The 144,179-nt window shown below is 42.8% G+C and overlaps 2 protein-coding genes across 6 annotated transcripts in view; one reads left to right on the top strand and one right to left on the bottom strand.

Moving 5' to 3' along the window:
- The window catches only part of SLC66A2 (solute carrier family 66 member 2), a 68,768-nt gene extending 121 nt beyond the window's left edge, over window positions 1-68,647 (top strand). The window contains exons 1-7 of one of the 5 annotated variants that reach the window (XR_012994686.1): window positions 192-258; window positions 740-1,094; window positions 10,859-10,992; window positions 15,308-15,361; window positions 44,835-45,051; window positions 49,157-49,287; window positions 65,438-65,500. Coding sequence is in view for 4 of the 5 variants with exons in the window: in XM_076330665.1 (XP_076186780.1) it covers window positions 892-1,094; window positions 10,859-10,992; window positions 15,308-15,361; window positions 44,835-45,051; window positions 65,438-65,645 (816 nt within the window). In the remaining variant the exon portion in view is untranslated. Of the gene's footprint in view, window positions 1-190; window positions 259-739; window positions 1,095-10,858; window positions 10,993-15,307; window positions 15,362-44,834; window positions 45,052-49,156; window positions 49,288-65,437 lie in introns of those variants that run through there. The other 4 variants (XM_076330663.1, XM_076330662.1, XM_076330665.1 and 1 more) reach the window with 4 other exon arrangements.
- A 4,815-nt stretch (window positions 68,648-73,462) lies between these two features.
- On the bottom strand, window positions 73,463-130,260 carry KCNG2 (potassium voltage-gated channel modifier subfamily G member 2). Its single transcript, XM_076330661.1, has 3 exons — window positions 130,229-130,260; window positions 97,857-98,680; window positions 73,463-74,959 (listed from the first exon to the last, which is right to left on the bottom strand). The coding sequence occupies exons 2-3, from the start codon at window positions 98,610-98,612 to the stop codon at window positions 74,147-74,149; spliced, it is 1,569 nt and encodes a 522-aa protein (XP_076186776.1). The 5' UTR covers window positions 98,613-98,680; window positions 130,229-130,260; the 3' UTR covers window positions 73,463-74,146.
- Between the last annotated feature and the right edge of the window lie 13,919 nt (window positions 130,261-144,179).

Genomic DNA, 144,179 nt, shown 5'->3' with positions numbered 1-144,179 from the left:
GCTCGCCTCCCCCGCCGGAGGGGCCGCCGCCTCCCCCTCCCGCCCCGCCGGCTGCCGCCGCCGCGGGGCCGCGCGCGCGCTGGGACCCGGCGGCGCCGCGCGCGCGGAATCGGCGGGGCGGCCCCGTCGCTCATTGGCGGAGGCGCGGCCGGTCATCGTGGCGTCACGGGCCGCCCGGGGCCCGTCGCTGCCTCCGGCCCGTGCCCCCAGTCGCGGAGCGGCGGCGGGGGATGGCAGCGGCCGGAGGTCGGGGAGCAGGTGGGGAGGCGGGCGGGCGGACAGACAGACAGACAGACAGACAGACAGACGCGCGCGCGCGTTCGCGTGGCTCCGGATGAGCGGGGCGCGGCGGGGAACCGCCGGGGAGCGGGCGGGTGAGGGAGGCCACCTCAGAGAAATGACCCGGCAGCCGGGGGGGGGGGCGGGGGTGCCCGCCGGCGGAGGGGGCGTGTGTCCGTGCCCTCCCTGCCCCCCGCACCTCAGCCTGGCGCCCCCGCCCGTTGGAGGGAGGTCTCCTCAGCGGCGGAGCCGGAGCGGCTGCCGCCCCCGGACCGTGCCAGAGCCGGGGTTCCCCCTGAGGGCGGGAGCGTCGCGCCGGGTTGGGGCGGCGGAGCGGGGGCGCCCCCCGGCCCGCCTGCGGCAGGGCGGCGGTCTAGGTTGGCTCGTGCCCGGCGGCCGGCCGGGAGCGGCTGGAGCAGCCCGCGGCAGAGCCAGGCTCGCGTCCCGTCCCTTTCACCAGGTCCTGGCCCTGCGAGAGAGGGCGCAGCCATGGTGCCGCATCCCATCCCGGAGCCCGTGCGTGGCTGAAGCCGACCTCCGCCGGAGAACTGCAGCGGAAGGCGATCCCTCAGCGTGACTGCCCCCGGGGCAGCCACCCCGCTTCCCCCCGTCATGGAGGCGGGTGGCTTGGAGTGGCTGCTGGTCCCGATGCGCCAGCTGGTGTCGTGGGGTGCTGCGGGGGCCATGGTGTTCGGCGGCGTGGTGCCCTACATTCCCCAGTACAGAGACATCCGGCGGACGCAGAATGCAGAGGGCTTTTCCACCTACGTCTGCCTGGTGTTACTGGTCGCAAACATTTTGCGGATACTTTTTTGGTGAGTTGGTTTTGTGTGTGTGTGTGTGTGTCTGCCCAGTTCTGAAGGTTCTTGCTTGCTTGCTAGTTGTAAAGCTTTGATTTGGAATATTTGAGGAAATAACGTGTTTTACATACTTTCCTCCCTCTCTCGAAGATCAAAATACTGTCTTTCCATAAGTGGGTGACTCTGCATTCAGTAAAATGAACCGGGCTCAGGAGCGCTGTCTGTTACCCTTGCCAGATCAGTGCTCTGATGTTCCAAGATGCAACTTTTTAACTTGTTGGTAAAGAAAGGAGGTTTATTCTAAGTCAGATTTTTTTGTTGCTTACTGTATTTTACATTTCCCTTGCCCCTCTAGCTCCATTCGCAGAGTGAAGGCCCTGGTCCCGCGCACTTATTTTAGCATCTAGTGGGTATTAACATCATTAGTACACTTGCCATATGTTCTTGCATTTTCCCGGGATGCCGACTCGCTTCAGAGGGGGTTCACTTCTAGAGCTCCATGCACAGCTACAGATGAAAATATTCATTCTTTGATAAGCAGGCAAAAGGTGGGCTATCTTTTGAAGCAATTATTTTTGTTTTCAACACCACTTTCAATATTTAAAAGCAAGTTTGTTTCCATATTTAGGTCTTGTGCTGCTGGACAAAGAAAATGTTATTAGGGCGTGATTTCCGTGAATGAATTTTATTAACTTGTATTCCTCATTACTTCTTATAATATAGATGCTATAACACTGGGAATGTACTTGAGAAACCAAAGATGAAACAGTCAGGGAAATTACTGCAACTAAGAACAGTTATTCTAAGAATATTTTGACTACAAAATACTGCTTTGTAGTCCACAAAGAACTGATAGGTAACAGGCTACATCCTTTTGTTGGTTTCCAGTTTCTTTTTAAAGCTCCTCTGACTTTTTAAGTATAAGGAGCTTCCTGGATTCTTCTACAGCAAAATGCAACATGTAAGTGCTGTGCTGGAGTGCAGAAAACAGGGGACCCTGTCTTGGGACCACAGCTGGCAATCAAACTGAGGAGTCATCGCTACTTGTTGCATTGGACCTATGGTTTCCTGGGGAGAAGTGTATGGAGCAGCTGTTGGAGAAAGCAGAGAGCAGAAGGGAAGTAGAGGAACTTGCAGGGGGAAGAAAAGTGAAAAGCCCGAGTTGACAGTTTGAGAAATAGAAATTGTCTAATTTCTTGTTTCACTGGAGGTAGTTGAAATATACAAATGATTTGCACCTGAATGGAGATGCTGGCAGTTTCGAGGTAACCCAGGCGAGTGCATCTGTTAAATGAGACTTGGACTGTGGAAGAACTGAAAGATCTTTAATTTGAGTTGATTTTAAGTATATCTAGTTAAGAGATGTGCAAAAGAATAAATACTACAAGTAATGAAAAGTTATAATTTATGTCAATGTTAACAGATTTGTCAACACTTCAAAAGAGAGAGAATGCAGTTATATGGATAAGATTACGTAATTTTTTACTGTGAGTATTCAAGCCACGTAATAGTATCACTCCCTGACACATACTAGCTCTGTGTAGGCTCTGGTCATCTTGGAGCTCAGCGATGGCATGGAATGGCTTCATGCAGCATGTGCATAGGTGTGTCTGGCTACAGGGGGAGAGTAAGGTGTGCTGCTGGCTTGTGCTACAGCCACTTCTATAAGGAGATGTTGCAGGCATGAGCCTGCAGAAACCTTTGTCTCTACTTACAATGAATCGTCTGTCTCTAGTTCTATTGAACTAAAAGACAGAAAAGAAGACTTGCATAGTGATAATTCAGTCTTCCCTGAGAGAGAATATTTTGCTTCTCTACTTATAAAGGTTAGGCATCCCTGGTAGTTCATTATAAACACCAGTAAGTCATGAAAGCAGCATTGAGGGTGGATATTATCCTTGGGCATATGGATGATTAAAGGAAGATATCGGAGCAAGAGCCTCTGACTTCTGTGAACATGTTTAAAATGTTTGCACCCATAAAGCAGCTTGGCAATTCAATTTTCATGTTAGTTGTTTAATATCACCTATGGCTGATGTATTATCTGGGACACAGCGCTCTAGATAGTTTGACATAAACAGCAGAATTATTTTAATTGTGTACGTAATATTCATTGGAGGGAATTAGAAGGTTTTTGTTTGTTTTGTTTTAAATTTATTAAATAATTTGATCCATTCTTGTGCCGGAACAGAACTGTTCCTACAAGTAATTTTGTTTTGTGTTTAATTTTCCCCTAATCTGACTTTCGAAGTACCAGTTGATAAGGTTACTCCTCCTTCCCTTTAGCAAACTAGTCCAGACCTTAATCCAAGTCTCTCTTCTGAAAACTTTACTGACATATAGCTGCTGTTTTCAATTGTTTTTAGTTTCTCTTCATTACCCCTGGTTATTAAGTGTATGATTTGTGCCAGATTCATCCCTCCTGACTTCCCCTCCACCCTGATCCAAAAATAAGTATGTAAAGTTTTTAAGGTCTACCACTTTCAAGTTCTAATAGTGTTGCTTTTCAGGCCTTAATTATTTTTTAGGATGGCTCATGGTTGGTGTTTTTGAAGTTCTTTTTTTTTTTTAAAAAAAAAGACATTTCTGTAATTCGTTTCTGTTGTTACTTCCAGATTTTCCCTGAATTTCATATATTCTTGAATCTGAGGCTCACAGAGTGCAATGTTATGTATTTCAGATGCATAGGCAACAGGAACAGACAGTTCCTGCCTTTTATGCCATATTTCCTCTGTACTTTCACTCTTGAGTAGTGCTGATCTTTTTGTATCTCTGTCACTCATAACAGACCTTTCCCCTGTGGCTCTACTATACTTTGTTCGCCTCAGCTGTGGGGGCAATTCCTTCACTTGCTATTTGTGAATTGGCAGATTCCACATGTTCCTAGAACTGGACTTTGTTATCTTAGAGGTTTGGGGTTTTTTTGGTAATGTCTGGTTTTGCAGTGGGTGAAGTTTTACCGTTCGTCTCCCCTCCAAATAGAGTATTTACTTCCTAATCTTCTTGGCATGTTTTATGTGTCAATAGAGTTGCAGCTGGTGTATTGCACTGTGACAGTAGCCAATGAACAAAGTACTGCTGAGATCAAGGATAACAATCCTGTTTCCAGTTACCTGTTTTCACAATTTCTCTTCATCCAATTAAGACTGTCTCCAATGGTAAGCCATCTTTTAAAGTCAAGAGGACTCAGTGCAATGCTTCTCCTCCTTGTCTTCCTCCCACCTAATCCCTTAGTTTCAGGGTGTGCTCAAAGAACTTCTGTTTGCTAGTGATGACAGTAACACATTATCCATTAAGTAATTTTTCATGCTTCTCTGTTTCACAATGTCTCAAAATGTCACCTTTAAAGAGACATTTCTGCTTTTACTTATGTGTGTTCGGCCTTGCTGTATTCCAACAGAGTTATATGCCAGAACTTTGTGGAAAAGCAGTGGGAGAGCACTTGTCTGCAAGAATGAAAACTGCATATGGATAGCAGTGGGCATGATTCCACTTTGCTTTGTTTGTGCACACATGGCTTTTGTTTAGGAGAAAGAAAGTTTGACTGTGCAAACTTGTGCTTCAGTGTGTTGACCGTATGTGAAGTCTTTAGCCCTTTTAAAGAGGATTCTGAAAAAAAAATAAATTTGAGAAGTAGATGGTCTCTGCTCACAGCATCACACAATGGGGTCTCTGTTTACCAGCGTGAAAAGTAGATTTTGTGCTATGACTAGCCTTGATATCAAGTTAGCTTTATTTTTAGTAACAATCTATTGCTATAATTTTATATAACACTTCAAAGCAGCGCTTATTTTGGGGTGCCAGTGTAGCTGCTGGTCATGATTTATGATTGGTATCAGCTGCTCCTTTGTTCTAGTTGCCATTGTCAGTGCTGCTTCTCCTGTCTGTCTTCTCCAGACCCCATAGGTCATTGTTTCTCGCTCTCCAATCAGCTCAACTTCTGGACTGGTCAGCCTGGAGAAGGTCTGTGCTGTGGGTAAAGAGGAAGAGGCAGTGCAAAACTCAATGCCTTTGTAATTCTGGTACATATGAACATGTATAGAATGCTCAAAAAAAACTGATACAAATTTTTTCCCCTCTGCATTTTTAATAAAACACTTCATTACCAGTTTTGTTAGCTAAAGTCTTATTGTACTTGCTAGAGTTAGCTCCGATTTCTTGTTCAAGACTGGTTGTTAAAATATTCAAGGGACACCCTGAGTCTTACTGATGCTTGAGCTATGAGGTGGTTAATCATCTGGTTAAGCTGTCCTAGGCTGTTTTGAAGTTGTGGGCCAGCTTCAGAATGCACTGTGGCACTTGAACTCAGTTGTGACCAAGATGGACATATCTTCTTGGTTCATGTAGCCTGCAGTCTGCCAGCTGACTAGCTTTGCATTGTCATCATCAAGAACAGGAACAAGAAGGCAGGCGAGAGTTGTGTAATCAGTTGGGGGTGGAGGATGCAGGAAAACTTACTTGTGAGTTCTCCCTCTCTTCCCCCTTTCTTTTTTTAAAACAGAGCTTATGAGATAAATTATGGTTTCTTTTAATATTAAAATCAGAATAAATAGCTAGAGGAAAGGGAACTGCAGATTTCTTAGAAGTCAGCAGTAGGCATTTTTATTTGTATCTTGAGTAAGTTTAGCCAAAAGTAGTTACGCTCCCTGCTAGTCCCAGAAGTTTTTGGACTTTCTTTCAGTTTTGCGGTCCATAAAATGTTTTATGTAGTAGTATAATATGGTTTGTATATTTTCCAAGAAGACAATATTCTTTCCAAAAGTTTTGAGATGCAATTCTGTGGGCCGCTGGCCTAAACGTCATACAGCAACACCATAGAAATCCAAACAACAGAAAATGAAACAGTCCAATTTTGGAGTTGTTCTTGCAAAATAGTTGCCTTAAGACAAACTGTGGAAACAAGTTCTGGCAGTCAGGGAAAAGATGAAAACTATGGATTATGTTATTTTTGAGCAAAGGTAACCCTCTACCCATTCCACATCAGTTCACCTGAAACAGAGCGGGTTCTGAAAACTGTAACGTCAGTAGATCTGGGAGCTCTCTGTGCCGGAGTCCGTGGAATAAGCTCCCTGTTATGAGTAGAGGTTTACTGAGACAAGTATGCAGCTGGAGGTAATTTATAGGAAAATGTTGGACTTGTTGTTGTCTGGGGTAGATTCCTACATAGTTATTTATTTTGCTGTAACACCTATCATGCTACTTGTGGATCAGGTCCCTGCTGTCAGGTGTTGCTTTGGCTTCAGGTGGTGGGCCAGTGGCGTCTGTTTGTAGGACTTCCTGTGGGAAGGAGAAACTTGCTTTTAAGACTTCTGTTACTAAAATGATTCTTGCCAGCTTTTACCATGTGGGGAAGGTGGGTTGATGCTATAAACCAAGCTGACAGAGTGACTACAACTTTGAAAGATTGCATTACATATGGCCTGCTGGTGGAATCTTGCTCAGATACTGAAAGCAGAAGTGTTACGCAATTCCTCCTCCTTTTTATAAATGCCAGAGAGCAAGGATAAAATGCACTGCTCTTTTGTACAAAAAGTAAAGGTAAAGTAGGATTTTGTACGACCAAGTGAGAAGCTTGTTTTGGGTGCTCCATAAAGTCCTGGAAATTTACGTGTTAAAGAGAAACTTTCATATCAAGAGATCCTGTTGTAAAACTAGTTTGTTTCTTGTTCTTCCTGCTGATTAAATTCTGTAACTGTATGGACTGCCTCTCAAGACAGCTGCCGTGCTGCTACACCAGGCTATCTGTCATGGCCCTGGTGGTGCGTGCAGTATCCTGCATGCTTTCCATCTTGCCTAGAATCTGTAACTTCCCAAAGAGCTGGAAAAGCCGACCCAGAGCGGTGAGGCCTGGAGTAACTTTGGTGGTTTCCACTCTTGCGGTGAGTGGAACTGCCTCTGTGACCTGAGGCGGTGCGGTGTTAGGCCTGCCCGTGTATGGGCAGAGGACAGGTGAGGCCCTGCCCCGGACAGGGCACCGCCTGGGACAGCAGCCAGCGGGTGGAAGCTGGGACAGCAGCCAGTGGGTGGAAGCTGAAACGGCTTCCAGCAGCGTAGGAGGAAACGGTGCGGTCAGGGTGATGGTGATCTGGTTGCACCAACAGCAGTCAGTTTCTTTTCAGAGGTGTCTTAGGAAAGGAGATAAGCAGACCTTTTGTGTTTGGTATGGTTTGGGCTTCTTTTGCACAATCGGCATTTGCTGTTTTGAGTAGGCCCAGGACTGGAATAGCAGGATTATTGCAACAGGATTGAGTTGTACCGATGGAATTACCTAGTTTTCTACATGACTAGTTAGTCTCTGCTCTGGCTTGAATGTTCACTTCTCTTGTCTTCATCACCCTGAACGTGCATTAATTGTTTTAAGGCTGTTGAGATACTAATAAAATGTAAGCCCTTCCCCCCCTTTTTTTGCACATTTGACTAGTATAGGGAAGAAGAGTTCTTTTGTTTTTACAGTATTAAGTAACAGTGAAAAACTCTTTGTCTCTCTGTAGTCTGACATATAAAGTCTGAGTTCCCTGAATACTGCAAGTGTCACGGTTGTTCACTTTATGTGACAAAACATTGTAGTTGTGGGGTGAAAATGCAGAATAATGATGGCAACTCCCTCATCTCCAGGACTTCAAAGTTGTTCTTTTCCGTGAGCCCGTTCTAGTATCCTAAGGCTCTTCATCTTTCTCTCATAGTCAACTTTAATGTTCCTCCCCTCCCGGCTCCTGCTTTGGCAAAGATAGGAATCACCTCTGCGAGGCAGAAAGTAAACAGAACATGGAATAGCACGCTCTCCTTGCAGGGCTTGCATCTTGCAGTGCACCTGGCTCAAGCTGGCATGAGGAGTCTTAAACTGGATTAGTGTTGCTTTGGCAGGCCCTAATATCAATGCGAGGTAGAGTAAGCAGCTTGGAGTGGTGTTTGTTTCCATGATCCTGAGCAAAATGAGTGTTCTGGCTTTACTTTTAAAGCTTCAAGACCCTGACAGTGGTCCTTGACACTGGTATTCTCTTCAGTCTTGTTGTCATGGTAGTGTGGCGTAGGCCATGTCCTGCTTGCTCTGGCTGTTGGTCTCCATGGCAGCTGTTTGATTTCCTGTAGGTGTGACCTAGCTTAGTGTTGTGTTGTCTGTGAGACTCAGTTTGGGGATAGTTGTTTGGGGACATGTATTTCACATGAGTATGTTTTGTTGTGTAACCTTTGCCTTTGGCTGGAGGGTTGTAAAAAAACAAACAAACAAACAAACAAACAAAGACCTGCAGGTGTTGTGCATTGTTTCAAGTCCCTATAAGAATTTTTAAATTTCCAGTTTACCTCTCTTGTGTGTTGTGACTTTTGTTTTACTTTTTTTTTTTTTCCAATTTTTAAGGGGTAGAGGATCTGCAGCAATATTTCCAGTCTTGTTTCCATTAAGGCTGTGGTGATGGCAAATTGTTATGATGAGACAGCAGGTGGCCATGCTAATGTGTGTTTGTAGTGGGTGGATGTTTATACTGCAAGCAATACTTTTGTGAGGCACCCGTTACTGAAAGGCCAATAATCTCATCAGCAGGGAGAAACTAATCTTGCAGCAACCTCCGATGGATTTACCATCATAACAGCTTCTAGCTTACTGTGCTGCTAGCTCAGCCCCTCTTAAATGCATTACTATATTTTTACGTGCAAATGCATTTGTAATTGGAGATGGTTTTTTGAAGCCTGATGTAAACAGTTCTAACTGCTCTGTAATTCTAAGTCTCTCCCTTTTTTTTTTTTTTTTTTCTCCTTCCCTGAATAAGAGACAAAGGTAACAGTAGTGAATTCCAGTGGTTCAGGGGAACTTCGCCACAGTCAGCAACACAGGCTGAATGAGCTTTGGGATCATGGGCATGGGGCGTAGGTGGGGCCAAACTTCTGTTCTTCTCCCCTGCATTTTTTCCTAGTGCAGTGAAAGCCTTATCCAGAGCACTATGCCTGTGATTACATGCATCAGTTGTGTTCTTTATTTCCTTCCTCATAGCATCTTCCAAATTTGTTATGATAATGGCCCTCGTGTGGCCCACCACAAATCCATTGATGGTAGAAAGAAGGGGGGGACTAAGGTACGTGCAACTGCTATTCTTCCAGTAACTACTGGTGGTGTCTTTGGCAGTGGTGTGGAGGCTCAAGGTGTTGTCATATTTTTCCTTAGCTGTATGACATTAGGCAGGAAATACTTGGCCATTTTCATTGGTGTGGGCTGCTTGGCTGTTCTGCACAGGAGGATTTCCAAGGAAGCTAGTCAAGGACTTACCAGTCTCTCTCCTCTTCCTTATTAGTTGACTCATAACAAAAAAAAAAAATCTCTCTGGTGAAATGGCTATAGTGGAAATGCAGTATTGTGTGTGAGAGTGTGATGGTGAACCTAGTTGGTTTTTACTAACATGGAGCTCTGCTATGAAAGTAGCCCAAGCATAAGAAATTATATTTTTCCAGGGTGCTATAAAACAGGAACAGAAGAGGACAGTGGTTGCCGTGCCTGTGAGGCTGAGGTCTCCAGCAGCACGATGCGTTCAGAGGATGGCCTTAGTAACTGTGCTGTGAGGGAATGTAGAAAGCCTGCCTCACGGTGCAGGCTGAAGGAGTTGGGGAGCATAGCAACATGTTTTCGCTAAATCCCTTCCTCAGCATTTCTGTCTTCAAGGCATAAAACCTGGCAGAACTGAGCACAGAGAAACAGCTCACCGTGATGTGCATGCAGCCTTCCTGTTGCAAATCTAATGTACTTCGTGGGCTGCACATGAAAAAATTCCACCCTTTTCCCCTAATGCACTTATTGAGAGTGTCTGGTGGGGATTGCTGAGCTTTCATCAAGCAATGCAGGAAGAGGAGCTTGGAGCATCACCAGTCTTCACTGAAGGGTCTCATTTTCCTGTGGCAGAACCTTGTGCAATCGCATGAGAGTAAGCTCTTCAGTCAAGATTGGCCACAATCCCAAGTTCACCTCTCTGCGTTATGTGCAGGAAGGGCTCAGTAATCCCCACCAAGCATCATCTGTGAGCAAGCAGAAATTAAATTGGGGGAAGGGCAGGAGAGGACAAATTAGGTACGTTCGGTTCCCACATCTTTTGGACTTCCTTACTTCCCCCAACCTAGGTCCAAATTAGACACAAATTGATGAATTGATTGGTGTGTTCTGTAGACCTGGTCTTTCCACTCAGGTGTCTAGAGGCAGACAAGGCAGACAAAGCATAATACCTTCCCCCCCTGCCCCCGTAGGAAGATGTTATATTAAACCTAGCAAGCTAATAGCTGTGGGTATTTATTTCTTTATAGGGCAAGTGCTATTGTTTTTATGACTTCACCTTAAAAATGAAAAATTGAGAGAGGTAAGTTTTGCACAGAAGTCCTTGTGAAATCTACTGAGTGTCTATGCGGAGAGGACATATAACCGGTATTGATACGGCATAATTCTGATCTCTCTGTATTGCCTTGACCACTGAATGAATCTGCTGCTTCTTTCAAAAAATAGGTTTGCTGCTAGCTTTGGAAACAAAGACTTAAGTTTCTGGTTTCAGAATTTCTAGGATCATTCCACAGGGATGTTGTAGTAAGGTTCTAGGATGCTCCTGCAAGGGGATTGTGACTCTGAGCTACTATATGTGCATCTAGATTTGGCTGGTGACTTTCTCTTCCTCAGCCTTTCATACCTGTTACTGTTAGGATTTCCTTTTTCAGGTGCTTAGATAACATTAAAGAATGAAAGTAAACGAGTACAACACTTGTCATCTTTGAGATGTTTTATATATTTCCTTTTCTTTTTTTTTTTTTAGGTTTGGAAGGCGTTTTGAATCCCCTCTTTTGTGGCAAAGCATTATCATGATCATTACTATGTTACTGATGCTGAAACTGTGCACTGAAGTACGTGTGTCCAACGAGCTAAACATAAAACGCCGCTCTTTCGCAGGTTAGTGACAGGAACTGGCTTTTGCAGGATAAATCTTTTTGAAAGCGTGGTGCGCTGTATTTTGGACAAAAGTTCTGTCTGGATTGCAATCCAGTGGCCTTTCTTGATAACTCACTGTACCACTTCCTGAACTTCTTTTCTGAAACTGCTTTTTCCAGATAAATATGTAAAGCTGTAATTTTATTTCAGATGGGTCTTGAGTCAGTCTAGAAGTCAGAGTTTTCCTTAATACTTCACACCATGCCCTGAATGTAGAGCTGGCTGTTATGCCATTGTGCTAGCCTGGATTTTTTTTTTTTTTTTTTGAGATCTTGGCTAGAATAAGAAGTTACTTTCTTCAGCTGTACTTTCTACCAAGTTCTTAGGTATGATCATACACTATTATCTGAAATTTTATTTTGCAATTGCAAACACTTGCTTTTGTACATAATTTATTTTCTACTTATGAAGTTATTGGCTGCTGAAATAGGAGGTGCTGTCATATCATAGTTGCAAAACTATGTCTTTTTGTATACCGTTTCCTTGGGCTTTAGTGTGGGATTAGTTGGGATTCATGGGAATTTTAACATATTTTTTTGGTTTGGTTATTTGTTAATTTTCAGGCATTGATACTCTGGCCCCGACTGAGATTATTGTTATTTATTTAATGAAATGTTCAAGCTTTGTGGAAAGTCCCTGCTCTTTTTCCCAGATAAGAAATGTGAGAGGGTTAGTTTTTTGTGTTTCTCTGTATTGACTTTGGCTTAAAACATTTTATGTTACAGCTTATTACCAACAAGAACAGAATTTATGCTGTCAGCTTTTTGTCAGTTGTTTTGCCAATATGGATGTATAATTTATTCTCTCCATCTGTTCTCTTCCCTCACTCCCTAATAATTGAGGGTCTGATCCAGCTCCAGATACCCACAGCCATCATTAGAAGGCAGCAGCTACTGGCTGTGCAGTAGGGTAATTTATCTAATAGCTAAGGAAGCTACTTCCATTCCCGCTCGTTGTGGAGTGTAGTGTGAAACTATTCAGGTAAGTGAATTCATGTGGAAGAGAAGCTGCACTCCAGCTCTGAAACCCAAGCTGCTGTGTTCACGAGGGTTGTTAGTCTGGCAGGATGAATGACTTAAAAACTACTTTCAGCCGGATTTAGCAGCAGTTAAACTCCAGGAAGCATTTGGGAGGGGCATGTATGCTTTCTCCCTCCTTTCCTCTCTGTGCTAGCGTTTTGTGAAGTGTCAGAAAGGTTTGTCTGTTTGCCCTTTCTGAGGGGAAATTATCCTCGTGCACATTTACACATATGCTCTTGCAGGCTCCTTCAGTAACCTTTGGACAAAAAGGGACGCTGTTCAGTTTAGTGTATAGCCCTCTTTAAACAACTCTCCCTGTGAAAGACATACAGTCTCCTAAAGGATAATCAGTCTTTCCCTTGCCAGGTAATGGAAACTCCTCAAGGTTACATTGTGTCATTTGATCCTTTTTCCTGAAACTCAGCTTGTCATGTGTTTAATTAGCTAGAGAGACTGATTTTACCTACTTGTGGACCTTAATTATTTGTTTTCATTGAAAGGCTTGCATCCTCCCACAAACTTTGAGAACAGCTAAAATCTTTTTCTTCCCTGTGATTGATTTTTAGTAAGGCCAGCTGTAATGCGATGGCTCAGAATAAACATAAATGCATACAAAGCTCCTTTCAAGTGAGGCAGAAAAATAGGATTGTATTTCAAGCACAGTATGAGTATGAGTGAGATCCGTGTTTCTAATCCTACTCCTAATCTTATCTCTTAAGTTTTATGGTGATCTAGGCAAGCTGAAACATCTGTGTACTTACTTTCATTCCTCATAGCTTACTGGGGCAGTGAGAAGCTAGGTTTGAAGTCAATGTTTTTGATTAACCTTGCAGAATCCTGAGGGGAAGGTGCACAATTTCTGTATGATATTTCTCATGTGGCTGGTCTTCAATGTAAACATTTTTCTTCTTTAATTTCTATTCTCTCTCTGATTGTTTCTGCAAAATAATCAAAAATATTTAGAAAGTGAATAGAATAGAATATTTCAGTGGAAGGGAGTTTGTTGTTTTCTTGTATTACTATTAAATGCAGTATTTCCCTCCCAGTCACATTAGTATATGTTTACCAGTGTGTTTTGAATTATGTGGGAGTTGCCTTTTTTTTCTTTTGCTTTTATTATTCTCACAGATAAGGTCCTTTTAAGTAATAACTAGTTCAGAAGGAATCTACTTAAAATTTCTTGAAGTGTTGAGGAGCAGTCTCTCCTAACCCTGACAAGGTTGTTCTGTATTCTTTAGCCTGTTTTGTGGTGTTACTGGATTAAAATACATATCAATAGCAATTCAGAACATAGACATAAAGCCATTCAGTTGAAATGCTTGTACTTTAATTTATAGGGTAACTATCGTAGCATGAAAAATACAGTCTCTCTGGACTCTTTCCAGTAATGTTTGGTTATTTCTTGTAGGCTTTCTATAGAGAACTTATTAGGAAAACTCGCATAATCTTTTATTTTTTTTCTCAGTTACTTCTCAATTATGGGATTTCCCCCCCTCCCTTTTAGTCTTGCAAAGTGAAAAGTAAGTTGAATGTGGCAGAGCCCATCTTGTGCTGCTGCTGCCTTCTCTGACTTTTTGTTCTGGATACATAAACTTTATCCTTCAATTACATGTACTGATTGAAGACAGAGTAAGTCCTCTATATATCCAGCTGTTTTATTATTTTTTAAACTTAGACTGTATAGCCTGTTTTTAGCTGTTCTGAACTGGGAAAAAAACCAACCTCAAAACAAGCAAAACAAGAACACAACAAAAAACCCCGACTTTATTTTAAAACCTCCAATGATAGGACAGTTCTCTCTCCTGCATATGAATACTTGGAAAGCTATGTGAAGGAGTCTTCAGATGAAATCAGCAGGCGTGAACAATACCTCTTCATCTTTTATCCTTTATTTAACACCACTTTAATTGCATCTTGACCTCTTCAATGCACATCTCCTGGTACCATTGTTGTGGTAACAATAGCTCTCCTTATTCATTGCCCACTTTTAAATTGGTGTCTGTGCAGCCATATGTTTGCTGTGTTGTTGGCTCAGTACAGGAAGGCTCAAGGTTCAGTGGTAGTTTCTTTTGTTATAGGTTTTTTTTGTTGTTGTTCGAAGCGCTGTAGTATTTCTGGGGCATGATGGTGCTACCATGCTAGAGAGCTAAATACTGGAAAGCAAAATGTGCACGCGCCATGTTTTGATTCAGTCAAGGGGAGGCTGAAGCGAGGTGCTCACAGATACAGACAGCTAAAAACATCTGGTCACTCTTGAAAATGTTGGCAGGCCAGAGCAGTCTCTTCGTATTCTTGGAGAGACAGACACTCTATGAAGAACCCTCTTTTTCTTTACCCAAACAAGCCTTCCACCTCTCTCCAACAAAGATTCAATTTCAGTTATCCCCAAGACATTGTGGCAGATTTCGAGCACCCTGAATGTATGAACTATACTGAAAACCAGTGCACAGCATTTGTTAAAAACAGGCTCTTAGATGTCTCTCCTTCCTAGAGTACAGCCCAGACCCCTTAAGTAGAACATGGGCTCTTGCGTTTTTACATGAAGATGATTTCCTCTGGTCATGCATCCAGTTTTGTCTTCCTTCCAACTGCTGGTTGTTCTAACCTGCTTTATAACTTGTATCTTACTGTAGCACTCTGATCCCTTGAAAAGCTATGTTTTTGGCACTGGAAAGCACTCTTGCGTAATACATGGTTTTCAACTGGCAGAGGAAGTCTTGAGTGAAAGAGTTTAGCATGCAGAATAGTTGCGGATGGGGTCTGCTCTGTCCTCTTGATATGATTGGCTTAAGCTCAGGCTTTTTGAAACTATTTCAGAACAGCATTTTCCACAGGAGGCAAGGCAACTATATTGTCTTAGCTGCTTATACATACCTATCTACACACTCAATGTTACTGGGGTAACAACTTGTTTTCTCTGATCATGAAAAGTATTTAAAGTAAGAGTTAAGCCGTCTGTTTCACTGTTTTTAAGTCTTCATTTTCTCCCCCTAGGTACATTGCTGTTGGGTTGTGCATTGAGACTGTTCTGGGACTTCTTACTGTTCGACCCTATCTTAACATCATGGGGTGGGAGCCTTCTAGAAAGCATGGAGACTAAAATTTCTGGCATGTTTTGTTTTGGCTATTATTTTTTTTATATGCAAAATGTACTAACTGACTAAACTGTAACTAAAAGACCCACTGTTGCATTTAATCATACAAGTCTGTTTGTCTTTCCTTCCTTTTTTTTTTTCCCTCAACTGTTTTTTATGTAGCTGCAGATAGTAAGGATGAAGAAATCAAAGCACCTCCCAAGAGATCCTATCTGGGTATGTACTGTACAAACCCATTCTGCATGAAGTTGTCCTCTGAACTACACATTTCATGCTTTGCTACTTTTTGTAACCATTTTTAGAAATGATTTCACGATCATTTCTATAGAGAATGTTTACATTACCTTTTCTTGACATACTAAAACCTGGTGCATGATTTTTTTTTTAATATTTTCCCCTCCTCACTTTTAACTTTCATAGAGGAAAAGATGCTTTCAGCTCTATTTCAGAAACCAGTTTTTTGAAGACAGCTGAATTCACCGCATTATGTGTCTCGATGATATCTTCCTTTTTCCTTCCCCAAGCTAGACAAGCAAAATATTACATGATACAGGGATCCATCTCTTCAGACTCATATTCCTCCTCTTCCAGTTCTGGCTCCGGAGGAAACTATGAAAAATACAGGAGTATCTTTCAGCGTTGTTCAGAATGCTAGATAAGAAATTTCCCACAACACTTGATGTTCAAGCAAAATGCCTGCATCCTTGTGAAATTTTCTGGCTTGTTCCTCTCTTTCATTAGAGGAGCCTCAAAATTGTTATTTGGGAATTAGTAACACATAAGGTGAGAGCTTCCAATCTTCAGTTTCAGAGTTGGAGTCTATGTTCTTTTATTTGCCTAAGGAAGAGGAAATATTAGGGGCAAACCAGCTTTGCAGTATTTTCAACTCTTAGTAGTTTGGAAAGACAGTTTTAGTCAAGTCATGGTAATTTTGTTTTAAATTAGTTGGGGTATCGCATTAAGGAAGTTATACCGACTAGAGACACAGAAGTTCCCCACAGTCAACTTTTAGACTGATTTTAATTGAACTGATTCAGAATCTCACATTGATACTGGCTATGTTCTGTTGCAATTCTTGAGTTAGTAAGGGGTAAACTGAAAAAATACAGGGTAAAGAACAACATTACTGGTGCAAAAGGAGAGTCACTACTTCTGTATTTGTCAACACACACAGTTAATTAAACTGGACTTAGCTCTGAGAAACACTACCAAAGAGTAGTATTAACCTGAGTGCTTTCTTGAAGCAATAAGACCATTCCTGCTAAGGTTAAATAGACTCTCTTTTAATGATTCATCTTCTGGATCTCCCCTTTCAGATTTAGGGGCAAAATGCATGCTTTGGGAAATTTACCTTTTTTGGTCTGATACCAATATTTTGCAAAGCACCTTTTCCTTTTGTGTTTTCAAAACATTTTTTTTCTGGACTTGGTATCAAACTATTTTGTTTTTCTGTTTGTCTTTAATTCTAGTTTGTAGTCATTCTCACTGGCTTGCAACACTAACCAATGGAATGTAAATTTTAAGCAGCCCTGTATTCCTTGTGCCTATATTCCTGTTATCTTTTACTAGTATTCAACGATGCTTTATTTACAGTGTCAGAGCTAGAAACAGCTGTCTGTGCTCCTAGTTATGACTGAGTGGATTATTTAAAAATGCTTCAAGTGGTTAAAATTAAACAGAAATAAGTAACTTAATGTGACCTTTTACTCATTTCAGGTTTTTTTTCCTTGTCTTTTTTGGTTAAAAAGTCATTTGCTTGGTAGTTTGATAGCTTAAAAAGTTGAGGTTTGTAGAAAAAAGCACCATACCTCTTAATTCAACTGATTTAAGTCTGAAACATTTGGTTAATAAATGTTACTTGAAGTTTATTTTGGAATTGCTTAGCAAAATGGGATGAATCAAATTATCACTAAGGAACAGGACAGTCTTACGCTACTGCTCAGAAGTTCAAAGACTGGGTTGGGCAAGTCTGTTGAAATGTGATAATTCTTACTGGTGCAAACAAATTAGAAATGTTTTGAGGTGTTTGTGTATAGTGTAAATGCAGAAGTACGTCCTGGTGGTTTAAAGAGTGGGATGCATGGTGCTTTATGTCACAGCGTAAGTCATACTTCAATTTACAGAAGGCTTAACTGAGCTATGTCCTGCAGTGCTGTGTTTTGCTACAGCTCTGGCGAAGCTTACTTAGAGGTTAGGTAAGGGGAGTATTTGCCATACTTTCATGTGGCAGTGCATTGTCACAATGTCTTTTAATGAGTTTTGATTAAACTTTTGTTCAAGAAGAACAAATTGGCTTTTTCATTTCCCCTGTTTATTTCAGTGGTGTAAAAAATGTTCTTCAGTATGTTTTTAGGCTTCAGAAACCATGATATTACTTTCTTTTTCTGGTTACATAGTAAACGCTCTGTATATTGCGTTTGTAATTGAAGATTGACTATCCATGAACACTATTTTTTTGTAGAACTGTTGAACCGTTAATCTGAAAATGTACTGGTCTACTAATGGGTTTCAGGTGAACTTGTTAGATAAATACCGAGGCATTTGTTTGATGCCTCTCTTTGAATAGGAACTGAGCTCCTGCTGTGCTCCCTGAGATTGCTTTTAGGTATGTTTTATTATCAGTAATCCAACAAACCACTTAATGCCACTGTTTTTCCACACGTTATCTAAAAGAGTCTTTATCTGGCACATGACCCTGAAAACTGACTTTCTGGCAGTCAGTGCTGAGGGGAGTTGAGGATGTGGGGGAAGGTTGCTGCAGTTTCACTGACCTAAGTAAAATAAATGTAATTTACAGTATGGTGGGCCCCAGAATGTAGGGTTTCCTGATTTCATACATAAATAAAATTATTCCCCTCTTTTTCTAGCCAAAGGAAGGATTAAAAAGGATTAAGTAGCTCCAGTTCTGAAGGAATAATGCTTTATTCTCTTTGTTTTCTAATCCAAGTATCTAGTTCTACCTAGCGCCTGCCAGCATTTGATGGCTACCGCTGAGGCTGAGCAAAGCTGCAGTTGAATGATGTTTGGCGTTCTGTTTTTTTTTTTTTCTTGATGAGATGTTTAGAACAAATGTGGATAAATGTCTTAATCTGTTACACTAAAATACAGTTTCCTATACATAAATATTTTGAGCCCTGTGAGTGTTGGAGATTATTGGGGCAGAAGTAACAAAACACTAAACAAGGCATTGCTCCAAAGAGGCTGTATCTTTTGAAGTTGTTTAGAGTGGTCTCATTGGTGTGGCAGGCAAGTCTCAAAATGAATGTGACTTGTTTGTTTTTTTCCAAGTAGATGTTTAGACATTTTGAAAGACACTTCTGGTAGATCACAAGGGTTTTCCTTCCTTCTCTGAAGCTGGTTTTAAAACTTGCCATGTAACTGAACCCTGAACCTTGCTTTTAGCCCAAAGAAAAAGTTATCCAAGTAACATTAAGTTTTAAACCAGTAGTAATAAAATTACAAAAACTTAGATTCACCAAATACCTGTTGCAAAAATATTTAAAACTTTTTTTTTAAGGGGAAAAAATGTAAAATGTCTGTGTAGTTAACTTCACAGAGTTAGTATCTGCATAATAATGAAGAGGAAATAGTAATGTGAATTAAGCAGGTGCAGTCATCTGCTATATGGTTTCCACTGGCAGCGTGACAGCCTGGTAAATAATTCACACTTTCACTTCTTCTTTTGTCCCCACTCTTTACTTAACTCAGGGCATCAGTTGGCTTGTGGTAATTTAAGTGTTGGCATACTCTAGAACAGCACTAATACATTACATGTGCCATGAAGGATGTAAACTCTATTTAATAATCGGCTTTCTGTCTCCCTCTGTTCAGTGTCTTTGGTCTGTTTGGGTTCAGCAGGGGTGTCCAGCTTGCAAATGTGCAGGCGTGCACTGTGATTTTTCCGCAGGTGCTCTGTAAACGTGCACAATGTGCTTCTCTGTCCAGGCCTTGACATCCTGAGCAGAGCTGAAGTCAGAGCAGAGACACAGTTCCCCTTGGCTGGCTGTGGGCAGCACTTTGGTTTCTTTGAAAGTATGTGACTTTTACACCATGCTCTCTAGTAGGTGAATTCCCTGTACAGCCACTATGCGGTTAAGTACATAACAAAAGCACAGTTGTTGCTGGGATACAGCTGCCACCACCTCTGTCTGTGCATAACTGCACATGGACATGAAGGGGGTTAGATCCCTTCTCCCCAGGATTATATGTATCCTTGTAAGACTAATTTCAAAGTGCTTTTGCTGATTTTTTTGGGGAGGGTGTCCAGGAGAGGCGGTTATAATGGTGTCTCTGTGTGAAACTAGGATGTCAAAAGGATGATTTTTTTTGTTTGTTTGTTTATTAATGGAGTTCTAGTTGTTGAGAAATTCAGGTCTATTTTGCCTGAGGAAATGGCACCCGGCTGCAGCAGCATTTAGTTAGCGGTTGTAGTTCAGTGTATGGTGGGAACAGTTATTTCCCCTTGTCTTTCTCTGCATCAATATTTAGACCTTTTCAGGAGACAGAAGAAAATAAGAAACGGAGGTTCTAAGGATGAAGTGGTGATTTTCAATTTGTTATAAGAAAATACTTAAGTTGAAAACTGTAAAATCTTTGGGGTTTTTTTAAATACATAATTTTGGTTTCTTCATAGTTGATGTTGCAGATGAAACAAACAGAAGTCTGGAAAATAATTTGTCTATCCAGGTATGGGTCTGTGCTGGAGGTCTAAGTTACTATTCAGGCATTTCAGAATAATTCAGTCCAAATAGAACACTATTAATTTTTTTTAAAGGAACTTACAAATCTTTTGCATACTGAATGGATAACTTTTTTTTTAACTACAGATGCAGACAGTGAGATGGAATAGTTTCATTAAAAAGGTTGTTCTTTTATTTTCATGGGGAATTTATGTTTCCTGAACCCTTGCAAACCCAATACTAAAATACTCTTCTTTCAGAAAACTTGGGAAAAATGGATTTGGGTCAGTCTGTTTTCTAGGGCCAATGTTACGTTTCTCAGTAGATACTCTCTTTCAAGCTTCAGGGTTCCATTTAGTGTAAATCTTTCTTCAGCTCCTCAGGCTAATGGGCCTGAAGTGGAAAGTCATACTGTGACCTTTTCTGTCCTGTTAAAAAGTGTTGGAAGTTATTCAGTAGGAGGGCATACCTTTTTTGCAGGCATGTCTAGTATTATGTCTAGAAGCTATAAAAGGAAAGAATAAGTTTATCTACTTAAATTCTGTATTCCAGAGAGACATTTTCCTTTTAGAAGAGACAGCTGGGAAGGGAGGGACCCAAATAATAGTTTATGATTGTTGAGGCCTCTGTGCAACTATGATCCCCCCTCTGGTAGTTTGCCGTTTCCTTAACATGGGAGACCCAGAAACACACACATGCACACCCCACAGTGAGGTGGTGGGATGAGGCCAGTATGTTTGCTGCAAGCCTGTGTGCTTCTTACAGGGTGGAACATAGAGCTCTATGTGAAAGCACGTTCCTGGCCACAGTGCAATATTGGCTTTTCTTTTATTCCCCGATTTCCCCATGCTGGAGGCAACTGCGCCATGTGGCTGTGTGGGGGATCAAGGAGGGGAGAGGGAGACTTGCGATAAATCTGTCCACAGACTTACAGATGCTGTGGTGACAGATGCAGGCGGGCAGGTCTCTGTGGGAATGCATGGCATGTAGCAGGTTTATATGTGAGAGACAAGTGGTGGTGAGATGCATGAGAGTAAAGGTGATCACCAGCTGTTTCTTTTCATGGGAGACATGGATGAACTCGGCAATAGAAGGGGGAGAGGCTGACATTATCTGCATGAGTGATACATAAAGTATGAGGCAATAGCTTCCAAGTCTTAAGCTGATTTCAGATTTATTGCTTCATTCATGAACTACAGACATAACATCAGTAGTTGTAGTAAAGCCACAGGGAACAACACACCTGTCCCTGTGTTGTGGGCTTACCCTGGTAGGCAGCTAAGCCCCACACAGCTGCTCACTCACTTCCCTGCAGTGGGATGGAGGGGAGAATCAGAAGGGTAAAAGTGAGAAAACTCATGGGTTGAGATAAAGACAGTTTAATAGGTAAAGCAAAAGCTGCGCGTGCAGTCAAAGAAAAACAAGGAATTCATTCACTACTTCCCATTGACAGGCAAATGTTCAGCCATTTCCAGGAAAGCAGGGCTCCATCACGCGCAACAGTTACTTGGGAAGACAAACTCCATAACTCCAAACATCTCCCCTTCCTCCTCCTGAGCATGCTGCTTACACTTTTTGTGATCACTTGATGAACATCTGCATAAAGGCCATCTGACTAGACTGATTAAATACCAATATTAACTGAGTAGTCAGTTTTTAGACATCCAGAAATTCTTGCCTCAAATGGTTTGTCTTGAGTTTCCTCTTGGAGAAAGGTAAGGTGATGGAATGTGGTTTATATCCAAAAAAAGGCTGCTTCTTTCCAGACACCAAGAAATGCCAAGGACTTGTGTTAATCCTGCTTTCTGGTTTGTTAGTATGTGTGACCTATGGAGAGCCTCTTACTTCATGGTAGCACATGGATCTTTCTTTTCAAGTTGCAGTCTTACACTGTTAGTCAGCACAGTTCATGCTGACTTCTTGCTGGGTCTGACTGTCATCTGAAAGTGGAATGACATGTATCTGCCACTTAAACAGCTCTTTTGACTGCTGACCTGCTGTTCTCTTTGTGTAGGTAGCATAATTCAGGGAGGAGAGGGGTCTTGTTTGGGTGGTGGCACTTAATCCTATTTCCAGAACTTCGGTTAGCACAATGATGGTTGAACAGGTTCCTGCTGAATTCAGGCTTTGATTGGAACTTACGTGTTTTATCTTCTTTTAAGTTGAGACTAAGATTGGTAGGCAGAGAGGTAATGTCCTTTAACAGACTACTCGGGGGGAAAAAACTATTTTCATCTGTGCAAACTCTTGTGCAGGTCTGAAGCAGAAGCAGTGAGCTTCAAGCTCCATTCAGTTTGGAAGCTAGTTTTCTCCAAGTTTAACTTGTTTATTTTATCAGTTAGACCAGTTAAGTGAGAAGAATAGTTGCCACCTGTCAGGTCACTGTCCCCTGTGGAACGGAGAGTGGGATAAACACCCACCATGGAATGTGGATGGGTGAGTTGCATTTCAGGAAGTATTTTTAGCATGCAACAAAGCCAACAGTTCTAGAGTGTCTATAATTTTTGATAACCATTGATGAATTTTAGTTTCTAGGCTTGTCATTTGGCAACTTGACAGAAAAAATTTCTTCCTTGAGGCTTCCGCTCAGAGGTCAGAGGTGGCATCTTTGACAATGAAAACCTTATCCGGCTGGTAATGTTTCTCTCCTTTGAGTTTGTATGTGGGAGTTTGTGTATAGTGGTTGTTTCATATTAGCCACACATTTTCCACCAGGCCATTCGATACACTGAATGAAATATTTTACATTCAGTGATAAGTGCAAGTAGCATTCCTGGACTTTGAGGGCTTTATCGGAAGGGTCATTGTAAAAAGTTGTTTGGTGTGTTTTTGTTTTTTTTTCCCAAAAGGCTTGAGAAACTGGAGCTACCACCCACAACTTCTTTTGGTTCTTAAACTGAAACCTCCAAAGCCATAAGGGCTGAAGGGATTATTCTTATCTCATGCATAATGTTGCAATAACATTTTGCTTATATATTATTGTAGTGCACACAGTAGCTTGTAGTCAAACTGGTTCATCATCATAGTTTAAAAATCCACCCATTGTTGATCTGGAAGGTCCAAAGTACCACTTGGTAAAGTGAAATGTCCTCTGTTTTAAAATTTTAACAGGTTAGATTTGAACAGGAGACTGGACTAGGTGTCCTGCAGAGGGCTCTTCCAATCCAAGCTACTGTGGGATTGTAAATAAAATACTCTGCCAATGGTTTACTGTGAGACCACCACATGCAATTTGAAAATACAGTCCTTTTGTTCCTTTTACTCACTTCTCTGTTTCAGAGTAGGATATGTATTTTGTTAGCTAATGAATAATACTTCTACAATAATCAGAAATACACTATGTCCTTAATTTTGTCAGCTGTTTTTGCTTTGTAATATGTTGCATCACACGTGTTAATTCATCTGGCTCCTGTCATTGGTGGTAATCAAACAATATACATCTTCTCTATCCCTAGAACAGGGAGTTGAGAAGGTGTTACATGTGTTTACTAGTGATCAGGACAGGGAACTTGGAGGACAGTGTTATGTTTTTGGGGCTACCACACTTTAAAATTATTATTTAGCTCCCTTTAAGTTTTCAGCTTACAGCCCGTAGGGAAAACAGCCAGCCAGAGACTTGTAAAATCTCTACTGAGTCAGAATGGTTTCAAGTAAGATGTTATTTGGTGGTAGAGCAGTATGTTCAGACCTGAGGTATGGGCCTTCTAACCCCTCCTTTTGCACCAGCCTTGCTACTCCTTTTGAATGGCTTCAACATAAAAATGGAAGCAGGCCATTCTTTTTATTTGCTTCTAATGGGGTTTACAGTGCTTGTGTTTATAGTTTAAAATGATCTGCCAGGTTGAGTGTAGCAATTGAAGGGCTCATGCCTATTCTGAAAGCCTACCCGCTACAAGGAGAAAGAGCTGGGGGAAAGGTGGTTGGATAGGGATGGACAGGCAGGGTGTGGATGCACGTTAGGTGGAGTGAGCGAGGCTTGTACAGTGGGGAGGCCTTTCCTTTGCCATGTATCATGAAGTGCACACTGCAGTGGTTGGGGGAGCTGGGAAGGAGGACTGCAGCGATTGTTCTCTCAGCCTCTCTTTATTTAAAAAAAAAAAAAGTGGACAGGGAAAAGAAAAAATCCTTATCTGCTACTAGGAAATTCTAGTTTTATCTTAAATTGAGGGAAAACTGTCCTTTAACACTGGGAGAAAAGAGAGACGTGGTAAAGGTGGCTCTCCAGCTTGGCATGAGCAGTAATACCAAGAGGTATCACAGGAGGCAAGGCTCAGTGCTGTGTTTCTGGAGTGTGCTGCTTGGGGTTCTCGCTGGCTCTGGCTGCTGGTGCCCCTGCTCAGCCCTTCGGCAGTCCCTGTGAGGTCTGTCACCCAGCTGTAGTCTTGTGGAAAGAAGATGACTTAAACAGGTTCTGTTGGAAGAACTTTGCAGCGGCAGAAACATTACATCTGGCACAAGTACCGCTTCTAGTCGGTGGTGCGGTGGGGAAATAAACCTCTGAATAAAATATGAATTTTGCTTGTGCTGCATGTGTTTTAACTGGTGGAAGAAGAGCTCATAGCAACATATAGCCACATGAGGGTGCTCTTGGGTTTCCAAATCTTGCCTGCTGAGCCACTCAACTGGAACCTGGGAGAGGAGTCTGATCTTGCTTTTAGGGCTGCGGTGGTTAACTGTAGAAATAGCAAATAAACAGAGATTTTTTGGGGAAAAAAAAAAATTTCCTTCGTGGAAATTAGTTGCTTTAATAACATCAGTGATGAAACATCTAATGTTCAAATACAATCGATTTGTCTGCCCATCCTGCAGCAAAGCTGCTGCTTCAGTTTGGTAGATGTGAGAAGCTTTTGCAGTTGCCTACTTCTTGAGCATGCCACATGCCATTGTATACTTGGTCACGTCTAGATCCAGATGGTGAGATTTGTTCTTTAAACAAGGTCACAGAATAATTTGGCTTGGAAGGGACCTCTGAGGTTATTTGGTCCATTTCCCTGCTTGAAGCAGGTCCAATTAGGTGAGGTTGCTCGGGACCATGTCCAGGTGAGTTGTGAGTATCTCCAAAGATGGAGACTCCACAACCTCTCTGGCACCTGTGCCATGTCTGACCATCCTCATGGTGATAAAGTTTTTCTTCCATCTAATTGGAATTTCCCTTGTAACTCATGTGTGTTTCCTCCTGTCCTTTCACCATGTGTGTTCAAGATGACCCTGCCTCCATCTTCTCTACACTCTCCCCTTAGATAGCTGTAGACAGCAAGAAGCCTTTGCTTCTTAAAGCTGAACAAACTTGGTTCTCTTAGCCTCTTCATGTACACCGTGTACCTCAGCCCTTTAATCAATTTGGTGTCCCACCACTGGGCTCATTCCAGTAGGTCAATGTCTTTCTTGTAGTTGGGAGCCCAAAACTGAACACATTACTCCAGGTAGAGTCTTGCGGGTATTGAATAGAGAGGAATAAACGCTTCCCTCCATCTGCTGGCCACACACTTGGTCAACTCTCCAGCCCTCAGTGATCACAGCAGTGACTGGCTGCCTTTGTCATGAGGGTACACTGCTGACTCATGCTCAAATTGTCTTCCAGGCTACCCTCCACTAGTCTACAAAGCTGCTCTCTAGGGAGTCAGCCCCCTGCACCTGTACTGTGGGGTGGGGTCACTCCTTCCCAGCTGTGTGATAACCCTGAACTTCATAGTATTCCTGTCAGCCCCTATCTCCAGACTAAGATCGCTTTGTATAGCAGTCCTGTCCCTCAGTTTATCACACACTAACCCTAATTTGGTATCATTCATGAACTTACCATCATCCAGGTTGTTAATAAAAGATGTTAAAGAGTGTCGGCCCTAGTATTGATCACTGTGGGCTGCCTTGTAACTGGTCATAAATTGTACGTTTTTTCTTTGAGAGGAAAAATTCTTTGAGCCTGATGGTCCAGCCAATTTTCTACCCTTTTATTATCCACTTACCAGTTGATATTTTGCTGATAAAGATACTGTAGGAGACTCTCAACAGCCTTGCTAAATGCACTGTAAACAACATCCACTGCTCTCCTCTTGTCCTTAAAGCCAGTCATCTCATAATAGAAGGCAATTGGGTTGGTCAGGTGTGGTTTGCCATTGGTAAATCCATGCTGGCTGTTTCTAGTCACCTTCTTGTCCTTCACGTGCTTTGAAATTACTTCCATGAGGACTTCTTCCATAACCATCCCAGGGATGAGGTTCGGCTAACTGGCCTGTAGTTCCCTGGATCCTCCTCCTTGAAGATAGGTGTGATTTATTTTTCTTTTCTTCCCCTGCGCCCAGTCATAGAGAACGCCTCCCAATCACCATGACCTTTCAGAGATGATAGAGCAGCCTTGCAAAGACATCAGCCTGCACCCTCAACACCCTCAGATGCTTCCCATCTGTGTCGCATGACTTGCATAAATCCATCAATTTAGGTGCTCCCAAACTCATACCTTCCTGTTCTGTGGGTATTGCTTTGCTCCCTCAACTTTGCTAGTAGGGCTCAGGAACTGTAGGGGGCAGACCTTACCAGTGAAAGCACATTAAAGCATTATTGATGCAAGAAGGCGATAGGTAAGTTTAAAGCCACGGTGAGCATTAGTTGTCTAGTGTTCATTGTGATATCCTGCTTTGCTGCTTGTCTGATGTCTTTCAGTTTCTGTAAGCAAAACAGGTGAGAAGAGAAAAATTTTTCTAGATGATGGCCAAGTTGCCAGTTCAGTGCAAAAGGTGTAAGTAATGAAACATTTAAAGGGTAATTCAACTCCCCACAGGCCTCAGAATAAACTTTCAAGCTGAGGTGGTTTTAGTTGTTAGTACAGATGTATTGATAGCTCACTTTTTTTTTTCCTAAGTGGTTTGTAACACTGGATGACATGGTGTGTGCTTAAAGAAGTGCTGTTGCCCAGCGCTGCCTGCTCAGACATAATGGATTGTCTAGACAGCTTGCTAGGGAAAAAAGTTCTGTCTGCAGCACATTTTTAGGATCTTGTTATAGATCCTGGCACATCCACATTTTGTAGATTTCATGTATTTTTAAAGAATGTTATCTTTGCATTTATGTAAGTGGTGTAGAATCAACAGTTGAACACATGAAGACCTCATCAGAGTCAACATATCAAGAGTTATGTCCTGTACAGGAGATGGGGGCATAGCTTGCACTCGGTTTCTGCTGCTGACTCTTGTAAATGGACTCCATATGGAAGAGAGGCATGCTGTCACTCTGGAAAGCTGCTCATTTCATATGTTGAGGCCCTGCGGGCATCATTTGCTCAGGACTTTTGCTTCTGTTTACAGTTTGTCTTAGTCTGTTGGAAATGAGTCCACTGAGATAACCATACCCACTGCAGTATATGGAGTGGGAGGAATGAACAATGAGGTGGCCCAAAGTCTAATACTTAGAAGTGCTGAGCTGGGTGGCAGCTCTCACTTGGTCCCAGTTAAAATGGTGTTACAAGGGGCCGGTGTGACAGTAGGATGTCTGAGCTGACGTAATATGCTCTGTGAGCTATATGTGGAGGTGATGCTTATGGTACAACCTGATTATTGCACACAGCCTGATTTATTTTTTCACACTATGTTTTACTAGCCTTCTTTTATTTAAAGTGCACTGGAAATATGAAGTTACTAGTTTCTACTAAGCTAGAAATAGAGAATATGTTTAATAAGTCTATGTTTCTGAAGCTCTTATTTATAAATAATGACATGTTAACAAGACATTTCCTTATGCTAGATACTGAAAGGCACTGAAGCATCAGTGCTTTGCCATTTTCATTGCTGTATCAAGGGAAAACAAAATAAAACCTTTTCTATTTAGATGCAAATGTCATGCTTTTAATCTATAATGCACTACACTGACCATCCTTGACTGAAAACAATTAGGGATAGCTTTATTTTACTGAAAGATTCCCACCTTCCCCCCACTCCACCCTCCCACTTTGCAAGCGGTGATGCACCAAAGATACATTTATTGCAAAAGGGTTTGCAAGCCCTAGATGGATGTTTCAAGTGAGAAAGAAGAAAGATCTTCGCTAGACTCCAGTTAGCCAATCTCCCTGGGCTGTTTGCTTTTGGGAGATGACACAGGAAATTCCATTTTATGTCCCAGCTCTGAAGCAGGAAAACTAAGCAGCGGAACCTAGGTGCTCCGTATCTGTATCCCATGGGAGTGCTAAGCAAGGATGAATCAGGGCAGGAGGCTTAGGTGCTTCTGCTTTCCTGCGTGTTCTTGATCCCCTGTTGCTGTCACAAAAAGGATGCATGCAATCGGCTCTGTTTTGCTTTCACCCCCCATTTATTTTGTGTCTGCCTCTGTCCCTGAATGCTTTTAGCCTTGTAAAGACTGGAGCTCAAACAGTCCAGTTATACAGGCTATAAGCCAGTATCGTGGCACTCGCATGGGATATGAGAGACTGAGGTGGAGGTTCCTGCTTGCACAGATAACTCATAGTGTATCAGTCTGAGCAAAGGCTGTGATGGTCCCCCGGGAAGCCAGGCTGCAGGCAGGGGAGAGGGGCCCCAGTGGGAGCCTGAAGCAAGCACGCTAGTCCTTAGGCAATTTAGGTACTCAGGTTCCCTGTCTTTGAATGTGCATATCTGAAAGAGTGTCATTTCCTCCTGACTTGGAATGGAGAAACACCTGAAATCTCAGTGTTTCCCATAAAAGAAAAAGGCCTCCTGTCTGGTTCTACCCTTGACTCCCTGAGTCATCCACAGAAGCTGAAGGCAGGCCAGCCTCTCTCCATTGATTGCAAAGGGCCTGAATCCCTAGCTCAGGCTGGTGGATTGGACTCGAGATCTATCAAGTCTGGTGAGATGAATACTGCCCTCTGTGGTGTTGAGATCAGCACTGCATCATGGAAAACTGCCTTACGAAGTTTTGCTTACTAATTTTCTTTTGCGACAGTAAGTTCACAGTTGCCTTTATTTATGTTTATTTTTTTGAGTCATTTTTATGAATCTGCAGGCCCAAGGCATGCTGAAGAACAAAAGCGAAACCAAACACCCCTCTGGTGTGAATGCCAAATTGTCACCTCTGATGTTTGGCAGTTAACAGGTGCCCAAAGAACAACTTACAGATGCTGAAGAGGAGAAATTTGTTTATGACTTATTCATCGGTTCTGTTCCTGTGTGTTGGGGACATGGGCATTGTTATGGAAAATGGCATAGACCTTGGCATTTAGTGTGGAGACTGATGGGAATGCTGCAGTAGCACAGACTTGGCCTATGTATAGAAGTTAATAACTAAACACCCCAGCTCTGTTGTACTTTTGACAATATAAGAAATTTGTTTCTTCTGAACTTTGTGTTTTAAGTGACTTTTTCTTGTGCCCATACTCTATCTCATCTTCATTGAGACATGATAGCCAACTTTGGAAGATAGGCAGTACATCATCTTCTCCCCCGCCTCCCTGGCTTGATACTTTTTACTATTGCATGCACCCTAAATAGATTATTTCAGAAGAGGTGATTACGTTAGATATTGGGACAAATTATTTAGACATTTAGTGGTGTGACAGTGCAGAGTGTTCAGCAGCGCTGGCTTACAGCCACGTTCCAGATCGCAGCCTGGACTGCTGGAGGGTTGTGCAGTACATTGTGTCAAGGGAGAGACAGGATTAAGGTGGAAGGATTTTTTTGCAAGCCCTATCTGTTCCTGAATTCACTTCTGAGTCTCGTCCCACAAACAGTTATTCCTGCTTTAAGGCCCAAGCCGTCTCCCTTTGACTTCCAGAGACTCTAGTTCATTGAAGCTGTGATGAGGAAGTCTTATATTGTGAAAGATTTTTCCTCTTTCTTTGTGAGGGTGGTTGGGTTTGGAGCTGCCTTTGCAAATCATGATTTAAATTATCAAGCAAGAAATATGGGAATAAAATAAATTATTTTGTATCTTTCATTTACTTTACTAAAGAAAGCTTGGTTCACATGGTGATGTGTGTAGCAGTATAGTCATTATGCTGAAGTAGGTTTTGTTGCTGATGAAGGAAATGTAATACCTATACATTTTAGTAATGATACAGCATAATATGTGATCCATTCAAATTACATTTTTTATCATGTTAAAAATACATTAAATGGTCATGTATTAGATTACTTTTACTTGTAACATATCAAGCCATTTTGGTTGAAAATTGATTTCAAATAGAAATGTGGAATAACTTACTTAAATTAAAAAATGTAACTAAACTGCAGTGTTTGTACTGAATATCCATTTTGTGGAAACAATCTTTTTAAAAAAAAACAAAGCAGGTATTATTTTTAGATAGATTTTTAGTAAAATTCATTTACTCATTTTTTTTCTGGTCATCTCACCCTTTTATACTCTCAGTCATTATTCAAAGACACAGAACAAAGCAGGTGTTACTCAGCTCCCAATCAGTTTCTTATTGTTTGAATAAATGAGATTTTTATTAAGCTAAACCGAAAAAGTAAAAAATTGTTCTTGCAGAAGCAGACAAAGCTTTCTAAGCTCTGGTTCCAGTGCATCTGCCAGTAATTCTTTAGATTTAGTATTTGACTCGTTAAAGCTATGCAGTAGATGCTCAGTGATTTAAATGATATTAATAGATTGGCAAGCATAGGTCTCATTAGAAGTGTGCGTAATCACATTTTAAAATTTTAATTCGTTTTATTTTTCAGAGTTGAAAGTTTTTAATTTCAAAATTTTATTTTATCTTGTTACTGAAATAATTATATGCAGTCTCTATCTACATGAGGAGATGACATAATAGTGAGCGAGGTTGGGGAAGAAAGGATGTAACTTAGCTGTTCATGAGAAGGTGCTTCCTGTATCCTCTTGAATCAACAGCAGAAAATGTGTAATTTTTCGGTGAATCGTGGATTTATGGTGAGGGTCAAGGTGTATGCAGTCTCCCTCCAGACACTCAGATTGCTAGTAATCAGCATGTTTCTCTCCTTGCGGAGGGAACTATACCACCACTATTCTTGAAATTATGAACGTCTCCTTTCATATGCATTTATTACGTGCCCTACTTTCTCTTTGCTCTGCTCTGTGATCAGTATGCATTACATCTACTGCATCAGGATCCTATGTTCCCTCCCATGGGTAGGGGAAAAAATCCAAACCCCAGAATTCAGCTCTGGCAGATTTATTTTTACTTGCATTGTACATTTTAAAAAAATGGGTCTTGTTCATCCTCGATGATTCCATGGAGACATAGAAACTAGTGAAAGGAAGACAGATCCTGAGTATTTCAGGGAAACATTTTTTATTTTTAATAGCTGCTTAAAGCTGTCTTCTTTACTATTACTCATTGCAACTCAAAAGCCTGATGAAAACTTGGGAGATGCAACTTTTTAAATATTCAGAACATTGCTGTTTCTTTGCTTAAGGTATATGAGTTTCGGGATTTTTTTTCCCCTCAAAGTCAGGACCAATACTGCTGTTTCTGAAATACATAGACTGCTTTGGTTTTTATATACACTTCAGTAGCCTTTGCAAGCTTGCTGCATTTTTTGTGTGCGCATGTGTGCATAGTTAATCTTTAAAATTTGAAGTCTGTCTTTATATTCATGATAATAAAAATTTTGCCATCCCCTCCTTACTTAAAGTGACTTTTTAGTAGGTTGCTTTGTAAATGTCACAAACTGTGCAGTTGTTGCTAGGTAATTTTTTTTTTCCTCCTCCTTATTTCCAGTTTGTACAGCCTTAGAAAAGAATGGTTGCTGGTCTTGAAATTCTCTGCTTCCTGTCGCCCCCATTTTTTTGTCCATTTATACAAACCACCAAAAACTTGGAATGACTCCTTGCTTACGTTAAGGTTTTACACTGCTGCCCTTTCTTGTCTTTGCACCCCTTGACATGTAAAAACCAGGAGCAGTTATTTCAGAAAATTTCTTTTGCCTTAAATTTTTTACTGTGTCTTCAGAGACACTATTTACTCCCTCGTGCCTCTCTTCACCCCCTGTTGGGAGTAGGTTGTAGTAGAAGAACAAGTAACTGTGCACTCAGGGAATAGAGCAAACTTAATATCGAAACGGCTTAAAAGAGTCTTATCCACAAGTTCCTCATTAAATTTCTGTGTACAGTAGATGTCAAAGAACTGCTCAGTCTTTGAAGAAGTTTACTATTTCTTCACAGAAGAACACAGAAATTTAATGAGGAATTTGTGGATAGGACTGTTGTTCAGCAGCTCATTGTTTATGGTTCACCTGTCATCATTCTCCCCGTCCCCTGCACTCCTGAGTACGGGATGTGTAAGGGACGCAGCAATGGAGGGCACATCCATGCATCACTTAGCCAGGAAAAAAAGGACCGTACCCTGTGGTGGCAAAGTCATCTCACTGGTGAACACTGCCAGTGCACTGTCTTCTGCCTGTTTCGGTGTGGAGTTTTTTTGTTGTCCTTATTAAAACTAAATATACTTATAAAGGGGCGTAACAGCTGAAGTCTTTTGCCTCCAGCAGCAACTGGGTGCCAGGATGTTTGGCAGCAATGCCAGCCTAAGATATTCCTGATCCTCTTTTTTTCTTTTTTCCCCCCACTCATTCTTGTCCCCTCAGTTCTACTGACAGAATGGTTTGTGGGATTATGTTTTGAACCAAATAAGGGAACAGATCTGGCTTAAAATGCAGGCTTGTTCTTTTTTCCATGTAAAATCTTAAAAAAAAAGAAAAAAAAAAGAAAAACCCACGATTTGTGGCTTCAGTGAGAAATGCTTCAGTTGTCTTGCTGTAGCTTGAGGGGGATGAGAAGGGCCTAAACTTCTGCTGAGAAATGTGAACAATTTGTGAATGCACACCTGTGTTACCACCAAACTCTTCATGACAGAGCAACTTACTTAAATCTACTACCATTACCTTTCATTCCAGATCTTGAAGATACGTTGGCTATGGAGCATTAAGCTGCAGACACAAGGTGTTCAGAAACTCCGGTATTCAGAAGTGCATCTTGCATAACAACCACTGCTCATGTCAAAGCAGGGATTTATCTGTGGTCAAACTAAACAGCTGGGAAGTTGAAGGGGAAATTCTGTTTCAGGGTAGCTCTGTCTAGCTTGGCTCCTCCAGTTACAAGTGCTGTAATCAGTAAGGCAGTCTGCAAGCACTCAAGTGAAACTCTGTACTGGTCTCCCTCCCTATAAATTCTTCCTGCTAATGCAACAAAGTCATTTGTGTGGAAATTCCTCCTGTTCAGTTACCGTATACAGTAATTTAGATCTGTGCAGACTTCTTGTTGTAAATAGAGTGAGGTTTGGTTTAAAGGTTGTGAGAGAACACTGCAGGTATGTAGGTTCTGGAAAACCTTCTGCTACCAGAAGTCCTTTTTTATCCTTTCCCTAGAAAGTCATATGGAGGTTGAAATTGTTTCCAGCTTCATCTACCTACATTTTTTTAAAAAACGTGCATGAATTTCCATAGTCAACTTTACAAATGTCAGTATGCTTAAATGATGTTTATGGTTGCAAATGCGAAATTTTAAGTTGAGATTTTTCTGCTACTACTGGCCAGAAATTTGTGAATTGATTGTTGGGGATAAGGGTTGTCATTGGTGAATGGTCACATCTTCACAAACACACACATAAATTATTTCAGTGAATTTGATGAAAATTGTTCGTCTGGAAAGGGCAGAATTTATGCTGAGAGGAGACACTTCCTGACCTGACTGGGCAATAGCCTCATGACTGGGTGCTCCCTTAGGACATGGAAAAACCCAGGCAGAAGGTCTTTAATTCAAATGAGAGACAAAAAAAATTGAACCTATTTCCCAGATCCCATCTGTACGTTTGCCTCTCTCTTCATCCTCCCCCAGATTTTCCAAAGTCTTTCTTTTGTTCCAGTATAGAACAAAAATCCAGAAATACCAATTTATTTTTTTCAAAATAGGATTCTTGTTCACCAGCCCACCCTATTATTCTTAGCAACAATAGATATTTGAAAGGAAGCCCTGTGAAATGGAGTAGATTGTGCAGTCATTTTGAGATATTAGCATCTTTGTAATGCAGTTCAGATAATTAAAACATGTCTTGACATTTTTGTGTGTGTAGCAGGGACTGGGCAGAGGAGAAAGGCAAGTGAAAAAAAGAGCAGAAAGCTTCCTACAATTTCCTACATGCTTGTGATGATGCTAAAATGGGTCATTCTGAGGTTAACTGAGGCAATCGCCAAGAGATGTTTAGCAGGCCACATGACATTATTTTAGCAAAGGAGGTAGCTGCACAAGGCATTATTCTGTTTGGATGCTAAATTAGTAGGGCCAATTTGGGGGCTAGAATTTGTCTTGGCTGGTGGTGGGTTACCTAGGAAACAAGGATTAAACTTTCCCCCAGAAAATCCTAAATGAGGAGAAGAGTTTATATTTTTAGGAAGAGTGTTTAGCTTTGTGTTGTATACATACTTACACATGCATGTATGCGTGCCTGACTTAAGTATCACAAAAAAAAAGAATCACATAAATGCTTTCTTTTTGTGGTGTCTTCACAATAGAGGAGATAGGGTCTCAGGTACATCAAGCTCAGAGAAGGCTGAAGAAGAGAGAGATCATTTATCTTTAGGCAAGTTACTGGCTATTTAGCATTTTCCCCAGAGATCTGCAGTTCAAAAGGGGGGGGGTGAAGATTACCTGACAGTTACTTCCAGAGTTTCTGGGAGTAACTTGCTGTGTTATACATGCAACGTGGCATTGTAATCCCTGGCATGGTGGTATCTGAGGCAGCCTGCATCTGGGCTAATGCGCAGCTTGGTTTTGTAATATTTAGAAGAACTTTAATTGCAGTCTTTGAATGAGAAGGAGTAGATAAGTGCATATTGTTTCTAATATTATAGTAGTCTTGATATCTTCTGAGACTTAAAGTTCAAAGAATAAGTTTCGGTATTATTCAAAATAAACTGTTTTCACAGAAAGTTTATAACTCCAACTACAAGAATTTGGAGCTCAGGCTGCCAGCTCTGCAGTGTGTAACTTAGTCCATTTTAGTCTTTTGTCTGGAGGCCTCTGTGTACTGCCTGGTAGGGCTGTGGGTGATAGCTTAGATAAACCATGCTAAGGATAGTGTAAAATATTGTTAAAACGATTGTAAAAATAGTAACTTGGTACTACACGTTCTTGCTGTGACATTCTCATCATCCCAGCTTAGCTTGCTGTCAGAAAAGGAAGTCTCTTTCTATACTTAGCATAGGAGGGCGTATCTAGCCAAAAGAAGAGTGAGCTTGGCTCTTATCTGCCACCTCCATCATTAGTGCAGTTGGGAGCAAAGGCTTTACTTCAGAGCTGTGCTTGAAGGTGAAGGGTTGGGGGATTTATTTCTTTATTTTGACTTGCTTTGGGATTTTTGATGCTCTTTGCACAGGAGGTGAGCAGAATCAGGAGTGTTTGTAGTCAAACCACTGGCCGCCCAGAGCCATCAAAACTCTGCTGTGGCGTTCCCTGGGCTTCCCATTTCACTCCCGTGCTGTGCCTTGAGAGGAGGACATGCTGCTCCTTGAGAGGAGGACTTCCTCCTGAAGTCCATGCTCCCTCTGTCTCACGTGGTTTCTAAAGCTGTTTATGCTGCTTTCACTCCACCTTTCAAATACATAGCTTATTTTCCATAGCACAATTCCTTTGGGCCACAGCTACCTCATTCCAGTGGCTTTCCTAGCCCCATGTTCTGCCTAGTTATTAGGCTGTTCTCCTTCATCAGTCATCTTGTAAGTCAGCTAATAGCTGCTTTTGCCAGCTGTTGAGACAATCTCATGGAGTCAGTGACTAATAAGAACGGTTAATACATTGGAATAGAAAGAGGAGAGACTTCTGTATTTGAACAGGCAAAAGTGGCAGTAACACAGTAGATAATTTCAGTAGTGATGTTACTGAGGAGGCCAGTCTTCACAGAGGAGATACAGACCTGTAACTAAATTGATTAAGATAGGCTTAAGTTAAGTGCCTTGCCCTCATAGCCATATTGGTATGTATCTGTGGTGGTGGTTGTCTGTCTTTTTTCTTCTCCTAATCTTGCTGGCCTGCTCTAAGAGTACAGACCTGGTGTTTTCTCTCAGCTGGACTTGGGAAGAAAACAGAGTTTGGGTGGCATATGTTGCACAAGGTAAACTGGTAGGGGCTTGCAAGTGTACCCCCCTCAAGATTGCCTTGAAAGCATCTGCTCTCTGGAGAACTCCAAGAAATGTCCTTGCTTTGGAAGAGACTAGTCCAGAGTACACTTCTGCAGACTTTTTTTGGGGGGAGAGGGGAAGGAGTTTGCTTCTGGCACACCCAAAATTGGTTACACTCGTTCTGCAGTAATGTGCAGAGATGGCTGGGCTGAGCTGTACTGCTCCATGTGGATTTCCCAGCTCAGCTGGCATTCACCAGCAGTCTCTGAGCCCAACAGTTGGAGCCTTGTTCACAGATGCCATACTTGCTGAAACTTCCTCTGTATTAGAACACAAAAAAATTGTTCTCCCCTGCTTGCTTTTATAATTTTGCTTTCTTTTTAATGCTTATAACAGTAGCAGTTGTGCTGTGAGGAAGAGGTATGTATATGTGTACAAGCATATTTAGGTGTATATATATAAACACACACAAAATTTTGACAGGGGCTGGTAACAGTGCAGCACAAGTGATGTAAACAATTCTGCATCCTTTTGTAAGACAATGGAAAATGTCAAAGATGAGTTAAAGGTCAACCTAATTTTGTGGGTTTATATAACTGCATTTTTCTCTAAAATGTTTTTTTCTCTTTACTGTGAGACTCCCATGAACTGAAGCTGTGTACAAAGCAAATTACACTGCGGATAGCACAGCAAAGGCTGTCAGCTGCAATGGAGGTGCCCAGGTTATGAATATTTTGTTTTAGGTTTTCATTCTTACTTGTCCTGTGTGCTGTTAGCAGGGGTAAAACTTTCAGACCGAGTGTAACTTTTTAATTGCTGTTCTTTAAGGTTCACAAAATGGTCAATATAGCTGTTATTGCTAATTATCTCTGGTCAAGACCACTGTGCTACGTGGTATTCAAACGTTTCCCTTAAACAAAAGGGCATAAAATCAGGAAAGTAGCAAATTAATGGAAAAGACATGATGTTATGAAATAGAGTGTGGATTGTTTGACTTTTTTATATATACCAGAGCATTTGTGTGTGTTTTTTTTTAAGTAGTTGTAACTAACATGTGTCTCTTAACCTTGCAATTACTAATTCCCTCTGGTGAGGATGTAGAGTGGACCTCATAGGACCTGAGGGGAAGAGCAGAGCAGTTGCTGATGCTTGGACGTATGTTGTGCTGGGGGACAGTTCGGAAGATGAGTGAGAAGCCCTGAGGGGGGGTACAGTGCTGGAAACATTTCAGCCCACTTATGTATAATTTTTTTGAGAAGGAGGAAGAAAGGTAGGTAGTAACCCTGATGGTGGGGAAAAAACGTGAACTTGATGTGACAAAACAGAGACCCAGCATAAGAGATTGTAGAAGCTGGTGACACCGCATAAAATGAGGCAAAGAAAACCAAGGCAAGTACTTGCCTTCAAACTACAGGAGAGATGACTGAGGGGACAGCGATAATGTTGATGTAGAGGAGGTTTCATCAGACTTGAGCTTCTCATCTCAGGTGTTAACAGTCCTCCACCAAGTACCAAAACCTCCAGTGAACTTTTAAAAACAAAGGTTCTTTGTATGAATCTTCAAAGTTTATTTGGATCAGGCTTTCAGCCTTTTTCTTTGCAATTAAGATTTGACATTTTTCCCCTCTCACATGAAAATCTACTGGTTACTTTTCATTAACTAAAGGACTTTGTGCTGGGGCTTTAAGGAGAGTCAAATACTAAGAGGATTGGCTCTATTGAAACTCTGACATCAGTCTAGATGTGGCCAAGGAAAGGCACTGTATGAGCCAAAGGATGTCAAAAATGGATTTCATTAAATGATAGTAATTTGTTTAGTATAGGCTGGGGAGATATTTTCAGAAGGTTCAAGACCCTCTGGAATATTTTGCTCCCATCTTAGACGTGCTAGAGAGGAGGAAGTGACAGTGTTTGGGTACTATCCAGTGTGAAGGCCAGATGACAATAGCCTGTAGACAGTAACGTTGTAAGGTAAAGGCACATGGAGAGATGCTCTGGTACTGTGGTGACAGGGCTGTACTTAAAAGTACACAGAGATGCAGAAATTCCTAGGTCACAGGCCTGAAGGAATGGAGACGGAGAATGGTGATATTAGCATCTTTATAGAGACTATGCAAGATGATGGATTCCTTAATTTTTTTCTAAAAGGAGAGCGGTTTGGATCAGAGCCAGACGTTTTTGGTGCTAAGCTCTCATTTCTTCTCTTTGGTACCATGAGTGAAACATAACAAGTCTCTTTTCAGTCCCAGTGAGTGTAAAAGAAATGCTGGCTTCAGACAGCATTTTGCAGGTTTCTATCACTTCTTAAAAAAGGAATAAAGAAAATCTAAATGTATCAGTTCTCACTGTCTGTCTCTAATGCTGCTTCCTTCCTTGTTTCTGGAAGGAAAGAAGAAAGTGCCTAGCTGGAAATGTAGTTGATGAGAGTGAGAGAAGAAGTTATGGATTGCCCAGTAACAGTCATGCAGAGCCTTCCTGCTCTTGTCACCCCCGTTATTTCCTGGGTGCCTTGTGGGGTACGCAGGAATTTCAGAACAGAGGATTGGAGAAACCCACCTGCTGGCTGGGAGCTGCTCAGAATGAGCAAGGTGGGGAGTGCTAGCCAGCGTGCTTCTCTGTAATCCTTCTGCTGTCTTGAGATGAGGCATCTGAAATCAGGATTGTCAGGGAGACAGATAAGGCCTGAGGCAAATGCCTGAAGATTTGCTGCAGCTGGAGGACTGCAAGTGTAAAAGTCTCCTTTTCAGAATCCACTGCCCGGGCCCCACCTCCTGCAGCAGGTGCCTCCCAAGTCCTCTTCAGAGGATGTGGCAAAATTTATTTATTTTAAGATGCTGCTGCTGAGTGCAGTGCCTGTGCGTAGCTTAGAGCACTCAAGATGTGAGAGGTCAGTTCGTTTCTCTTGTCAGCCTGGGGATACAAGTCTGCGTCTTCCAGCTGTCCAAAGAGTTGCCCTTGTTGCCAGGCTGGGATGAGGAGGGGCATCATATTTGCCTACTGCTGAGAGCTGAACCCCTTTTACAGCAGAGACCACAGTCTTCTTGAGACAAGCAAAAGAACAAGTGAGGGGGAGCCTGCCGCACCGTAGCCCAGTGGTTAAGACCCACAGGCAGGGCAGAGAGTTGTAGGTTCCAGCTCCTGCATCCTCGAACTGCGTGCACATTTTACAGTAAACAGATCATGGATAATAACCTGAAATAATTTCCAGCCACAACTGCATTTTGTAACTGTTCCAGGTTGGCTGAATTACCATTATCAGGCTCTTTCACAGCATCTAAACCCTCAGGTTTTGGATTCCAGTGTTGTTAAGGGAGGTGTTGGACATCTGACTGCTCGGGCTGGACTCCTTTTATCGTGTGCAGAAGTAGGCTGTGACAGGAACAGTCAGGCCAGGTGGGCAGGCACTGTGGTCCAGAGTTAGATGATGGAAATCGGAGATTCTTTGAACAGCAGTCTCCCAAAGCACAAGATTTAGCTGTAACCCAGGGGGAGGAGGATTAACTACCCAGGCATCTGTTTAGAAAGGCACTCAGGAGTAGAGACTGTCCAGCATGCTCTTAGAATTGAGTTAGTGAGCAGTGTTTTTCATATAGGAGGTCAAGGGTTTGATTATGGGAGGCAGTTTGGGTGAATGGCTATGAATTGATGGTGTTTACAAGGAGTGGGAGGGAGCGCAGTAAAATAAAACCAGTAGCCTTCATAAGAAGGAAAGAGTTCATTTCCTTGGTGAAGGTATACAAAGGGCTCAAATGCAAACTCTCCCACCTCGCAAAGACAGGGAATGTAAATTGCAAGCTCTTCATTGACCTCAGTTGCAAGAAGGAACCAAACAAAAAGTGGGAACTGGGTCAAATGACTAAAGACAAGTGTAAGTGAATATAGTGCAAGGATGTAGGTACAGAATTAGAAAGTTCAAGGCACAAAATGAGATGCAACTAGCAAGAGGAATCGGGAGCTACAGTAAATAATTTTTAGGATGTCAAAGTCTTTGCTTCACTTTCCCAAAAGGAACTAACATGGTAGCTGACTTGGTATAAATGCTTCTTGACTAAAAATAATGTAACTGTTCGGACCTCTGTGTCGTCCTTAAGTGAAAGTTGATACTGTGGACTCTTCTTGTGTCACTTGGCATCTATCCCACACCAGAATCTTGAATTTTCTACTTGCATTTTGGCCTGACTAGTGCTAACCATGGTTATTTGCAATGCTGTCCGTGCCTGCTTTACATTTTTTGTATCTGACATGCAATGTGCCTCCCAGAGGAGGATTTTTAATCTCATCTTTCTTCACCCTCAAGCTGTGTAGACTTTTCTGCAGTCAATGCACAAAGAACCCACTGAGCTGCTCCTTCCCCCAGCATCAATAGGATTTTCCAACATAAACCTCTCATCTATCAATGGATTAACATGTTTAAAATGCAACTCACTGAGTGGATTAAAGAGCTCAGGCATGGGTAATAAGATATGGTACCTTTCGCTGCAGTAATGCCAGTTCAGATCAATCCAGGATGTTAGTGACTGGGAGTTACCATTTGAACTGCATCAACTGAGTATGGTTACAAACTCGTGTCATGAATTTCTCTCTGGGCAGGATGGGGAGCTAGTGAATGGAGTGAACTGTGCAAGCAGTGCCTTTCCATTTCAGGGAGTAGAAAGATATGCATCCAGATAACTGGGACAGATTTTAAGACATTTGATAGAAATAAATTGTGGTGCAGTGGGATTTCTTGGTTTGTCCTTTTAAAGAAAAGGGGTGGTGTTTGCTGGGGGAGGGGGCAAAATTCCCAATCTTGTCTTTATTAGTCATAATTTTCTTCAAATGTGAATAATGTTTGCAATAATATTTATAACTTTGTTCAGTTCTGCACCTCAGATGAAATGGCCCAGGGCACTGATTGGTGTCCTCTGGCTATCTTCTTGGGACAGTTGTGGCTATATCTGCCTCCCCCCTCTGCTGCAGATCGCTCTGTATGGATGGGGACAGGACTGGTCTGCACGCACATGTGGATTTTGTTCTGTTTTTAAAACTCCTCTTTTTTTTTTTTTTAAGGGACAGCTCCCTTTTGTTTTTAAGTATTTAAAAGGCTTTTTTGCATATACCTGTCACAGTACTCGGCACAACTAACATTATTTTCTTAGAATGTATATAGCTCCTATTACAGAACTAATGTGTTTGGACCCCCTTGAGAAAGGAGACACTTGGAAAAATGAGTCACAGTTTATTTCCAAACCTTGAAGTGATGGGTATGTGATTTTTTTTTTTCCCTCTGAATTTTTGAAAACATTTGTCAGAGAAGATAAGCTTCAGCCTTGGTTAAAAAGAAGCAATCATGTGGCAAAACAGTTTAGCAGTTCAAGTAGGGGCCAGAGAAGCTACGACCCGTATGAACGGTCAGCTATGCCGTTCTCTACCTTTTTTTTTTTTTTTTTTTTTAGTTCAGTCATTCTTTTACTTCTTCCTGGACGTAGTTGGTAATACAGAGTTTGGTGATGTGTAGTGTCCTAAAATAGACTTCTGCATTTTGAAAATACATCTGTTAAGTAGAGTAATTAGTGATTATGTATTGGGTTGGTTTTAAGATAATTCAGATATTTTTCTGTAAGGCTATTACCAAGGTTATAATTGTTCTTATCTCATTTTGTCTTTCCTTCTTTCAGGAAAACATTACCAAGCAAAATTTATACCAGAAATGAGAACTTACTCATAACCTAGTATAGTGAAATGGAGACTATATAGCATTAAGATAGTTTTGAACAAAAGAGAATCTCAGTCTCTTTCCTGTGCTAGTAATTAACTCTCCTGCTTCAGCTAAAGTCCTGTTTCACACAATAGTTTTCTCATCTGTGTATGTTTTTATAATAGAAATCATACTTAAGATTTTCAGACAAAAGATGATGGGTAAATTATCATCATTACCAGATTTCTTGGCTGCCTAATACTAGGTTCAGGGATATTAGTACTTACGTGAATGGAAATGGACTTCAGCGCAGCAGTACTGAATATGCACATGAACAGCTGGCGTAGCAGGAGGTAATTGTGTGTTTAAGTGTTTGCATGGGTCCGTGGATTTTGTAGCTGGCCTCATGATAGCTGTGTGAATGTTGACTTTTTTTGTTCCATGAACTTCTGAAACTTCCACACCCCCATGTAGATTTAGTTCTTTCATTTCTATTATGAAAATGAACTTGGGGAGATAAGGATTTGGTGTACAGAGATGGGTATTTTAAAAACGATCCTTGAGCATGTGGAGAACGCAGGAGGGGAAACACAGTGTATGCAGGGCAGCCGTGACAGCTGGTGGGAGGGTTTAATGAGTGGGGGTCCAAGGGTCCTGCGTGCCCAAGGCAGCACGGCAACCAGATCCAGACTAACGCTGTCGAGTCCAGGATTCGAGGTGTAATGACTATATAGCTATCTTGAGAGCCAAGAGGGTCTCTTCTAGGGCTGGAACTGTCTGGAAGAGTGTGCTTCATGTGTTCTTGCCTATGGCTGCCACCAGTTGCTAGTTTTCAGGTATTGGTCTGAGACAGTATCTGTTGAACACTCTATCAAAGTTGAATGACCGTTGCTGGAAAGTAAATGCCAGTTTTCCACCCAGCATGTTTGAATGTGAGAGCTCTGAATTAAAATGAAACACTTGCCTTTTTAACGGTTGAAAGCCAATGCTTTAGGTGTCCATGAAGAAACTAAAGGCTGTGTAAGAACATCTCAGAATCAAGGTTTAAAGAAATAATCTGATAAAAGTAGCAGTTACGTCTTACTCAAAAGCCATCAGTAGCTCTCCTTTTCCAGAGTGGAGGTTGCTTTTTTAAATGGCCTGTAACCTCAGCAACTTTAACTTTCTCTACATCCGCTTTTCCTCTGCTGTTCATTATTCTGTCCCCATTGTAAGCCCAAATGCCTCTGTCCCAGAGAGCATCTCTTGCTAATATAACAGTTGCGTAGTGTCAGATTTGTTGTGTTGGGTCAGGTCATTTGCTTGGTATCGCTCATGAAGCTGGCAAAATTAGTGTGAATTTACTCTGTTACGCCTCTTGCTATTTTATGTTATGCAGATGTAGGTCAGGCAAAGTAAAAGGAATGGAAGTTTTGGGTGTCTCTTACTCCTTCTACCTTGTCAGAGGTTCTCGTTGACTCTGCTCCTCTCCAGAAAATGCAGTAGAGATAAATTAAAATGGATAATGTTTTTCCTGCCTTTGTGGTTGTGGTTGCCTTGTGCCTTCTTTTTTCTGCTTCATTCTGTTTTGCTCTTCCTTCATCTCCACAAAGGAAAGCCTTCACAAAGCTTAAGAAATGTGTGATGCTCACATGCTGTGTGGGCTGTGCCAGCACTGGGTCTACCTTTTATTTAGTCTTGTGTCCCTGAATTCTGAGGCTGAGGAGCCACTACCATAAAATACTGAAGGTCAATGTTACATTGACAGTGGCTTTGCCACAGATTATTTAATTCAGTTCTGGGTGATGGCTGACAAAGCTACAGGTTGGGTATGTTCCTGGCCAGTTTTGCCTTCCTCTTTGTGTGGTAAAGTAAAATGATTCAGCTGGATGCAGTCAGTAGTTATCTTGAGGCATGGGTTTGCCAAGTATTAAAAAGGGGAGACTAGTTAATAAAGAGTGAGGGCCAGACTGATAATGATACGAAGGTGTGAAAAGATGCAGAAAATGAAACTATTATTTGGCATGTATATGTATCCTTAGGCAGCTAAGTGCCTGTACAGATTTATTCCCATTTCACTGATCTTGTTGTTAGTGTTAGTCAGCGGAGGTCAATGTCTTCCTTGCCTGAGTTAACAGTAGAACTTTTTTGTAGCATTCTGTACTTCTGCTGAGGAGGCAGCAACAGAAATCTTCTAGTCATGTGCCAGTGTGTTGCACATATTTGGGCTGTTAGAATGATGGTTCATCTTGATAATTAACAGAATCCAGTTGGTCTGAGGTCGGTATTTTTAACTTCAAGTGCTTTTAAGAAAGGAAGACATAAACAGCACCTGCTAATGAACAGTTATTTCAGAGTTCTTATTATTCAAAATTACGTTGTTATTTTGCTATACAGTCAATGGTAATGGGGTTGTATATTTTATTATTCATCAACAAGATAGCTACATATCTTCCAGCGGTATGCTGTTAATGTGCCAAGCAAATGGCATGGTTGGTTTGCTCTTTCTCTCATTCTGTCAAGAGAGGATATCGTGTTTTGTGGTATAGCGTTTTGTTCTGATGGATGTAGAAATGGGTATGCACCCTGCACTCATTGGTACTGGCAAAGGCAAGAGTGAAGCGCATTTTGCCCTTGGAGTGAAAAGTAGTGATGTCTGTGGGAGGTGTTGTTCCAGGGAGGATTCTTGTCAGTCTTGCACCTATCTCGGTAAAGCTGTACCAGCTGCACATGGCGGCTTGCCCTTCACTGCAAGCAGCTGCACTGCACCAGGGAACAGAGCTGTGGACTTTAGGTGACCTTCTAAGCAGCTTGGATTGAGGCAGTTTGAAGGTAGAGATAATGACCTAAGAGAGAGCACTTGCCTTGATGTGCTTGGGGCCTGTACTTAGTATTGTGAAGTTTTTTGTGAAACACTTCTGTGCCAACTCTGCTAGAGTCATATCCAGAGTTCTTCATGTTTGATACCTGAAGGTCAATGCTTTCTCTTTAAAAGTAAACTTCGTAAATATTTTGGTAGTTTGCAAGTCTTTGTTTTATTGTTTCTTTATTGAACACCCCCACCAAAAAATGTTTTCCAAATCAAGACTCCTATTTTTTTATTTTTCTTGTTTGTTTTGAGTTTGGTGGGGCTTGGTTTGTTTGTTTGTTTTTATTTTTTTTAATCCCTTCCCTCATTTTCTACCTTCCCCTACCCCCAAAGACTGACCTCATGCTTCCCAGTTCTCAGTTCCACCCTGATTAACTTTGAGTCCGGTTGGGAAAACATATTTTATTCTTCTTCCATTCCTATTCTGTTGCAGATTTTGACTTGAACTATTTTTGGCATTGGAGCAAGTTTACAGACTACGTGCAGTGTGTGCTGACCTTCACTGGTGTGACCGGTTACATCACTTACCTCTGGCTTGACTCATATCTCTTTGTGGAAACGCTGGGCTTCCTTGCAGTGTTCACCGAGGCTATGTTAGGCGTTCCCCAGCTCTACCGTAACTACCAGAATAGGTCTACAGAAGGAATGAGGTATGGTGTTTATCTTATGTAAAACAAGTAAGTGTGTGCACATGCGTGTAGGTAAATCTTTGTGTAGTGTGGGAATACTTTTCTAGGCAGGGCAATGTCATCTTTCTAAATTTTACTTGAAAATACAACAGCTGTTGAAGTAGGTTCTCTGTCAGTAGGAGCTGGTGCAGCACTGCTGAAGGCAGTGGGAGCTCCGTTACACCTCTGAGGTCTGACCCATTTGTCCAAGTCCAGCTGGACAGTTCCAAGGTGAAATGCTTTTTAGTAAAATAAACATGTAAAACTACTGCTGTTGTCATTAGCAACATATTGTAGTTCAACTCAAGCTGTGCTACACTGGTAATTAGAAATGGACTAGAGAGATCTTGCATATCAAAAGTAATAAAGAGGAAGAAAACATTTTGAGCCTGCAGTGAATAACTCCGTCAGTCTAACTCACATATTAGCTCATCACTTTTTCTCGCATATCTACTCATCACTTTTTCATAATACATTATTATGTATGTAGCAAATGACATCAGTATTTATTTATGTATAAAAGCTTGTAACTGACATTTAAAAAAGCTCAAATGAGATGTTTACAGTCATGACTGGGAAACCCTCAGACAAGTGTGGGACAGAAAACTTTAATCTTGTGCCCACTGTTGGGGCGTTAAACCAGATTATCTTTTCATACTGTTTACTGGATATCTCAGTCATAACACTAAGATTTCCAAATTGCACAGGCAACTTGTAAAGCTTTTTAAGAGAGAAAATGTTCACTGTGGTGCATCAGTGCACTGGTCTGTAGAAACAGTACAGCAGAAAATTCAGTTCACTGAGTACTGTGATCATTTGTGACTCTGTCTTTTTCATTGTTTTGAAATGACTTCTTTATCATTGCTTTCAAACTTGCTGGGATAATTTTTACTTTGGTCAAAACAAATAACCACTCCCTACCACCCCCAAACCAAGGCAATTCTGTCCTTTGTCTGTTGACAATGTTCCCTTTACTTCTTTGGCTTGGAGACACTTCTACTAGTTACTTTAAGTTCCTTTCTAGCTTGAAATGTTGTTGAGGGAATGTTCAGAAATTTGCTTTGAAGCTTAAGGCATTTTTTGATTGGGAGCCCCTTTGGTACAGAGCAAGTCAGGATTTACTTCCAAAATATTGGGGTATTTTTCATGCACACACTGCCTTGGAAAATTCTGTACCTGTGATATCCAGAAGGCAATTTACCTACTGGACCTTCTTTATGCTCTGGTTTGGCTTTTCCCTTTATGTTTTTTATCTGTGAATCATAATGCCATAATGCCACATTATGATAGCCGCTGCCAGATAGTGTTTTGCTTTTCCTTAGCTCCCCTCTGGGGACCTGAGTTTCAGTTTTCCAATTTCCTGTATATGCTACTTAGCAAAAGGAGAAAAAACCCCTTTGTGCTTCACAACAACACTTTCTTTGTAAAGCATTAAGCACAGAATTGCAGAATTCTCATCTAAAACTGCTTGGCAAGAGAGTGCTGTGTTTAATCAAGAGAAAATAGCACAAAAGCTCTTGTTCCCTTGCCATCAAACAGAACCAGGTCCAGCGATAGCCACCCTCCATATTGGTTGTGCCCACAGGTTTTCCAGAATGCATCCCCCTCTCTGGTTCTACTCTTGAAGCAGTACTTTGCGTGGCATTGGACTTCGATGGGTCTGGGGACTGATGAGACAATATACAGCTTATGCTGCTTTACTGCAGTTGAAGTATGTTCATGCAAATGCACATGTTAGTACTCTTTTTTCATGTTATATTGCAGTTTTATATATGTTGCAGGTACCACGTAGATATACTTTCTAGCACCATGCAATCCAGAGTTGACTTGATGGTCTCTAAGCATTACTGGGCTGTTCCTACTGTAAGAGTGACTTCTGCTAGTGTATTACCTTCTGTTGAAGGAGCTGTTGGAAATATTTCCTCTAAACTTCCCTTCCTGTGCCTGCTTCTCTGTCTAAAAGCACGTCAGAGAAGAGACCCCAGTCCTGAAAGCACTGAAGGGAGCATGTAACAGTCCAGCCAGGATACTCATAGGACCAAATTTATGAACTTGTATGGGTATTTACCAGATGGGGGCTAGTTGATGCCCACTGCTCTGTGCAGTTATTTACTGCTCAGTGCAGAAATAACATGCATGTGGATGGTTACACTGTCAGAAGCAATTGAACTGGTGATCCTCTGCCCATCAGCTGGGCCATAATGGCTGGCTGCCAGACATGCTCTTAGCAAGCCTCAGTGGCAAAGTAAAATAGATGAGTTTCAAGTGTCTTTGTGGCTTTAAGCTTAATGGGGACAGCAGTGAGAATTAAGCTGTTGTATTTAGTGACCTTTTGGACAATTATCACATTCTAGTTGGAGGTGGTAACTTCTTAAACCACAGTAGTTCTGTCACCTGTGGTGCATGAGTGGAGCCCATGTCCCTGATAAACATCACAGCCTTTACTACTGCCAGAGAAGGCGTTGTCTGGAGGTCCTCATGGCTTGGCTGAGAAAAGCAGCAACATGCTTCTGTCTCTGAATTGGGGCAGAATGGGACACAGCAGCTGATATGTTAAGTCTATTTCTACTTTAGCAAATAATTCCTTTCCTAAATATAAACTGACAAAATAGAAATGGAGAATAAGGTTACAGTACGTGGCCACATCTGATCAGGGTATCCTGCCAGACTCCTCAAACATTGTGTCGTTTCTGAAAAAAGGTGGCAAACAAATAACCTGACAGCCCCCCTCCAGTCACCCCTTTCTGTTTAAATGAGAAGTTGAGGATATCTCACGCTTGAGGTAGCGGTCATTTCCTGATAAACAAACTTGGAGACTAAAGTCCGTGAGAGAGGTAAGTGGGACAGGTGGCTGTGGTGGCAGGCAGGATACCCTTTGGGAGTCTGTTGTGAAAAGGGTCCCATCATCTCGCCTCTGTATTTCAATCTGCCACTGCCTGAAAAGTCCCCTACTGAAAATGTGCTCAGTGCCTGAAGTAAACATCCAGAGGGCATGTGCAGCTGAGTCAGTTATGTTTATTGTAACAAGGCATGGCTGGAGTGAAAGAATCACAATTATGTGCATTGTAGTACTCCTGAGAATGAGTCTTCCAGTTCTTTGATATCTCTATTCTGCTAGATCTAGCTCCTTATTTCTTATTTTTATTTATGTCTTCATTTCTCCCTACTTCTCTCATTTTCCTTCTTTTTGTAGCAATATCACTACTAGGTCCTGTAGTTTCCCTCTCTGTTCTCTGAGAGAGCAGAGTCCAAAGAAGAAGTTGGAAAGAGATGGAAACAATAACAACAGAAAGGAGATGCATGCTGAGTAACAGCTTTTGTGGCAGGAAGATAGTGTAATATGTCCTGGTGGGCTGATGATTGAAGGGTGGAAATTTTCCCATGATTAAGGAAACAAAACTAAGCCAGTCAAAGGAACAGAAATTTTCATGATGTTCACTTTGACAATTCATCTGATTACTTTTGGAATTAGTACTTTATAGAAACTTAGAGCTCTGTTAAAGCGTTTAAGTACTTTTGAATAGTTGCAAACCTAAATAGTACAGTCATAGTTCTATTAACTATGGTACTAACCTTGACAGAAGTGCTTTTTTAATGAACTGTGGTACAAGTTAATACCTATCAAGGAAATAATCACTTAATTTAATCTCCAGTCAGTTCAAGAACTAAACTAGTTCTGTCTTGTCACCTAGTAAAAGAGTAATTTAATGACATTGATTGTTAATTAGGATGGATTAGAATCATGAGTATGATTATGTTTGCATCGGTTAGAAAAAGGAGGAAAGCAACCTCAAAGCTTAGGAGCTTTGGAATATAGGAGGCATCCTGTTATATGGGAAAAAAGCATTATGAGGTTAAAAGATTGCTCATCACTTGTAATTTTTTTTTTTATATTATGTGGTAAAATATTTCAAGATCCTGATATCAAAAACACCCCTCTGCCCATCTTCCAGGAGGCAGAGATGCTGACTCTGCTACAGTTGGGTTCTGATGCTCCTCATATTACTAACTGCTTTTGCTTTGTGACAAAAAAAACGTACAGACAAGAACTTTTTCTGTCATTTATCTTTGTGTCCCCACTCCTAAGATACTTGCCTCCCGGTCGCTTTCCCCTTCTAATAAACTGCAGTCATGAGAAAAGGCAGTGTTCAACATGAGGCAGTGGAGATGGAGGGAAGGTTGGCACTGGATCTGGCAGCAGCGCTGCTGCACACAGAGGTAAGGACCTGCTGGTCAGTTCACTGGGAGAATCGCATCCTTGTGGGGACAACAGATTTTGTGGAGCTCCTGCAGGGCGGAAGCATGTGCTTTTGTGCAGGGGTGGGGAGAACCTCATCTCTGTGGGAGGCATGGGCTCATGCAGGCATTGGTGTTATTATGCACCCTTCATAATCCCATCAGACCTCCCTCCACCAAAGGAGGAGGGTGGAGGGTGTTCCTCTGTATGTCTGTGACAAAGCTGTAGGTGTGCTGTCCTACACAGGGATGTGTTAACCCTGGGACTGCACAAGGGTAGATTTGCTCCAGGGCAGTCTGTTGTATTGCATTCCTGTCTGCTGCCCAGGCCTGCTCTGCTCTGGGAAAAATAACTGCCTTTCATTGAAAGTTTTTCACAAAAGCTCATCAAAATCACCTGGCAGTGATCCTTCTTGACTGTCAGCTGCTGCTCCAACCCCATGGAGCAATGGTTTCTTTTCAGTCAGTGCTTGGAGTTCAGAGCCGTTGGATGGCAGAATCTCCCCAGGTCCAAGAAAGAGGTCTGGCAGTAGGACTGAGCTGGACTGCATATCTTGAAGTCTCAGAAGCCACGCTCCAGGTGATATTCAAATGTGCCCATCAATGGTTAGCTTGGAAGCATGTGGGTCCAAAAAGCAAAGTCCTCTTGCAGCAGTTGTTGAGCTCCTGGTGTGCACTGTTGTCTCTTCCCCGGCTGCACGCTGGGCATGAGGCAGCACAGGCTGTGCCTGACTCGGGGCTGCCTGCACAGCTGCAGGGTTGGAGGGACAGAACCAGGGAAGGGCTGTGTCGTCCCTCTGCCAGTTGTTTTCTAGGTCTCTCTTCTAGCCCGTGGCCAGTTTTCAGTCTGCTTGAAAGGAACCTCCTTTCTGCACATCTTCTGTCTATTGCGTCTGGCTGACATTGGGTCAAAGGCTCAAAACCTTGCCACCCAGAGACAGCTGGCACAATCAGTTACCCTACTTATGTGTTGATATGATCCTGTCTTGAGAAATCTGGCCTGAAAAGGCTGAATGAGGAAAATCTCATTATTGCATTCCATCAGATTATTGTGCGATGAAATAAAGAAAATATTAATTTAGTCCCTCCTGTGGCAGTACTGTGTCGATCACTGTGATTATCCTGTTTTAAAAATCACAAGTCACTGAAGGAGAAACAGTCAGCACTTATTGTCTCAGAAGCCAAGAGTTGCATATTTAAGAATGCTTTTCCATTCAGAAGTGTTTTATGAGGTGTGCTGCAGCTGTGAGCTAGTTACGAGCAGGCATTTATCTAAAATGTATCCAGTGAAATAAGTGCAGTGTAAAGAGGTATGAAAGAAAGAAATTATATTAAACGTATATCCTGAGATATTATTCCCTCTTTTCCCCATAGGTAATATAAAAAATACTAGAAGACAGTATTTGTTAGGGAGATAAAATTTTGTTGTGGGGTGCTTTTATTTAGTACTGCTCTATAGCTTTTTCCTTTATGACACATGCAGCTCTTTATATAATTTTTTAAGAGAAGCTTTTGACTTCTGAGGACAGCGTTTGTCCCAGAGACAAATCCTGGCTTTATTCAAACTCTGTGAAGATTAATGCGAGCTGCTAGATTTTTCTGCCAGTATTGGATTAGCCAGGTGCTGTGATGAACAGATGTGGAAGGCTTTATTCAGGACTGGCTAACCAATGTCTGGCCACCTCCTCTAGTGAGATTTTAGATATAAGGAGATTGGGCAAGTGCTGTAAAAATGCCACTGCTGTGGTTTCTTGGGATTTTTTAGCCTGAGGGGATTTTTGAATAGTGAATAGGTAAAACAGCTCCAGTGAATTACTTCCTTTGGAGTTCTGCTGTTTAGAAGAAAACAAAACCCTAATCTAGAGAGAAGTAGCGAGAGTTGTGGAAGTTTCTGCTCAGGCACTAACTATGCATTAGCTTCTTAACTAAAAAATAAACTTAGTTCCATTGAAAAGAGATGTTAGATGCAATCGACATCTGTTAGAGCAACTTTGTTACATATCTGCGCTTCTTTGGGGAGGTTCAGTAAAGGAGAAAGAGAAATTAACTGGAAAAGGACTTAAAAAGTGCTAAAAAGAAGGAAAGTTGAAAGACGATGATGCAGGCAATGGCAGTATTGATTTTTTGGGTTTTTTTTCCCCCCAGCTCCTTTTTCTCTCTGACAGAAATTGCATGGATGAGAGCAAAATCAAAGAAATAGGAGTAGGGATAATGGATGCCTACATGAGAGATTTCCTTTTCTGAGTATGCCATATACATAAAGCAGACACTGGCCAGTACAATGGTGGCCTGAGTTAGTGCCTTGTGTCCGGTCCGCAACTAATACCAGGGAAGCTGCTGAAGAGAGAACTGTTTCTCTCAGGCTTTGGAATTGTAGCCTCCAGATGCTGATATAACAGTGCCCACTCTTATTCTTAAAATAGTAGCTGCTTTTATATATTAAACAGTCAAAATAGAGAAGGTGGAAGAGGAGTACGGGAAGTGGGGGCCATTTAGTTTAAAAAAAAAAAAAAGGCAGAGTGGCTTTGTGGGTTCAAATCATCTGACCCAACTGAGAAGCAGTTTTTCATTACAGAAAGCATTGTATAGACAATCATAAGGGACTAAGTTATAAAAGAGAAAGTGGTTTTCAAGAGAATAATTAGGAACTAAAAGGTAAATCCGGGACCCTGGCAAATGGAGAAATGAAGGTCTTAAGTGTGAGCCAGAAATACATTGGGTAAATGAAAAATTATTAGCACTACTTAAAAGTGGTTTGTACCTACGCTTAATGTTGTTTAGGCCATTCATATAGGCCACTGCCATAGGCAGTTTCACTGCATTTCCTATTGCACTAGGTTAATCAAAACTGTCACCGTGCTTACAAATTGCCTATTTTAAACTATTCTTATCATTTACTGTAGTTCTATGATTGTATTAATTTGTCTTACTAAATGTTCTTTCTTTCTACTCAGATCTTTAGTTTTCTCTGTGGGTCTGCAAAAATCCTTGTCCTTGCTTCTGAGGCTCTAGCCAGCATTCATACAATTTTCTGGGGAAGTTTTACTTGTTTCATTGTTTTGCTTTGGTGACATTTCTTCTTTTAGTACTGTGGCACTGATCAGCTGGTTACTGTTGTCCTTTATAGTGGCCTTTATATAAAATAGTCTGGGACTATTTTTTTTGGACTTTGCATACACATGCAGGTTTGCAGGAGTTTGGGAAGTAGTCAGTGAACAATTTTCATGACTGGATGGACCAGGTTTTGGTACAACTGTAAGGCTTACCACTTACAGCTTCTCTTCTCTCTTTCCCTTTCCATTTGTGGTTCTAATAGACACCAGGAACATCAGATTCCCTTCCTGAATCTGGCTGTTTTAAGGTTAAGAGGTTGAAGAAAGTGGTCTCTGATCCTCAGAAGATTTCTAGTTTCTTCTCCCTTTGAAGCGTTACTACATCAGGAAATAAAACAGGCTTGGTCTCTCTTCAGTACACTCAGAATGAGGGCAGAGTCCTGTCAGCATGTGAACAGATAGATTGAAACCATTTTGTTCTGATGCCAAGAAGCAGACAGATTCTCTCCTCTTCTCCACACCCTCTTTTCAGTTACAGCAGACCTGTCATCTCTCTGCCTTTAATCCCATGTTCTTTCCCTTTCCTGTTCGGTCCTCCAGGTTCAAGGACCTGCACTTTCTGCTTGACTCTCTGCAGACATGTGGCCTGCGGGTTGCTGTGCTGGGGTCAGCACCGCGTTCACCTCCATGCTTGCCTGCTGTGTCTCCCCAGAGCTGTTCTCTCAAGGCCTGCAGCAGCACAATGTGAGGCTCCAAAGACAGTTCTTTGTGCCCTGTGCACTCAACGCATCTGAGAATTTCAGGAACTGAAGGAAGAGGCAGGTGGAAAAACCCAGGAGGGAGTGGGAGACCTTCCTTCCCTCATCCTCCCAGCACTTCTGGCAGTGTGAGCAGCAATATCCACTTCCCTTAAGCACTGTCCAGATTGTAGCACTGTGTAGACTGCTAAAGCTCTTGCACATATTGAACCTCTTTCTCATTTCTCTTCCCCTGGCACCTCATCCCATCAGTTCAAAAAGTAAATTCAAAGCAAATGACTTCAAACCAAAAACATTCATCTTTTACAAATAGTTCAAGGCTTCTTTACAGTAATAGGAATAAAGCACTGCTGGCATGTCTAATCAGTGCTCTCTTCAGTTGGTGCTTTTCTCTGTGCCCTGAAAATTTGAAATACAAGAGAAAATTTATTGTACTTCTCTTAGAAAAACATTCTGTTAAGTTTGGGCACTCCGTTTTCTGCTGGCAAGGAAATGTCATGCAAGGTATTTTGCATAGTTAAGGTCAGGTCTTGCCAAGCCACAAAAGGTCAGAGTTGAGCTTACCATGAAGGCACCTGAGAGATGAAAGTTTTCTAAAAATGTTTTTCCTCTGTTACCTAACAAATTTGGGAACAAAAGTGCCTCGATTCTTGAAATTCCAGCACCTGTATTGTTTTGCCAGAGTTTGCTGCAGTTGGTTGTGTAAGTGGGTAAGTTATCTGCTTATGTGGTTGCAGAATTGTCTCCCTCAGTGCAGCAGGACTGAGCAGGGTTAGAAATATGGAATGGAAGTAAAATGAGATTTGGGTTTGGAGAAATGTAGATTGAGATGCAAGGATACAAATATCCATAATTGTAATACTGACTGTGATGAAGATCTGTAAAGTGAGCACAGTGAGTAATTTAAGTGGTTAATAGATGAGCTAGAACAGCAGGAAAAAGAGGTTGGTAGAACTTAGGCCAGGACGTTACTTTACAGGGTGCTCCAGAAAGACGAGAGATTTTCTGTTACAAGTTGACCTGCAATGGTGCATTTGGTCCCCTGCTCCTCAGACACAGACAGACAAGCAAACAGAAGAAGAAGAGTGGGAAGTGCAGTGACTGACATGTTGGATGATCTGCCTGAAAACTGAGACAGGGGAGGAAGTGCTTGTAGCATTCTTGAGTGGGATGTAGAAACAAACAAAACTTGGTGTCAGAAAAAGCTGTTGCAACAAGGCTCAAAGGTACAGTTTTAATTTGTTACGAGGAGGATGCCTGGGAATGATCCATGTCCACATAAGGGAATGGAATTATATGCCAAGCAAGATGTCCTGGCATTGTCAGGTAATCTTTCAGGGTTGTGGTGGAAGCCCTGTCCCTTCAGATACTAAATCTTGTATTAGAGAATTTCCTAAAACAGGATTCATAGTGTGCAAAGGGGCAGATGGCAAGAGTTTGGGAATGAAGATAGGCTAGGAGATGTTAGTCCTTTTTGAACTGCAAAGCCCTACTCAGGCTGAAATTGTAAGATTTGTGTCATGCTACTGTGTGTGGGATGTGATTGTGACGCTTTTATTTCCTCCCTACAGCATTCAGTTCTGTCCACAGCAGGGCTTTAAAGCACCGCTCTGCAGCCACTGTGGGTCAGTGGTAATGCTGCACATGGGAAGTGGCTCAGAAAGAGTTGGTTTGTGGTGGCACCTTCTGACAAAGCACAGCCTTCCCGCTGGGATTTGCTTTGATGAACAGCACACAGGTGTATGGTGCATCACTGTCGCCATGAACTTCACTTCTGTATGTCTGTGCGCCCACGTGCATGTGGAAGGAAAGGGGAAAACCTGGCACTTCATATGAAGACTTAGGTGCTGACATGCCTTCCTATAGAGCTTGCAAGGGGTTATTTCCTTATAACGGTAAAGCATTTTTGAGAAGAATGTGAGCTTTGTTTCTTTCAAAAATCTTACCTTCCAGGCAGTAAGCTGACTGGAAGGTAGGACTTTGTTCCTGAGTGATTGCTCTTATTTTACACACTAGTGTGTTTGGGGTTTTCATTTCTCCAGTGTTTTCTTAGGATGTGAGAAGCATTTTACTAGCTGGAGGATGTGATTAATTCATGAAAAGTAATGACTGTAATATCATTAGATTTTGTCCTCGGGGGCGCTGGCTTTGGAGACAACCACTGAACGCTAGTCATCTAGAACAAGGTAAGCACTGGAGCTAGGACTGTTATCTTGTGTATGTTGACCGAAGTGGTAATTGCAGTTATTGAATTGGAATACTAAAAATGCGCTCAGGCTATGTACTGGTTACCATATGAAGATGAAGGGAAAAATGTGCTTAAATTACCTCAAGTTAAATTGGATGAAGAGTCTGATGATTTCTTTGTTGTCTAGGACAGGAAGAAAGGAAGATTTAAAAGTGTTATGGTTTGAGCCTTGGGATTCACAGCTGTGCTGAAGCAAAGCTCTATTCCCTCCCGTCTTTTTATTACCTTTCAAATTGAATGTGTCCCAAGTTATTTAGAACTAGAGAAGGAAATACACTGAATGGTGTTACAAAGGGACATTATTTTGCCATCTCTTAGCATTGGCCCTGCGGGGCATAGCAGTGGTGTCCCTCCTGGCAGCGGGCAGGCTGCAGCAGCCAGGGTGTGGGGGGCCAGTTTGCCCTGCAGGGAGGCGAGCCATGGGAAGGAGTGCTGCTTCCTGGGATTTGCTGCCGGCCGGCTGCATGGCAGCAGGGGCGTGGGGACAGCCCTTTCACCCCGCCTTTCAGTGGGTGGTGTAGGGCCCCGCAAGTGGCAAGATGACTGGTTCAGCTAGCTGTGCCAAGCGGCTGGAGAGTAGATGGGCAGCATGAGAGCATCTAGAGCAGCGTTAGTCAGCAGCTGTGCCTACAGCTCCATTGACTATAATGCCTTGAGCAGGAGGTGAGAGACAGAGAAAGGGGGACAGGTACCCAAGAACAACTTCATGAGTGAGATGCTGAAGGCTGGTGTAATTTAGGTGTGCTCTGCGCCATTTACATTAAGCTGACACTACTGTGTGCATTGGCAGCTGGCTGTATTACTGCAAGCAGTGCAGGGCATGATTTGCTGCCCCGGCACCTGAGGAAAGCTGCTCCCTGTCATGGCAGCAGGTCTCGAAGCTTCCAAATCCGCCAGCAGCAGAAGCAGAGCCCGTCTCATACGTGTTCATACCACATGTCTGAGCAGACCTGAGCTTTGCAGTCTGGCCAGCATCCATTTGTGTCTCCTGGCAGGAAGGGCGCTGGTGTGAATTGTGGTTCAAGTCTTTCCTCTGATCCACAGAAGAGATTTATTTTCACACCTGCTGCACAGACTTAGGGTGTTTGAGGCTGTTAAAACCTGCTGCCCTTCTTTCTGCAGCACAAGTTGTAGAGTACTAGAAATATTTTGTAGCTGTTAAGGGTTACCAGTTTCTGGACCCGTACAGACTAAACTTTAGGCATAGCTGCTTGAAATAGCCAGAGGCCATACCAGTGATCCTGGACTTATCCACCAGCCCCAGCCCCGTGTTGCGTGTCTTGTAGTTTCCCCTTGACTCTCCTTTGACAGACATGTTCTAACACATACTGGCTTTTGGGTGGGTGTGCTAAGCGGGGTCAAAATGCCTGACAGCCTGCTGCTCTTGGGAGTTTAGAAAACAGATGTTCATGAAGAAAAATAATTGACAAATAGCTGTTTACCCTATTTTTCCATAAAACTTTGTTGTTTATTTGTGAGTCTGCATAAAATGCATATATTAAAAAAGAAGCCACCAACAATCAATCACTTTAGACTGCATCTTTCTGGGTTTGTTTGCCTGACGGTGTTCCAGAGTGAAATCCTCCATTTCATCTTTCCTCAGTGACATGTACAGTCCTTGAAAATCACAGGAGCTTTCAGATAGTTTGCTCTTGTATTGCAGCCCTCTGTGGTATCCATTGCTCACAGATGTGGCTTTAACTCAACTGCTTTAGCTCAGTTCCAGAGATCCAAAATAAATGCTGGATCTCTCTTGCTGCATGCTCCTCTTAACTCCTGCTAGCATTGCGGGGCTGGACAAATGGCTCCCTCTGGAGATGGTCAGTGCTGCTCCAGCCTCAGAGGAATTGTTGAGAAGTGAGGTAAGGCGCTCTTGCCAAGGCAGAGCACGTAGGACTGGTGAACAGTTTCATGCTTGGATTCCCAGCTGGCTGTGCAGGATTAAAAAAGAAGATCTATGCTTGCTCACACAGAAGGACCTGTCTTAAGGTACACATGTTTAGTTTCCAGATTTTCAAACTTCAGACACTTTGGATGTCTGATCACAATGTTTTCTTCTTCTCTTTTTTTTTTCATTTTAATAATTTTTGGCAGGCTAAACAATTTGGTTAGCATCAGGAGAACTCCTTTTTTGTTAAGCCATATGGCTTTTTGTTAGGAACAAATGCTCTATTTATTAATTCTTGTTTGTTTTGTGCAGTGTTAAAAATACCATGGCATTTGGGTTTCATGTTTTCTGGTCTGTGTTTCACTGTTGAAGGCAGGCCAGCCTCTGATTGAAGTGCAGTGTTACGGATGCTTGCTGTCTTCTCTAAGTAGACTATTTTGGAGCTGCAAATGGGAGCTGAAAGTTTTCCAAAGTCAGGATCTTATAACTGAATCTGCTTTCTCTTCCAGACATGCCCATGCAAATGGCTTGTGGGAGGTAACAGCTTAAAAGGTTGCAGGAGAGATACCTTCTGTACCCTCTTCCTTGCTTCCCAAAACCAAATGCAGTGTTCAAAATACTCATTGACAGGCTGTTTCGATGTGGACCTTATTCCTGAAGGAAATACTAGCTTGTCAGCTCTTAAATGATTTTATTTTGCTTTTATATCCCCAGTCATTTAAAGAACTGTCACCATTTTTCAACATACATGAAAGTCAAGTGCTAATATATGACGAAATGTCTGAAACTGTGGCAATCTAAAAAGTCAGATTTTTGAATCCGGCATCACCTGTGTCTTGGTCTAGCACTTGGCCATGATCTGAGGAAGCTGTGGTCAACTTCCACTGATTCTTGAACAGAAAGAGTCCAGGCTAATTGTCCTCATTTTAGTTCCAGTTGCCTGGGATAGAAAGGAAAAAAAAAAGCAACTTTCAAAGTAGGTAAAGGTCAATAAATTATACTCATTTTTCTGTTACTGAAAATAACTTAGGATTTTTGAGTTCATTGACTGAGCACAATTACCACTACGTTTGTGATTGTAGCAGGATGTAATTACATCAGGGCAACACGTACCTCCTGTTGCTATTTGTGCTGAAACGTCTGGTCAAACCACTACATAATTTCTCAACGGAAGTCACCGTCTAATGTCTGGTTCTCTTTGTGTCTTCCAGCTTGCAGGGTATTTTTGGGTTTGTGTGTTAAGCTACAAACATGCAGAGTCATAACATTGATGTGAGAAAATCTACAGTGCAAATGGGAAGCGAGTACTGCTGTGTCTTTCTTCTTGTGTAGGTTTTGTGCTAAGTACCAGCCCATGTTCTGCAGACTGCTGCCCTGCAGGTCTGCTAATGTGCTACTGTTTGTAAGTTGTTTTGATGGATGGTTGCAACTATTCTTAAGACAGACTGGTTTACCAGGGAGGAGGAAGAGGGGGCTTCACATCTCTTTTTTTTTTTTTTTTTTACAAGATCCTTTTTTTAGTAGTTTTTGCTCTTTTAGATGAAGGAAGAAGAAAGGTGTAATGACCAAGAAGTGACTGATGTTGAGCAGAGCGTGCAAAGACTCCAATGGAAAATCAGAGATTTGAGACTGTCACAGCCAGGTTTTCAGCAGAAGGAATGAAGATGCTGAAAACCCTTGATTCGAGTAGCACTAGTCCTGGATATGAGGGGGGGGGGGCGTTGAGCCTGAGTATCTGGCTAATCTCATTGTTCTGTAAATTACTTAGCCTCTAGTACAGTTCCTCAAAGAGAAGCAACAGAAAGGCTTTTTTTTTTCTTTTGAATGCACTTTACAAGCTCTTGCTACATCTGAATAATTTCAGGAGTATTCTGTAAAAATTATGGTTCGTTGGCTGACTGCGGATATGGTGTACTAACAGGTGTTTTTTACCTCTAGTTGCTGTCACTTCAGAATTAATACACAATATACAAGGAACCTGAATGAAGCAAGTTGTTCCTTGAGAAAAGTGAATACTGTTTTCCAGCATGCCATTCATTTATTTAGCAAATGAAGATTGGTACAGTGTCTTTATGAAATCTGCTATCAGTGGTCGAGAACAGCAGCGCTGTAGGGCATTTTTATATTACCATACTAAAAAATAGCATTTAGCAACCCAGCCCTAGTCTAGTGTCTGATCAGAAATGATGGTGTCCTTCTGAGAATTAATTCCAACAGCAGAATAAATAGGTGCTCTTTCAGATTTTAAGAGCAGTTGAAAAATACCAGCTTTTCCTCTTTGTGGTCAATTGCAATTTACACAGACTTGACACTGACTGTTACTACATTAGCAACTCCTTGTAACGAGCTCAACTGTAAGGAAGGTTCTTGCTTTTAGGAGGTTTGTTGTCATTGGATACTGCAGTACTGATTTACATTACTGGGAAGTGCTATTTTTACCGCAAATCTGCTTCAGCCTCTGGCAATACCAGCTATTTCAGCGCAGTTCCTGCCTCCTGCCCCTCCAGTTAGCATCTCTGTTGTCACACAACTAAATGCTGCCATTTGTTTATTTCTGCCTCCCCGAATTGCTCTGTGGCACTGCTCACCCCTAACCCGCTCACTCATTTGTGCTAAGAGCAGTTGTGCTGTGTCCTACTAGACCGTATCCTCCATATCAACAAGGTGAGCATTTCCTGCCTTCCACGTCTCCCCAGCTTAGCTTTGGGCTATTTCAGGAAAGGTATCAGTTTATTTACTCCTAAATCCTGCTTTGCTCTGTAGTCAGTGCTGCGCAGAACAGCTTCGCTCACATGGCTTTGCAGATGTCAGGAAGATATAGCGTGAAGTTGGTCTTTGTGAGATAGGTTGGGAAATTTTTGCTGCCTGCAGCCTCCTTGTGCTGTGCTGTCCAGTCGCAGGCAGTGTTGATAGTGGGCCCTGACTGCCTCTTGCAGCAAAGCCTCATCTATGTTAACAGCGCAGCATTTTCTCTTGCACCGTGAAGCCAAGGGCCAGATGTATGCCAACAGGCTGCGATCTGCCAGCTGGGATCTGGGACCTGGCACATGGCATTGCAAAGGAGCAGAGCCACGCAGAGGGCTTGTTCACCACCGTTGGCAGCCTGCATTGAAGCCGCTGCTGTGTCATGTGGCTCTCTGGGAGACTCACGCTGTAGCTGTGATCCCACAGATTTTCCGTCACGTGGCATGCAGAGTCCTGCAGGGGAAGAAAGCTGAGACTAGAGGCTTGCCCCCTTTGGTGTATTGGTAGCTTGTTAAAAATGAGCCTCACACGTCTTACGGGAAGGGACTGGAGCTTCATTCAGCAAATGGAGGTTACAGCAGAGCAGTGGAAGAAGGGCTTGGGTGTGCTCTCCCCTTTTTCCTCTTCCTTTCCCACAACCAACTGAAAACTCCGTTTCTTTTGGGCAATAAACCCTCCCTTTCTGCACAGACACTGCTCTTTTCTCCTCTGGGCAGGTAAGAGGCAGCTATCTGACCAAGATAGGTTAGTTTCTTTCTTTTCTACCCCACAAGTAAGAATAAATACAAGAATTCCCTCTCTTCCCCAAGTTAGTGGGTGAAGTTGAGAAGCTGCGGGCAAAAACTGGCTTTTCTATCCTGTGTGGCATCCTGAAGTGACACGATAGCTGGAAGTATGAGGGCAGTGATGGTGTATCCATGCAATCAGTCACGCATAGTCATGCGTGCACCGTTGCATTATTGCAAATGACATCTGTGTATGCAGCGAGGACAAGGCAATTGCACAGCCCAAATAAGGGGGGAGGACCGTTACTATTGTACCAGAGTATCTGGAAATCAGGACGTGGCAGAAGCCATGTTGATGATGTAAACTTCATTCAGCCCCTCTCCCACCCTCCTGAAGCATGGGCCTGTGATGTGGTAGTGGGGGCAGGAGCAGCTCTATTCCCCCCTGAGATGCCTCGCAGACACTCGGGTTTCTCAGCAAGCTGAAACTTTCAGGCCGTGTGTGCAAACGGGTGCTGGTTGCGATGGGGGAGAGCTGACAGCAGTTGTAGCTTTTCCCCTCTCTAGGGCAGGCACTGGAGGAGTGAAACACATACTTAATTGGAGAGGGTGCTGGGGGCATCAGGGATGCTTGCAGACATTACAATGATGAGGGGGGGGTCCTGGGCCAGCGCGCACCTCTTCTGCTCATTCCCTAGCTTCACCCTTGTGATGGGTTGACCTTGGCTAGATGCAAGGTACCCACCAAGCTGCTCTGTCACTCCCCCTCCTCAACTGGACAGGGGGAGAGAAAAATATAACAAAAGGCTTGTGGGTTGAGATAAGCACAGGGAGATCACTCAGCAATTACCATCATGGGCAAAACAGACTCGACTCAGGGAAATTAATTTATTGCCAATCAAAATCAGAGTAGGATAATGAGAAATAAAACCAAATCTTAAAACGCCTTCCCCCCCGCCCCTCCTTTCTTCCCAGGCTCAACTTCACTCCCAGTTTCTCTACCTCACTCCTCTCCCCACTTCCCTGTGCAGGGGGACAGGGAATGGGGTTTGCAGTCAGTTCATCACACGTTGTCTCTGCTGCTCCTTCCTCCTCACGCTCTTCCACTGCTCCAGCGTGGGGTCCCTCCCATGAGAGACAGTCCTCCATGAACTTCTCCAATGTGGGTCCTTCCCATGGGCTGCAGTTCTTCACGAACTGCTCCGGTGTGGGTCCTTTCCACGGGGTGCAGTCCTTCAGGAACAGACTGCTCCAGCGTGGGTCCCCCACGGGGTCATAAGTCCTGCCAGCAGACTTGCTCCATTGTGGGCTCCTCTCTCCACAGGTTCACAGGTCCTGCCAGGAGCCTGCTCCAGCATGGGCTTCCCACGGGGTCACAGCCTCCTTCAGGCATCCACCTGCTCCAGTGTGGGGTCCTCCACGGGCTGCAGGTGGATATCTGCTCCACCGTGGACCTCCATGGGCTGCAGGGGGACAGCCTGCCTCACCATGGTCTTACCCACAGGCTGCAGGGGAATCGCTGCTCCGGCGCCTGGAGCACCTCCTCCCCCTCCTTCTTCACTGACCTTGGTGTCTGCAGGGTTGTCTCTCTCACATATTCTCACTCCTCTGTCCTTGCTGCTGCTGTTCCGCAGCAGGTTTTTTCCCCCTTCTTAAATATGTTTTCACAGAGGCGCCACCACCATCGCTGATTGGCTCGGCCTTGGCCAGCGGCAGGTCCATCTTGGAGCCGGCTGGCATTGGCTCTGTCAGGCATAGGGGAAGCTTCCAGCAGCTTCTCACAGAAGCCACCCCTGTAGCCCCCTCTGCTACCAAAACCTTGCCATGCAAACCCAATACAACCCTGAACACCTTGTCCCAGGCTGTACTCCTCTGTCTGTCCACCCCAAATTCAGGTCGTTTCCAAGGACTTTTGTCCCAAGTTCCCAGTTCTCTTCCGTTCCTGTCATTCCCTGTCTTCCTCCAGCCTCTTTTTCCTACCCCCTTCTCATCTGACCAATCTCTCTGCTCCTCTGATGTCTCCTTGGCTTTTCTCTGGGGCTCTTCATTGCCTCTTCTCACTTCTTGCATGACACTGTCCCCGTTTCCTTGCCAAGCTGTTTTTGGTTACCCCACGCACCTTTAGGTCTGTGATGGACATGCTCCTTTTGTCCAGTCCCAGCCTCTGCTCTGGAGAGCAGCTGGCACTCCCACAGTCACTGCTTTGCATTAACCCTGGGCTCCGAGAACCTCGGTGCAGCTGCAGTACTAAGGTTTTGTGGAACATCAAGTGTTTTGTATATTTCTATTTTGCATTTTTATAGTACCTTCGTGATTTGCAGGTTTTCTCTGCTGTTTTGTCCAAGCTACTGGACAGAGGAGGATGTATATTTTTTGATTCAGTGACAGACCGGTGGTGTTAGCTCTTTAAACTGTCTGTTAGATTTTTTTAAAATAATTTTTGCCAAGGACAAGTTCAGATTTTCCTGTGTATAGGGCATTGTCATGTCCTAGTAAGAACCGCAGGCGTGATGCTGATTTCCTTGGGTGTCTGATGTACAAGCTGAAGAGCGGGGCTCTAGAACATGCAAAGGCTATTGCAGCATGCACCAAGTTACCCAGTCGGTATTGCAGGCTGTTGAGTTCACAGGTGGCTTCCTAGCAAACCCCAGAATTACTTTGGCAAACTCAGCACAGCATGTGACACAGCTAGAGGTGTGCTTCTAGTGCTTGGCTCCTGCAGCACTGCTGAACTGCATGTGTCCATAAGGTTTCCTCCAGTGATTATTCTTTCTTTGGGGGAGTAAACCCTTTTGTAGGCTGTACATCTGACAGGGTGTATTTTCTCCTCCACATCTGCACTGTACCGTAGGGTCACTTTTAAAACCCAGCTAGCTTTCTCCATGGGGAATATGTGACAAATATCCTTTGCACGTTAAATTCCTATTCAGATATTTCATGGCATCCCTGAATTGCCTTTCTGTCAACAGCAAACAGTTTGTTTGACCTGCTAGGTTTAACATGTGCTTTTAGTGAGGGTCTCCAACCACGCCAGGACAGATTCACAATTAAATTGTGATCAGTTGCCCAGCAAACACTGGTAAGCTTAAAATCAGAGGAGGAGGAATGTTGGCTGCCTGCAAGCAAGGTGCCAGTTTTATTACCCTCAGAGTTTATCGCCCTTCCTAATTAAAATCCCAAGCAATCCCCACCACCACCTGTGTCTGTAAACCTCCCGTAAGTGTGACGTAAGGTGACTTGGTATGACTGGGAACATGCACAAGGCAGGTGGTGCAGGCTGTTTGCACCGAGCACAAATGACACTGTGGATTCAGCAGTTGTTCTCCTTCTCTGATTATTTATTTACGTTTTTAGAATGACCTTGGGTGGGGAATGACTGCTTACTCAACCCCATGTCCTTGCTTGCACTTCCACACAGAGACTTTCTTTGGAAGGTCCATAGGATTGTAGACCTGTTTTATGCTCTCAGTCACGTGACATGAGTTACAAAAAGGCTTGTGTTTCTGTAGTGCGATGGGGCAGTATAAACTGATGCTCTTGGCCACCCTTCCCATATGGGGAGAGAGTGGGCTGCAGCATTTGGCTTGCAATACCATTGTGTACTTGTGTCCAAAATACAGATTGTGCTAGCTCCCTGCCTGAATGTTGGAGAAATGAGCATTAAGTCCTACCCTGCTGCACGGGCCTGACTGCATTTGATGAATTGGAGTCAGTGCTGGCAAAAAGTAATTGCTCATGATTATGACAAATCATGCGCAATGCTCATACTGTGAACTACAAAGCTTTTGTCCACTACCGCTTATCCAGCTGCTTAAAAAGCTCTGCTGTTAAAGTGCATGAAGCTCGGAAACAGCCTTCAGGATCTGGTTGTTCACATTTTGTTGAGAGCACTGAAAAAAATTTGGTCTGTTTGAAGAACTTGCTTCTATTCCCCAGAGTTTCTCCTGATGTGGGGGAGCAGGAGCTGGACTACAGGACAGGGGATGGCTCAGCAGTACAGCAAGATGAAAGCAAGGATGGCTATTAAAAGGAAGTCTGAGCATTGCTCTTGATCTGTGTCCTTGATAAAAATCCCTAGTGATGTTCATCCTTCCAGTAATAGCTGCAGGCATGTCGTTTCCCCTCTTTCTGTATTACTCGATAATCTGTTTTTCTGGGTTTTTTGGTTTTGCATTTTCTGCAATAAGAAATGGTTTCTTGTATCTATCAGATGTGTTTGTTTCAGCAGATGCTAGAAAGGTGTGCATGCATGAGAGAGCAGTCTATGTGTTACTTCACCTTGCGTGAGCACAAAATTGCACGTGCAAGAAGTAACTGCTGGAATGAATTGCCTTTGTTTTCCATGCACTGTATTCACCATACTTCGGTTTATGGTCAGTGCTGTCAGCATGTGGCAGTCATGTTTACAGAGCACCACTGAGTCAAATATCCTAGCTGGATATTTTAAAATGTTGGATACCTTCGTAGCCACAGGCATTTGGAGCTGTAATTGCTGAGATAAGAATGCTGCAGTTTGTGGGGTAGGGAATTTGATCCTCCCTTCCAAGTACAGTGCTGCACGTCTTGGATAGGCACGCTGTCTGCCCTCGTTGAGGGGAGTCCCACTGTTGAGTATAAACCCTCGCTGAAGTAGGTGGGATCCTCTGGCACGACAGGTCTAATCACAAGCCAAGTTCTTCTCAATAAATAGTGTTCCCTTCTTTTCTGTCTTTTAGTGTCAAGATGGTGCTGATGTGGACCAGTGGGGACACGTTCAAGACTGTTTACTTCATCTTGAATCAGGCCCCTTTCCAGTTCTCCATCTGTGGACTCCTGCAGGTTTTTGTGGACATCGCTATCCTGTTGCAGGTTTACTTGTACAGCTACTACCCTCAGAAGCCTGTGTCCCACACTGCACACCCAGCCAGCACCAAGGCCCTGTGAGGCACTTAGCTGGACAAGTTGCAGGTCAACGGGTGCTGTGGAGTCAGCCATGGCAGCTCCTCTTCTGCTTGTAAATACTCCTGTGTTGCCGAGTTGAAAGCAGAAATGAGAACAAGGATTGAAAATCTGGCTGCGCTTCCAGCTCGGGAGGTTTTATTTTAAATAACTTGCGCTCTCTGTTTTCAGACTTAGCTGTACAGAACTGTTTCTTGGTGGGGGGAGGGGCACTTTATTTTTGCATATGTACCTATGAGCCTTATCAATTCACAAATGTTTGTATATTTAATCACAAGGGCTGGATGGTTTGTGTTTTTAATGCTATTTAAAAATGTTACACCACAGAAATTATAGGATATTTTGTCTGAAACTTTACCTATTTATATAATATAAAGTCTGTATATTGGCAGGAAGTTTGTGGCATATGCTAGCATTCAGTATCTCCATGATGTAGGAAGAAGTATTGAAGAGCAAATGCAGGAGCTTTTTCTTTTCTTCAAGAAGGGTGTCTGGTGAGCAGAGAAGGTGAGGGCGGGAGGCTCTGCGAAGAGGTGAGCAGCCAGAAATGAACCAGTCATACACAGTATAAAGCATCAGTGTGCTAAAGAGTGAACAGCAGCTGTTCACCCCCACTGCGAGGTCAGTGTGGCAGGCAGACACATCAAGGAGATGATGAAGGGGGTCTGAGTATGGATGATGCTGGAGCCACGTTTAGAGCAGGCACAGCCAGTCAAGCGGTCAGCCAAAAGGAGGAGCTAGCAGGAGACTGCAGGTAACTTAGGTAGTTATGCTTTGAAACGATGGGGTTTGGGAACAGCCCGCCCTGCACTCAGGGGGCAGCACTGCTCCTGCAGCTGTGCAGAGGACAGAGCTGGGCTGTAGGATGTCTTTCACAAACCAAGGGGCCAGCAGATGTGTGTTGCCAGTATTGCCAGGCAAGTATTTCTAGATGGCGATTGAGCCACAAAGGTAGAAGCAACTCCACTTCCATTGCCTCAAAAGGGGAAGTGAAAAAGTTTGAGACAGAGAAAAAGTCCTATCCTATGGAGTAGGACTAGCATATTACAGCTTGATTTGTTGAGGCCGAGATTCACGTTCTCGTTGTTTAATGCCAGACAAGAACCAGTTTATGTTTTGGGGTGTTTCTTGCATTGACCCAACAAGGAAGGAGTCCACGTTCTCCTTTTTCTATTGCTTAAGATCTTCTAGGCTCTTAGAAGAATAAGCAGCCTGTACTTAGACAGAGGGACTGAGAAAGCTGAAAGAGCGGAGAGTTTATTTATAAATGTAGATGTTGTCTGTAATGGCTGTTTGCCAGCGTAGGTCACCGTGCCCTTTCTGAGAACTGCACATGTCTAGCAGCTGCAGGTGGTGTGGACCCGCAGGGGGCTGTGACCAAGTCCCTGGGCTTCTGCCAGTTGCCGTCATGAAACCGCTGTGGTTGGTATGAGGCAGCCATAGCAAGACACTTAGTTCCAGGAACAGCTATGCCTGCACTGCTCTCATCTGGCCACAGGCAAGGTGTTAGAGCTGGGACAGATTTTTGAGAATCATTTTTTCTCCAAGGTTAGCCCAAGAGCTTATGTTTTCTTACCGATGGCAGCAAGTCTGAGGTTTAATAACTTCAGTGTGTAAATCAGATACTTCCCCTACCCTGTTTTATTTGGGAACATCATGATTTGAGTCTGGACTGTCTTCATTGGTGGCAAACTGTCCTCTGGAGGGGAAGCATCAGCAGGCTGCAGCAGTGGTTGTGTGATGCTCGGTTGGAAATGTCCATCATAAGACAGGGAAGAGTGGGCTGTCCCTGTGCTGCTTAACAGACTTGTGCCCATCTCACTCCCCAGGTAGCCCCAGGCTGACATCGGGGCTCCCACTGCATGTGCCGTCTGGTTTTGGAGCTGACATGTTGGTGGCAGAGGGCTGAGGCCCAAACCGGCAGGCTGAAGTCCTGCTCTGGGGCCAAGCCGTCCTGCCCTTTGGTGGGGGCACTGCTGGAGGTGGAAGGAAGGGTGTCCTTGGGAAGTCCCTCCTGCCCCGGCAGATCCAGTCGGATCTGCCTGAGTAAAGCAGAGCTGAGGAGAGCTGCTGTTCCTGAGGGCTGGGCACCAAACGCTCTGCCCGGGCACTGACTCCACGCTCTTTGTTTGATACCATACTCTTTTAGGCCTGAAGTGACCTTACAAAGACGATGTACCTGGCATGGCAGACTATGAATGTTTTGTTCCTCTCTTTTCTCCAATGTTCTGGTTGTGTTACAGGAACATCTGGGCTTTTGTCTTTTTTAATTGAAAACTTACTTAACAACTGGCTTCTCCGGTATGCTGCTTTAATGAGGATTGTATTTCTACTGTATGCAAACAAACACCTTCTTGTGTGTTTTAATGGTCTGAAGTTTTTTTTTTAATAACTTGTAATGATAAGATTTTTGTATATGGTGGTCTTTTTCTAATATTCTATGAAACGGGGATATAAGAAATAAATGGCTCTTAAGAAATATACTTCTGTATGTTATAGCTTCACCTGGGAGTGCACAATTTGGCCACCTCTTTGGGTTTAAACTACAGGTATTACTGAGGATAAAACAGTTGTTTTTTCCTTTCGGGACTCTTCCCTGGGCAGATTCTTGAGCCTGTCATCAGTACCTGAACCAGCGAGCTCTGCAGACCGGTCTCATTCACACCAGAGCTGCAAATGCTGGAGGAGAAGCCAGTGAAACCATGTCTAAAGTTCTCTTCTGTATGTGGCATTTAGCAAGGCAGGACTCTTGGCCAGGAACTCTTGAACTTCATCTTGCAAGATACTTTAGGGACAAAATGTTACAGAACTTTGTTTTTGTTCTTTAATTGTCAGGAAGTGTCTGTATCAATGATCATCTCAGAGAATAAGAAATCAATTACTTTATATGTACTTTAAATACATCTCTTTGAATGTATGGCACATTTCATGGAGTTTATTTTCTCTGTCAGTTGCAATGTTTTTTTAAATAAAAATTACCTATTATATATAAATTGCAGTGTTGCTTTGTTTTGTTCAGATATAAGATGCATGCTTCTTAACTCTTATTATAACTCATCTTGTCTAAAGCATTGTCTGTAGGAATAATTAACATGCTTTTTCCTCCTGATGGGTGGGTAAGCACAAGGCATAATTTGTCTTGAGGTCATGATGCACGACAGGGATTCTGGATTTCTGTCCCCTGCTCTTCCATACATCCTGGCATAAACTTACTCTCATGACCACTTAACTCTTTTATGCTTGTGATGCCCACAGCAGAAACAAATTACTAACAGGTTATTATGTAGCTTTAAAAAAACCCGCTGTATCATGCAAACTGCATAATGAGGTCAAAGACGGGACACAGCTGAAGGACATGCTCTTCGTAGCCTCTGCATGGAAGACAAGGAAACTGAGTCTGTCATCTCATGGCCAACCGCTGTGCCAAGAAGAGTTTTGACCTCCCTCCCTGTTGATTCAGGACGTGAAAACAAGCCACGACAGTCAGGACCAGCCTTGCGGCCGATGTGTGGCTCCTGGGCCCTGCCGGGCTGCTGTTGCAGGCTGTTGGGCTGCTGTTGCAGGCTGTTTGGCTGCTGCGGGATGGGGAGATGGTTTGCTGTTGCTGCGTGCAGTGGCTGAGGAAGCTGGAGAAGGGGGGTCGGTGAGGAGAGAGGACTGGGAGCACAGGAGAGAGGGTCGGGCAGGGCAGGAGGAGAGAGACTGAGCTTGCTCAAATAAGGGGCTGAAGGGAGAGACTCCTGGAGGGGAGGGAATGAAGAAAAACCAAGACCTGGAAGGGCAAAGGTAGGTAAATCAGTGAAGTGGGGTTAAAGGAGGAGGAAAACAAGGGTGGGGAGTAAAACCTGCCTGCTCTGTTCCAGTCTGTGGGCAGTGGAGACCATGGAGGGCAATGGCCCAAGCAGTTCCCACAACAGCTGAGCCTGCTCATTACCCATAGTGGTTGCACCACCTATCCCAAACAGTACTGGTGTTACTGGCTGCTGCTCTGGCACTCACTAAGGGGAAGCTAATGGTGGGACTGGCTCTAAATGAAACAATGGGGAGCCCCTTCAGTAAGTAGGAGCTCTCACAGCCACCTCCAGATGCTGCAGCAGCCAGGGCAGCAGCAGGGCCCTTGTCCTGCTGGCTGGTGCAGCACTGGCCCTGGCCTCAGGGCAAAGCTCTCCCTGGGTCGTGCAGGGCAGGCAGCACTCTGTGCTGTGGCTCCACAGGGCAGAGATTTCATGGTTAGATGTTTGGGTGCATGTATCTACATCTGTAGTTAGATGCAATTAAAAACAATTTAAGACAAAAGGCAAAGCTCAAATTCGGCACTGGGCAGTAAAGCAAAAGATGGCCCACAGATGCTGTTTGTTAAATTTGGTTGTGATCCTTAGCTTAGGCTTGAGTGCCAAGAAGGCTTCAAGGACCTGACTGGCAGCTGTAGCTTTGTTGGTGGCTTTCTGTAACAGAAGGAAGACATTAATGTGTAAATCAACAATATGCCAATGAACACACTGCCTGGATACCTGTGCCAACAGCAGTAAATAAGAGACGTGGACTAGAACAAAATGTGAGGCACACCCTGGAGCAGGGGCAGATCTCCCTGGAAACAGCCTTGTAAAGCAGCCAGGTCCCAAGCAGATGTCAGCATCTGGAAATGCCCTGACAGCAAACACAGACTTAGGAGTTCAGACCCCATCCTGCCCCAGTTTACGTGGAGTCAGCTTAGCTGTGCTGGGAGACCAAGGGGCTTTGCTCAGCCTCAGATGGGCCAGCAGAACCACACTGGATTTCTCTACCCATCAGCCCCTCCATCTGCCTCTTTCCTCTTCCGCCCCAAGGCTTCATACTCAGTTCTAAGGCTGTAGCCTGTAGGCGCCAGGCCCTGTGAGAGCCGAGGATACTTTGCCCCCATGAAGCATCTGTTGTGAGGCTGCCATAGACCGTGCCTCTTCTGGCCTCATCAGTGTGAGACAGCAACCTCTGTCCGGCTTACTGCTGAGGGGATGATACCAGTGTCATGTTTTTCTTACAATTAGTGCTTTTTCTTAATTGAGATTGCTATGAGGTAGGAGATGGCTGTGCACCTGTGCTGTATGAGCAGAAGGAGTCGTGTTTGACTTTGTGCCGTTCCCTCTAACTCTGTCCCTTTACCAGTTACCGCATCCTTAGCTCTCAAACGTAGTTATGGTTTTCAGATGATTATTGTTGCCAACTGCCAGAATTTGTACATCCAGGCCCATGTGTGCTGCCACCGAGGCAGCCGTGTAGAAGAGGCAGCTTTGCTCATATGTGTTGTGAGTCTCTGTCCCATAGGAGAGAGGAATTTTTTTTCTTCCTTGGGGCAAAACCAATGTGCTACAGTCATGAAGCACTAGATTGTGTTTCAAAGAAGCAGATATAACTACCCACTGGCACTGGCATGCATGCAGACAGCAGTGTAGCATTTATTATAGTTAAGAGATAAATGTGTATGCTGTGTCAAAGAAAAAAAACAACAAAAGCATACACAACAAAACCAACATTTCTCCAGCGGCTGATCAAAAGTAATAAGCATCACCTGTAACAACAGCTACGCTGGGTGAAACTCATTCTCCTCTGGGTAGCTTTTATGCCTGGCGATGTGTACATCACAACTTTATACAGCTTCCAAAAATAATTTGTTTAAAAGGTTCCTGGTTTATATTTGTTTCCTCATCTGTCATCTCAATAGCTAAAATGAAACTAGTAAAAGCTGGGCCTTGACTAACAGACATAATGAGTGGGTTTTGTCACTTTATTAAAACTCTGTGCGTGCTGGAATTAATTATGTGCCTTTTGAAAAATACAAAGAACTCACTATTGTAGGACAATAGCAACTTGATGGAGCACAGCAATAATACAGCGTGTGTCATCAATCCGTTTTTCTACACAGCTGCTGAGCTGCAGTAAGCTGTCCCAGTGCTGTTTTTTTCATGCTGCGTGGCCAAAAGTGGCATTCATTCATGGTTATTTGCTAACACTGCAAGTGTGAAACTCTTCATTCTGCAAGGATGTCTACTCCAACATGGCTCTTCTAAGAGTAAGCTAATGCTGCTGATCATTCGTGGGCCTCACCACCTTGAGGAGATGTATTCTGCACCCTCCGTGCACACTAGCCATGATCACTGCATTCACACCAGAGATGTGGCACTAAACAGCACCTGGTTTGCATGAACCAAAGTACATGAAGACTGAGCACCCGAATGCCACCATAAAATGCACTGCTGCCCCTCAGCATCATGCCACACTTTGCCCCCACACACTATTCGCTTTGCTGGTTTGCATTTAGCCGGCTGCAAAGCTGTATCCCTGATGCCAAAACTTAATAAGCCTTAATGCAAGAAATGCCTGCATCAGGATTAAAAAAATAATAAAATTAAAATCTTTCATGAGTCATAGCAACCCAGTGCTGGTATTGCTTTGCCAGGAGTCTGAGTCAGTCCGTGCGCCATCCACCAGCCCTTGGCCCTCCTCGCCCGGCACAAGGAGCGGATGTGCTCTCGGTGGTGGGCTGTGAACGACGGGCAGAGCCCTGGCACGTGTGGCTGCATTCAGTTTGCTTGTAGTTCAGTACAGCTGGGGATTTGGAGACCCAGATGCAGCCTGCAGGGTAGGGGGGGGCTCAGTTTTGCTGCCTCCATCTCTTGCAGCACTCACCAGCGAGCTGTGTGTGTAACACACCTGCTGCTCCGAGCTGTGTAACCTGGCCCAGTGACCCCACTGCGCTGCTCAGGGCTGTCTGGCCTGGCTGTGGCTGCAAAGGAGCAGTATCAGGGCTGCTATGGGCCAGAGAGGGCCAGTGGCATGGGACCGGCATGCGTGGCTTCACATCAGCACAGTGGCTTCACACCTCCCCCCCGCACCCAAATCATCAGAGGCGAGCATTCAGCAACAAAGCTTCTAATTTTTATTAAAATAAAGTGTAACCTTTTATTTTCCCTTGCTCCATTCCTACAAGGAATGGCTTAATATGGGAGTTTGCTATGTAGGATTGGTGTTACAACATATGCTGAGGGAAAAAAAAAAAAAACCCAAACCAGACAAATCTCATCTTCAATACATCAGCTTTTGTTCCCTTCCTGGCAGGAGGAGAATATGGAGGGTGGCACTGCATGGCTTTAATACAAATGGGGGCGTAGGTACAAGATGCAATTGTGCTCCATTTCCCTCCATCCCCTGATCGTATCCCACCTGTAGGAGCACTGAAAGACCCACACAGCACACTGACTTGGACCAGCTACACAGCTCCTCCAGGGAGGGGGCTGGAGAGCTTGTGGGGCTGGCATCAGTAAACAAACATGCAGATGCCACCATATGATTCGTCTTCCCTTTAAATTGACTTCAATCTTTTGAGAATTAGGAAGAAGAGTCAGAAAAATAATTCTAATTTTTAGATGACAGGTTTGTCTTTTTCTTAGTAGGGAAAAAAAAAGAAAGACTAGTCCTCACGTAGAGCACAGCTGCTATGCTGCAGCTTGGGCCAGAGCCCACTGAAGGTGTCTCATTGGCTTCACCAGGTTTGGACTACTCCTGTTTGCACATGACTGCAGTCAGTGCGGCCACCACTGCTGAGGAAGAGTATGCAGAGCTGGGAGTTGCTGCTGGTTTAACATCACCCTTTCCTTCTTGGGCTGCGTGTAGTTCATGTTTAGTCGTCTGTTAAACACATTTTTTTGACACATGAGAAATGGAAATAGTTAACAGAAAGTGGAGAAATGGCGTGATTTGTAAAGATATTTGTTATATTCAACTGTTAGCAAAGGAAAAAAAAAACAAGTTAACATTCAGTACCACAGTCAGGAAGATTGTCTATGTATATTTCTGTCATGGGGCTAAGATACAAAGCTTAGGGTGGTAAATAAGCATATTTACTAAATAATGCATACTGCGCTAGCGCACAAGTCAGAGCTGGCAGCTGGCAGCCCAGGCCTGATCTGTAAAACAGACAAAAAAACCAAGCCCCTGGGAGAGCTGAAGGGATGTTTCTGCCCTTCTCTTGTGCTCACACCTTGGCTTGTCTGAGGTTTGTGTTCTTGGCGGAGCTGCTAAAACAACCCCCCTGTGCATGGGGTGTCGCAGCACAGGGAACCCCCTCGTTCAGCCCCTCGCACATGGAGTGTCACCGAGCAGGGAGGAGGCGGCACGCTGGCTGCTCCGCCGAATGGCACCCCGGCACAGGCTGTGCTTCATGTTACGTTCTCCTGGCTGGCTACATTCAATGGCTGCTCCTTCGGGGTTGCCAAAAACACTTGTTCAATAGAAAAGAAAAGCCCTACAAAAAGCGATGGAGCAGAGCTGTACTTGGTGGAGTTTCTATGGGCACTTTTCGTAGGGCCCTTAAGATCAAAAGTTCGTCTTTAGAGACAACCTTGTGTGTGTCTGCCCCTCATTTATGCAGTTCAGGAGGTTCTTCTCGCAGAACTGACCCGCCTTGTCCACTGCTTCTTGTGCTGCGAATGTATGTCTTCAGCTGTTCAGAGTCAACAACTTCTCTTGGCTTCCTGGTCCATCGCAGGCTGACCCTTCTGCCCAGCAGCATCTGGTGGGAATGTGACACCGAGCCCCTGTGTACTGTCACCACCTGGAAGTTTGGTGCTCTCTTCTAGCTGGCGCATCTGCCTGCTTGCTGCTCGTTGCTGCTGCTCCTTCAGCTCACTGTAGGAACGGGAAAAGGTATGAAAGATGGACGTGACTGGGAAAGCCATCAGCAAAATCCCACTCAAGATACTGCTCAGGGCTACCACCTGCCCAGGGATGCTACGAGGCACCATGTCCCCGTAGCCAACAGTTGTCATGGAGATCACAGCCCACCAGTAACTGGTGGGGACGCTTGTGAATTCTTGCTTGGCTCCCAGTTCGCTCTCAGCCAAGTACACCAGCGGCGAGAAGAGGGCCATGGCGACGCAAAGGAACAGCAGGAGGAGCCCGAACTCCCTGGTGCACCGGCGCACGGTGAGCCCCAGCGTCTGCAGCCCCAGCGAGTGCCGTGCCAACCTCATCACATACAGGATGCGCAGAGCCCGCAGGAAGCGCAGCACCAGGCCCACTCGTTCCAGGTACTTGTTCCCAGCTCCCCCACCGGGCTTGCTGCTGTTTTTCGTGGAGACCATATCCACAATGAGAGAGATATAGAAAGGCAAGATGGCCAGGATGTCGATGATGTTGAGCGGGGTTTTCAGGAAAGCACACTTGTTCTCTGCCTGGATGGATCGCAGCAGGAACTCAAATGAAAACCACGCCACGCACACCGTCTCCAGCACAAAGATGTCATAGCACTTCCGTGAGCATTCGCCCTGGGGAGAAGAGGAGCGGGAAACACAGAAAAGAGGGAAGAAAAAGATTTAGTCGGGGAGCGAACCAAAGAAACAGAGAGTGGCAGTTCTTAAAGGAAAGAACCACGTGAAATCGATACGAATTGCGAGGTATCAAAGTAAAATCATCGCTGCTAAGAGCAGCTGGACCAGATAACTAAAACCAGAGCTACTAGCTACATGTTTGGCTGCAGGGCAGGTCAACGATGCTCAGGAGTATCCTGAGGCTGCCAAGAATTTGGTGTGATGGTATCAGCTGTTGGCCAGACAGCCCACTGCTGAAAGGCCAGTGGCTCACACCTCATTTCTAACCAAGCCCTTAACACCCTTTAGAAAGGATTAGTACAGGATTCATGGATTTTAATAAATGGGTGATCCCTCCCTCCCTTCCTTATCAATAATAAATTGCTTATGAATGGCTCATAAACACCTACAGAATTTTGTTATGTGCTTGGAATCATCTATAATCTATTATTCACAGAATATAGAATATTTTTTATATTCCAGTGAACATTTATTAACACACTAGCCCTATAGTCAAAAGCTTATATAATGTACTGATAAATATAGGTATTTCTAAAAGAAAAAGTACCACAAGAATAGAGGGAAGGTCCGGAGAGATAAGCATTTTTAATTACCTCACCTGTAACAACTAACGACCACGATGCCCTCCCCGAGCTTTCTAAGGCACTGGAAAAGGTGCTCTTCCCTGCAGGCTCACTTAGTGGAAAATAAAGAGAACTCTGGTTATTTAGTTACAATGCCTGTAAACAAGCCAGCCTTGGCACACTGGAACAGCAATAAACAATAATGCTGGTGATGGCTGCTCTTTGATTGTTAATTCAACAGCAAAAATACTATGGCAATTCTCTGCTATATCACTGTTAGTAACTCCAGCTGAATAATGATCAGCTTCTTTAAATAAACAGATTTTGATGTGGACAATTACAGGGCTAGTGCTGTTTCTTCTGGAAATGCTCATATAAAAGTGTTAATGCTCTGGGGGCTTTGAGCGGAAGGCAAGTGTATATTTAAGGGAAGTGTATATTTATTCAGTGAGCCAGTTTGACTCTGAACAGTTCATGAAAACTCTTGTAAGCATGTAGGAGTCCATCCATGCTAGTGGGGTGTGTGACTCCCACTGGATGCAATACGTATTAGGAACCAATGTAAAACCTCATTTTGCTCATCTATGCTAAATTATAGCAATAAAATACCACTCAAGAGTGGCGAGGCTGTGTCAAGCTGGTCCCCATTTCACCACTGGAGAAGCTGAGAACCTGGCACATCTATAAAGAGTTCTGCCCACATGCTCACCGCAGGTGTCTTTTGCTAGGCAGAGCCAAGGAAATGTTTACTGCACAGCACCACATCCTAACTTCATCCCTCTCCGGTGTTTATGCACAGTTTTTTCCCTGTTGTGAAAGAAAACAGCAAAGGAGTGATGAGACTTTTGCCCTCTTCGCTAACTACAGCATTCCCCAAAATGTCGGGGAGTGACTGGATACACGTTTCAAGGGCTGCTGCACTGCTGGCAGCAAGAGCAGTGTCATCACACTGAGTATAAAGCCTTGTGTCACCTCAATATAATAACCAAAATGCCAAGGCACCCTCCCCATTTCACGCTTCAGAAGAGATTGAGACAGTGACTAAAGAGATGACAACAGGAAAAAAAACCTGTGAAAAGGAATCCTCAGAGCCGGCGTTTATGGTCCTTGTATTAAACACAATGAAAGGTTGTGGTGCCTTTTATTTATAGCTTTTTTTGTATTCCACTTTCAATTGGCATATGATGTACCTCCCACTGTCTCCCAGGGGGTCATGCTGATATGGAGAGAAAAATTACTTGTCCCATTGAAATTGCGGTCAAGATTTTAAGTGTATTGCAGGGAGGAAGGGTAATCTTGTTTTACTAGTGCAGTGGCTCAGCCTATCTTTAACTTCCTAATTTTGATAGGTGTGAAGACTAGAAGGAGCTTTATTTATATCTGCCTCACCAAACTAATTTGGTCATAAATAACTACTTTTGTCACAATCATAAAGGACAAAACATTTTGTTTATAGGGGCTTTGCTCCTATCACAGCATAATTAAGCTGTCAGGCTCTCCCATCAGATACAGAACCAAGATGCTTTCACACCACCGCACAAAAAACTCTGTGGGCCAGAGCCAAAGCTCACAAAGTCAGTGGAAGGTCTCTGCCCGTGCCGCTGTAACTCCTCACCTTATTACCAAGAAACCAGCCATCAGACCGATACTGTCCCAGAGCCCTGCTGCCTGGGAATCTCTCATCAGGATATGCTTGATCTCACACCTAAGGGCAATGGTTGCAGGTGATTCCTGATACTATCCTTCCACAAAAGGATCAGGCTGAGACATTAGGAAGACAACCCATAGAAGAATAGCTATGGCTTGAGCAAAGCAGCAGCAATGGCAAGAAGGAAAAAAACCCAATGTGCAAATTTGCTTTCTTTGAAAGGTACATCACTACTTGGACCACCATGTACGGAAACTAAGATGTAGCTTGCCTTAAGAGACCTACCTGGCAGGAAGTGTTCTGGATTCTGATGTGCACGTATATAATTTTCATGCCACTAAAAGTTTAAGGAAAGTCAGTGAAGCCTATGGAGAATTTAGCCTTGGAACAGATCTACAAAGACATTAAGGCATTTAATAGTTAATTTGGCACCTAATTCCGCCAGCGCTCTCTATTTGGTGCATAAGGAAAGGAAACTCTCCCAAGTCCTTCTGTGCATGAGTTTTGGTGTGGGAGCAAACAGGAGTGAAAATTGTTCCTCATTAATGGACTACCAGTGGAGATGACTTTTGGAAGACTCTATCTGCCCTCCCACACTCTGACATATTTATCCTGTGTAGGTTCATAAACCTCCAGCTTTGCTATTTATGTCTCCAATCTTCCTGCAGAACTACATCAAAAACGCAAGCGCAGGAGCAGCCTGGCAACCTTCGCTCAGCTGAGCACGAGAAGCCTGGCAGTATCTGAAGCTCGGGTCATGCAACACAGAAGAACCAAGCTGGCATCTTTGTCCATCACTGTAATGAAGAGCTGAAATGTACTCCATCCAGAGCTGATGGTGGGCTCTGGCTTTTCTCCGCTCTTCCCACTCTCCACTGCTGACAGCTAACATTGTGAATGCCGAAATGTTTACTTTCAGTAGAGTGGAGCGATAACGCTCTGCTACACAGAGTTCATTTCAATGGGATGAAACAATCCCATCTTTTAGCTAATGCATAATTATCTTCAGCAAAGTGCTAGTCTTTCTCAGTATTGTTATTAACCTATTGCAATCTGAACAAGCCAGGCTCTGTCCGAAGGCTGTCCTGAGAATAAGAGGGTCTGAACAGGCTTTTAGGAAACAGACCTGTGTGTCAATTAACCCGCCAGAGGCCTTTTTTTCACTAATTAAATGTCTTCCTGTCCCTTGGACCATGTTTCAGTATCATCTAGGTATGACCTATTATTATCCTCCGATGAAATAAAAAACAATAACAGCAAAAACGTGTTTCATGCTCTTTACGCTTTGCTTCTTTCAGCTGCATCTGCTTTTCCTTGCAGTTTTTTCCCCTTGATTACAGCATTGTAAAAAAAAAAAAAAAGGCAATTTTTCTCTTTCTAAAACTTTTAACTATGTATTCGAGTCTAACCGGATGCTGTAACGCTGCTTAGGGTTTTTAGGGTTTTTTTTCCATTCAAGAAAACAAAACAAAAATGCACAGAAAGACACACACACAGATGGAAAAAAGCAATCAAGAATTAATCAGCCATTGGAATACGAGAAAAACAAGTCCTAACAGAATAGGATAGCATCCTGCCCAAAATAGGTCTGTATCAAATCTGTATGTTCTCAAAAAAGATCAAGCTGTACCAGCTTATGGCCATAAACATGTACATTAACAACTACACTGCTTTTTACTTTTTGTAAGCAAAATAGCTAGCTCTCATACTAACGAACCAGATTTCTTCATCTTGTAATCTAACAGATATATTTTTATGATTACTTTTTCATATCTAGCTTTATGAAACTGGGCCACAGGAAAACTTTTTTTTAGTTTTCATAACAATTTGATTTCTTTTTGTCTTTTAGAGTTCTAAACAAAAAATAGCATGAATGGCAAGCACAAAGGACACCCCCCCCATTGCACTTCTTTAGTATTAAAAGACTAACATTCCTTTTTTTTTAATGTGCATATAACCATGCCATTAAATAAACGATATCTTAGGCTTTTGATTACAAAAAGCAGTGGTATAATAAAAATATATGGAAACAGTTGTTCTTTACAAGATGTCTATGTTTATTTAAGTGTGTATATGTGTTTCTTTCAAACAGCAAGTAGATTTTTTTTTTTTCCCTGTGCAGAAATTACTTGAGTATGAGGAAATATCTGCAGTTGCAAAGGATTTCGGGGCCATATACTAATGTCAACTCAGAGCACAGGAAAAGAAATGAAGGAAGGTCTCAGTGAGTAATTCTATGCGGTCAAATTAAAGTGAGTGTCCTTCACTTGTATTTATAGAAATTTGCTGTCAAAAAGCCAACCACAGTACCTTTCTTCTGGAGAAACATTTTCTTTGCCAAAGGTTTCTCTGGCAAAAGGAAAATGACAAAAAGAAATGCCAGTGTCACTGGAGTTCAAATCCAGCTGTACTCATTGCTCTGTATGGTCTGTCTAAAAATTGCAGGCATCATTCAGAAATGTTTCGGTTTGGTTTGCAGGGTCCCTTTCACTGGTACTTCCCTGTACTGCGCCTCAGAAAAATTCTCCACTGTGTGTTGTGTGACTTCCTGACCCTGCCTTTATCCTCTGGTCTCCTGAGAAGAAATTCTGACTCTCCTCTAGATTCTTGCAGGCTTTGACGCCATCTCCCCCCTCTGGCATTAGAAGATGTCAAAAGCCAGATCACCTCTAACCACTCCAGTTCTTGTGTTGCTTTGCACACCCAGTTTTGTATGGTCAGCAGCTCCACAGGACTTTCAAGGAAGAAGTTGCAATGCTGCCCACTTCCCCCCTGTAGTGAAGATTTCCCTCCCTGTCAAATGTATATGTTAAGAAAAAAAAAAACAAAACATGAGAGGCATCGCATACAAAAATACTTACATAAGCTTTAAAATCATGACATTTCCAAAATGATATTTTTGTTCTCTTCCACTTGCTCCTTGTTACTTGAGCCTTTTGGGTCCTGTATTTCAAGTGTTTCTCTGTGCACATCAGATCAAACTCTTTTTTAACAAAAAAGTGGAACTTGAAATTCTGACATAACCGAGGTCTCAGCACCAGAGATCAGCATTAAGGGACCTGCAGACAAAGTCCCTGAGGCTGCTACACAAGGTCTGCCCACAGCCTGGACACAGTGCTGCAGAGAGCGAGACAGTCCCCAGCCCAGCAGTTTAGTTCCCCTCAGATTTGGGCTTGAGGCTGAACCGCCCGTTTCAGTGAACGTCTGCAGAGAGATTCAGAGGACAGACAGACACACACACACACACACCCCCTCCAATTATTCAGCAGCCCAACACTTGGAGCACTGGCCCGGCTCGGGAGAGACCCAGCTCCTGCTCCCAAGCAGGCAGGGTGGAAGCCTGCACCTGGCTCTGTCCCAGCCTGCGGGAGCGCCTGGAACACCGGGTGCTGGGTCACCGCCCTCTCTCGTCCCAACTATTCCTGTGAAATGAAGAAGCCTTCCCCGAGAAAAATTCCAGCAAAACAGCAACATTCCCAGAAACGTGCCTCCCCAACGAAAACCAAAGATTTTGCTCACACTGGCACATTCTGATGAAAAGCAATTTTCTGATGAAAAGTGATTTTTCTGATGAAAGCATCCAGCCAATTTTCACAGTAAGGATGAGTGCATGACTCTTGCGATGTGATCCACTGTGGAAGGGCAGTGTCACACCCTGCCCTTAGGTGCAGGCACGCTCCCTCGCCACTGACCGCCTGCAGACTTGGTGATTGTAATTCAGTACATCTGCCATTAAAGCTAGGGTCAGGCTGAACTTGCAGCCAGCCTGCTCTGAGTATTTCTTGTGCTTCTGAGCAAAGATGATTCAGCTACTGCACAGTCTGTCCTCAAAGCTGGCTGGCTGTGAATTCAAAGTAACGGTTTCTGTTTTTAAAGTCACCAAGGGGCCATGAAAGAGCCCTCTGCTTCTTGCTGTACACACTTTCATCTGCAACTAGAACTTTTAGTTCATGCTTCATCTTCAGCCCAGCTGCTAAAAAAGGTGACCAGAGCCTTGCCTTCAGTGGGGAGGGTTGTCACTAACGGTTTGCAGTCATATTATGGACACAAGATAGATAGCTCTTGTACAATTGTTCCTGCACAACTTGTCTTTGTTGAAGAGAAAGGGCAAGGAGGTGGGCAGAAGCTACACCTACTTTAGACTTATCTCTCTGGATTTCCTTTAATCCTGAGACAGCACAGCCTCAAATCACCACTTTTCAAAACCTCTCAGCCTGTCATTTTTATTCTGCCTGTGAAGATGCAAATAAACATGGAACACCGACAGGAACAAGGGAGATGCCAAAAGACTATGGCAACTGCTAGAAGGTAACTTCAGGGTGTGCTAAAATCCACAGCCAGAGTATAATCAGCTTGTAAAATTACATGCCGTGCTATTCAGTTGCAGTCATGTAGCCAAGGGGTTACTGAGATACAGCTACCTGCACGTGCCTTGCATTTCTGTCTCAAAGTGCTCTTCTGACATGCAACTACCAAGTCAAATGGCTATGTTCATGGAAAGCTCAGAAAAGGGTCTGGCAGTCAATGGGAGGGAAGAGAAGACCATGTGCGTGAGGAGTTTACCCGTGCATTGTGGTAGCCTCTGACCACCCCTGCAGACTAAATAGGCGGGAGGCACAGATGGCACTCATGATCCAGGAGGCTGCACAGGGAACCAGCTGTTTCCTCAAGTTGCTCTGCCCAATCCACAAGCAGCCTGCTGCTTTGGGTCATCTCAGCCCCAAACTGCATGATCAGAATTAGATACCGTAGGTACCACTTGGGTTTCTAAGCCATAAATATTGAGTCCTGAGACCTGTTTAACTGTCACCTTTTTCCCTGCAAATGTGCCGTAGATGTCTAACAGCTGTACTCTGACTGCATGGATTTGGCATATACATCTGAATTGTGGAGAAAGACACAGACACAGGGGATTCGATCACCTACCTACCAGGCAAGACTGTTGTTGCGATCCTAAGGCTGCCCTCCATTTCCCTGCCTCCTTCACTTACTGTCCCTGCCACATGCAGATATATTCTTCAGTCCACTGTCCTGCTTCTTTTTGCCTCAATAGAGTTGCTGGGAAGAATGGAAAGCAGGTAAGTAGTACTACAGTTGCACAAAATGTCCTCTCACTAACACCATCTTCTCAACCAGCTTTTCTCACACCAGCATCCACTTTTAGCATGCACTTCTCCAGAAGCAACAGTATTTGTTAGAGGGAAACAATGTTATCTGGCTCTACTTTATGGAAAGTAACCAAAATCTAAAATCTGCAAGAAGCAAGAAACATCTAAAGAATAAAATAGACCATAACTACCTACGAAACAGGATGCGATCAACTTGCCTGATTTTCAGATGCCTATCAGGAACAGCACAGTACCTCACCTGGAGAGGCTCAGGGGGATGAAAAGATATCTAACATCTTAAAACTCCTCAGCTCTGTGACTGTGGCTGGGAGCAACTGGAGGGAACAGTATGCGCTCCAGCAGCCATCTGCTACCATCTCCCAGTCTGATCACACCACACACCAGGAGAGAGGGACTATACTATAACTTAAGGAGGAGCAATGTACCCTGGGTAACATTTTCTTTGAGGATACTTCTTAAGGCTCTGCTGCATTCTCACTGCCTAGTAACCTCCTCATGGGCTAGTATTCCCTTCACTTTGTATTTCTTTGGCTTTCTCATGTTTGTAACCTGCTTCACTACAATGAGTACACACAGCTTCTCACAACCTGCAGTTTTCACCCTTGAAACAAGCCTTGACATCAATTCCTTCTTGCTTACCAAATATACACATGCAAAACAACCAACACTTGCATGTAGAGCTCACTGATAGATCCCAATATATATGTGAAGGATTTGATTTGTTCAAGAACCACCCATGTCCAACAAGGATGATTCAAACTGGAATGAGTCGGGAGAGTAACCCAAGGTTACTTGGATGGCTAGTGGAATGGAAAACCTACCTTAAAAACAGACAATTAAATGCATTTGATTTGTTTACCATCATCAAATGAAGGCAGAGAAGAGACATGTTTGCTGTCTATAAATAAACCAAGGGGATGAAGAGAAGTGCTGTTTAACAGCGTGGTGAAATGTTCTCATTCAGGTCTGTCTGGACATGCTGAAAGTACTGCTATCTCCATCTGCTACCTGGCTGCTTACAATCCCCAGCTCATCCCACTGAATGGGACATATGATCATTCCTTAACCCTCTTCAATGCAAAGTCAAACAGGATAACTCACAGGTTGGTTATGCTAGAACAGCTGACTTTGTTCAGGAGTGGCTGGGAGGGCAACACTATCAGCTAAGTAATGGCAATCAGCAGGTGAGGTAGGAGTGGGAAGGAGAGGGACCTAACATGCTCAGTTTGCACTAGCTATTTGCAAAGAGAACCCATGACTAATTGAAACGATGGCATTGGCAGGAGAAGAATTAGCTACACCAGCTTTCAGAATCTGGACTCTAGAAGACACATGAGGCTCCAAAAGAGCCCCCCTGCAAGAACAGGAAAGGCCAGAGACCTTTTAAGACGAAGCTTCTCAGTTTCTGGAAATGGTGGTGTGATGTGGTACCCATGACAACAGGGGACCGCACTCACCTCAGAGGACCCCTCCAAGTCCTACCTTCCTGTAATGTTCAACTAGCAAAGGAAATGATGTGCTTGATGCTGATGGAACTGGGTCTCAGGGGGGCTGAGATCCCTACCTGGCTTGTCCACAGCTTTTGTCTGTGCATGTGTGTAAGATGTAAGTAGATGTAAGATGTGTAAGATGTTATCTAATAATAGAGAATTACAACCTATATGTACAAGAATAGGTTTACTGCTATTTGAAGAAATATTCTGAGTCAAAACACTGGTTAGTTGTATCTGGAGTCTGCTTTGGCAATTTTACAATATCTCAGTGCCATTCGGAACTTGTCTGAAGACAAACAGCTACACAAGAAGACACAGGTCCACCAGAACAAGATATTATATTTGAAACTCATGAACTCCTACAGCATTTGAGGCAGGAATTCACAGGCCGCTGCTCATATGGCTTGCTTTCTAGCAGCTCTGCCCTGCAGCAGACCCGCCCTGTGGGAAACACACACGGCTGACACAGTGGTCCAGGTGTGTCCATGGCTCCCACACAGCCTGCCGTGCTTGGACCAGGCACGACGTGCACAGCCTGACCTCAGGGGGCTGCTCAGCACAGAGGATTTCTTTATCAGAGTCGCTGCCATGGACAGAGGCAGTAATGCAGAAAAAAGAATGACGATTTCACCAACCAATGGTGTCCTCCAAAGAACAGCTTCACTTTAGAAACACAGATGTTCTTAGGGTTTCTGAGTAAAAATTACCTTGGAATTTTCTATTTCCAGATTTCCAGAATGTTTTTCTTGGTTTTGGCCCACTTTTTCACTGAAATGGAAAGTAAAAAAAAAACCCAAGAGAATAATTAAACACCAGAAGCCTCCTTGCTGACAAGTGTCTCCCTCTCTCCCTGATTTCACATGAACTAGAAATCTTCCTCCTCAGCCCACTCTCTTTTCTAGCTCTGATAGAGGCATCATACCCTCTGAGGCTTGGAAACTACAATGCTTTTTTAAAAAATCCATTCTCTGTAAACCTAAGCAAATGCTTGATCCTGAGCTTTTACATGAAGAAGCCCAGTTACCTTGCAAATTAGCAAATCTCCTGATTTCTGGAGAATAATCCTAGCTTGTATTTTCCATCCTAGTGCTCTGAAAACAAGAGAGACTCAGTTCTTGCTTGAAAAAACTTGAGCAATGGCATTTGGCACTTACAGCACACCTGCTTCTCATAAACACGGCAGGACTGCAAAAATAAAGATGGGGGTTATCTCCCGTAAGTGGCAGCATAAATCAAAACACTGCAGAACCAGAGCGGGGCTGAGTCCTCGCCAAGGGCACTTATGTGCGGTTTGAACTGTTTCCCCAGGGAATGACAACACCTAGACCCAACACTTTCCTCTGAAATGACCAGCCCAAGAGAGACTGGGCTGTGTTACAAAGCAGTGGCATTCCCTATGCTTTCACACCTACCCAACACCTGGGAAAAGAGGATGCTGTGGTGGCACCTGGCTGTGCTCACAGATATGTGCAGATATACAGTGTCTAGAACTGTGGTCTTCCTAAACCCAGCATCCTCTTTTCTTCTTCTTCTCCTCAAGCTTGTCTCACACTAAAAAAGAACCTCAGTCTTGTTCTCATGCTCTAATTGTATTAAAAAGAACAACTGATTCTTAACAGCATTTTAAAGCATATTTTCCCTCTTATTTCCCCCCCTTTTCCCCTTCTTTCAATCCCTGTTTTAGAGGCTCTTCTCCTCCTCCTGCCTCCCACTCATTGCTGGTTTTATTTTACTGACCCACATTAGTTTTACTGGTTCCTGCAACCCTGTAACCTATAAAAGGTGAGGGTGTCTGTTTTTTCTCTTGGAGGAAAGGAGGACAGAGTCAAGCTTAATCTTCTCCTCTTACATTTTTTTCCAAACCTGTTTTTTTCCCCCCTCTCTTTCCCTTTATCCTATTATCTGAAAGCAAGTGAAGGATTTGCCTATGTTGCCTGTGGGTAGATTTGCTCTCCCGCTGGTAGTGGCTCAGCTGCAGCTGGCAGTTTGCTACTGCATTGCCCTTGCACTGAAATGCTGTAAGCTGTACTCCTCCACTTGCAAAGTAGATGAATTTTTGCGAGGTGGATCTGACCACTGCGAAACCCTGCACTCTCTCATATTCTCTCTTTCTGCTCAAGGCAACAGTAACAGTGTTTTCTGTGACAGCAGTGCAGAATACAAGAACTGCATGACTTACCTTAAATTAGCCAATATTTCTACTGTGCATGAAGGCAACTAGCTGTGAACTGGGAGAAAATATCCACAGCTCCTGCCCACAGACACTCAGTGTGTGGACCTCTCAGGAGGGTCCTGCAATTTCTGTTCTGTCGTCGTCTCCACCCAGTGCAGCGTCTGCCAAGTTTCCAGCACGGCTCAGGATGTATTGGATGGCACAGGATGGCTGGGACCTTCACACTATTCTCTGTATTTCCTATTTGCATCCATGCTCAGAAAACGAGCTGGAGCAGAGGGAAAGGGAGTGTGTGTGGGCCTGCACGGGAAGGTGCGGGTACGAGGGCCCTGCCAGTGGATGGCCGGAGGGCTGGGCTGGCACGTGTCCTGGTGAACAGCCCGTTCCAGCTGAGGCATCCTGCTCCTGAGTGACCCGCAAGCTCAAGTCTGAACAGCAGCTAACACTGGGGCTAAGCCCCGCCAGTAACATGTCCCAGCCCCTGTAGCACCCCCCGCAAACACAGTCAGCGCTGGACAAGGTACCTTGGTCAGGATCCTGCCTTCACGGGGCCAGACTCATGCCATGTCACTCCTCTTCAGAAAGCCTCCAGGCTTCTGAGGATTTCTGGCTGCCCTTGCGTTTAATCACAATTATGAACTGCCACTACTCATTTCATCTTACTGATGACTTCAGGTCTGAATATACACGAGGGCCAAGGAAGCCCCAGACGTACAGCATCCTTGCTGGCACCTCCGGCACAGGGGGACAGCACTCCTGCACGAGCGAGTCAGGGACGGGATGGCAATTGCTCACCGACCTGTAAGGCCAGAAGGGGCTCTTGAGCTAATCCCCTGCAGAGCAGAGGATCTCACCAAGCGGCTCATGAATCACACGCATGGTTTCATCTGAGCTGAAATGTAACGTTTAGAAGGACCGACAGAATGTATTTAAAAACTGTATGAGATGTACTCAAGCATCTCTAGATAAATGGTTTCCATTGCTAATTACCCACGCTGTAATACACGTTATTTAGAGCATGAGTTTGTCTAGCTGCAGGTTCTAGTCATTGTTCACTGTTGTCCACAGGCATTCTCTTATTCTGCTGTTTACTGTATTAAAAACTCTTTTAGTGTCTCACTATAAAGCAGAATTTTCAGATTTTAAATAATTCTTTTAACTTTTTTTTCAACTTACCTGCTTAATGGATACCAATCTGGACACAGTATCTCAAGCCTCATGTTTTGCCTCTTAACTAGCATGTCAGATGGGAAATCGTGTACGGCCAGTAGTTCACCAGGGTCTCTAAATCCTTTCTGAGTCCCCACTTTCCAAAAGAGTCTTCTGTCCTGGGCTCTCTGTGCTCTCTACACTTACAGGTTGCACTCTCTGCTGATGAACATGCACTTACCTGCCCATGTTCAGATCAGTTCAGCTTACTGTGCCAGATACTTCCAGTCCCTGACTAGAGTGTCATTTCTGTGCTACCTGTAAATTTCATTTGCAATTGTTTTATATTTTCCCCCAAATCACCAGCAAAACAGCTAAGTAGCTGTTGTGGCCAACACCAGAGACACTTGCATGCCTTTCTGCGTACCCTGTCACTGGATGACGATTTCTCATGTTAGCTTTCTGCTACTTCAAGACCTAAGAAAAAATCTTTAAACATTTAATAAGGGAGGTAATTTTTTGAAAAATGCCTTTTTTAGTGAGGCAGGATGTTGTGTGGCACTAATTCAAATATCTTACAGAAGTGTAAGAACCTGCATCAGAAGTTATTTTTTTCCAAAAACTTTATAACCTCATAAAAATTATACTGTTTGTCTAATGACTGGTGTTCTACATAGACTAGAATTAATTATGCTGTTGTCCTCAAAAATGTTGCTGATTGTATGAAAAACTCAGTATGTTTTTCATTGTTTTACCTGGAACTAATAACATGTTTACCTTTAGAAAATCCAACAACCTTATAGTTTTCTCCTGGTCCTTTCCTAAGCCTTTGTTAAAAGCCTATTGCAAAAATTTTTGTAACCTTTTTTTTTTTTCATTTGTATACCACTCTTCTATCTTAACTTGTCTTGAATCTAAATGTCTCCATGGACATTGCAAGAAGTCCCCAATTTCAAAAACTTCTGTATTTTATCTCAATCACCACATTTTAAGCAATGAAATTGTAAGCATTTATAATGTTAAATGATTTAACGCAATTTTTCTAAGTGCTGTACACATGAATCAGCTCATTACCTCAGCCTAGCTATATGAGGTCTAGCCAAACGTAAATCTGGTTGCTTTCTTTCATTCCAAACCTCCAGAATTGAGAGCAACATATCCTTGAGCTCTGAGATTAAACTTCCAGATGATATTTTTATTACAAATAAATGAAAGATTTCTCTCTTTCAGAACACTAGGACAGTACTCAATAAGCCCATACAGCACAAGCTCTCTTGCAAAAGGCAGTGGAGGAATCTATGGAGTACAGAAGCTATGCTGTACCCTCAGGACATTACAGAGCAGGTTATACTGAGTAGCTGTAGTAATTTTACAACCGTGATTGGAGGCCAAGCAACTACTATCATGAGAGTGCTGCAGAAACTCCCTGGAAGTTAGGAGAATAAACCCACTGGTAGGTATAGATAGTTATGGGGGTGGAACCAGAGAAATATTAAAATAAATTAAATATGGAGCATATTTTGCTGGGTGAGCCACACTGCACCAAACATAAACCAGTTAACAATGTGACAAAGTTACCAATGCTTTTATGGAAGAGTCTTAGCTCTTTAATTATTTATCACTAATGTTATACTGCAGCATATTTATACAATATTTAAAAGAAGACCTGAGCCTGCTATTTATTCATGAGAAGATATCCTGTAGACTGAAAAAGTTCATTAGCACAGCACAAAGTTATTAACAAGTCAACAGGAATTTTATCTTATCCAACTCTTGCCTCATCCCCAAGCTAACAGTGCAGAGAAATACCCTCTCCATTTTTTGACTTCTAAGCCTAAAACACTGCATAGATTCTCAGGTGGTTCCCAAAGTCTATACTGTAACCTACTATCCTCAAAATCTTCTTTGGGAAAAACAACTCAGGAAAAGATGCTGCAGTGAGACCCAAAGATGGTAAGACCCATGGCATGAACAGCTCAGGTGGTAACTTTGCTGAGATGGGGAATTTTGAGCAGAGGGTCTGCAGGCTCACTGTGGGACTCTGTGCAAACCTGCTCCACAGTGCCATGTCCCCACCACCCAATCTAAAGGCAACTCTTAGTGAAAGAAAATAAAACATTCCTCCTAACCCTCCTGATACAACACGGAAAGATTTTCTTACTGGGACCATGTTTCCTTTATCTTCTCTTGAAGGAGCTGCCATGGCAGAACAACTAGATATGTCTGCTCAAGTTTAAATAGCTTCCATCAAGCAGGAAGGCTGGATTTTGTTTTTCAGGGGAGGGAGGACTGCAGAAAGTAATTTTTTTTTCTTTTTTTTTTCCCAAAAGGAGCAAGCAAGCCAAGGAGAAGAAATGGAGAGAGCTCTCCAAAAGTAGTCATGAATAAATACAACTAGTTGTTATCCAGCACTCTGTCCACACAACCAGTATCAAGAATAACCAATTGTTCCTTCAAACATTTTCTATTCATTAGCAGCTTAAGGTAGCCTTGCAAAGGGGAATGGCTATCTCTGAAAAGAGTTGGCAAAGCTGGTGCGTGGTGTGCTATTTGACCAGGAGGTTTCCAGGCAGCTGGAGTCCTGGGCAATGGTGGGCAGAGCAGGTGCAGTGGGCAGTGTGTTGTGCAACAGCGATGCCGAGGACTCACAGCACCAACTGTGTTTCCCTAGTGTGTGAATACAACAATCTTGAACTCGGTAAAAAAAACTGATACCGAGATATGCTCTAACCCTAACAGCTGGATTTGGACAACCAGTAAAGGAAAGATTTAGATACACAAAGGAAAGATTAATACATGTATTTCTTTTACATTAAGGACTGTATCATTCAGACAGTTCACAGACAAGCACAGTTCCCAGTAAAATGATCAAAGGACATGATCACCACTTCTTGATATTTGCAAAGAACATTTTGCCATTAGTATTATATTTGCAAATTCCATGGGAGTCAGATGCACACCACTCAAAACCCCCACACAACTCAACATTTAAGGTTTAGACTGAGCAGTGCAGAGGTTCTCGACTTCTTGATTTTAAAGCTCTGTGTGTGACCCACAGAAGCAACATCACTTTTATCTTTCAAACCTCATCAGTTTCAACCGCTTTCAGACAAACCTGAGCTGTCTGAAAGGCAACATGCACAGCAAATTTCTCTGACCATCAGATAGGAGCTGGGAGACTACACTATGATGACTCAGACTTGCACTGCAGAACTTTGCAGTTACTGCTCAGTTTTGGACTCTAAGGATATCATACAGTAATTGCATCTTGCATGAACTAAACTGGTCTCACTTATGAAAAGAAAAAAATTTCCTTGCTTAGAAACCTAGCTCACAGCCTGAGGCATAAGGAATGTGCCCATGTACCTGAACAGCAGCATAGATGTAATTTTCATTTCTGTTATGATGATGGTCATAGACGTGTTTAAGACATTCTGCCCCAAAGCATTCACAATCTAAGTGCGGGACTACATAGAACAGGTGATGAAACTACAATGAGGCAGATTGAGCACATAAACAACAAAGCAAACTTTTGCTTATTGCTGATGACTAAAGCTGTGGGTAAAGGATGTTCTCAAAGCTTGTAATTTGGACTGTGTGTTACCATTTTGATTTAAGTACCATCTGAGCAGAAAACCAACTTTAAGCTTATGAAAGAAGAAAATAAGAAACACCTTACTTTTAGTTAAAATACAGCTCTGCAGTACTGCGAGTCCTACATCCCTTAAGCAAGGGCATGTGAATGTGAAAGTGAACGTGAATCTCGTGTCTACAGGAACGTCCTTGTGCACAATGTTGTAGAAAAGGCAGGTGACAATTGTTACTGAGTCATTTGGTCTTTCCCTGACCTCCAGCCAGCTGTGGCCTGAACTGCCCGAGCAAACACAAAATGAAAACTAGCAATGTAGGGGACGACTACCTCAGTAGATCAGTTCAGATGCCGTAACTGGTGATATTGTTACAGCTTATGGTTTTTGCATTTAAACAGCAGAGCTGAGAGAATGGTATAACAAATTCTCAGATGATACCCAGGGAAATTAGTTAGTCCAATTCCCCAAGATTCTTTTTATAAAAAGTCGCCCTTGGTGCCTAGGTACTATAAATAGTAATACCAGCAGGGAGATTTTTTTAAATACGTGTTTTATGTTGACTGTGTTACAATTTCTAGAACAGTTTATTCCACAAAGAAAGGAAAAACACGAGCTGCAATTTTATTAAGACTTTCATTCATGAATACAAACCATCTATGCATCACATAAACATGTGGCTCTAAGTTAAAATCAAGAAGGTCTCAATATCACATGCAGAAAAACAGCTGAACAGTCATGAAAGAGAGAAAGTGCTAAAAACGAGCTCTCCAGTAATGAAAAGCTTCATTCCAGAGTCTCAAGCAGAGTGCCATCTTACGATAGAAAGTACCGACAATAACAACTGTTTTACTCCTTTACATTACTTTTCACTGAAATAAGTAAATGATTTAATGTAAAAATGACAGTTTTCCCCACCGAGAAGTACCTCAAACTGCAAGAGTTTTGAGACAAGATGGTATCATTCATTCAACAGAATGTTTGGCATTTCTGACACTCTGAGGCCCTGAATACTTACGTTTCTTCCGATTTATCTACCTATTTAGATTACAAACCTAAACAAATCAATAGTTATAACCACAGAATCACAGAATGGTTGAGGTTGGATGGGACCTCTGGAGGTCATCTGGTCCAGCCCCCTCCACCCGCTCAAACGGGGCCACCTAGTTGCCCAGGACAGTGTCCAGACAGCTTTTGAATATCTCCAAGGATGGAGATGCCGCAACCACCCTGGGCAACCTGTGACAGTGCTCAGTCACACTCACAGTGAAAAAGTGTTTCCTGGTGTTCAGAGGGAACCTCCTGTGTTTCAGTTTGTGCCCATGGCCTCTGGTCCTGTCACTGGGCACCACTGAAAAAAGTCTGGCTCCGCCCTCTTTGCACCCTCCCATCAGATATTTATACACAGCGATGAGATCCCCCCAGAGCCTTCTCTTCTCCAGGCTAAACAGTCCCAGATCTCTCAGACCTTCCTCACATGTGAGATGCTCCAGTCCCTTCATCATCTTCGTGGCCCTTCGTTGGACTTTCTCCAGTATGCTCTTATCTCTCTTGTACTGGGGAGCCCAGAACTGGACACAGGACTCCAGGTGTGGCCTCACCAGTGCTGAGCAGAGGGGAAGGAGCACCTCCCTCAGCCCACTTGGCAATACTTTGCCTAGAGCAGCCCAGGATACCAGTAGCCGCCTTTGCTACAAAGGTACATCGCTGGCTTATGTTCAACTTGGTGTCCACCAGGACCCCCAGGTCCTTTTCTGCCAAGCTGCTTTCCAGCTGGGTGGCCCCCCAGCATATACTGCTGCATCGGGTTGTTTCTCACCAGGTGCAGGACTCTGCATTTCTCCTTGCCAAACTTCCCGAGGTTCCTGTCTGCCCATTTCTCCAGCCTATTGAGGCCGTTCGGGATGGCAGCATGACCCTCTGGCCTATCAATCACTCATCCAAAGTTTGTGTCATCAGCACAGTACACTCTGCCCTGTCCTCCAGATCACTAATGAAGATGTTGAACAGGACTGGACCCAGTAGGGACCCCTGGGGTACACCACTAGTTACAGGCCTCCAACTAGACTTTGTGTCACTGATCACCACTCTCTGGGCCTGGCCGTTCAGCCAGTTTTCAACCAACCTCACTGCTCATCCAGCCGCTACATCAACAGCTTGTCTATGAAAACCTGTGGAGAATCATTATACAAGACTCTTTTAACCTTGTCTCAAATTACTTTTGTGTGTACCTTTGTGAAATGAAACCTTTAGTCACAAGATTGTTTAAAACGGCACATTCACAATTTATCTATTCCCCATCCTCACCAATATGAAAGTTGAAGCACAGTGTGCAAATTAAGCTCAGAAGGTTAAATAGTTTCAGGCTTCTTTATGAGCTATTATTAACTTCATTATTTATGAGTCTTTCTCTTTGTTGTAACGTTCTTCAGCTGAAGGTTATTGAACTGTAACTTCCTATCACAGCATCTTTAATTAGACTAGCTTTTCCCAATACGTTAGAAAGCACGGTGAAGAAGGAAGTACTCTCTGATCTTCTTCTCCTGTTTTACACTGTGGTACTACAAATGATTGAGCTCAGTGGGACTCAGGCCTCTAAATGCTTTTGTGAATCAGGACAAAATGCTTGATGTTAATCTCCGAGTACACCACCCTTTTTCCGTGATGAGGAAGACTGTCTAACAAAAGAAAGAAGCTTCCTTCTTCAGATAGAAATGGTCAACATTTCTGTTTTCACCAAGAAAAAAAATGAAGAGTCTAGTATGATGACCATCTGGCTTTCAGTTGAATCTCTCAATGTCTTTTGGCTGTTCAGTTCTTACTGTGTTGTTAAAGCTTTTGCTGTAATGTATCTCCAACTGGTTTAAGACTCCCATGATGTATTAGCTGCTTTCCTTGAGTCACTCGATACCTGCCATTTGTTTAGAGAGTTGAGAAGCCCACTTAAAGGTATCATATGCTGAAAATGCCTTAAGGATACTGTATGCCTCTGGCTATTTTTACATCTTGGAGATCATTTTTGTGGTGGTCTTGAAAGAACTCAGTGCCTGAGGGCTCCTGCTATGATTTTGTCTCAGCGGTATTTTGCCTTAAGAGGGGACTTTTCACCATTAAATCTAGATCTTGCATAGAAATCTCCCATTCTGAAAATTTTGAAAGTAAAAATTAATTATTGCTTTGTTACTTTACATGGAAGAACCTGACTCTCTTCACAGATTTGTTTTCTTTACGAAGTGTCCCTTTCCTGAAATTTCCAGAAGCAGCCATTACTGGATTGGTGGTTTTTATTTAATTTAATCAGCAAATACAAGCTAAATGAGAAAAAAAAATGACAAGATAAAATATATGTCCTAGTTTGGCAAGTAAAAAGCAGTTTAGGATCTGATTCTGTTAGCCTTATTCATAATTGTGCAGCATCTGAAATACATGATACTACTTCCAAAAAAGAGTAACGCTCGAGATGAATCAGGGTGACCATTAGTAAGAGCAAGACAGCTACGGTACACGGGAACACGATCCTTCCCACTCTTGGTAAAGTACTAGGGATTGCCACTGTCACCTAGAATAGCTGGAGCAGTTAACAGAGTTAACAAAATGTATGACTGATTCTTCTTCTGTATTTTAAAAGAGATAGGCAGGCACCTAAAATAATTTCCTCACCCATTTGGTAATTACTGCTAATTTTTAAGGTCCCACACTTACATCTGTGTGAGGTCACTTACACCTCTGCAGGTCATCACTGGGTGTAACAGCTGGTCCATTCAGATGACACTAAAAGATCGGGGCATGAAAAATTGCTCTCAGGCATGGTTTTTTTCATGATTGGTTTCTCTCTCTTTCCCTGAAGGAATAACAGGACAGATAGGTGGCACATAAAGTTTTTGTTTTCTGGAACACGCCAGCTCAAGGAAAAGACCACTGCTTGTTCGCTCTGACACAGAACCCCAACAACAGTAATGCCAGCCAGATAGCCTGGAAAATGTACACAGCGAGTACGGTGCGTCCTTGAAATAATATTTACTGTTTATTTGTTCCTTAGCCAGGAGGATGCACATACATTTTCTGCTTGTTAGGAGACTGCAAAACCAGACCAAAGAGCTATCCCTGGGCACAAATTTTAAACTAGGTACTGGGGATACAGCTCAGGATGATTATCATGACTTTGAATTCACATAAGCTCACTTCTCTCCACACCTGTTATTTGATGAGCAGCATCGGCTTGCTGAGCCATGTACAGATGACATGCAAGGAGTTTGCAACCTAGGTGTCTGATCCTACAAGCAATTCCATGTGGGCAGACGCCTGACTCCTTGCCCAGCCTTACTGAGGCTGAAAAGATCTGCATGGGTATTTATATCCAGTTGTGCAGGACCAAAATCAGTCACTGCATATGACTCCTGGCATGACTAATTACGACTCAAACAGAGTGCTGACCTGCATTGATTCCGTAGCAGGTGAGGAACATTGGGGGTGAACTAAACTGTGTAAGAAGTGATCCTTCACCTGTCCCCTGTGCTAGAGAACCACCTTTGCCTCAAACAAAATAACCATTTCCACTCTGTCCACAGACCTTCCCTGTGCAAAGGGCAGAACAAAGCCTGTTTGCAGGAGCTCTGTTCTTTTAGAATTTAAGGACACAAAAACATCAGATCATTTATTCTGATCTCCTCTGTATTGCAAGCATTTCACCTTTGTAACTGGAACTGAAATCAGTAATTTACTTTTGATTGAACTAGAGTGTGTTTAGATGAAGGTTACCTTCCAGAAGGGCATTGGGCTTTGAAATGAAAACATCAAAAAATACAGAATCCACTAATTCTCTTCCTAGTCTGCCCCAGTAATTAATCACCGTGGTATTAAATATTGGCACCTAGCTCCCCATATGAATTTATCAGGATTCAGCTTTTAACCATGCATCCTCTTAATTTAAAGGTCTTTTAGATGATACAGTTCTCCCCCCGCCATAAAAACCACTTATTTGCTTAATCCACTCACCTTCATTTCAATAATCTCAACAAACTGAAATGTTCAAGTTTCTTCTTGTATGGCATTTTCTCCAGGTGTCTAGTATTTATAGGTTTTTTCACCTTCTCCAATTTTTCAAAGCACCATAAAAATATGAACATGAGAACTGAGTGCAGTATTCTAGTGTCAGTCTCACCAATGCTGCATACAGGCACAAAATCATCTTCCAGCTTCTAATCACTACTCCCCAGCTTAGATATTCAAGGATCACATTAACCCTTTTGACTTTATGCTGCAATAGAACTTACATTCAGTTGCTTGTGCCCGAAATCCTATTTAGAGTCTCGTTTTGGGAATCAGACTCTCTATGTTTGCAAGAGCAAGTCTGCGTTCATCTTTATTGTACAGTTTTGCATTTGACTATGAAAATGTGCTCCTTTTAATGGCTCCAGCTTACCGAGAAATCCAGGCTTCTCTCATATGCCTGCTCTATCCTCATTATTACCCTGCTCCACCCAACAAATATTATTAGCCTATTATTATGAGTCCCTATTTATGTTCAGATCTTTAGTAAAAATATAAGGTGACTAAACTCTGGTAATTCTGAAAGCAATTGTTCAGCTCTCACTTAAACCCAGGAACATCTAAACACTAAATATATCTCAGTTTTCAACAGTAAAATACCCCCTGTGCTTAAAATTCCAGCATACTGGAGCACTGTTGGTTAATTACAGTAAAAGGCATATGTTTTGGAAATGATCTTTTTTTTAAGTTATTAGGACAATATAGTTTTAACTAGTACCCAGTACTACTATCCTCAAATTTTAGATCATAAAAAGCCTTTAAAACAAAGATCTTATAATAAATCAAATATCAAACAACATACCAAATGTTTTGTCTCTTTTCCTGGCTGCTACTGAATGAGTCTGATTCCAAATCAGACAACTCAGTTAATATCTAACCTGAGCATACCTCGCAAGCAAAGGGTAAGTTTAACTGCACATGAGCTACTCAGTCAAACGCAGGGGTCTCTCTGGAGTTGCTGGACCCATTTTCCATCTGCATGCTTTTTATTTTCAACGCTACAAAACAGTAAATGCCTCCTGTCAGGTAATGACCACTCTCTTTTCTGCTAGTGGCAGTGAGCGATGAGCCATTCAGCACCTGGGTGATGGCACACAAGAAGGGTTCTGCTTTCAGGAGAGCTTAGTCTTCAGCTGAGAGGCAGAATTTGATGGGGTGAAGTACTGCCTTAGTAGCTGAAGTTCACAATCACATTTAATGACCGTGGGGCTGGAAAATAAGCCCAAACATTTAGTGTCAACCTTGGATTTGAGTAAAACTAAAGAGGCCATGAACTCTTCGAAAAGTCCCCACTCCCCAAACCCCTTAGACTGCATTTCAGCACATATTTAATGAAAATGTGAATGTCCTCCTCTATCGATCTTCAGATGAGCTCTCATTGGCCTACATACAGCTAATCCTAGGAAACTGAACTGCTTGCACAAATAAGAGACTAAACCCTTAGGAAATTTGTTGAACCGAAGAATAAACAAAATATCCATAAGACTTGATTTTCAAGGGCATGAAGCATCCACAGCTTACACTTGAGAATACTAAGCATGTCTGAAAATTGGGACATTTGCTTTGTTTCTGCTGTTAAATTGCTGCCTCAGCTTCCCTGCCCTTTACCTCACCTATAGCATCAAAATATTTCAGATGTGGTTTTTACAGTGGGGTACTGAGAATTCATTCAAAGTAGTATGTTAAAGTACCTTTAAGGAAAACTGATCTGTTAGCTCTTAACCTAACTTCAAAACATTAAGCCTCAAGCAAGGCTGCTTTTTATACCCACAATAGCTAGTTTGTCATCTGGTTAGAGAGCTCAGAAAACAAAGCTGTCTGCTGGCGTGAACTGGCAAAGCTGTGCTGGCAAGGCAGAGTTTGGCCCAACCTTCCCTCAATATTAAGTGACATAATGCTTTCTGTGCTCTACCCCAGCCAGCCCTCCACATCATAAATACTGAATGCAATACCTGCATGATTGCTGGAGTGACTTTGCCCGTCACCTTCCCTGAGGAGACAACAATGCAAAACACGCTTTACTCTGAGAAAAGCTGCACTCACCCGATCTTCTTCTTCTCTGACATCTGGCATGGTGCTGATGCAGAGGCTGACTGCAGTGATGGCAACAAAAGAGACTGAAATACAAGCAAAGATCTTTCCTGGGATCCCTGAGTGGGGGTTCTCCACCATATCCCTGAGCTTTCGCATGCACAAACTCAATCGGCTATTGTCCTGGAAGGCACATTGCGTAGTTTCACTAAATACCATCTCCCCTTCATACAGCCTGGCCTCAGCTGCCTCCTCCTCTTTCTGTCGCAATCTCTTTTTACAGCACCACTCCAGGTGGTCCTCTTCTATCCCCCAGTACACAAGCTCCTCCTGAAAAGAAAGAGCGCACATCTCCCTGAGAAGTCTCAGCTTCCCAGCTGTCAGGAAAGTCATGATCGTCCTGAAGGCACTAGGATTACGGTCAAAAAAAAATTCATTGCAGCTAACATCATAATCATCGCAGATGTTCATGATCTCATCATAATTGTTGCAAGATTTTAGCTTCCCAAGCCTGGTCAAGGGGCAGTTCTCCAAGGTGGTCCATGGAACTTTGTATTTAATACCACCTACGTTGATGATCACAAACCTGGTCCGGTCATCCAGGCGGGCTAAGCAGCACAAGTCTTCCCCAGGGTGCAGAAGTTTGGCCTTTTTGTAGAAGAATCCTTTCTTGGTTTGCACTTCACACAGGTTTTCCAAGTTATTGAAGGAGTAGGAGCTGAACTCAGGATCTGCATTCCCAGTAAGCAATGCCATTTCGTGATACATTTGTTGAGTCCATAGGGAGGTTGAGGCTACTCAAACAAATGCATCTGGAGCTTGACTGGAGAGTCAATCTGTAAAACAGAATTTTAAAATTAAAATAAAATTAGGGCGTTGCTAGATGAGAAACAATCCTATCCTCTCGATCCCAAGAAACTTTTCTCCATGGCATTATTTTTCCCCCTATTATTTTAGGACTATCTTTGCTTGGTAGTTGCTTGGGGAAATAACTTAAACTGCAATAAGGTCAGAAGCCACGTTGATACTTCTAGAGGGTTTAGTCAGTGAATGAATGGAAACAAAACCAGTGTATTATCATTTTCAGAAATTTCTTTTCTAGAGGTTCAAGCTATATCCTGGACATCAATGGATACTGAAAGGGAAAATGAGTCTTTTGCATAAATGGCAATTTACATTTTAGCAACTTAATAAAGAAACTTAATTGCAACTGTTTTTTTGATTATGTTGGCCCATCTACAAAATGCCTATAGTGTGAGGATATAATGGATACCTACAGTACAGTCAGAAATGGGATTGCAGCAATGCTGGTAATTCCCGATTTAAATTCACCAAGCTTAGGTACCAATAGCAATGAATATGGGGGAGCTGAGAATCCAGCCTGCAGCGAGCACCTAAGCAGGTTTGGGTGCTTGAGCATGAAGTGTATGCTACCAAGATTCACTTGCCACTGGTACCCCAACTAACTGGATTAAAGCTATATTGGGCACATCCACCTGAACAGCCCCACTTATAAAAGGTAGAAAAGCTTTTGTTCTTGTGCTGGGGTGCCTGCCGTCCAGGCTAGTGACATCTCCTGCAGGGAGGTGCACATCCTGGGTCTGGGCGGAGACCAGAGCTCGCCCGGGACCCCGGAGCTGCTGGAGGCTCTGCTGTGGTTTTGACTGCGGGAGGTGGACAGGATGCGCAGCAGCCTGGCAGCAGCTCTGAAGCAGGAGACCAAACCTAAGAACGAAGCAGAGCTGGAAGCGACCCGCTTGCTGCTCTTACTTCTGGATAATGCAGAACCCAGCTGGTCACATTTAGCAGGAATTATGCACATTATGCATAATTACAGGATTTAATTTGTGCCTTCTGCTTACTCCTCCTTTACCACACCACAATCCACAGATCTCCTGAACACACTTCTTCACCTGCCACATTGCTTCCTCACTTTCTCTAGAGCTCTCCACCCAAGTTCTCCAAAGCTGTCTCTCCGAAGCAGTACTAGGATGTCTTGAAATGCTACTATGTAATTACATTAGTTGATCACCCAAAACCTCCTGAATTGCTCAAATATGAAGTAGCAAACAAGAAATCACCGTAGGACTGTTGGGATTCCACACAAAGGACCTGGACTAAGAATGGATGCAGTGATAGGGAACAATGTTAAGCAGGGGATGTAGAAACCTGACAAGTTGGTAAAAGACAGGAGAAAAAGCTGAGTTGTGAAGGACAGTCTGACATTATTGATGACAGGACGGTAACCATGAGGCAGTAACTCCATAATTTATAAGCAACATTCTCCAATTCCCTTTGAATCTCATGCCTCAGCCTGGAGAGAACACCAAACAAGTGGGTGCTAGGAAAAACTGGAGAGCACACGCATTCAAACACATTCCCAGAGCAGCATCTTCCTTTATCCATAATCATCTCACTAACTGTTAACTCATTAGACTTATTCAAAACAATCTCCAACAGCAAGTATTCGCAAGTGGCGAATACTTGCTATTCACAGCCCTGAGTCACTCTCTAAATATTCTTACCAACCACACTCAAACAACCAAATCACAACAATAGCAGTGGTACTCCTGCTTCTACACTTCTGTGAGGATCCAGCCACTGAATTTTAGAAAGGCATTTACGTTGGAGATTTGTAAAAAGTCAGAGAAAGGCTGGTTTACATACAGAAAAATCTAGTCACCTAAAGATACTTTTCGGCACTGTGAAAATTTCAGAAGAACTAATGATGCCCAAATCTCTCCAATTTCACTTTGGGCAAAAAAAAATTGTTTAAATGTCCATTTATACGGGACAACATGAACAACAGAGAAAAGCTCCTTTGTCTGGCTAAGGGCCAGTAAAGGGTAAGAGGCAGCAACATGCGTTCTGAGAAATGGGTGCTTTTACAGCACAGGCTTGAGTGCAGCTGGGATTGCAAATACCATTACTGTCACAATGAGAGCGCACTGTCAGCACGGCATATGCTTTAAGGATTTAGTTTCTTGTTGCTTGTTGTTGGTAAGATAAAATATTCACTGCCACTACTCAGGGCACTGTGCTTTTGTTTTCATGCCTCACTTGTTACACAAGTCAACATACAAAAAGTAGTTTACATTGTTTTGACATCAAGGCCAGGATTTGCTTTTCTCCTCTTCCCCGTGTAGCAGGCTGTTGCATAAAGGGGCCAGACGTATTTCACAGAATTATTTTGAATCTAATCTTACATGCGCTTCTTCCTTCTTCCAAGAATCAGCTAACTAATGTGAAAATCTGTAAGCATGTTGTTTATTACAAAATCTCTGAATTACAGAGGGTTAGCCTTTTATTTTGTGGATATAAAATGACGTTGATTAAACGTAAAGCTTAAGGAAGCAGCTATTCTTTTTTTTTGTATCATCAGTGGATAAATAGAGAGTGATAACAGAAGTAGTTACACATAGTATTGCCTGTGGTTTAACAGGTTGATTCTGGACAGTACTGGTAGCATCAGATGCTGGAGTTTAGTTACTAAAGTGAATTTTCTGACCTCACACTTCAAGATCCCAGAATCCATAATAGTATACATTATTAGTTGGCAGCATTTGTTTTGGAAATCTCAGCTAAAAAGATAAGCATGTGAAGAGAGTTGTAGTTATTACTCTCCTTGGCACCTCTGTGAGGTGGTTGCTGTAGACCAGGGCTCAGATGTCAGTTGGAACAGCATGGAAAAGCTTGTTGTGCCACTTTAACTGTCCTACAGAAAAACAGAACACATCACTGTAGGCTCCCAATTTGGCATCTATCCTGAGAAGTAAAATAAGCCTGGAAGGTCTGTTTCTGATCTTATGTGCATGGAATGTATCATGACCTTCACTGAATATTAAAGGGTGTTTCAAAATTATGTGGGTCTTAAAATACTCTCTGCATGCCAAGGTTATCTAATGTACGCACATGCCTACAGTAAAGCATCCCATTGAAGATTAACTTTAAAAGCCAATACTTCCAGAAATGATACTACATTATCATCCATTTGGCATTTCTACCATTTAATCTGACACATGGGTGCAAGAAAGACTATTAAAACACAGTCTGTAATAAGCTGCCCATTGCAGGGACACAGGACAGAATTTGACTCTATATTTGTTGTTCATAATTTTAAAATGCTGTGGGAGAAATGCTGTATAAATGTTTCAGTTTGATGATCACACACAGGGTGGGTCATACATATTGTAGATTCTTTTCTTTTTTAAGTAGAGTCAAACAATTTTTATTCACTAAGAAGTACTTTCTTTGGCCATCTATGTATGCGTGTGTGTGTATGTGTGTGTGTGTAGACACACACACAAGTTCAGCCAAATTCTGTCAACAGCAGACAGTTGAGATCTTTAAAATACAGGTATTTCTCATCAAAGATTTTAAAGATTAAATAAATGTCAGAAGCATATAACTGCTTCATATTCTCCTTTTTGTTGAATTATTTTCTCAGTGGAGAGGGGGCTAGTTCCCTACTTACTGCCTTTTCACCTTGCCTGCTCCCATCACTGTTCTTCACACAAACATTCTTTATCATCAGTATTGTTGCATCTAAGTCATATATGGTTTTGCATATGGCTCCACTGGTCTCAAGTTGCCTTGAATAAGGATGAAAGATGGGGCAAAAGCATCCCTGCCAACAGGCTGGCCAGCCTGGTGAGGAGAGCTTTAAACTAGTGATGATGAGGAGGAAGTGGTGGCGCAAAGGGTGCAGGGTGACATGGCCAGGAGAGACCTCGTGATCAGTAGAGGGCTGAAGGGTGACCACATCAAGCATATGCACATAAATGAGGGTACGCCTACAGGAAAGTGTCACGGGCAGAGCACTCATACCTTTTCTGGGAAATCATCACAACTAGGTACCTCTGAAGTGCCTGTACACTAATACCTGCAGCCACGAGAGCAAACAGAAGAATTCAGAGGTTTGTGTACAGTTGCACAGAAGAAACTGGTACTATGAGGGTGGTCAAACACTGGAACAGGATGCCAAGAGAGGTCATGGAGTCTCCATCCTTGGGGATATTCAAAACCCATCTGAACACAGTCCTGAGTAACTTGCTCTAGCTGATGCCGCTTTGAGGAGTGGGGGTTAAACTAGATGAACTTCGGAGGTCCCTCCCTACCTCAACTACTCTGTGATTTTGTGAGCAGTCTCTTTTTAACTGCTGCTCTAAGTTACAAAGTACTGAAGGTTTACACTTGTACTATGGTAGCAAGAGGAAGCCATGAGGCTTTTTAGTAATTAATGTTTTAAGATTTTCCTTGTGAAATGAAACACACTTTGACAGAGAACAGGTTATTGTGTCATAATTTAAAGTCACAGACATGAAACATAGATTAGGGTGACCACAAGATGTTTTCTCTCAAGTCCAATGAGAGTTGAGTCAGTGAACCCATTATGCAGTGCTCAGCCATTTCCAGTCAGAGACGTGCTGGAACCTGACATTGCTGCCTAGGACCAAAGCAATTCCTACTTCTTACCCTGACATGATTTATAATTTACAGCGCACACAATTATTTTAATAGTAAAGCTTACACATACAATTGACCATACGTTTGGTGGTATTACATTTGGATGAAGAGGTTCAGGAGATCCAGCTTGCTTTTGTACTTATTACATTTCAGTAGAACCTGGACTCCCAGTAATGAGTCCCTGCCAGGCATTGTGGAAACACGAAGGGAGGAGAGCACCTGCCCATGAGGCTTACAAAATACAGAACAGATGGGCTGCAACCAATACACAGATTTAAAAAAACAAAAAAGGAAAATGAGTCTGGGAGGATATGGAAACTATAAAACAGACAGAGCTTAGCCAGAAGGCAGACCCCTTCTTGGTTCAGGGGAATTAGCTTGAGTTTGTCCACACTGAACATGAATATGGCTCCCTACATACTCATTAGCATAGAATCATAGAAACATTTAGGTTGGAAAAGACCTTTAAGACCATCAAGTCCAACCTAACACTGCTAAGTCCACCACTAAACCATGTCCCTAAGTGCCACATGTGCACATCTTTTAAATACCTCCAGGGATGGTGACTCAACCACTTCCCTGGGCAGCTGGAACAGGCTTGACAACCCTTTCGGTGAAGAAATCTTTCCTAATATCCAGTCTAAACCTCCCCTGGCGCAACTTGAGGCCATTTCCTCTTGTCCTATCACTTGTTAATTGGGAAAAGAGACCGACACCCACCTCGCTACAACCTCCTTTCAGGTAGTTGTAAGAGAGCGCTAAGGTCTGCCCTCAGCCTCCTTTTCTCCAGGCTAAACAACCCCAGTTCCCTCAGCTGCTCCTCATAAGACTTGTGCTCTAGACCCTTCACCAGCTTCATTGCTCTTCTTTGGACACGCTCCAGCACCTCAATGTCTTTCTTGTAGTGAGGGGCCCAAAACTGAACGCAGTATTTGAGGTACGGCCTCACCAGTGCTGAGTACAGGGGGACAATCGCTTCCCTAGTCCTGCTGGCCACACAGAAAAGCAGGCTGTGCTAGTCCAGTTAGGGCACCACAGCATCCAACTCCACCACTTCTTGTCCTCAGGTTAACACATTTAGACCTGACACGGGCATCTTTGCACGACCTGATGCTTTTTCTTGCAGACAGAGCACTTATAACTTTAAAGGCTGCATTATGCTACCTCTGGCAACCGTGTCACGCCTACATTCAAATTCTCTTGCTAAGGGAACCATTCAACATGTGTCCAAGTAGAACCAAAGTACACACCAAGACGTACGCAGTGAGGTTGACAGGGGACTACAACTTGGACACGAAATTGGGAAGAGGTCAACCACAGCTATACAGATCCAAGACTTTCTACCTCAGCGCTCCAATCTATGTTAAAGCATCGTTATACAAAGATACAGACAGTATTTCTCTCACACTTTGCTTCAAATTTTTGTTTCAAGTTTTCTAAGCATATTTGTACCCCACCAAGCACAACAGGGGTCTGAACTCTGCCTGTTGCTTTGCTACTTTTATGTCATGAAAGTGTTGTTTCATAAGGAATGAAAGTGAGACTAAGTAACATTGGTTAAACCAGAAGCATCAAAGCATTCTTCTGCAAGCTTTCTGAAGTAAAGGAATCAGTGCTGAAAGCAATTTTGAAAAGAGTCTAGATTTTAAAAATCATGAAGACATGTAAATACAACTTGTTTGCTATATATGTTGCAAGCTTCACTCTCAAAATGTTCAAGAAAAAAAAAACAAAATTAGAACAGAGTAAAACTGCTATAATCTATTAAAGGATACACTGCAAAGAACAAAGGGGAGTCACGTTGATTTCACACAGAGTATTTTCTATGTAACCCCAAAAAGTTGAATTTTACATACTTCTGTATTTATTATCAGTAAACTTCAATATCCCTAACTTCTTAAGCCACCATCATTCCTGCTCAGAAAAGGCAATAGTCCAAGAAGTTGAAAAGGTACCAGAATTTTGAACAGGCCTTCATTTTGTCCATTTCTTCATCAGAATTACAGGAGGCAGGGACGCAATCTTACACACCTAGCTGAGATGTCCCCATCTAACAGAGAAAGGCAGGCTCCTCGTGTAGTAGTGGAGCAGAATAGCTAAGATAGGCTTCTCTAGAGAGTAGTCTGGGGCTACGAGGAGGACGCTGCATCAGTCAGTCCAACAAGAAGCCCAGGAAGAGTCACGCCATAATGGAGGTCGCAAAATTCAGCATGTGAAGCTGGACATTGTTTGCATACTCTGAGTGTACATTTTCCTTAATAGTTTAATTAATTTAGTGGAGGAAAAAAGGAATAGTTTTCTTCTCTGAACATCCCTTATTGCATTTATGCCACGCTATGTAATTAGCTGAAACAATTAAATTTGTTAAATGAACAAATCAAATTAACTTGACTCAACACTAATTATTCTGACATGCGTCCATAGCTATTTGTCTCCATTAGACAGATAATGAGTTATCTAGTGTTACTGCACTAGCCATAGCTGTATAGTGAAGTATTAACACTCTGACATCTTTAAGAAATCAGAGATTCGGTCCAACTAACTACCTGAAGGTATGGGATCCTTACCTGTATCTTCATAGCACAAAACAACCTTTTTCTGCACTTCCACAAGCTTTCAGTGCCCATTTACCTTTGTGCCCTAAATAGAATTTAACTATTGTTTCTATGAAGCTATTTGCACACTTCAACTGCACGGCAGACGAAGGCAGCTGTGTTAGATAAAGGACAGACAGAGGAAGCACCGCTTGCTTTTGCATTCTCTCCAGAATTACAGAATTCTGTTCAGGCTAGCAAGCTTCAAGATTTCACAAATGTCCTAAAATACAGAGTGCTTTTACAGTGTATTTCACTAAATGGAACTATATCTGTATCCTGAGCAATAAAAAACTAGCAGAGCCTGCAAGGTTTAGGCAGATCCTACAAGGATTAGGCAGAAAAGTTTTTCCCCACAGAATTATTACTACTTACAATAAAAACAGAGCATCACGTTCAAACCATGCTTTACTTGTTTAGGTGTATTAACCCTCATTTAGTTACAAGAAAAATGCATGTTTCTAAAATGTGCTTTCATCATCAGTTTGTGCTTCCTGAATATCTGCACAGAGATACCAGATATGCACAAAGTGAGTGATGGGCTAAAGTGAACAGACTTTAGACCAGGAGCTGTACCTTAACCAGAGTCTGAGGAGATTGCATTGCACGTGGAGATTTGTTTGATCCAGTTCTTGTTAACTGCAACCATGGATTAAGTATACAGTCTCAAGAGCCTAAAATTAAAACATGTTCCGTCTGCACTTGCTTGGTCAGTGATCAAACCCCGCTAACAGGGTAGCTTTGACCCCGAATACTGGCAGTCACTAGATGGTGAAGTTTCTACCCTTCCATGAATCATACACAAGTTTATTTTAGGATCCTTAACGATTAATCCTTTTAGTATCCTGTTTAATCAACCAGTCTAAGAGACTCAGATATGGTACTAAACTTTGCTACTCATGATGGTGTTAGTTGCCAATCTGAAATATTTGTTTCCCTGTCCTTAGATTGCTGTATTCCAGAATAACCAATCATCAAAATCCAGTTTTTAAAATATCTGCTCCAATCATGATTATGTGCCCACAGCTGGCCTAAGGTACAATGTGAATGGCACTATCAAATGCAAAAGTGACAGACTGTGTAGTATGTTAAAACAGCATTGTTTATTCCTCTCACCCAGGAAATTAAACAGATTGTCTCATTTCTGTTGCCAAAATTCTGGAAGCGTGAAAAACCAAACGAGTTATGGTGTCTTTGCAAATCACAGAATTATCATTCAGGTGTTCCAGCGGATCTGCAGATCACTGCAGGGAGGGAAAGCAGTTTTTAGCATAAGCCCTGCTCCCTCTTTAACACTGATACCAGTTATCTTTTATTTCTGATCTATCGTACTGATTTTTGCAATTCTATACGTAGCAGCTTCCCACCCAGTGCTCGATTTAGTACAAAGTGTAGCAACTAGATTTCTGAATTCAGGAATCCTGTCTTCCAGACATGTCTTTAAATGAGGAGGCACTCCAGATCTCGCCCTGTACACAAGCTGCATTGCCACAACGAACAAGCTTCCCTGCCTGGAGCAGGAAGCTCCCAGAGCCCTTCACTTCTATTCTGCGCAATCCTTACTGAGGAACATCTACCTTTTGCAGTTTTCAGGTGTGGTGAACTGGAAATACTGCAGCAGCTTGAAATAAATTAATAAATTAAAAATTTTGCTGAATTAAATATGAAAATTCATAATATAACTAGCAAAGTACCCCTCACGTATTTATATTAATTTTAACACAAAATTCTGTTTCGAAATGTCATTCAATTTCATGACATCTTCTATTCTGAATTCCTCCTAGACAGATGCCTGTGGTGGCAACATCAGCCTTCCCTACAAAAGCTGACAGGACAAAGCCAGAGCTTCTGGGTGGGAGCACTGATGCTTTTGGCTCCTGGAAAGGCAGGAGATGGTTTGGACTTTTTCCCTCAAACAGGTGACAGCAGAGGCCTTTCGCAATTTGCGGTTACAGATGCATTCCCCCATTCTTGCCCTGCTATTGAAGGGGATGAAAATGACCTAAAATAGTCTAAGGTGTCTCTGTAATTTCTCTCACCAGCAACCCACTTCCCCCTATGCTGAACTGCCATTGCTGTATTCAGTAGAGAAACCCTTAAATTCACTAAACACGCTTGGTCACTTAAAGGATCATCTGATAATGTTATCAGAATTCAGTTTTAATCTTTAATAATGGATCGAAAGGATTAGAAAACTTTGCACTTTCTCTAAGGCAATTATTTCAGTCAGCTCGCAGAGCTCACAGAGCAAGGGTGTTTTTAAGACCTTGTTCTCTATAAATTTGTACTTTCGATGGACTTACCTATGGTAATGAATGGATTCCACTGTGAAGATGATGGCTTTAAAATCAAGTAAAATGTGACTGACCCAGTTATGTGCAATATCTTCAACAATCATGCTGAAACCTTTAAAAATCACCTCCCCTTTCAAAAACACTGGAACAGATACAATAGGTAGGCTGACAGGCTAATTAATCATGTGTGCAATAGATGAAAACATTTCAGTGACATCTTGCTGGAGAATATTGGTAGAGCAGAGGTCACGAACACACACTCTGATATAACGTCTCCAGAGAACTGCTCCAGCGACAGAAATGTGAGAAGCTCAGTTCAACAGTCCCTCCTGTCCAGAAGTTTTTGACCCAATAGGTTTATATAAACCACTGAATGAGGTGAGCTTTTGGGGCAATGGAAGTGGGTAAGAAAATACTGTCAACATTAAGAAAACAATCCAGACTGTTGGGTGATGTTCAGGGCGGTTATTTATTTACTAATTGTTTTTGCAATTGGGCTAGCAAATGAACAGTTCATGCTCTCCATTAGAAAGTTCTCCTCTGCTTAGAGCCCCTTCAGCTTCTGCCAGATTGCTCACCACCGTTCTACTTGCAATGCCAGCAGATACACAGAAACGTCGGGGTAAAATACAGCTATGGAGTTCATTTTACAGCATCACTACTACTGACAGGGTTTTGTTCCTGAGCAGTTATTTTCATGCTGCAAAAGGACATGTTGTTACTCATAAAGCATACATTATTCTGCAAGTGCTACAAACAATAAATCACTCTGCCAGATCCCAGTATCTCTGGCACACTCCAAGCCTGCTGGTTTCTTCCCCTGTGTTGTCATGCTTTAAATCTTATTACCATCAGAAAGATGATCAGAAATTTCAAAGTTACTTCAGTTCATTGCCACCCAGCCTTCCCCTTCCGTGAGGAAGGCTCCATGAGCTGCACTGTCTGTGGTGCTCATGAGTTAAAATGAAAAATTAGGAGGTAATTAACCCAAGGGCTTTGTTCAGGAGGTGTGTAAGACTTCACTACAGCATCCAGGGCTCGTTCAGTGGAGCGGCTTTTTCACTCGTTCCTAACTTCCCACTGCAATGTTCATACCACATAGCTCTTCAGAGGTAGGCTTATTATGTGGTGCTGCGTAGACACACAAACAGGCTTTACATCAGCAGAAGCAGTACAACCACGCAAACTAATTTAGCCTGCATCCGGATTACGTTGGATATCTGTGCTGAACTGTCACTCCGAGTGCCTGCCCTGATGACTTTGCTCACAACTAGATCTACAATGGGTAACAGGCCCGTGGCAACTCCACTACCAGTGGAAAAGAGGAAGGTGACCAATACAGTGATCTGGGCCAGTAAAGTTGAGAAAGTTGCTTCTCTAAGTTCCCTCTTCCCACTCTGCAACTCCAGGATGCTTGCTTCTTCTTTATTCCACCTTTACTTCTTACTTTATCATAGTAGCTAGCCAGTTCATTATGCAGCTAAGAGGATATTTATAACTATTTCACTTTCACCAATGGAAAGCTGCTCTAATTTTCTTGTGTTGCCAGAAGCTCCAACAGGCTCTCAAAGAAGCTGGAGACTGACAAGTGTAGGAATGATTTTGCACCTCTCTTTCTTTCAGACTACAATTCCTGACTGCCAAAGGAGGGTCCCTAGAAGGTGCTCCGCAGTTGAATAAGCTGGTCTCACTCATCACGTCATGGTTGCTGGAGCACTGCATTACCAGCATTGTCAGGGAAGAAAAGCTTGATATTTGGCTAAATGAGAAAGATTGTGGAGTTTCATAGGTACTAAGAAAAAGCTAGGCTCCAGCTCAGTTTCAAGTCTGTACTTTGGTAAATATTTGGTATGTCGTGTCTACTAAAGAATCTAGAGCCTGGTCTCTATGCAGACCCTTTCCTCTTCCTCCATAGTGACAGCACTGAGTAGAAGTCATTTCTAAGGCACAGGGCTTTTGTGCTCAACAGCTCTGTGATATTTGTATCATGCAATACAACAGAACACCCCAGATTTAGCTACCTCAATTTTACTTATCCTAGGGCATTACTTCCAAACAAAACGTCATTATTTTATTGTTTTCTTACTAACAACCAACCTCTACTGTTAACACAAAAGAGCAATTGAAGAAACATGCACAAAAATAACTTTCATTCTCTCTCCTCCTGAAAATTTTCAATACATAACATCTCATAAAATATGAATTCGTATCCCATTTGCTTTCTCATCAAGTAAAAGTAAACATGGATATCAGCATCTAAAATCTGAATAAAGATCAGTAAATAAGTAGCTAACAGCTACTTAATGAGGATGCTTGAAAGGAAAGCATGTCATCTGATTTGTACTGCATAATTCTTTTTGTATTATTTATTTTACACTTTAAATGATCTCATTTTATTTAATGCATTCAGCAGTCTCAGTAGCTCACTCTGACACGGAACCATTTAGCTTAAGCTCTGGTCAAGCAGCTGCTCTCCAGGAGTTCATTCCCAACAAACAAATTTGCTCTCCAAACTCAAACCCATACAACTACATGAAATAAGTATTTGGCTGCTGAATACTTCTATACCCTGGAAGGAACTTGCAGCCCCATTTGGTCTCAGAAACGCTGTACTGAAGCATATCATCACACTCCACAAGCCCTAGCTTCAACTGAGTCAACAGAAATTGAAGGGGCTATGGAAACTGGCTCCTGGAGAGGTCAATCCTCAGGCTTTTGAGGGGTTGGAGTAGAAGGGACCCCTGGGAAGGCTTGTGGGACAGAACTGGCCGGCAGGAAAGATCCTAGCAATGCTATACAGCGAGTCCAGTTTGTAATATAAATTTCTGTGTCTCTGTAGTCATTATAGGGGTGTTTTTGTGGCTGTAAAGGATAGCATCATGATCTAGAAGGGAAACAAAGTGTGAAATAAATATGAGACATGAGCAAACACAGATGGGTTTACAGAAAGAGAGTGGGAGAGAGAAAGCACTTAGCTAAACCTCTTGTGGTCAAGGAAGAAATGTAAATTGTACTGTTTTCAGATAAAATATGATAATGAACTAAGATCACTTGGTGGTATTATGCTTACAACAACTAATAAGTCAAAAAGAAATATGTAATTTTCTGAAACACTGCAAAGGAAGAGGAGGAGTTAAGGATAAAAGGCTTTGAATAGGGACAAATACGGTATAAAGCAGATACTTCATTATTTTAGAGCCTAATCCAAGCATATGCTGAATCCCTGCACTTTTCATGTAAGTTAGCAAGTGCCAAGCAGCTTGTAAGAAGCTCTCTGCCTCTCTCAGAATCAGGACCCTAGTCTGCAATATCACCTAAGAAAACCATTACCAAGTAAATGCATAACTGGTACTAAGCCCATGCTTAATTATATAAAAATATATGTAAACACTCCCCTATAAAATTTTGTATTTTCCCCCTATATATATATCCCATACATATATATGTATATACATATATGTATCTCTATATATAGACATACATACATATATTCCCCTGAACAGGCAGGGAAATGACAGACATGAGATCTGAGACATGAAAAGCTTGTGGGTCTCCAAGCACAGCCCTCAGGAGTGCAGGGCCAGGAAGCACCAAGGGTCAAATCAGCCATCAGCTCTCACTGGCTTCCAGTGGAAACAAGGAGCTCGAATCTGGTGCGTGCACAGAGGCACCTACTGCAACCTGAGACAACCGGGGATATCTGAGGATGGCAGATGTGATGCAACGGCAACAGCTGGATGCCAAGCAAGATGTGCTAGTACATCTAAAAGAGCACTGGATGCCCATCTTTGGGCAACGAAAACTGTCCTAGGTAAGCAGGGTCCTTTAGGTCCTTTGAAAATCTCTGCACACAGAGCCTTTGGGGATTTATTTTTAATTTCTTGGCAGCAACAAAAGATCCTCCATATTCATAACTTTTTAAAGTATGGCACTCTTACATCAAAAGTCAGCACTGCGTATCAACTGATCTCTCCATGGAGATAAGATACTCACTGAAACAGCAGAAGTGCTGTTAAAAAAAATCAATGGATTTCTACCGTGTTGTGGTGCATGTAAACCTGAAATGTTCTGTAATTAAAGTTAAGCGCTATTCTGGAAGAACCTTTCCATAAGATTCACATTAGGCAGCTATATTTATTACTAAATGCTTCCTGTTTTATCCAAGCTGAACACATTCAACAATTTGTATTACGGACATAACTCCTTAATTCCAAAATTAAATGTGATCACTGCACAGTTACTGGTTTTGCATATACCCAGCCTGTGCGTGCAAAATTCTGACATCCATAGCTTGATCAGGTCTCTGCTCATACAAAGGTACTTGTGATGGGAACCAGCTGGAAATATGTATGTGCATATTTATAACTATGAATGTGCATCTAAGTTGAAAAACAGAGCACGTTATTCCTTATTTTTGGAGGGGAGATACCTTGGTCACACAATGGCATTATGGAAAACCTGACGGTCCTCACGTAACAAAAGGGCTGTGGTTTTCCTTTCAGAGTATTCACGTGTCCCTTCTAAGGCACATACAAACATGGGAGAGCCAAATGGCAAAAGAGAAGCCAGTGAAAGGGTCAAACAATGTCAGTCAGTGTTACCTCTTCTGCTGCTGGATAAACGTTGTTGTCTAAAAATAGTAAATAGCCTTCCTGATCCTGGACTGGTAAAGTGAGACAGAAGGATTTTAAACAAAACTGCATTCTCCAGGAATCACAACACAAAAACGCCCGTTTCCTCCAAACCCTAAAAATCCTACTATTCATCATATTTATACAAAACCAAAGCCCGGCTATAAAAAATAAGTAAAGCTAATCACCTTGATATCCCTTTCTGTAATACATATGCTAGGATCTCATGCTTTTGGCCTCTTGCCTCTGTTTTATGTATACTCTGCATTCCCACTGACTTAAGACAACTGGGAATTTGTTACAGTGAAAAGAAAATCAGGGTCATTGAATTCACCAGTCCATGACAGTAAAGCAAGCTACTTTTCATAATGTATATACAGGCATCATATGAGCATTAATTTGTAGCTATTTCAGAATGCCTGTGTATTATGTGTTTGTCACAGTCATAAAATGTTATAAATACACAGCTAATAAAGATGCTCAAACTGTAGATGCAGTCTTGCAATATGGACAGCCTACTTCCACCTAAATTAAGAAGGCTCATTTTAATTCTGGATACAGAACAGCGTAGAACGTCCTCGCTCTTTTTGCTTGTAAACCTGTTAAGATTTTCAGACTGATGGTTATTTTGCACACAGAGAACCAGCACTTCCTCAGCTCCAGCAGACCTACTGGATCCTGTGTGGTTCCACCGAATGAGAGGAAGAAAAGAAAGCAAAGAATTAGAAACTACTACAAAGGAGCCTTCCTGAACACCGACTCCAAAATTGTAGGGACAAGATGGGGACAAGGTGAGAGAACAGACAATGTATATCCTCATTTCTACCTCATCTCACGCTCCTAAACGCCCTTATTTCCACCCAAGAAAGACAGGAGCAGTGAAAGCTCCACTACCCCCAGCCAAGCCGTCCCAGACAGACAGCGGGGAGGAATTTTATAGCTGTTACAGACACTTTCATTCCAAATTCTCCTGGTTGTGCCATAGTCGTTGCTGAGCAGCTCCCTTATGGACATCCGCTCTTACAGCCCTGTCAGTGCTTAATGCTCGCTCCCCTCAACCAAATCTTGAGCTCCACTTTTACTAAAGCATGAATAAAACACCTTCATCTATTAGCCTCCTTTCTGCTACTTTCCTAATAATGAAAAGGCAAAGGAGTCACTTGTGGTATCTTTTCTTACTTCTCATAATCTGGTAAATCTCTTCTTTCTTTACTCTCTCTCCAAGTTATTCTCCACTAGAGCAACACACTTTTCCTCTTTTTATGGACCCTTTCACACCCAATAAATGTCTTACAGTATCAACTCACCATGCATCAGTTCCAGCTCCTCATTACCAGGTCCATTTTCTCTTCCACAGAGACATACATAATTACATTTATGCGATATAGCGTACGTAAATCACCTATCATGTGGTCATATGTTCTAAAAAATTGACCTGCAATCGTTATCCACCGCGGAACTTCATCCCAATTATTTCTAGCCATCAAATCTAAGCCAAAAAGTCGAAAGTTGACTGAATATGGATTACTGAAGCTGGGTTTTGGAAACAGTAATTTGTCATTTATTTACCCAAGTCCCACTTTCAAAGCTATTGTGATCTCAATCCCACAGGCCTTGAAATTGATTTTTGAAAAAATGCTTAAATCACCTTTTCATCTGGCAAACTTTTCTTTGGTACTTGGTTCAGAAGTTCAGGTTCACCCTGTCTTTTCACGTACTGCTCTGTGCACTGTCGTCTGCTCTCCATCCTTGCTTACTGCTGCATGCTCTAATGCAACACGGCTGGCGAGTTACTATTACCACACCGGGAATATGTGGGCAATAAATGAAATTTTCTTGACACTTTCAATAAGCAATGACGAATAGCTTTTTAAATTATCAAAACAGTAACAAAAATAAATGACATTTAAGGTTACATTTTCACCGCCTCCGTATTTGTATATACAAAATATGCCCACATAATTGTATCAGCTAATTAGCTATGCAGCTATTCAAATTCCTTTTCAAGTGCAGCTGTATATGCTCAAATGTAGATTTTTCATCTCTGAATGACAGTAAACATACAAACCAGAAGCCCGATGAAGATCTGGCTATTTAATCTAGAGGATATTGCGTATTAAGTAACACATTCTAAGTTTTAATATTGTAAATTGTTGTTATGGTATCCCTTTATACATTCGCAGTTTCTGCATGAAAAGAATCACACCTGATTCATTGAAAGTAAATCTGATCAGAGATTATTATAAAATTCAGACTGTGCAAAAGCTCCCACAAACAGAACAAGCAAACCTGTATAATTGGTGCATTCACAATTTATTTCAGAGTCATTCTGTTTTACTGACTTACATTCCTATTGTTCTTAAAACCTTTTCCTATGAGTTATTTTATGCTCTAATAAATGTTACTTTAAATCCTCCCATTTCTTTTTGTTTAATTCTGCAAATTTTATTGCTTGAAACTTCCAGTAAGTATCTGCAACAGTTACATTTAACCTTCTATATGCCCCTCTTTCTCATATAATCATTTACCTTCTAGGACAAAGACTGGTATCAGACTTCCTTTCTTTTTATTAGCCTTCTTTCTTACTGCTAGATGGCATGTGTAACCCTTAGGCTTACAGTTTGCTAAGTTAACTAACTGTCAGCACTTTTCATCTTCCCTCAACTTCTTTTCCCTCCACAGATTTATCTCCATTGACTACCCTTGGCAGTTCTAAAAACTTTCAAAATTTGATCTGCTGAAATTCAATACCGGTGCAAGACGACATAAGGACAGTCTATAGCCTTGACAAGAGATAATGACAAATTTTGAGCACACATCTCTAATTAGTTTTGACTAGTCTTATTTCATCTGCCATTCAATGCCTAGAAGTATAACTGGGGCATACTACATAAACCATAAAACCAAAAGTGCATTCTTTTTGTAGAAAAATATATATTTCCTTCCCTCTCTTAGTCAATGAATAAGCAAACATTGCTAAGTTTTCTTTCTCCTCATCACTTTTACAATACTCCAGCTACTTTGAGGGAAATGACACCATTTGACTGCTTTCTCTAAAGGTAGATGGATACAGACTATTTTAACATCTCTTTATTTTCTTTTTTTCTTCAGGAGGGTGAGGCCAGCAAATTTTATACCAGACTACCAACATGCTGGAAAGTCAAAATTTAAGCAAATATTCTGTATGCCTCCTGCTCTAATTTTTGCTCTGAAAATGAGCATTGCTTATGTTGATTTGAAACGAGAAATAATGTGTGGCCATAGAAGGGACACATATATAGGAAAACAAAATCTGTCAGTTACACTGAGCTATTTTTGTCACATCTGGCCTTCTGGCTCTACTCCAACCACATCACTCTAGTTATGTCAGCAACTTACTACCATTTGCACACCAGCTCATGGCAGTGCTTCATGAGTTTTTCAAGGTGATTCACAGAGCACGAGATTAAGCTTAAGGTAGCTTCAAATGACAATAAAATGTGCAACTTGCCAGACCAAACACAACTTCTCTTTCTACTAAGCCCCAGTCTCCTCCTACCTGTGCTTCCCCTCCCAGCCTGCAGATCTTTCAGACCAGGAGGAAGGAGGTTATTTGAAGCATCAGCCTGCAGATGTTTCCAAGATGTGTCCACGGTTAAGGGAAGATTTTCCTTTGATTTTGTCCAGCTCAGGAGCACGTGAAAGTAAATGGACTTTTTTTTTTCATGATTCTTTCTTCTGCATTTAGTTACTTCTGAAATGCTTTCCAAATGTTTTCTCAGGGTTTGGCCTAAAATCTTGGTATGCTGCCTCCTAAAATTCTCCTCCAACATATGTTATTTGCCTTGAAGTTGACAGTGTCTTTCCACTTTGGAAAAAACTTCAGTCAGAGGAACCATGAGATTCTCTATTTCCAGACCAAATCCATTCAATTATCAAGGAAAGAATTAGGTCTTCTACAAAACCAAGTTAGGGCACCCATGGAGGAAGCTGATGTGCTAAATAAGGAAGTGCCATTTTGCACAGCGCCTTTTCAGAGCCGAACTGCCATATGCTGCTGTCTACCCCTCCTTCACTCGCATCCTCTCTGGAGGAAATCAGCTCTGTGTCCTTCAGGCCACTAGCTCAGTCTTCCCAAAATCGTGAGTACTTTACAACTGGTATCTAGTTGCAGGCTAATGTCTTTTCACCCCACCCCAAGGTGCTGAAATATGTTTTCAGCGCTTTAGGCACCCTTGAAAGGAGCAGATCATCTTTTCCACACGTTGCACCAGGTGATGCAACAGGGACAGAGGCTCCTCTGAGGGTCCATGGCAGGCTGACTCACAGACACAAAGTGGTTGATGGGGAGAAGTGACAGTCTCTCACTCCACATGTGACACTGTCTTTTTGTCTCTGATTCATTGTGAGTAGCACGTCGGGTTGAGGATGTGGAGGGAAAGCCACAGTGGTGTTCTGATTCCGTTGCGCTGCATCAAGGGAGCAGGTGAGAGAGGCAGTGGGAGAAGAGCTAAAGCTCTGCTAGGCCCGGCCTAAATCTAACCCTGTAACACATGTTATAACAAAACAACAGCTTCACTGTGTCATTAAGGCTGAGCAGTACCTTCTGTGTAAAGACAGAATCTTCAAAGTGTTCTACAACACCAATGCCCATAAGGAGTCAGGACTGCCTAGTGCAATAATACTCAAAGCTCTTATAGCTTGGTCCCTATCTTCTCTAGCCACGCATGCACCCAACCACTAGCTTCCCAGCCCTTCCCAGGTGCAATAAACCTATTGCCCTCAAAAAGCTTTGAAATGGAAGCTCCAGCCAAGAACTTCCCCTTGCAACCTCACCTAAGCCTTCTCTCCTGCCAAGACCTGCATGCCAGGTCACAGAAGGCACTCCTAACACCACCTCCCTGGCTGCCCGCCTTGTCCTCCCCTCCAAAGGGACTTTGGCATCACTTCCTGCACATCTTGCCTCCACAAAGCTCCAAGGGACTTGCCTCTCTCTCTCACACCCATGCCTGCCACTCCACTCAAGAAAATAAAAAAAAAAAAGATGGAAGTCAGAGGCCGGGTTTCATACTTCTTCCCTCTCTCCCCTCAAGAAGCAGAGAGACTGTCCCTCCAGGGAAAGGCAGGCACTGGCAGCAGCCAGAACCGTATCAGAGGCAGTAAGTGCAACGGCAAGGAAGAAAGCACCCAATCTGACACACAAACACACATTTCATTAATGAGCCTTGTCTCATTTTCTGTTAAAAATGTTTAGTTTCCTTTAGGGCTATGGATTTAACAACCTCTACTGCTACCATGTTGTTTGTTTCAGAGACACTTTAAGGCATCTCAGAACACACAGTAAAAAATGCAGGTGGAAAATAAAAATGGATAAATGAAACTGCTTTTACATAATTACAAAAACCTAACCATAACTGTACTAATATCGTACTTATTGCTGTGCTGTTGAGAACCCACTGGTGTAGCAGAAATGTAACATGGGTGAGTAAGCAACGCAAAAATGTTTTTAAATCCATCCTCAGATCCCTGGAAACCACATGTTGTTTCCTGGCACTCCAACACTTACCAGTTGGCTTGGATAACATAACAGAAATGGCAGAGGGATACCCATTTCATTATCGCATTCATTCATTATCTTTCATCCTCACTCTCACTGGATGAGAAGCAAGCTACATACCACCACCAATACAGGGCGCAGTATCATGCTCCCTCTCACCTTTGCCTTCGCAATCCAGACCCAAGAGTTTCTGGCACAGGTGGCACAGCTTCAGCATGGGAGTTGAAGGGAACGCCCAGCCAAGAAGTCAGAGCACTGCCCCAGATGTTCAGGATCAGAGGTTTTCGCTCCAGAGGACAACTTAGTTCCCAGTCTCACGGCTCCAGCTCAACGGCACTGTTGTCCCATCTCACTGCCCTTCCAAAGAAAACAGCAGGCTCAGCTCTGTCCTTTCAAAGGACTGAAGGCAACTACCCCTGAAGACCACCCCATTTTAATGGGACTCAGGGAAGTACCTGCTCACAGCTTTGACTCAGCCTTGGCTATGTGGCAGGGGTTCAGAAACACTCCTGCGGAGAAAAAAAACCCAAAAGATAATGATAATGTCTAGCCTGAAGCACTTTCTGCCTTCTGCGAACAGGCACAAAACTTGGCCGTATCCTGAATCTACGCTAAAGATATCGAGATGCCTGTTTTCCTGCCTGTCCCCACACTTTCTAGTACTCTGGTTTCCAGAGAACAGAAACTCAGCTGTGCAGGCTGCAGAAAAGCTTTGGGTCACGCTACACAACTCAAGTTGAGTAACCAGGGAGCAGGACAGGGAGGCGTTACGGAACAGATCCGTTCAGGGGCTCACCTGTAGTGCACACGCATGGCGTGGGCAGCACAGAAACCAAACATGGAGCTTAGGAGTTCATTCAGAAACCTGAAGTCAGGCATTGCCGGGCCTAGCTTGTAAGGACCTACACCTTTTTTCAGAGGCAGCCCTATGAATATGCAGCTGATAACTGTGAAGCCACTTTAGGTGGCTCTTTGAGACACCTGTTATCCCTGTGAATGGGTAAGTGAATGCACAAAATGAATGGAGACGAAACTCATGCTCGTGACAACAGAGGACAGAAAATAATGCCAGATGTACGGATAAACAGCCTGAATACTGTTGTTCTACTTTGACCTGGTACCATTTTAAGTCAAAATACCAGTCTGTGCAATTTTACACTAACTTATTTTAAGTGAAAGTGGATCATTACGCTTATATTATGACTATTTGAATACATTTAACGGCCAGCTGAAATTCCAGCAATGAATGGCTCAAAGTCAGATCACCTCTACTAGCTTTCATAAATGGAAATAGGATGGAAAAATCAGTAGCTAATACAACACAATCCACAGGAAGGTTCAAGGAACCTCATAATACACAACCATGACATATCCTGCTCTTAGGAGCAGTTTGCTCCTAAACCTAAACACTGCGTTTTCATTTGCATTCTGAAAATAAAGGGTCTGATTTCTTTTATACCTTTCTATGCTATTTAATATAACTGCAGCTGTGTCTCTTGCTTCATTATTTTGCACTGAAATCTCCAGCGATGCATAGAATAACTTAAAAATTGTAGAGTAGGATCTTTCTGTGATACAATTACTTCTTCCTTTTTAATAATGGTCCACTTTTGAGAATGCCAAGAGTGGTATAAACTGACATACTCCAGTGGATTCTCAAGATTCATGGAAAAAGATAATTAAGAAAATATTGCTCTCTGTCAGGATTGCAAATTATTTCTGTTAATTCCTCTGAGATCTGTACTCTGTCTCCTCAACAGTTCTGCCTGCAATTGAGGTTGGTTGAGCTAAGGAAGGTACACAGGCAATAACTAGGTTATTGAGAAGGAAAGCACTATCAAACCTGTTAAGTAGGTCATTATGGGCCTCATATAGCTCTTGTGACAAAGTTCAAGGCCAGGACTGCAGCATACGATGCCAGGACCCTGCAGAGATCTCTGAAGTGATGGTGGCGAAGAGTACTGGAAAGAAAGATGAAATCTATCCTGTCTAAGCTACTGCTAACACCATGAAGGCCAGGACGGTGGTAATGGGCTTCTTTCTTTCTTCCAGGGAGATGCAATCAGAGTTTAAACAAGTATTAATCTGCACAGCTCACCAACTGCACACGCCACCATTGAGCCTACTGTTACCTCACTCCTTGTGCTTGCTAGCCTTCTACAATAAACACTACCCTTAGCTTATAGTTATAATTGGTTAATTTACCCATACTTCCAGGGGTAAAAGAAGAACAAATAGACACTGTCCTTTTTGCAAGGATATTCAAGCATGAATAATCAGAACAAAGGATGCCAAGGAAGCAAAAAGCAGGGGGGAAAGAAAATCATGTCACCAACTCTCTTTGATCTTTAGATCATGCTTGAAAAATCTTCTCAGCCGAGAAGGAGACAAGAAAAGTCCAGGGAAACGCTGACTCCAGAAACTTCAGAAAAGAATCAGGCTGCTGCCATTACACATGACAAATCCTCATCTGACTTTGGTTTTTCACCCTGATACATGCATATAGCAATGTACCCCCTTATAACACTTCTTTTATAAGCAGCTCAATTAATCCAGTTCATTAAAACATATTGAAGTATGAGTCTTGGATCATACACTGGTCTTCTCTCACTTAAGCTAAAGATGGATCCCTTCATTTGGGGAATAAATTAATTCTAGACAATCTTAAAAAAAAAAAAAAAGGAAAAAAAATCCAGCATTTAGAATTGTAGTAGGTTGTTGCATAAGGGGCCATGTTTGATATGAAACAAAAAAGCTATTTCTGAGAAGCATGCACATACACATGTACAGCATTTGAACAGGTGTTATTTGTCACAGTCTACCACAGACACTATCAGAGCTTACAGAGAAACACAATGTCTATTAAAAATTATTCACCACGCTTATTAACATGACAAAGCATACGAACTGTGAACTAGTAATTAGAATGTATAAGATTTGATAAATGAAAGGTTTTTAAATGTTCTGTAAGGACCCATTCTTGAAACCCCTTACTTGCATGAGTCCATCAGCTTCAGGACACCGATGTATTCAGTAGGATTGTTTGTATGAATAAGAATTACTCATAAAGGGTGAAGTCTGGCAGGATTAGGCACTGAACGTAAGCTCTTTTCACAAATTTTTATTTTAAAGAAATAAAATCAGAAGTTTTACTCTTGCTTAGCCCAAGGGCAATATATTATTAATCCATAACTCTGAGGGGTTTAACTCCAGACCACAGCACAAGTACAAAGAAATACAAGAACAAACATCTAGGACTGAGATGTGCTCTCATTTATCTGGACAGGCTCCTTTGATTTACCTCAGCATAGCCAAGAAGAACATTTCCCTGCCATCTAGCCAGGAATTGCTCCCATTGCAGAGCCCCTAACAGCAGTCTGCAGAACAAATTCAAGTCCTTCTGCAGCCAGAGGAAGCCTTCACAGCATGAAGCTTCATAAAACCCCCAGGAGAGGCTGAACTCAGCATAAGGGTTTAATACTAAATTTAATACTAAACCGAGAAATATTTTAGTGACATTTACATTGAAGAATATACACACAAAAGGGGAGATTCGCAATCTACAATTATCAAATGCTGGGACTCTCAAAAGCGTGGAGGATATGCTGCTTCTACTCTCGGTGGGTAAAGAAAAGGTTGTGCATACTGTGCATTTCCAAGCCCCAAAGGACCCAACCTTCCGTTTCTAAATCAATAGGTATAAAATGGAGCCTTATACCTGCTTCAAGACTATTTCAACTTGTCATGAAAAGACTTTTTAAATTTCTCTTATTTCTCTCTTTCATATGTAACCCTGATCAGCTTCCCTTATCATATATATTTTCAAAGGTTTTCACAGGTTTTAGAGTCATACTCAGAAAAGTCCTTCCTGAAACACCTTTGATGACTTTACAGACATCTAGTAACATTAAAAACTACAGCTCAAAGGCAAACCTGAATAAATGACCTTGAAAAACATGAGAGACAAGAACACAGCAAAAAAATTATTCTAGGTACAGAACATATAGCAAATCATAGAATCACAGAATCATTTAGGTTGGAAAAGACCTTTAAGATCATCAGGTCCAACCACTAACCTAGCACTGCCAAGTCCACCACTACACCATGTCCCTAAGTGCCACATCTACACGTCTTTAAATACCTCCAGGGGTGGTGACTCAACCACTTCCCTGGGCAGCCTGTTCCAATGCTTGACAACCCTTTCAGTGAAGAAATTTTTCCTCCTGTCCAATCTAAACCTCCCCTGCCGCAACTTGAGGCCATTTCCTCTTGTCCTATTGCTAGTTACTTGGGAGAAGAGACCGACACCCACCTCGCTACAACCTCCTTTCAGGTAGTTGTAGAGAGCGATGAGGTCTCCCCTCAGCCTCCTTTTCTCCAGGCTAAACAACCCCAGGTCCCTCAGCCGCTCCTTGTAAGACTCGTGCTCTAGACCCTTCGCCAGCTTTGTTGTATCAACTGTATCTGAACTAGAACTGGTATGACTGGAGTTGTTCCTGCCTTATTGTAGACATTGTGGAGACATCCCTAAGGCGCTGATGTGGTACCATGACTTCCCCTTAATCAACAAACACGAGTTCAACTGAATGACAAGCTGGAAAAGATACATAAAACTTAGCTGGGAACTAAGACTGAATATATTAACGTGAATACTGCCACAGGAACTGTCTCCATGATTAAACATAACAGGGTCAGGATTTTACTGTCTGCTTCTGGATATTGAAAGACATCATCTAAATTATATAATTCAAAGTAAGCATACCCATACACATCAATAGAAACAACAAACAAGCCTCTTGCGGCTTCACTGATTGCTTAGGTCTGGCAGGTAAGACTGGTCATTATTCTGAGCACGGGGGTAAGCTCAGAACTAGGTCAATGTGCGTTATTGTAAACAAATTTAACAGCTCAGCTGAACAAGAACGTCTTGCAGCCTGAAAAGATGGCAAAAGGTCCAGTAATGGTAACAAAGTGGTACTAGCCTGTCCATGGAGACACATAGCAAGTCTCCGCCATCAAAATATAACTGCAAATTCACCACAAGAAAAAAATAGAAGATGAAAGGAAGCATGAAATAAGGAAAGATGGTGTCAATCTTGATGATCTATCATAATCTTCATTAACTAGAAGCATGTTACGGTGATCTCCAAAAGGAATCATTTCTGATGTCAGAAACTAAAATTTCTGACGATGTGCTCCATGTCCTGGAAATATCTGCTTTTTAAAGTATTTCCTCCTTAACTCAATAACATTATCAAAGGCAGTTTGTGAGGAAAGAGAATTTATTCTTGAGAGCCAAGCAAAAATTTCATCCTGGCAGGTCAGAATAAAGTAGAATCCTAACCCACACAGACTTTAGCCTTGGAATAATATTTGAAAAGCTCTAAACTAAAGAGACTTGGGTTTCACAGAGTTTTGCTGAATGAATTTATATTGTGATTGCAGAGTCTCCATGGAGGCTCTGGCTTCCTGGCTTTACCAGTTGAAAAAACTGCACTGATAATCTGAAGGAAAGCAACTGTTTTCTCCTGCTGTCCATCACAATCCGTTCAACACAGAGTACCTAGGATTCTTGTACTTCACTCTGAGAAGTTCAAAAACCCCCCATCTTCCCTCAAGCTCAGTCTATCCTTTATCCTATTATTTTGACTGTTCAACAATTTACAGTATTGACAATGCACTTTCTCTAGCAATTGTTTCCATGTAATTTCCAAAGCAGGATGTTCCTCTTCTTAAAAATATAAAAAAACCCCAGAACATTTCTCTACACACTGAAAAATCCATCCATCAGTGTGATAATCAACTTCAGCTCCTGGCTGACATTGCTTCACACCACCCGTGCAAGCAACATGACTTCAACTCATTAATGGGAATCACATATCATTTCCTTCATTAACGTACATCACTTGTGTGGTTAAACCAGCACATTCCCATTGTTGCTGATGCTGAATATAGCGTTCTTATCTTGTTGCTCACCCAGTTCAGTGTCGCTTCAGCTGTAACCAAATTTTGAGTTTAGCTGTGAATGAAATCATTCCAGCTCAGGCCAGTAACAGCCCAGTAATCCCAAACCCACCTGAACCAGCAGCAGTATAAGGCACAGAAACCAGGGCTCATGATCCATGTGCTGCTGAGCCCAAGGCAAGGGGGGGACCGAGGGGGAGGAGGAGGCAAAAGGGAGAGACTGTGAGATGATGCAAACTTTCACACCTTCAAAGTCACCATAGTAAGCACGTCTGCCCTAAGAGATACCTGTTTTCAGTGGAACGACTAACCAAGCAATATTTTCCTTGATTCAAAGCTGGTTTGATGTGACAAAGATTTAAAAGCAATAGCTTAGGTCCAGTTCTAACTGGAGAAATTAAAAAGCGTGTGGAAATGAGCTTCCCATTCAGGATCCAGTTCCGTTTGACACCCTGGATAGATAAAAACCCAAAGTCTCAGAAATGAGCTAGATTTGAAGAAGTTAGGTATATTTTTCAGGGGTACAAGGCTTGGCACAAAAAATTATTCTCACAGCTGTGCCAAATTCCTGGAGGATGGTTTATCCTAAATCTGACTGGTCTACTTCTCCTCTTTCCTTCATCTGTCCAGTCTCTCCTTAAACATTTTAAAATTACAGATGTCTTGTAATTCAGACAGTGGGGTAAATATGCATAAAATGATGACACTTGTGAGGAATTTGCTTCACAGCCAACACACAATGCCTGCTTTACAGTACATCTGAGAAACCTCATTTTCAGCTCATTCCAATAATGTGTCTGACTAGAAACATTTAAAAAAAAAAAAAAAATCACAGGATGGCAAGAGATATACACATTCAGAATGGCTCTTCTCAGAAAACAAACACGTTTATCATTCCTCTCCAAAGTTCCCAGGGGACCATGCTCAAATCCCAGGTGTACCAAGCAAAGCCAACGTAGTGGTGGGCTTGGCAGTGTTAGGTTAACAGTTGGACTCGATGATCTTAAGGGTCTTTTCCAACCTAAATAATTCTATGATTCTATTATGCGTCAGTACCCCTCTCCACCTGGGGAGTGACGGAGTTCAGGTGGAGAAGGGTATCACCAGCACACCCACAGCTGTTCCTGTGGAGCTCCCATTCACTCTCTCAGGGTGAGCAGTGGGCATCCTGGCACAAGACAGCCGTGCACACAGACAACGCTGGATCTCAACCATTATTCCCTGCCCAGCTGATATCAGCCTATTTATTCTTCTAATGGAGCCATTTATAGAAGGCAGAGACAAATGGTTCTAACTTAGTTGTCAAAGAACCCCCACACCATTAATATTTATAAAGTGCTTCTTGTGGGTGCCATCTCAGTCTAAACACTATTTGTTTCTTCAGGAAACACAAAGCTCTGAAAAAGAAGAGGAGCATAACCTCCATAATCACCAGCATATGTAATTCTTCATCTTTTGAAACAACACTGAAAGGATGCATTTTTAATGCTTTATTTTTGTTTTGTCTCCGTTGCTTTAATATTCCTAGAATCTTGAGTACAACATTTTTCCTTTTAAATGCTCATGTTCTTTCCCATTTGTCTAATATTGATTTACCTCCTGCCAGTTGTGCAGAACTCTAATTTAACACGCTTTAGTTGGATCCCTTGTTTTCAACAATCTTCACGAATGCTACCAAGAGAGCTCAGAAAACGAAAGACACTAGTTAACCAAGCAGCACAGAGCATGGAGAACCATTATTTGTGTAGATATCCTGTAAACATAGTGGCTTTATGTTTATTTTTACCAATAGCTGGCATCACAGTTAACAGTTTTAATTATCCTTATTTAGAGTCCTGAAAGACGACAAGAAAGAGATCATTTGGGACCTTTTCTACTCAGGAGCAGGAACACATTAAAGTGACTTGATTCAATTACAGTCATTTAAACTCTTTGTTTAGTTTTTTACCATTTGGAAAAAATACCACAAACCTCTGATTTGCTTTAAAGTTTTAGATTTTATCACCAAATGGTTGTGAAATGGCAAATTTGTTGGTATAACCTGAATGATTATCAGAGGTGTCAGTTCCTGTTAAGAAGCTGGGAGACCATATACTTCTCGTCATTTTCCAGGGTAAAAAAAACATAAAGAGATTTTAAATATTTAATAAGAAGAAGAATGCTCCAGAAATTGCTCTTCAGTGGAATACATGCACCTAAGGCTAGAGGAAGCACTGAAAGTTTTAAAAAGTAAAGCACTCATCCTAAAGCACATCAGCTTTTAGTAAGACATCACAGATGATTTTTGAGTTGGTAAGGGCAGAAGGACAACATTAAGAAAGCAGAGGGACTCTGGCCCCTCTCTCATCTCGAGTAACATGGGGAGCGTCCGCCCATTCTGCTGGGAAGTCAGGGGAAAGCCACTCATCTTGCATCAGCCAATATGACCAGCACCAGAGTCTTCAGAAATGTTATTTTTTTATTCTGCTTAACCATTTAACCACACTGCACAGAATCTTAATTTGCCTTGGTATCTTAGTCCCATTGAAAAAGAAAAAAGCGAGAAGCAAGGAAAAGATCTTCCACAGGCAAGACGCTACACAAGAGGAACAGAAGCAACATGACTTTCCGTATGGCTGAACTACCTCCTGAAATGGGATGTAGGTTCAGCTGTGATGCAGAATAAGAATACACCAGAAAGCAGTACAAAGTAACTTGAAGTTGTCAGGTTTAATTAATAGGTACCTAAAAATGCCTGACTGACTTAAACAAAGCATTAAGGTCCTATTGATTATAAAAGGTGTCATAATCAATCTGATGAAGACATTAATCAGAGTAGGGAAACAAGCAAGTCACATAACTCAAAACTGATGTCTTAATTAAGCAAATAAGCTACTAGATGCAATGCAAAGCACACTGAATATTTAAAGAGGTACCTGGCCAGAGCTGATATGGCTTCTTCATTTTTTTAGTAGAGCTACAAAAAATTTGAAAAGAAACAATCTCAACCCTTATCACTTATATACGTCTGACAAAGTTTTTGATCCCCCTGCTGAGACCCATCTGTATCACAAATTTAACACGCTGGTCCTTGACTGCCTATGTCATTTTTAAAATAGGAGAAAGGCTCCTCAATCACTTAGACCTTTAGAAAATATTTAAGAGTTTTCACTACCTCCAGTTTTCTGTTTCTTCCCTTAATACCATTCAAATTGAACATGTATTTTTATCATCTGTTCAGTCTTAAAATGCTGTCTCTCTTTCTGCCTTGCAAACAACCTGAGGACACAGTGATCACATCCAGTTCGGTCTTTCCTTTGATTGCTCAAAACAGGCAATCAAATAACTGTCTACATGCAAGTTCACAAGCTAAAAGCTATGCTGAGCATTCAGAAGACAACACTCTGGAATAATTCACCACCTGGGTACTCTTACCCTGTACCAACAGTACCCGTGCACGATGTTAGCACAGGTTAGCTACAGCATTGTCAGTTCCCACCAGCTTTTCCGGCTCTAGCTTCTCCAATTAGACAGGTCTTGTGCTACAGAAGTATGAGGGTTTCCACAGTGTATAAAAATCCATCCAACGCCGGCTTGATTACTGATCCTGTCTGATTGCAGACAGTACTGGCTTCAGTGCAAGGCACAATCCGATTACCTGGGAGCAATTTCTTAGGCTGTCCTGAAATTGTAGTCAGGCATTTAAAAGGATTTCTCCCAGAATCAGACACAACAACAACAACGAAAAGGTAAAGACCAGAAGCATCCGAAGACCATCACAATCCTGCCTAAGCATCCTGTTCAGCAAAGAAATGCAACTCTTCTCTCATCTGTTTTATCAACACGGAGCTGCTAAAGGGAAAAAAAAAATGAACTCATGCATTTTAGGGCTTCAAAACCGAAGCCACGTAAAAAAACCAGGGCTTTATTAATGGGGACACCGCGAGAGTTATTCATACACAGGGCTGTATCACATTTAAAAGCTGAGCCGAAACTTTCCTTTGTGTGCCGTTTTAAAACCATTCCATAATTAAGCCCAAAGAGATGACAGACATTTATCGACAGTTAATGCAGTGCTCCCACAATGTATTATTAGGCACAAGACCAGAGGCGCAAGGCCAAGTGCTGTTAATCTCCTAGCGAGTGCAGTAGTGTCTCAGATACGTACTGCCTGAAAATATCTGGTGATGTTGCTAATATTTTTTAAACAGCAGAAGTCTTGAGTTTTCACAGAAACTGATACACCGATTAACCCACCAAAATAAAAGTGTCATGGAAAAAAAACTGAGACAATTTGCCTAGCTTTTAACCCCCTTTGCCCACATAAGGAGTGATGTATAAAAAAGGGCTACTCCTTTGCCTTACCTCATGTTTTACTTTAGCAGTGTCAAATCTGATCTTTCGTGCTTGGCTAGAAACCTTTCCAAAACAAGTGGGAACGTCTATCAGCTTCTACCCAAGGCATAGGAAGTGCTGAATATTCAGCCATAGGTTTCCTTCCAAATGCTCTGCTTGTTTGTTTTAGGGAAGCCTTAAGAAGAGCAAATAAAAGAGGTCTGAAATCCTCTGAGCAAAGCTGACTTCTTTCTCTGAAGGTCATCCTCAAGTCATTTCAGAACCACGGAAATAGCCGGGGGGGGGGGGATAAGCAGACTCAAAAGACACCTTTCCTTCTGAAATAACTTTGGTGCTGCAGGCTGAACTAAAAACATGCCCTCAGGTGGAGGTTTGCCACTTTTTATGGACCCAGACAATCTTCCCCCAGGGAGAAAGATGTGGTAACTTCTTCTTGCAAAGGTAACTCCAGCACAAGCACGACACAGAACGGAGAGCTCGCCTCTTCATAAAGACTTCAGTAGAAGTGATCAGGGTCGTCAAGGGTCTTACTGACAAGAACCTTTTTCCTCGGGACAAATCTTAACCCCTGCTTTCAGGGCCAGTGCTGAAGCTGGTATATTAAAACCGTACGGTTAGGTTCTGAATCAAGACAGACCCTTGATATTCCTTCACAATTTATGGTCTGCTCTGACTGAGAATATGCACTCAAATTTTTAATAACGCATTTAGCAAACATTAACTATGACTGACATGCATATTCAGAGCAAATTTTGTTTAGGATCCAAACTGAAATTCATAATCACGTTAGCTATACATATTATTTAGCAGATGTTGCAACCTGAGTCACTAAAGACTTAATTTTGTGTAAACCTTGAGAAAGACCCGGGAACCCAGCGGGAGCTCTGCCTAAGCAGGAACTACAGGATTTGGGGCTCCCGTGCAGTTACACGCCAGGGCACACCACCGTCATTTCAGTGGCAGCTCAATATACCCCGTTTCTGCAACTGAAACGCCACCCCAAAAAACCGAGCGAGCGAGCAAGCGAACAAAAAAGTCTTCTCAGGCCGTTCGGGCAGGAGCAGCCGCTGCGCCCCCTCTACAGCTCCGAGCGCCACCGACCCCCGCTACCAGCGCCAGACCCGTTACCTTCGGCTGCCGCTCGCCGGGTGCGGGGAGGACGGGCCGCCGGCCGGGCTGCCCGGGCAGGGCGCGGAGAGGGGCGGCCCGGCGGCTCGGCAGCGGCCACCGCGCAGCCCAGGGCTGACGCCCGCCCGCGGGCAGCGCCGCCGGGGACGGGGGGAGGCGGGCGGCAGGGTCCCGCCGCGCCGCGCCGCGCCCCGGCGAGAGGGACAGAGGGGGACGAGGCGGGACGGCCGCGCTTCGCCCCGGGTCTCGCTGCGCCCCTCGGTCCGCGCACGGCTCGGGGCGGGGAGGGGACGCGGCGAGTTAGCGGCCGACGCCGCCTGCGAGCGGCAAAGTTGCCGCCACCCAGAGCCGGGCGGGCGGCGCCGGCACAGCCCCCGCCCCCAGCCCCGCGCCCACCGGGTGACCCCCGCCCGCCCGTCCCGCAGCCCCCTCCCACCTCAGGCGCTGCCTCCTCCCCGCCGGCACCGGGGAAGGCGCCGGCTGCTCACCGCTCCATCGCCGCGCTGCGCCCCGCTCCCGGCTCCCCGACTCGACCCGGCTCGCTCCGGATCGGCGCGGCCCCGCCGCCGCAGCGCCCGGTGCCGGCCGCGGAGCGCCGCCCGCCGCCGGGGGCACGCGGCTGGGGGCGGCCCTGCCCGCGGCGGGGTGCCGGTGCCGGGGCGGCCGGGAGGCGGCCCCCTCCCTCGGGGCAAGCTCCCGCCCCGCCGTTAGCCGCCGGGCTGGGAGAGCGGTGGGGGGCCGCGGGGGCAGCGCTGACCCCAACCCGCCCCGCGGGGCGGGTGTCGCGGGGGGGACGCAGCGGGGCACCGTCCTCGTCGGGGTGCGCCCCGCTGCTAAGCGGTGAGGAGGTAACGGCGTTAGTATTGTTATTAATGTATTTACCCCCACCCCCCCCTCCTCGGGGCAACGCGCACCCTGGCGTCCCGGGGCTAGTAGCTCCCGCCCGCAGGCAGCTGGCGTGAGTTGCCCAAAAACTAAGCCCGAGCGTTAACTTAACGCACTTTCGAGAAGCGAACGCGCTCTCCCGGTCGGTGGACTTGTCCTAATCGCGCTGTGGGTCCCGGGTAAGTTTACCCGTTCAAAATCCTCTCGTAGGCTCCGTGCAGCAGGCGCAGCCTGACTCCGGCAGGTAAGCGCTGCCGGCGAGCCCTCGGTGCGCCTGAAATGCTTCCCACGGCCGGGGAGAGCCGTTTCGCCGAGTTTCTGCCGAACTCCGGTGCGGCTGCTGCCCGACCGCCTCCAGGGAGCCCGAGCGGGAGGCGCATTTGGAACCAGTGCCCGACAGCCCCAGGCAGGCAGCCGCGCAGGGGCTCTTGCCTTTGTGAGACGGGGATTTCGCACGGACCCCGTTCCAAGCGCTGGCGGGGTTTGCGTGTGCCGGGGCCCGCCAGGACCCCTCGGTAGGCAAGGTGGGGAGCGACGTTCACAGGCGTTCAGGCACAGCCATTTCCCTGCCTGATGTCTCCGGTCTGCGAGCAGGCCCTCGGGAAAATGTAAAGCCTGTTGATGCTAGTGTGCGTTCTGGGTCTGCCCGCATGTACACCAGCGCAGGATGCCGCTCCTCCATGCAAACAGAAAACATCACGCTTGTAACTTTTATGGTTTTAATAACGAGGATGTCTTGCTGGACTTCTCCCCCTCCCCCCCCGCCAGTACTACATCAAGTTGCGATTTATTCGCAAGGATTGAAATACATTTTCCTGAGGTACCTCCTTTATCTCTTGCCAGTTTCTTCAAAATGTCTCTGTGGCTAGTATCGGGCTCCAGATTTTTGTCAGTCTTTACACCTTTTAATTTATTTACTGTGTATTCTGGCATTCATTCCAATTTTTTTTTAATATTTCCTTTCCCTCCCTTGGGGAAACTTCTGGCTAGTTCTGGCATCTGTTACGATTTTTGCCCTGAAGCAAAGATTATGTACGTATTAATTAGTGTCTTTTCTCAGTTACTGGATCAGCTGCAAGAATATGTCAGGTCAAACTTGATAAAAACTGCCAATCCCAGGCAGCCCCTTGTCTCTGCAAGGAGCCAACGCTGCGTGTCTCAGAGAAAGCAGCATGTAGTTTTGTTGATACTGTCTGTAGACATTAGGGAGGTTCTCTTTGTACGCACATACGCATTTCATGCTTTTACTGATTATCGCTTACATTCACTACAAAATCTGTCAAGTTTCAAGGGAACACTTCATTGCTCTTGAACTATTTGATTTTCAAGGTAACATTGAAGAAGTAATTGTCAATTTGAATATATTGCCTTCTAATTTCATTTCATATTCTGTTGTTCTTGCATTATGAAAAGACAAAAAACAGGACCACCCATTCAACCTTGCTTATGTCCTTCTCAGCTCCGTCTTGGCACTGCTTCTTGCATGCTCTCCATGAATCACTCCCCTCAGCTCTCCCACTAAAGTCTGTGGAAGTGGGACAGGCATCGCAATATCTGACCTTGTTTTTACCAATATAAAGAAGAACTTGAAACCACTTGCCTTTCTCATACAGCAAGATCTTTTTATTTTAATTAGTTTACTGCTTGACAGCACACATTGCCTGGGACATATTTCCACTGCCATGAGATTTTCATGCATTTACTTTTCTGTGAATTTCTGTTCTGTTTATTTATCCTTTTAGTTTCACCTCCGTACAGCTTGCATTTCCTCAAAATGTTCTGTGTTAACATACACCGAGGTATACCTTTATTATTTCTTTTTTTACCCTCTAATTCCTCACCAGTAATTTGACAAGGCTATGGACATTAGGAGCCCAATTCTGTTCACAAACTGATGTGGTACTATTATCTTCAGAGGTTACCATTCGGCTTGCACTAGATCAAGCCCTGCTGTGTGCAGTTAGTTGTGTGTCCCCAGAAGTGAATAGTGAGCATGACTGCACAGGTGTAATTCCACTTTTGAATATGTCCAAAGTATTAAACAATATTTTTCCCCCAAAATTCTACTGAGTTGCAAATTCTTTACTAGATGCAATTATTCTGATAGTGACGATCAATAGCAGAATGCCATTTATGGGGTCCATGCCACTTACCCTCAAAAATTCCACTTTTTCGAACAGACAGAGAAAAGGTTGCAAGGAGCAGTTAACTGATTTGAACAGGATCACGTTTGTACATTCTTGGCAGAACCCACGTTGAAGGCCGGGTCTCTGTCTCCAGCCTTCTTCGCACAGTGACGTTGCTTTTGTGCTGCTTTGTGCTCACGTTCCTTGTAGGCCACCTCGTGCGTGCCATTCCCCGCCTTGCGCAGCACCCACAGCTGCAGCAGTGAGGCTATAGGCTCCTTTCCAATCCTTCTGAAAACCATAGCAGCAAAACTGGGCCACAAAAGGTAAAATGGCAGCTTTGTTTCATGCCCATGCCTGTAGAAGAGTGGGATAGCTACCATTCCTTCTTACTCTTGTTCCTGGGCTTGCCTGGAGTAAATGCAATTGAGTTTGGTTTACAATCAAGCCTTCCTACTGCAATTAAAAAGACATTTCTGTGGTTTTCTGCGAGGAGCTCTCTTTACATGGGAATGTGGGTGCAGCCTCATCAGTCTTCTAGTTTAAAAATGCTGGTTTCTAGTTAGACCTGGTCCTACTCCAAATGAAATCACCACCTGAAGTCCCAATTATGTCAAAGGAAGTATGATTAAATGCTTTGCAGGTGTGTTTACCCATTTCTTCCTGATCCATCCCACTAGTGTTGTCATTGCTTCTGTTCTACAGATGGCAGCTACGATGGCAGCGACAGGGCAAACACAGAAGCCAGTTTAACTTGTTCAATTAGTTTAAAATTTCTTAAATATGTTTAAATTTTTTAAAAAAGTAGTAATGCTTTATATGCTTGCAGCGCTCACTGAGAGGTACTTTCATAAAGCAAAAAAAGAAGCTTTAAGTGCAATACTTCAAGGTTTTTTGTCTGAAAGCTGAGAAAAGCTGGACTGTTATCTCAGAGCTGTGAAGAGGAAAAGGCTACCTTTTCCTCTAGACTTACAATAGGATGACTCTTAGCATTGCTTTTTTCTTGTTGATTTCTTTGGATTATTTTATCATCTCAGTTGTTATTACTGCCATGATGAATTTGGTTTAGGATTTGTATTATCTAATCCAGAAAGGATTTTACAGGTCAGCGAGATGTTTCAGCTGAGTGTCGAAAAGCACTCTTCAAATATATTCAGCTTCTCGGGACTCTTTTGGGGTAGCTCGTGTTAGTAGTTTAGCTGCAAACTGCATTATAAAAAGTTGTCTCCGTCTGTCTGGAAGGGACCGAGTGGTGAATTGGAAGCCTTTGCAGAGGACGTGTCTAGAAATGTTGCCATCAGGCAGAAGCTGAGGTTTATGTGTTACTCCCCTGTAAAAAGAGGAATCACAAAAAGGGGGGGAAGGTGGTGGTGACCATGAATTTTGGGCACCTGGGGTGCGTGTAGACTGTGGAGATGGCTATAGAAACTCGCTCCTCGGAATCAGTGGCAGGGATAAAAGCCTGACTCCCACTCTTCAGCTCTCATAGCAGACAGGAATCCCAGAGATGGGTAAGTGAATGTGTCTGTGAAGACTGTGTTGAAAACTATTATTGTAATATTTTTGATCGATTGTCACAAAGTATTGCTGAGTGTGCTTTCGAAGGGAGAGAGAGGCAGACAGCAAAATTTTGGTACCTGTCATGGAGATAATTATTTTTGTAGCTGTAGGGAGGGAAAAGGATGGGGGAAAAACAAGAAAGAGAAATGAAGCATCGCTTGCTTCAGGTAAGAGTGATTTTTCAAACAGGAAAATAATTAAGCTGAACTTCTATTTACGTGACTGCAACCGATTCCATTCAGGGCAGCTGATGCGAACAAAGTTCTCAGAGCTAAGAAATTATACTGCAGATAGCAATGCAGTGGGGAAGGATAATATAATTGTATCAATGACAGCAGTGGAGAAAATACAGTAGTTTTCCCCTCAAGTTATTTGTGAGTAAAGTGGTCATGTGCAAAATATTAATGATCTATTATAACAGCGGCCATGTGGATATAACATTTTCTATGTATTTATGTTCTTTTATATAAGAAGAAGGAGAGTTTAGAGTTTTCTGCAAACTATATATAGAAATCGCATAACCTGCTGCAAGCAGGATGTACTTTTTATATTAAAGCCAATTTTTCAAATTATTTCAGGGAAAATGACCCAGGTTGGAAAATCACAAGAGTTAAATAAACAAAGGAAATTAAGAAAGTCACAGAAGACATCATAGAGCTACTGTGATGATGGCGGCTTATAAACACTCCATATCCTTTTTGTGTGGAAATAATATTGCTGTGAGTTACAGCTCTGGTATTTCCTCCTTTATTAGACATCAGGTTTTGTTACTGCAGCTTTGCTGAGAGTCACGGCAATGAATTCGGGTCTCTGTAATCTCTTGTATCCAGTTGCAAGGGCACAGTTATAACAAAGAGCATACAAGCCACCTTCCAATTAAAGCTAAACTGAATTTTAAGGTAGTAAATTTACCCTAAAACAGAAACCTCATTAAGCTTGTTATGTACAAAGGTGTTTATTTTCTTCTCGTTGTGTTTAGCATCTCCGGAGTCATGGGGGTGGTGGAGGGGAGAGTAACTCTGCCAAGCAAGAAACTGTTTGTTACTTGGCTCTTCGATTTGAAAATGAGACCCAGGTATACATATTAACAGCGTTTATCAAAACAGGAACCTTATGAGAACAACATATATAGTTAGTTTTCAACTACTTTTTCCAGAGCAGATGCAAACTTACACTGTAAACTGTCTCTGTGTAGAGATCTGACCAAGCTGCCAAACCCAGGTGGCTGGCAGTGTACCTCCCACCCAGGCAGCAGTACTGTCCTGATTGTAGATCACACCACATGTTCAGAAATTGCTTGTCTACAAAGGATTTGGATGTAAAAATCAACATATGTCCGCCTCCGTGTTGGTATTACAAATCCCAGCAGCCATACTTAGGCTGAAAAGATATTTTGCTAGTGTTGGGATTTGCCCACTCAAAATACCAAGGCAGAAAACATTCTATAAATGGGAAGAAATACGGAGCATAAACTGCAAGCAATTTGGAAATTAGGTTTCGTCTCTTAAACCAAACATAAGCACCCAAGGCTCCGAGATGAAACCATACTTACTGAATAAAGACATGGTCAGGCAGCCAAACAAATGGAAAAAGAATCCAGCAGTGTTAAGCTTGATCCTGTCCTGCTTTGGGCAAAATTTCAATCTCAAGGATTAACGCTTCTTAAATATAATTCATTGTGTAAATTCAACATCGCACCTAAAAGTATTATATTTGCTGCATTACAGGCTTTGCAGTCTGAAGGGTTCTCCTAAGCCATTTGGCTGAAAACCAAGGACAATGAGAGAAGAATAATATCAGGATGATCTCTGTGGGGTTTATCTACACTGTGGTTCTCAGAAAAAAATTAATCCAAATTGACTAGTTTCAGATTTTTTAAAATGGATCATTAAACCAAGCTAAGCTCCTGTTTTGACTCTTTTATTCAGAGCTAACGTTTTTCTCAGCAAGTTGTAGTTCATTTTGGAAAAAAAATGAAGTACGTCTCCTTTAATTCTGAATGTCAAATTTAAAACAATTTAACAAAACCACTCTGAAAGTTGATTCAGATCAATATTTAATCATCCAGCATTCCTGTCGTCTGGAGGCTTATGAGCTTGGGAAACTTAATGTGCTGTAAAGTAGCTTTTAAATTCTCATTGAAGGAGAACACGCCATTTTCAGGGAAGAGTAAACTACCACTAGGAGTGGACTACGGAAAGAGCTAGTGTACAGTAAGTGTACAGTCTCACTCACTAACTTCACAGTAGCTTCCTCTATAGATATGCATCCGGATTGGTAGAATTTGTGTATTATTCAGCTTGCTTTGCACACATTGCAGCACTTTGGGTACAAACTGGATCAGAGCACAAATGGTGAATGATGGCTATGTCTACATTAGGAGCAAAATGGTGCTGAGGGCCCAACATCCACACTTTGTGTGTTTCAGGAGTTTTTCCTTCAGAGTAGCTGTATTGTGCTCCCAGGGACTTGATGCCCATTAGTAGCTGAAGCATATCTTTCAGTTTAGCTCCTGCAGAAGGACCCCAGGTTGGGCAGTGTGAACCCAAGCACAGTAAATGGGGAGAATCAAGAAACTATTTTCAAAAGCACGGTCCGAATCTGAACTGCAATGCTAGCGTAGACATACCCAGGCAGAGCCCGGCTTCCACAGAAGGGCTAGTCTGATGCCAGCCTGGGTCCACTGCTAGAGGATGGCTGGCGGACTCCCTGAGTTAGCAGAGAGGTTGGTATTTTCCATTTTATGGAAAAAGGATGCAGAAAAGCACTCTTCATCTTGATGCCTATGGCACCATTCAGACTGTCACAGCACTTGATGCAGAAGTAAGAGAGACTTTGTTCAGAACATGCACAGCACTCCATTACGAAAACCACATTATAAAGACTACATTGAGAACTGGCCCTGAAGCTTTTCTTCCCCCAGCCTGTTTGCCATGAGAAACAATAAATTAAACAGCATTGGAAACACCGGACTCCTATATGTAATGACCATGCAGCCCACAGAATTCACTAAGCAAGAGGTCAGTGGGCTTAATGAATTTGACTGGGCCTTTTAAAAAACTTTATATTATTAATAATGTTTTCAGCTTCTTTGTGTGAGCTGAAGTTACTGCAGAGCTTTTGAAACAAATTTCAAGGTTTGGGAAGGGTTGTGTTGTTCTTGACTTCGGTGTTGCATTTGTTAGCTATGTACATTGCTGTGAGTATCATCTTCTGGCCTTGAATCCACTTACCACCAAACAGAAAAGAATCAGGTAAATGATTTGCGCATGTTGCAATTAATGTCATGTTGCTGGTATGTGTGGCATCTTTTTCATAAGAAAACAACAGACCTACCGTTCTAGCAGCTTGCAACATAAAGCAAGCTGTGAGGTTCGGCAAGTGTGCTTTTGCTCTTTACACAGCAGTTAAGATTGAGAGGAAAACAGATGGCCACAGGTGGGTCCCAAACAGCTGTACACAAACCTCAAATATCCACCTAAGGCATAGTCACCTTTTGGGATTCAGGTGGCTTTTGAACAACCAGTGGGCTGTTTGTAAATTATTCATGTGGATACTAGCCTATTCCTACACATGACAATAGCACATGAGAGAGAGGTGAGAATGGCTGCCAGAAAGGGAAGGTCAGGGCAGCAAGATACACATTATGTCATCTGTGAACCCTGTCAGTTATGGATTTAAAAAAAAAAGGGAGAGTTAGAATTTGCAGGTGACAGTGTGGATGCTGACATCCAGAGGAGGGTGGTTTGGAGGAGAGGGAGGGAATGCGGCTACCCCATTAATTCTGGCATGGCTCACATTAGTAGTGTGTCTTTAAAAACAAAACAGGATGCTGCTAAGACTTGTAAAGGAAGGTCTGATGTATGTTACATCAGTTGTTAAGTTAAATGATGTTCAAATTATTTTTTTTGCAAATGCCAGTGGCTGAGCTATAGCACGAAGCAGAACAAAGCCACTGCAGTGAAGAACATGAGTAATTTCAGCGATGGTACCTCTAGAATGATTTAAGCAGATTTGTGTGATAATTGGGGCTTTTCTCACAGTGTTTGCTCTTGATGAGAACAAGACTGATGTCCTACCTACACTGCTTATCACATTTTCTGCTTAATAGCAATGGAGCTGCTGAAAACAAACAAACAAAAAATTGTCAGGAAAGTTGAGTGATTGCATTACCACGTAATGAATGCCCAGAGTTGCCAGTGGTATTTTTAGCAAAAAAAAAAAAAAAGGATTTTCAGAATTCGCAGGACTGAGGGGATCGCTCAGAAGCACCGGTGGGGGCTGCGTCAGCGGGAGGTGTCACAAAAGAGCCGTTTGCCTTCGGCTCCTTCTCCCGTGTTGTGATGAAGGAACCTTCTCCACTTCCACAGTGGAGGAACTGTCACAGAGCAGAAGGACGGACAAGCAAGGAGAAGGAGAGAGGCAGTTTGTCAAGGAGCAGCAGCCATCTTGGCTGCCTTTGGCTCATTTGCTGAAGCGCAGCCAGTTTCAGAGGAAGGTAGCTCTGGAAAAAGCAGGTGCTAGGCTGCTTGGGAGCTGGCAGGCTGCCCCTCCTCGACCAGTAATTAACCTGAGTTAGAAGATGGGGCTGCTTCCTTGTGAAATGCTTATTGTCATATAATGGTCATGGCGGCGATGAAACTGCTGGGGAGTGCAAAATTGACTCACTTATACAAGTTATAACCTGACCGACACCGTTCACAGCAGCCCAATCAAACTGTGCTTCGTAGTGGGGCATTCTTGCACTGAATCGCTGCAGGCAGAAGATTTCACTCACTTTCCATTGCCCTCTCTCAGATACTTTGGAGATGCGGTTATATTAATTTAAACAGAACCCAGCAATCCTTTTCATATTGTTTTTTGAGCCCTTTTTTTAGAAATGCGCATCCCATAAGCCTTTTTATTTGATGGTGCACATTGAGAAGGCATATTTGCTGAACTGTTCACAAAGATCTTGCCAGGATTTTTTTTTTTTTTTTAAATGGGGAAGTGGCAGTTCATTTAGAGCCCAAGAGCATGCCTGAAACATTCAAATGAGTTCCAGCTGAGACAGCTCTGGGTACAGTGTGAGAACAGGGAGTTTGCTTGGCTGAAGAAGGTCCTCCTATAGCAGGACATTTCTCCTTCTCCTAGCTATCTGTCTTCAGTAAAACCAAGGTGACAGATTAAATATCATCGACAACCTTTGCACTTTTCCTTTTAATTAATAGCTCTTTGAGTGAATCAGCAGACACATAAGATCTTTATTATGAGGAATTTGCTATTAAATCCTATTTCACTATTTCAGTTCAATGATGCTATTGCTTCCTTACAGCACACATTGCAAGACACCCTTTCAAAACCCAAACAGAAATGAAAATTGATTAAACACCCAGTACATCGCCAAAAGCTATATGAAAATTGAGCATGAGTAGCTTCAGAAGCTAGAAACATTATTCTAGAAAATTTTCTTCTGATGACAGGTTCTCTACCCCTAGGAAAGTCCAGAGAAGGATGTCCTTGTTTACAAAGATGCTGACTAGGAAGCCTAAGCAGGCTTCACTCCCACATTACACATGAAACTGGATGGCTAGATCTCTGAGCTCAAAGCCCTAGAGAGAATCAATGCCTAGCTGGTGGGCTGCAGGCTCCATTGGGGCGGCAGTCCTGTCCCTGGTGATTTTGAGAGAGTATTGGTCTTGTCCCAGTGCAGAATAGAAAGCCATCTAAAGTACCAAAAACCTTTTCTATGTTGCTAGGGAAGCCTGTACAGTGGGACAAGGACAGTGTTTTTCTTTCTTCATCCATCCTCCAAACATTTGTAATTTCTGTGACTGCTCCCTGGGTGCATTCTGCATTAGCATTTTTGCAAAAAGTATTCATCTAACGCTTTCTGGATAACAGTAACATTTCAAAAAAACTGAACAATAATTCTGCTATTTTCTCAAGGCAGTACTAGTCAGACACCCTTATCTTATTCTTCATGGGACTCCTAAGCTGTAAGTAAAGCAGGTTGTAGATGGATTAGATTCATCTTCTTTTTTCCTCCCCAGTTTCCTTTTTTGCAGGCTTTTTTTTTTTATAGCAAACTATTGCGTTTTAACTTCTTGGTACCCATTAACTTTGAAGCTGAAATACTGAGAAAACAAGGCATTTAAGTTTTACTATGAGAAAAAGCTACCCTGATGCAGCAGCACAGAAAAAAAGACACTCTTTGCTCATTATATGCCCCCCAGAGTCCTCGAGCTGCTGGGGAGATGGAGGTGCTCAGGAAGTTACTACAAAGACCTGAGGTTCAGACCTTGATGCTTAAAAAGGCTGGAAATAGCTACAGTAGCTGGCCTTCAGTTGGCCATCAGGTGACAACCTCAACTCAGTTGCCTTCCAGGGCTACAACTTTTCCTTCTACCTATCTTCCCTAGGCTTATTCCAAGAAGAGCCACAGTTAATTATAATCGCTATTTAAGAGAAATATGTTGGGTTTTTTTTTCATTTGTGATATTACCAAAGATGCTATTCCTCATTTAATTTTCTATTTTTGAGAAAAATGCCATGCTCTGCTATAATCCCATTGAAGTCAACAGGTTTTTCTGAGCTTACACCAAGGAATTAAACCAATTCTGTGTGCATTTCTCATTGTGCGGCTCTCCTTGCTGCTAAAACCTTCCTATTTCTCTGCATAACTTTCAAACACCAAATTAATCAATGCCACATGACCAGTTCTTACCCCCTCCCCCCCAGTTAATTTACAGGTCATTCTGCCTGTGACACTATTGTGGGGGAAAAGAAGACCTCCCACAGCTGGGGCTGAGGGTCCCAGTTGTCTGACTGGGAATTCGTGCCACCATCAGTCTGCCAGCTGTTAATTTGCTCCCTGACCCAAAGCTCTAGAGAGAAACCACCTTGGTGAATCGGAGGAACATCATGTACCACTGGACAATCTTAACTCTTGCACTATGACAGCATCTAGCAACTAGCTTATCGGTGGGAAAAAGAAACCATTCAGCTTGGATATCGATTAAAAAAATGCAGCGTAATAAAGTTCAAGATTGTTATATGTTCTGCACATATAAGCAACATCCATCCAAATGCTTTTTTCATCCTACTACTTAACTCAATTTATAATAATATAGCAATTGTCCAGGAGCATGAACATGTTCATATGCAGGAAACAAATTAACTCAGTAAATTACTGACAAAAACAAACAAACCAAATGTTTTTTCCCCAGAATACCATCCTCTCAACCATTATTAAACAAAAGATACCTGTGTAAAAAGCTTATACTTAAGGCACCCTCCCTGGCACTGCACTATTTGTGATACAAACTCATGCAGTTTATTACAGCATACAAGAAAATTATTTTTATCTGCAAATACTTTGTAGTAGCTCTTTCTTGCTTATGAATTATGGGTCATTAGCTACCAAATAAGAAATATCTGCTCACATACGTGGCATGTAGCCACCTTAAAAGGGACAGTGGAAGCGTGTGCCTGATGAGGTCACCCTGGGAAATTCACATAGAGTCAGGCAAGTCTGATTAACAAGTTTACAGAAACAGGGACTGCAAGAAGATACTTCTTCACTTCTCAGGCTAGGCTGTACAGATGGCACTTACTCCAGACTGTTCCACTTTACATTAGAAAGTGTTTAATATGCAAGGACAACCTATTCTATTCCAGGCTGAATGTATTCAAGAACCTGGATCAAACTAGTCTCAAGGAAAGTGTTGAAACAACATTTGCAGCTTAACTTTTCACCACAGACCCTGGAAGTTATTTTCAGACCTGATCCTTGCAGGAAGAGTTTCAGTGAGGGTTGAGTTAAGGATTAAAGCCGATGGATTTCATGCTGGGATTTAGACACCTAAACTATAGGTGTCTTATTTTCTTCATCATAAGTGATTTGCTTGTGGCGACACAAGATGCTTGTGCTCTAATAGGCACTGAGTCAAGCTCTAGCATAGCCTAAACTATATTCAATCCATTGGATTAGCCGTAATAAGACAGTAGCGAGTCAGCAACACATTGACTCAAATGGCTGGATATGAAAGAAAGCAGTGGTCTATATCCAGAGGCTAAAGGCAGGTACGAAAATAATAAAAATTACCAAAACAAATGCCATTAAGTGGCCGTTTGGCTTGACCCCTCAGCACAATGTATCAAGAAGCTGGAGAGAGGTAGGGGCAACAGTGGCTGGGAGGGTGCAAGAGAAGAGGAGCTTCATCCCGAGGAAAAATAGTGTTTGCACATTTGAAGATGCAGAATGAATGAAAGGAGTTAACTAAGTGCCAAGCTTTCAGTGGAGTAAGAGAGAATGGGTTACTTCATCTGTGAGAATTGCAAACTTGACCATAAAATAGCATTCTTCTGCAGAAGACTGAATACGAAGATATTAGTTAAGCAGGAAACTATAGTTACAGACAGAAAAATGTATGGTCTGAAAGAGTTAATCAAAAGAAAGATCAAAATGTCCGAAGATCTGCATATTACAGAATATCTTGGACTGTCAGTGAAAAAATCAGGAAAATACTTTATTTCTAAAATGGAAGGCACCATCTTCCAAATGAAACCTAAACCACTTGCAATTTCATTATGCATCACACATTACTCACATTACTGATCCATGGTGGAGAGGACATTAAGTGACCCAGGTAAAGTCTGAAGAAGAGCCATCACAGACCTTTAAACAGTGGTGAACTGAAAACAAAACAAAACAAAACAAAAAAACAGATCTGCAATTACATTGTAACTCAGCTATAACCGAGTATGCACAAAGTAAAATGAATTCTGGCTCAGTTTCTCAGAGAAAATTAGATAGTTCTGCTTAAAAAAAATAAGTGAGAGAAAAAAGTATCCTTTTGCAAATGCATTTTTCTACATTATGCTTTTAACTACCAGCTCTTAAATCTTGTCTGAAGAGTCCAGGGGAAACACATTAGCACCTCTTCACAAGCACTGTGTTTGACCATGGTTGGCTTGGGGAGAGGGGAAAGAAAGATTTCCAGACTCAGTATAGACAGAGCCCGAGGGCTGCTGGCATAAGAACAAAGCCAGAGTAGTGATTCAAGAAAATGGAAAGAAAATGCCTTTAAAGCAGAACTCACCAAAAAGACATTAAACAGCAAACAGGAGACAGGGCCTTCGAGAGCAGTGTTTAATAATTAGGTCACTGCTCAGTTGCAGAGCTCTTTTGTGAATGACGAAGGTGTTCTACAATAGGAGTCAGAAACCTGTCGAAAGCCAGTTCACCTGCCTGTTTCAGAAACCCTCCTGGATTCCTTGGTTCAGTTTTCACCATCGTAATGGTGAAAATGGTGACTGCTAGGGCAACTGATACAGCAGATTGACTGTTAACTTCCAAAGCTGCTCACTGCTGGTCTTAAAGAGTTAATGGAGGAGGTCTGGGAGGCAGCAGCTGCCCGCAGGGTGCCTCTGAGCAGCTCACAACATCGTTTGGGGGAATGACAGACCTACCAGCAATTTCTGCGTGCAGAGGGACACGGTGCAATGCAAAGTTACTGACTGCATTTAAAAAGTCTCGCTTTCTGTGATCGTTACTCTCCTTTCCCTGTCTCCAGGTCAGCAGAGCATTTGCACATGCACTGTATTTTAAAGCACATGCCGAGGTCCTATGTGTGTTTCTGACTTGGCGTTTGCAGACCCTGGCAGCCAGCTTTGTCAGAAAATGCCATCCAAGTGAATATTAGCCAGTAGTTGCACCCTACATCCAGAAGAGGATTTCAAATGTGAAAGAGAAAAAATGAGGCTGCTGCGAGCTACGAGAGAGCTACTGCAGTAGAGGTAAGCAGAGAAATGTCATCCATTGACATACAAGAC

This window comes from Aptenodytes patagonicus, chromosome 2, assembly GCF_965638725.1.
Source record: "Aptenodytes patagonicus chromosome 2, bAptPat1.pri.cur, whole genome shotgun sequence".
NCBI classification, from domain to species: Eukaryota; Metazoa; Chordata; class Aves; order Sphenisciformes; family Spheniscidae; genus Aptenodytes; species Aptenodytes patagonicus.
Note: the sequence above shows the minus strand (reverse complement) of the source record. Positions and strands in the feature narration are given on the sequence as shown.

What these genes read in the sequence shown, in the direction of transcription:
- KCNG2 (XM_076330661.1), bottom strand. Translation starts at nt 98,612, where the DNA reads ATGTATCACGAAATGGCATTGCTTACTGGGAATGCAGATCCTGAGTTC. An exon ending in TCAGAGAAGAAGAAGATCGG is followed by an intron (nt 74,960 to 97,856) that starts GTGAGTGCAGCT and finishes TCTTCTCCCCAG; the next exon opens with GGCGAATGCTCACGGAAGTG.